General features: G+C 31.5%; 7 protein-coding genes across 7 annotated transcripts; 1 reads left to right on the top strand and 6 right to left on the bottom strand.

Annotated features, from left to right (window-relative positions):
* Nucleotides 1-35,401: 35,401 nt before the first annotated feature.
* Nucleotides 35,402-41,968, bottom strand: LOC134725712 (polycystin-1-like protein 2). The gene is made up of 6 exons (XM_063589743.1): nt 41,814-41,968; nt 40,412-41,102; nt 39,777-39,906; nt 38,784-39,037; nt 37,886-38,060; nt 35,402-36,797 (listed from the first exon to the last, which is right to left on the bottom strand). The coding sequence occupies exons 1-6, from the start codon at nt 41,939-41,941 to the stop codon at nt 35,446-35,448; spliced, it is 2,730 nt and encodes a 909-aa protein (XP_063445813.1). The 5' UTR covers nt 41,942-41,968; the 3' UTR covers nt 35,402-35,445.
* A 738-nt stretch (nt 41,969-42,706) lies between these two features.
* Nucleotides 42,707-72,689, bottom strand: LOC134726637 (uncharacterized). Its single transcript, XM_063591048.1, has 20 exons — nt 72,615-72,689; nt 65,655-65,834; nt 63,727-63,888; nt 61,908-62,084; nt 58,906-60,589; nt 57,769-57,950; nt 57,350-57,523; nt 56,218-56,361; nt 55,507-55,631; nt 54,697-54,846; nt 53,746-53,916; nt 51,674-51,811; nt 50,784-50,886; nt 50,124-50,344; nt 49,605-49,835; nt 48,541-48,991; nt 46,489-46,628; nt 43,754-43,987; nt 43,255-43,443; nt 42,707-42,748 (listed from the first exon to the last, which is right to left on the bottom strand). Exons 1-20 carry the CDS (start codon nt 72,649-72,651, stop codon nt 42,707-42,709), a joined length of 4,935 nt encoding a protein of 1,644 aa, XP_063447118.1. The 5' UTR covers nt 72,652-72,689.
* Nucleotides 72,690-80,873: 8,184 nt separating this feature from the next.
* LOC134725711 (polycystin-1-like protein 2) lies at nt 80,874-88,990 on the bottom strand. The gene is made up of 6 exons (XM_063589742.1): nt 88,836-88,990; nt 87,414-88,104; nt 86,322-86,451; nt 85,399-85,652; nt 84,605-84,779; nt 80,874-82,338 (listed from the first exon to the last, which is right to left on the bottom strand). The coding sequence occupies exons 1-6, from the start codon at nt 88,961-88,963 to the stop codon at nt 80,936-80,938; spliced, it is 2,781 nt and encodes a 926-aa protein (XP_063445812.1). The 5' UTR covers nt 88,964-88,990; the 3' UTR covers nt 80,874-80,935.
* A 205-nt stretch (nt 88,991-89,195) lies between these two features.
* LOC134726635 (polycystin-1-like protein 2) lies at nt 89,196-93,886 on the bottom strand. Its single transcript, XM_063591047.1, has 5 exons — nt 93,652-93,886; nt 93,126-93,265; nt 91,312-91,545; nt 89,858-90,046; nt 89,196-89,213 (listed from the first exon to the last, which is right to left on the bottom strand). Exons 1-5 carry the CDS (start codon nt 93,884-93,886, stop codon nt 89,196-89,198), a joined length of 816 nt encoding a protein of 271 aa, XP_063447117.1.
* A 1,932-nt stretch (nt 93,887-95,818) lies between these two features.
* On the bottom strand, nt 95,819-99,985 carry LOC134726634 (uncharacterized). The gene is made up of 7 exons (XM_063591046.1): nt 99,944-99,985; nt 99,430-99,579; nt 98,780-98,944; nt 97,583-97,720; nt 97,194-97,296; nt 95,966-96,186; nt 95,819-95,839 (listed from the first exon to the last, which is right to left on the bottom strand). Exons 1-7 carry the CDS (start codon nt 99,983-99,985, stop codon nt 95,819-95,821), a joined length of 840 nt encoding a protein of 279 aa, XP_063447116.1.
* A 4,153-nt stretch (nt 99,986-104,138) lies between these two features.
* Nucleotides 104,139-106,981, bottom strand: LOC134726633 (uncharacterized). The gene is made up of 4 exons (XM_063591045.1): nt 106,975-106,981; nt 106,684-106,860; nt 105,295-105,712; nt 104,139-104,955 (listed from the first exon to the last, which is right to left on the bottom strand). Exons 1-4 carry the CDS (start codon nt 106,979-106,981, stop codon nt 104,139-104,141), a joined length of 1,419 nt encoding a protein of 472 aa, XP_063447115.1.
* A 22,097-nt stretch (nt 106,982-129,078) lies between these two features.
* LOC134726632 (L-xylulose reductase-like) lies at nt 129,079-129,912 on the top strand. The gene is made up of 2 exons (XM_063591044.1): nt 129,079-129,234; nt 129,772-129,912. The coding sequence occupies exons 1-2, from the start codon at nt 129,079-129,081 to the stop codon at nt 129,910-129,912; spliced, it is 297 nt and encodes a 98-aa protein (XP_063447114.1).
* The last annotated feature ends 2,161 nt before the right edge of the window (nt 129,913-132,073 follow it).

Raw genomic sequence — 132,073 nt, 5'->3', positions numbered from 1 at the left:
TTGACTTACATGCTCAATAGAAATATTTGCATATTTTTGTAGGTTCTTTTGTTTGTATAGTGGGTATGATTTTTAATTGTTTGTTGTTATTTTATAATAGAGTAATATATAATTACGGCTTTTTATTGAGGATTGAGTATAAATATCAGTTGGCTGGTTCAACTGATTATTTGAGAAATTGGATTTTACTATAATTATAAATAAAATTGACTCAACTTTAAAGCTTTATTTGTTCAAATCAGTATGTATATAACAACTTTTAACTAAGTTAAATCTACCTAATATATGTTTGATCATTAAATATAATGTTTTCAAGAAGAAATATTTCAGATAAAACAAATCATACCTTGTTATCAAACTTCCTAGCTGAATGGATAACATATTTTTCTGCAAGTTTTTTTTTATGGATTTCATATTACTCAAGCTCTAGTCTTTTTGCGATGTGTCTGTGGCCATTCAATCTACAATCGATAAAGCTCAACCATGATGATGCTAGACTTGTTTATTGAAGATCTTCCTGTATCGTCTATTGTTCTACGAAGTTATTTTCTGTTCGTTCAAGGCCGTATGTAGCCTTAAATTGCTTACATCATTCCATGTCAAGTCAAGTCGATAGTGTTCTCTGGCAATCCTATTACCATACTTTTATAAAAGATTAAAAGAGTCTGATCTTGTTTTGTGTCAAATAAATTTTGTAGATACGAATTTTGCACGCTTCCTGTTATTCTAAAAGGCGCATAGATACAGAGACATTTCAAATCAGTGAAGGTACTCTTTAGAGAATGTTTTTTAATATAATCATTCCGAAATTTGTTTAACACATGATGCATAGCGTTGCATTTGCTTCACTGACAAAATATTTTACTAGGGTAAGATTACCCTGGTACTTTGTTGTCAATAAAATTAATGATAACTTATAAAAAATTAAGAAAATCCATAATTGTCATTGAAAAAGAGTGACGAAAAATACGAGAGTCAAGCTCATAAATCGAAAATAAACTGACAACACCATAGCTAAAAATGAAAACTACAAACAGACAAACAATAGTACACATGACACAACATAGAAAACTAAAGAATAAGCAACACGAACCCCATCAAAAACTACGGGTGATCTGATATGCTCCGGAAGAGTAAGCAGATCCTGCTCCACATGTGGCACCCGTCGTGTTACTTATGTGATAAATAAGTCGGTAATAGTCTAATTCGGTACGCCACATTCACGAAAGGGAAGGGAATTGTAGGAACATATCCGTTATCATTTGTGAAACGGTAATTTACGAAAGGATGATTTTAGTTTCACCATTTGGAACTCTTGGTTTAATAGCTTACTTGTGAGCAGCAACCCTCTATATGATAAAAATCATGATAGGAAATGTAAGCACATGAATATCTTATCAATTGAAACTGTTATATAAGTCCTTATACCTCAATTCTTTTAAATTTGAAGGTATACTTCGTATTGGATTCACTTTTGGTAAAATGTAAGTTTTTCTCCCGGCTTCCCTCAACCTTGAAAAATAGTCAGTGTTAAATAATGTTTCTTATGATGACCAATCAAAATTTATACGGTCGATGTCAAATGAAGATCAAATTATCCAATTATCAATAATATAATGATACAATTTATATGTATTTTGATAAAGACTAGAAAGGAAAATTAAAGGTATATGACACGAGTGGCCTCCAGCTATTCCTTAGATATTATAAGCGTACTGATTGTGTTCACCCACTCATCATATTTAGGACTACACTGTCTTTGTTGTCTCCCTTTTCCTATATAGTTCACGTTTAATTTTAATTTTTGAATAAAGTAAACATTTACTATCATTTGTACACGTTTATTTAAACTAATGTGTCTGCTCCTCGGGTCATCTTTTTAACACATAAGAATAATTGTTGTATTTGTTATCAACTGTACGATAACATGAAAAAATAAGCTTGGTTGAAAAAAGAGTAAGTGCAGCATTTTGTTTTCTTTGCATGGTGGTTAAATACAGAGCTAAAATATTTTTTTTCTTAGAAAATACATTTCTATCTTGTATTTTTAAAATTTCATATGAAGCGTGGCGTTTAATCAACGACTGAAGAATCCCGTTTTTGTCAGGAGTATGACAGTTAAGAGCATACGATACAGTTTTGAAACCGTATTTGCATTTTCATAAAAATTTCCACATAGAATATTTTTCACCTGATTTAATCAAATATGTAATAAAAAATATACTTTCATGTGCTACTTTGTGAGTAAACTAAGGTCTAAATTTAGTATATTTCCTCAAAATTCGGATTTGTGGGCGTATTTTCCTTTTCTAAAGAAAAACATAACATCTTTGTTTTAAAAGTTGAACACAAATTATTATTTGGTTAAATAATTTGTAATTTCTGTATTTTATCCTAAAAAGTATACACTTTTTATTCAGAACTAACTCATATTTATCAAATGTTCATGAATGTCGGAAACAAACGTCATTCTTTGCTGTAAAATTATCCAATTTTAAATAAATGCACTATTTACGTTTTCATTAAAATTGGCACACATAAAAGAGGGACGAATAAATAAAGGCAACAGTAGTATACCGCTGTTCAAAACTCATAAATTCATGGACAAAAAACAAAATCGCGGTAACAAACTAAAACCAAGGGAAACGCATTAAATATAAGAGGAGAACAACGACACAACACGGAAACGCAACACACACAGAAACGGACCAAGCATCAGACAAAATCCCACGAGAATAACAAATATAACATCTAAACCAAAAATATGAATTTGGGATAAACAAGTACCGTGCCACGTCTTGTCTTAATATCTCAAAAATAAGAAAAAACAAACGACGCAACATTAAAATGCAACACACACAGAAACGAACAATAATATAACAATGGCCATCTTCCTGACTTGGTACAGGACATTTTTAAAGGGGAATAAAAATGGTGGGTTGAACCTGGTTTTTTAGCATGCCAAACCTCGCACCTTAATGGCAAATTAAATATAACATTGAAATGACAACATAATATTACAGGACTACAATACAAATAAATAGGAGAACATATTAGACAAAGAAACACATGATTAATAGATAACAAAAGGAATCAGGTTTAAAATTCAATACGTCAAAAAACGCGCCTCGTCAACACAAGACTCACCAGTGACGCCCAGATATAATAGATCAAAAGTGACAAAAAGTACAAAGTTGTACAGCACTGAAGATCAAAAGTTGAAAAAGGTTATGCCAAATACGGCGCAGTTTATATGCTTGGGATAAGAACATCCTTATTATTAAGAACAATTAATGCTATTGTAGATAGTAAATTTTATCAAATGAAAATGAAAGAGATATACATAATGAAACTGAAGTATTAACTAATTACTGAAAACTAAACCCGAATACATAATGCTAAGACCAGTACATAAGACACACCCGATTCAGTTCAGGCCTTAAGATACCAAAGGGACAGTCAAACTCAAAAATCTAAAACAAACTGACAACGCCATGGCTAAAAATGAAAAAAGACAAACAGAAAAACAATAGTTCACATGACACAACATTGAAAACTAAACAATAAACAACAATCAAACCAAATGGCATTTTAAAAAAGAGGGGTTAATGAATTGGTTTTTAAGTTAAATAAGTTTGAATGATAAAGAGAGATATAGGCAGAAACATTTATGAATACTTTTTATTAAAAAATAGTCATGTAATATGAACATTAGAAGATGTTGATGATTGTCGACAACAATATTTTTAATCTCAAATAAACAATACGATCAAAGTTACAGAGGATGACATGCAAAAACACTAATCAACAAAATAATACATAGTATGGTAGAGGTGAGTTAAATGTAGTGTTTTATGATATAAAACACGAAAAAAAACAAAAAACAAAAACAAAACAAAAAGCAACAATAATACAACTTTCGAACAAATGCTGAAGAAGTAAGGAATTATATTTCATCATTCAACAATAAGTTAAACACATAACGCATATCAAGCTATTAAGGCTTGATCTAACTATAATCAATCATTTCAACGATATAACAAACAGCAATAATAAAAAATATATGATCGAAATAAATATATGACATTGAGATTTTTCTGATACAATGTATATTGCACACAATTGATATCACATTCTCAGAAGTTCTTAAAGAGTCACAAATGTTATCAGTTGAGATTTTCGTCAAACGAGCTAGCCACATTTGGTCATGTTCACTTTGATTGTGGAAAAAACCCTGAGTTACCTGTACTTTTAACAATACAAACATTCGATAAACGCAATTAAAACCAAAACATAATATCATATGTTTTAATCAAACTGTTTGTGTTAATTAGATCAGCACGGTTGACAACACAATAACTTGGTTACCTTATAAAACAAACTCAACATGGATGTGACTTCTGGTTTGTTATTTCAGTATTATTGGTTGATAACACATATTTCTTGTCGGTGTTCTGATCGTCGTCAACTGGCTGAGCAATTTGCGTTCTTCTTCCTTTGTAAGAAAAAAACACATTCAAAAGATCTTATTAAAAAATATCTATTCGTTAGTCAGTACACATTATTTTGTGTCATTAGTTAATTTCTAATAACATTTTTGGAAAGGCCTAGTTGTGTAAAGTGCTTTTAATGTTTTGATTAATAAACGTTATTATTCAGGTTTTTTTTTCATTATGTAACAATAAGTTATCTAAATGATGAATCACAAATTGTAAAAATGAACTAAAAGTCTTATCCATGTCAAACGAATTTTCAATTCAAAATAGAATTGTAGTATGTAATAGATTTTTATTGCTGCATTACATAGTCCTAAAACAGTAAAAAATTGTTTTAATATGACTTTCACGTCAATAATGTTTTACGTAAAATGCGTAATAGAATTTAATTAGTACGCTATCCAACTTTAATTTCACGACAAATTACCATGGGATTGTTTATGTTAAATGGACATGAAAATTTAAGACTACAGCTTTCGCCTTTGATAAAAAATAAAAACAAGTCATCTTATCTAAAGAGAACCTTTTTTCAATACAAAGTGCCTTACCTGATCGTCGCAAGTATGCTATATACATTATTATAATTATTGCTATCAACACTCCATTCAATAACAATGACGTTACCATGAACCAGAAAAACAGCTGGGCATTATCTGAAAGTATAATACCGCGAATAGTTTAATTGATATATATATATATATGTTGATGTTAGAGTAAAATTCAGTTATGGTAGACGCATTATAGTAAAAAGGAAAATGACCACAAAACCAAAACGAATTCCATGAAAAATTCTGCACGAAAAATGCCTAGCAAATGTCAAACTCAAGAGCTTAAACATAACAAACTAATTGATAACAACTGGCATAATCATTGACTTCAAGGGCATTCGATAGTTTCATATCGAGTTATGACAAAAATCAAACATGATTTTTTTCCGAATTTCAACTATGACATATGCTTTTTTCGACTGAAATTATATAAGGCATGATCAAAAACAGGTACACGAAACCCTTTTTTCAATGACATTTAGATCGATTACGTATGGAAATTATTGTACCAATCTCTTTTATCGAATCACCGATGGAATTATTTAAGATTAGAAAAATATCAAAACAATAAAAGCATGAAAATCTACGAAAAGCGATTTGTTTATAATACTTATAACACAAATTCAAAGCAAACTTATGTAAGGAAGATATATTCCAAATATATTTTTTATTACAAACATACTTTTGAACTTTGTATTTTCTTTATATAATTTCTTAAAAATACCGAACTCCAATAAAAATTCAAAACAGAAAACTCTTTGACAAATTGCAAAATTAAAAGCTCAAACACATCAAACGATTGGAAACTAACTGCCATATTCCTGACTTCGTACAGACATGTCATAATATTGTTTATATGCACGTTACAAGCCAAAAACATGAATTTTTAGAGGTTGTCGTTGTGTTTATTTAAATTGTATAATCTTAAACCAAGTCATTTGTTCGATTGAATTGTAGCACAATTTCAGTGTCTTTAATAGCTAATTAAACGATAGGAGTTTTATTTGTAGATGAAGGTCGATTTTTTTACCTCAAGTTGTCCTTCGGTCTTTGGTAGAAATTTGACTCATCGAAAATATTTCCTGATCTTCATAATCTTGTATTGATACAGGTATTATTATTCGTTTTGTTTAAATACAGAAATATATTTTTCTACTGACACTTTTTACAGATTATTACACCAAAATGAATTTTTTTTTGCAAATTAAAAGAAACTATTAGCTTTTGATGTGTACTATTTTATGTTAAATATTTTGATATGAGGAATATGAATTATCAATAACGAAGAAAGTATGCATACCTCTATCATAAAATGTATCATCTTCTTCACATTTGTCAATAATTTTTGTTAAGTTGTCAAAAGTATGTCGATATTCTGAAATAAAAATTAAATGAAAAGTAACCTCTTTCACCTACTGAATAGTGCACTAAGAATGTGTTTTTTTATAAGTTTTTCCTGAATTTGTTGTATGTGTCATCCGATTCCCTCGGTTTTGTTTGTACGGATCATTCGAGTAAGTTTGTCTTTTGAAGGTAAAACATATGTTCTGTGGATAATGACTGTGAGAAAAAAAGCAGATTATTTTTGTAACCATCAATTTCTGGTAGTTTTAGTAGTTTTTGATATCAAAATATATTTTTGAGTTACATTTAGAAGATAACCAAAAGTATTACTTTCGTTAGAAAAGATGAGTAAGGGGAACTCATCAAACTGTGAATAAAGTATTCAGAACAGGTATACTTGATTATGACAGGTTCATAACTGATAAATGATACTATCAATTCTATTTTCGACATATACGCAATCCATCTTTTATCTGGAGCTGTCTTGTAGTTTAAGGCCAGATAACTGTTAATTTTCCTGTCAGAGACATTAAAAAAAGTAACAAATATTCACAGAACACATTTCGTTTAAAATGATTCCATATAACACGATTAAAAAATCAAATTAAAAAAGAAATATATATATTTTTTTTTAATGAAATTGTGCCTATTGAATGACTTATTAAAGTTTGTATTATAAAGTTAATACACACTAGGTGGATTAACAGTTAGTTTAAGGTAAAGGATGACTGGGAGAGTAAATGGAAGTTTCTTTTTTAACTCTTATAATAGTGTATGGGTGTTTTTTTCTTTCTTATTCGCTTGCGCTCTATTGGTAGTATATTTTCATTGTTTTTGGTACACTTCATCCGATATTACACTTTACTTTGTTTCAAAATGAAAAGAATCATCCGTTAGTACATGGAAGTCATCATAAAAAAAGTTTAAGGTAACTTACTCATACACGGTATCGTACATTCCCCAGAAATAATTGCCTCATTACATTTATCCTGATCACAGTTAGCACATCTTGGAAAATCTTCATCTGAGTAATCACAGAACTGACCTGGTATTCTACAATCTTCAAAGTTACATCGAATTGTAAAATTTACATGACCAACATCTAAGCAAGTTTCTGAAACTACTACTTTTGAAATGTAATTACATACTAGGACAAAACATAATGTGATACTTGATAAATGCATGTTGAACAATTCGAAAAGCGTTTGATGCGATTTGTTGTAATTGTTTAAATAACAGAGATAAAATGATTACAAATATCATTACATACTTATATATAGGGTATAGATAGAATTTGAAATTACACCTAACCTAATTATAGGTAATCACCTTTTAATTTAAAATTAGATATTATTAATCAAATATGCCTTAAAATTTCCGAAAGGACTATGAACTATGCATGTCGGCTTTCAAATGTAAGAAAAGAATTAAAAGTATTTTCATACCCATACAAGTCTATTTTGAATATTGTCGAAAAAAAAATTCCTTTTTTGTTTTAATAACTCGGTAAATAAAATGAAAACAATAAGTATACTACGTCACTCAGAACAAAAGCAAATACATTGTGTGAATGATAAAATTGATTAAACGTTTGATCATAAAGATCAAATGCACCATGATATTGAAGAATAAGTAATAGATTAAAGTCATATGTAACCTCAAATTAGAAAAAAAATATGCATATATTTTTTTTAAAAAACTAAATGGATAGTTTCCTTTATAAAACCTATATACATATATTTTTTTCTGAATAAAATTCTTTGATTTCACCACATTTTAGATGAAGTTTTTTTATTTTTTTACTTGCTTCCAGGAAGTAATTCGCCGACATATTTTCCGTATGCGAAGTGACCTAATCATAGTCCGTCTTGTAAAAAATCCAGTGATCGCAATAGCATGGATCTTTCATTGAAATAAACTATTATCTGATTGTACATGTTAAACACGTGCTCAATGTTCATGCTTTTTATTGTTGATTGTTTACTATACTGCAACTCACACTTAAACTAAACAAAATTACGTTTCAATTGATAAAACTGAATCATGTAGTTTAAATCATGTTTAGTCTACATGCAGTCGATAGTCAAATTAGGCCTTGTGTAGGTTAAGTTTATGAAAAATTATTATATCAGGGTTTTCGATATCACAAACTAGTCAAAAAATTTACTAAATTTTATCATCGGTATGAGGACATCTTTCGTAAATATAGCTCAACATGCAGACTTCTTATACGTTTAGGTATTTCACATCCATTTTTTATGGAAATATTCTTTGTAAAGCACAGGAGGATTCACCACAGAAACTAACAAAACCTTTAAATGAACTTATTAAGAAGGGATATAGTTACGATACTGTTGTCAGGTCCTTAAAGATTGCATATTTTGGCGTTAATATTGATTCACTTATAGTGTCTTTGCATCGGAACTAAACACATGTATTCAAAAACCAGTTGTTTACATGACACGGGTTGTGTTCTTCTCATATATGTTATGATGGTATGATACTAAACCCCTAAAGGGAAGGATTGTGCCTAATATTCATATGATGAAATCATAATCTTTCAATCAGTTTAATTGAAGTCTGGAGCTTGCATGTCAGTAAACTGCTAGTAGTCTGCTGTTATTTATGTATAATTGTCATTTTGTTTATTTTGTTTGGTTACATCTTCTGACATTAGACTCGGACTTCTCTTGATTTGAATTTTAAATGTACGTATTGTTATACGTTTACTTTTCTACATAGAGAAATAGAGGTATAGGGGAGGGTTGAGATCTCATAAACATTTTTAACGCCGCCGCATTTTTGCGCCTGTCCCAAGTCAGGAGCCCCTGGTCTTTGTTAGTCTTGTATTATTTTAATTTACGTTTCTTGTGTACAATTTGGAAATTAGTATCGCGTTCATTATCACTGAACTAGTATATATTTGTTTAGGGGCCAGCTGAAGGACGCCTCCGGGTGCGGGAATTTCTCGTTACATTGAAGACCTGTTGGTGACCTTCTGCTGTTGTTTTTTCTATGGTCGGGTAATTGTCTCTTTGATACATTCCCCATTTCCATTCTCAATTTTAAGTGTACACAGAACTAGTCATTTAGAACATTAATTTTACCATGTATAGTTAAAGACGAAACATTTTTTGAATAAAACTGATATTATTACAATTATCAATAAAGTACTCTTATTGTATACACTTGATATATTTATTTGTTATACAAATCACTTAACGTAGCTTTATTAAGCCCTTGTCAAGTCCCAAAGCATTATCATTTCCGAACAAAAAAATCATTTGAAAAGGTCTTTCCGAATCGGCTTGACGTACACAGAAATACTTGCAACTGGGTGTTACTCATACATCGATTCACTCATAAATGTATTACTATAAAAAGTGTGAGGTAAATTGTTTTGTTTGTCTAGTAACTCAGATCCGATAAAAAAAAAACATTATCCCCTTCTTTTGCCAAATACTCCTTGGAAAAACAATACCAACAAAAGACAGAGAAACAAACAGAAAAGATAGAAATGTAGTGTTGCGTAACATCTCAATCCTTTTTTTTCGTTTGTAAGCACGCTGATACAGCCTACTATTTGCAATGCGTAACCGAGACATCTTTAGTAACTTTAAATTACTGCAAACCATCGAAATGACTTTCATAACGGAACAACCAATTACCTTCAAAAAGGAAGAGGGGTGTTCGGTGTAAGGTTTTTTTTTGCGATGCTAGCAAACAAATTTAACTTCAAATCAGAAAAATAATGGAAACAAGAACATTATTTTTCACATATTGCTCGCAGTTAATGAACATGAGTTAATTCGTTGTCAGTTGTGTTCTCCAATTTATTTATATTGTAGTCATGTGGTGTTGTGTTGTCATTTTGATGTTATATTTCACATAGCCATAAAAGTGCGACGTTTGGCATGCCAAAAAAACAGGTTTAACCCACCATTTTTCCTTTAAAAATGACTTGTACCAAGTCAGGAATATGGCCATTGTTATATTATAAGTTCGTTTCTGTATGAGTGTTACATTTAAACGTTGCGTCGTTTGTTTTCTCTTATTTTTGAGTGTGAATTCACATTGCGATAAGACGTGTCACGGTACTTGTCTATCCCAAATTCATGTATTTGGTTTTCATGTTATATTTGTTATTCTCGTGGGATTTTTTCTGATGCTCGGTCCGTTTCTGTGTGTTTTACATTTTAGTGTTATGACGTTGTTCTCCTCTTATTTTTAATGCGTTTCCCTCGGTTTTAGTTTGTTAACCCGAATTTGTTTTTTGTCCATTGATTTATGAGTTTTGAACAGCAGTATACTACTGTTGTCTTTATTTAATTGTGTTTGACTTGTTGATATCTACAAATTACCAATAGAGAAAAAGTTTAATAGCAAAAATACGGAGCTCCAAGTAAAATTGATATCGGAAAGTCCTTTATTAAATGGCAAACAAAAAATTGCATACACATCAAACGAATGGAAAACAACTATCGTTTTTTCTGACTTTTTACATGCATTGTGATATGTAGAAAATGGTGTATTAAACCTGGTGTGTTGGTTAACTGAACCTCCAATTTTATGACTATTGCAGCAATAATCTGTTATATATTCCTATGCCAAACCGAGTATCACAATGTCAGTACTCTGCACTTCAGTATTGACATGAATTTCAACTATATGGCCATTTTTATAAATTTACTGTTTGCAAAAGTATGATTTATTCGAAATACTAAGGATTTTCTGATACCAGGCATAGATAAGCACAACGTTTTTTGAATTTTGGGTCCTCAATGCTCTCGAACTTAATACTTGTTTGGCTTTCTAACTTTTTTATATGAACGTCACTATTGAGTTTTATTAAACGCGCGTCTGGCGTAACAAATTATAAGCCTGTTACTTTTTATAACTTATTATATAAGTTCTAATATAAACGTTAGTTAGTCTGCAGTCGAAGTTTATCTTCATGTCAATCAAACCATGTCTCTTTATCTAAAAAAAAAAGCCTACATAAGGATAAAAAAACTTAAGCGATACTAACAAACAATATCAAAAACTTGGTTGAACTCTGCAATAATAAGCGATAATTGCTATACTGATAACGAGCGAAGTGTGGTTATCTCCATATTTTTCTTTTATATTTAACGTTACGCGTTTTGGTAATTTTAAGGGAAAGAACGATTATAATTCATAAATTCAGAACATTACTTATTAATAAAACAATCCCTACACCTTTGTATTGGATTAGCCGTAATTTTATGAAAGCTAAATGCGAGCAAAAAAGTTCACATGTTACTGTTGGACGAGGCTGCTGCAGATAAAATACCACAACACCAATCTACAAGAATAACAATAGTTCTCAGTATGTACGCAAAAACGAATTATGAATATAATTGAATATTCGATTCTAAAACATATTAGTATTTTCACATAAGTACATTGGTATATAGAAAAAACAAATGCAAACAATAAAAACTTATAAACTTAAAATGTTTTATAAATTTATATCAACCGTTCATCATCAATTTCATCGTTATCGTAATTATGTTTTCCTTTGCCTTTATATGTATTCACCCCATGAAGACCCTTTTATAAATAGTTTTAAAAAGATACCAATACTTTTCATGAGATTAAAAGAGAATTACATCGTGTATTAATTTATGACAACATACCAGTCGATGCACATGGGTCTCCTTTTTAAGTTAAATGGTAAAGAGTAATGCCTTCTTATTATAATTTTGTAAATATAGTTAGATGCAGTTCTGTACGTGTTGTGAGCTTAAAGTCAAATACTTTCATCAATAGTGCATAGTTCTGGCATCCTGCATATTTAAAATAAAAGAGTATTTGTTGTACATGTGTATAGCTGTCTAACTGACGTATAACTTAATATATCTATATGTGTTTGTATTAAGATATATATATTAGGTGTATTAAAACATTATCATATACATTTATCACGTGTTAATTAGTCATGTTCTCATACTTTGTTATCTGATGATAACATGATATTTATATCTATTCTGCAACCAGCCAGCTATTGAATAAATTATAGTATACAAATAAATTTTTGCATCATTTGGTCAAAAATAAGGTCTCCTCATACTTTGCTGCCCTACTTAAAAAAAACCCGGTAATGATAATATTTCTGTGACAGCTTGTTTTGTAGGCTTCTTTATAACAATGTCCATTCCTATGCAAAATCAGAGACTATTTAAATATACGAACTTCATCGTAGAATAACAGATTTTGGCAGTATAAGAAAAATATAATTTTGTACATGCGCAAAAATTATAAAATTTATTTAAGGAATGATTGTAATATTTTTTTTTCTGTCTATGAAGAAATAACATAAAAAAAATTGTGCAGACTGAATAACGCGCGTAATGTTTGACCTACCCCTTATAAATATGAAAAAAAATAGTTATGCGATTAAGAAAAGCTTTTTAAAAAATATAACAAAGATCCTTATATAAGATCCTTATTCTTTGCTTTACTGAAAAAATACAGAAAAGCAAGAAAAACTAAATATAGAGAATTCCGTGCTAATCTTATAGATCTAAGTTTTTTTTTACTTTTAAAAGAATTTTCATTCTTTGGATACTCACGCCTAGCTGGGTTATTTTCTTATAAAAGGTAAACACTAGCAGTTCTTCCCTATATTCCCATTTGATTTGGAATTTTCGTTTTTGAATTTTCCTCGGTGTCAGTATTTTTGTGTTTTTACATTTTTTTTCCCAACATACGTATGCTCTAAATTTGTTAAAAAAATAAATAATTTAAATAATTTTTTATCAACGTTTCAGGATTGTAAAAGAAAAAAAATGGCGTTTGTGTTGATATATAGTGATCTTGTTGAGAAAAAAAAAGCATCAGTGACTTTTAAAATTTCGTACAAATATAATCTTCATGCATACTCAATCATTGTCATTCTAAAAAAGAGGGGCCCATGAACTCGTGTTTATGTTAAATTATTCCGAATCATAAAAATAAAAGTCGAAAAATATATCTATTCTCGACATACGTTAACAATGTTATTACTTGTCACTGTGTTGTATGCACTTAACAGGTGATATATTAACTGCTCCTATATTTTGATACAATAAATAGAAAACTCAACTGAGACAATAGATAATATTTTAGATTTTACACTTTCTTTATTCAAAGAAATATAGTTAGTCTTTAAAAAAATTGGACAGGTGCCATATAGTGTTATATATACATATACCACTAAGCGATTGCCAAATAAATTGATAACAAGGTGTAATAAAACGGATCTCTATATTAGTTGAAAATTAACACAGTGTGGGAACGGAACTGTACGGTTTTCTAATAATTTGGTCATTCGGGAGACTGTCAAGCGGTGCTCCGACTTTCGAAAAATAACAAGTTGCTTGATGGAAAGTTTGACGAACTCTTATGTTCCTATATAACGTTTCTGCTTCAAGTTTTGATACCTAAAACATTCTTTATGTAAATATGAACCAATAAAATAATAAGAAATATATATGCATCGAAACGTTTTCCTTAGAATGGTGGAGCTCCGTGTAAAACAATCAAAATGGTCACACAACAGCGATCAAAAATGTCAAATAAACATCGAAAAAACAATGTTTGCTACCTGGATTTTCACATGTACCTTTTCTGATATACAGTCTTACCTGTCTGAAAGTTTCAAAGCCATTGTCCCAGTAGAAATCCAAATATATTCATTTTCTCCATGTCGGATATTTTTATTGACTGTGAAATCGCTCGCAATAAATTACACACTCAAAAGTGTTAATGATTTTTGAACGTTTTATTTGAATGACTGCAGCCTGCATTAGCGGGTCTGGTATGCGGGGAGAGGGAGTTTTTGGTGGTTGAAGCCTATTTTTTTTCGATTTTTATGGTGTTCCGTGGTTTGGATCCCCCTTTGTAGAAAGGCGGGATCCGCACCTGGTCTGATATCGTCAATGATAGTATGATGACCCGATTATTCATCTGATTTTTATAGTTTGGTCTTGTGCTGTGATAGTTTTGGGGAGAAATGAGCGCACACAAAAAAAATTAATCCTTGCCAAATTCTTTATGTACCTGTTTTCAGTCAAGAGCTGGTAGTTCAGTGGTTGTCGTTGGTTCGTGTCTGTCATATATGTTTTTCGTAAATTGTTTTATTATGAATTAGGCCGTCAGTTAAATTCGAAAGGTATTGATACTTATTTTTCTTTTCGGGACCTTTTGTAGCCGACTATAATTGCTTGAATCCATTTTTTTTATAACTTTGACAATCATATCACATCTCCTTATTTTTATGTTGAAAATATAAATGTGGTTTGATAAAATGTTGTTTTCCCTAAATAAAAACAACTGTTTCGTTCGTTTGTAGGATGCTATAGTTGGGAATATTGAATCGTGATATTGATATAAAAAAAAATGTTGAAGAATTTTGTGTTTTCTCTGTCTTTCAGATAACAAGTCCTCTCCCATCCTTGATAAAATATAATTTTACTGGAGCTTATTCTACCAGTAGCTACATGTATAGCTTGTAATAAACAGACATCTCATTTGTAATTATACCACTTCTTCTATTTTAATATCATGTTTATTGACATATACGTGTCAATCCTTGGGTCAGTGGTTAGCTACCACAATTCCACATTCGAATTCCTTGTTATACCAAATTAAAGTGTTGGGTATGAGTAGATACACCATAAGAGAGGCTAAATTTCACGATAAAGCTTTGCTTTGAAATTTAGTTCATCCTATGGTGTATCTACACATTTACAATATCCCGATCCTGTGCTGAAAACTCTTTGTTGTATTGTTCAAATATGTATGTATTATTTTTCTAAAATTGCTGGTGAATAATATATTAAGTATATTCAAAATATGGCAATTAACTTTCCAGAGAATCTTTTCAGTGTTATATAAATATTTATTTTGTACGAGGATTATTTTCATTTTTATTTAAGATTAGATTCTTAACATATTTTGTGCTGTCCTTTTCTTTTTGTCTTGTATACTTATTCAGTGGTTGTTTGTTTATGTGTTACATATTTGTTTTCCGTTCATTTTTTGTACATAAATAAGCCGTTAGTTTTCCGAAGTCGTTTTCCATTGTTATTTCGGGACATTGTAAAGATGACTATGCGGTATGGGCTTTATTCATTGTTGACGACCGTACGGTGACCTATAGTTGGTAATTTCTGTGTCATTTTGGTCTCTTGTGGAAAGTTGTCTCTTTGGCAATCATACCACATCTTCTTTTTTATGTGTAGTGTACACGTTTTGTTTTTGTCTCTGATATAGTCACCTTAAAAGGGTTCCTTGATAGAATCTTAATTGTCAAAATGACTGGTTTTGTGCTTATTTTCACTTCAAATACCATAGATGAACAAATAGGACAGCAATAAACAACCAATGCAATGCATATGCAATCATGATGTATTTAATAAATTTGGCCAAGCAAGAAGGCTCCGAGTGATATTACAGTCAACTTGCGAGCGATTGTACAGTCAATAAAAATATCCGACATGGAGAAAATGAATATATTTGGATTTCTACTGGGACAATGGCTTTGAAACTTTCAGACAGGTAAGACTATATATCAGAATAGGTACATGTGAAAATCCAGGTAGCAAACATTGTTTTTTCGATGTTTATTTGACATTTTTGATCGCTGTTGTGTGACCATTTTGATCGTTTTACACGGAGCTCCACCATTCTAAGGAAAACTTTTTGATGCATATATCTTTCTTATTATTTTATTGGTTCATATTTACATAAATAATGTTTTAGCTATCAAAACTTAAAGCAGAAACGTTATATAGGAACATAAGAGTTCGTCAAAGTTTCCATCAAGCAACTTGTTATTTTTCGAATGTCGGAGCACCGCTTGACAGTCTCCCGAATGACCAAAATATTAGAAAACTGTACAGTTCCGTTCCCACACTGTGATTAAGTAGAAAACAATAAACGTGTGGCAAAGATGATAAACCATAACATGAGGTGCTTTATATTTTACACTATATCCGGATTTCGACAGTTAATGTCTTTTCAGTGATGTAAGGCATGGAACAGTATTTGGAAGGTAATTTAATTTACCTCAATTAAGGATAGACTCTTAAATCATAAAGAGTCAAAATAGGATGAACGGATTATATAAACTGGAGGGAAAATATAATACAAACACAAAAGAAATAATTATAAAAAAGTCTAATTTGAAAACAACATTCAAACCTATGATTGCATAGGATGAAAATCGAAATTTGTATACGTGTGCATGTATCAAATTTCGTTGTAGAGGGGTCTGAATACAGCACAAACAACAGGTTCCAAAAGACCAAAAGAATGAAAAATATATTTTAACAAAACGAATTTGACTAACAAGTCGAAATACTGCGGATCTGAAACCCTGCTGATTGCCATTGGCGATTGCCAAATAGATTGATCACAAGGTGTAACAAAAAGGATCTCTACATTAGATGAATATTAAGTAGAAAACAATAAACTTGTGGCAAAGATGATAAACCAAAACATGAGGTGCTAAATGTTTTACACCATATCCGTATTTCAACAATTAAAGTCTCTTCAGTGATGCTAGTGATCGAAAAGTATTTGGAAGGTCATTTAATTTACCTCAATTTAGAATTAAATTGATATTGAAATTTAAAACAACACTTTGATTGCGTTTATCAGTATATCTTGTTATATTTTTTTTTTTAAATAAACATATCATCTCTTATTCTGATTAATGCAGACAACTCAATGTATCGTTTTACTTATAATACTAAATTTTTTTTCATGAGTACAGACTGAATAAAGACTGAGTCACTGCATTTCAATACTAATGTAAAGTTTAGGTTTCAGTTTTCTTATCCCTTATCACTTATAACTTAGCACTTACAATAATATTTCTGGATGTGAGCATGTGATACCTTTTTATGGAATAGCAGTAGTCATGTTCGCCCATACTTAAGAGGGAACAACAAAATATAGTCACGGCTTACACCAAAAGGATTTTAGATTGAAGGCTTTTGTAGCTGACTATATTATGTTGATTTCCTAAAGTGGCTTTCATCGTTTGATTACCTATGTTTTTCATCATCCCATTTATTAATTATAAGTGTACAATACATTCGATGTATTAAAATTTACGTTGAACAACCATGCATTCTGATAACAGATCTGTATTAATCAAATCTCCATCGATCATATAAATATGTATTTATCAATGACCATATGTCATCAACTCATTAGTCATTCATTTATCTAGAATATCCCTCAACATAATTTCCCAAACGAAGATTGAAAGGATTTGTAGCGTTTATATATAGATGAAAAGTTTTGTGCTTTCGATTCGCTTTTCTGAATTTATCGTCATCATAAATGCACAAACTTTTTAAAATGTGAAAGGAATTTATAGATACGTAGAATTCTAAAAGATTATCTATTCAACACTGTGTTACTTCCTTTTAATACGGTATATTAATTCTGTAATTAGTAAATTAAAAATTTACTAAATTTATAGTTTTACACATATGCTCTATCACGGTTCTACATTCATAAATACCTATATTTTGGCACTGAACAAGGCCATATTTTTCTCTGATTGTTGATGTCTTTACGTACACTAAAGGTATTAGATGTTGAAAATGTATTGATAATATTTTTTGTTTTTTGTGCATGAATTTATGAGTTTTGAACAGCGGTATACCACTGTTGCCTTTATTTAGGCTGATATAAAGGATTTTCGTGAGTAATAATTATTGGCTTTGAACTAGCTTTGTGAATTGCGAATATACTCTCAATCTAATACTTTGAATTTTCCCGTTTTACTGTTACCCTGTCACGTCCGGCTTGTAATTGTAATATGTTGTTTTTTTAATTCGAATCAATCATATCAGTTAATATAAAAAAGAAGATTTGGTGTGATTGCCAATGAGACAACCGTCCACTAGAGACCAAAATGAGAATACATTAACAACTAAAGGTCACCGTACGGCCTTCCACAATGAGCAAAGTCAGCTATAAAAGGCCCCGATAAGACAATTTAAAACAATTTAAACGAGAAAACTTACATTTATATAAAACAAAATGAACGAAAAACAAATATGTAATACATTAACAAACGACAACCACTGAATTACAGGCTCCTGACTTGGGACAGGCACATACATAAATAATGTGGCAGGGGTAAATCCTTTTTAACGGAATTTATAGTTTTTATTATGTTGTGCTGTTACACAAACATGTTTTCCCCCACAACATCACTTTATATGCCTTATACCTAGTCAGGCACCGGAAGTTCAGTTGGTTGTCTTTTATTGATGTGAGCTATAATTGTTTTCGTAAATTGATTTCTTGTAAATAAGGCTGTTAGTTTTCTCAAATGAATTGTTTCATATCTTTTCATGTCCTTTAATAGCCGACTACACAGTATGGGTGTTGGTTATTATTTAAGGTTGTACGGTTACCCACAGTTGACCACATCCACTTCATTTTGCAATTTGGTGGATGATTGTCTCATTGGTAATCATACCACATCTGAATGTTTTTATACAGAAACATCTGAATGTTTTTATACAGAAACATTTGAATGTTTTTATACAGAAACATTTAAATGTTTTTATACAGAAACATCTGAATGTTTTTATACAGAAACATCTGAATGTTTTTATACAGAAACATCTGAATGTTTTTATACAGAAACATTTGAATGTTTTTATACAGAAACATCTGAATGTTTTTATACAGAAACATCTGAATGTTTTTATACAGAAACATCTGAATGTTTTTATACAGAAACATCTGAATGTTTTATACAGAAACATCTGAATGTTTTTATACAGAAACATCTGAATGTTTTTATACAGAAACATCTGAATGTTTTCATACAGAAACATTTGAATGTTTTTATACAGAAACATTTGAATGTTTTTATACAGAAACATCTGAATGTTATTATACAGAAACATCTGAATGTTTTTATACAGAAACATCTGAATGTTTTTATACAGAAACATCTGAATGTTTTTATACAGAAACATCTGAATGTTTTTATACAGAAACATTTGAATGTTTTGATACAGAAACATCTGAATGTTTTTATACAGAAACATCTGAGTGTTTTTATACAGAAACATTTGAATGTTTTTATACAGAAACATTTGAATGTTTTTATACAGAAACATTTAAATGTTTTTATACAGAAACATTTGAATGTTTTTATACAGAAACATCTGAATGTTTTTATACAGAAACATTAGAATGTTTTTATACAGAAACATTTGAATGTTTTTATCGCCATAGGAGTGCATTTAAATAAAATAAAACAAATAAACCATTATTGTATGTGTAATTAAACTCATCATAGATACCCGAATTAAAATTATGTGTGTTAGACATGCGTTTCCGCTATAAAAGACTCACCAGTGACATTCAAATAAAAAAAATGGAAGAGCAAAATCAAGTTCAAAATTGAAGAGCTTAGAGGACCAAATATTCGAAAAGGTTTTGCCAAAATTACCTATGGTAATCTGTTCCTGGGGTATAAAATCCTTGGCATTTCGAAAATTTTATAGTTTTATAAGCATTTGATTTATTTTTTTATCACTATTGTATTTTGGCATAAAATTATTCACCTGTATATTATTGAAGACTACATCACTTTTGAATATTGTCGATGTTGAGTTAAAGTTCATTATGTAAAGTTGCTTGACTGTACGTCGCAGAAATATCTTTCTTTTCATTACAAATAATCCATACAGTCAAAGAGAGACAATCGTTGAAGATTAAACGGTGGGAGGTTGTGTCTGCGTTCTTGATGAAAACGCTACGGATTCATGCAATTATAATGTGTTGTTTTCATTGTATACAAACATACTTTTGATAAGTACTAGTTATTATGACGCGGAATAAGGGTCATAAACATCGAATTTAGCATATGCTTTAATGATTTTAGCATAAGCTATATTATAATTTAGCATATGCTGAATTGTTTAGCTTATACATAAATCTTGGCGCGGAATCAAGGTCATAAATATTAAAATTCAGCTTATGCTGAAATGATTTAAGCTTATGCTAAAATGATTTTGGCTTATGCTAAAATGATTTGAGCTTATGCTTAAATGAATTCAGCTTAAGTTAAAATGAATTTAGCTTATGCTAAAATGTTTTAGCTTATGCTAAAATGTTTTTAGCTTATGCTTAAATGTTTTTAGCTTATGCTAAAATGAATTCAGCTTATGCTTAATTAATTGTTTTATCCAATCAAAATCTCGCTTTCTTAACTACTTTATACTTTTCTCGGGTAAAAATGAATAACCATTTTTCTCAAATAAATAAATGTTTTACTTAATGTAAATACATATATAAAAAGGGAGACTGTGGCCCGCTGCCATCCCGCTAAATCCGTCTCTGCTACTAAAAAAGCCGACTTTGTATAAAAATTTAGGTCTCGCATGTTGGAAAATTTATTTAAAATTCATGACACGTGTTTGTTGTTTAAATAAGGTGCTATGTGTAATTGTGTATATATTGTATTCGATCTTTTAACCCTTAACAGTGCTATAGATATACAATGTGTACATTTGGTACCGATTGCATAAATGAAAATTTCACTACTGTGTGGGATTAAAAGGTCGAATACAATGTATATATACATTAAAATAGATGACAAGTTGAGATTGGTACAAATGATGTTTTTTAATCTTGTACTATGATTTTGCACTATCAGAAATACAGGTCAATTTTATTTGAAGCACAATTCCATTTGTAGTTTTCGAGTACTTTGTTTTTGATCGTTCTTAACTTGTGCCAATATATATAACTGATACCTTAATCTAACATTTAGAGATATTATATGCCTGTGAGGCCAAGTAAATTTTCAGCTCAATTGCATTTGTAGTTTTAGATCGAGTTATGCTGTTTTCAATTAAGGCATTCCCAATTGTTTAGCGATATAGGGGGCGGGGGGCTTGGTAAATCGAGTTAAATTCAATTCGAATTAAATGTACATTAGACATTGACTGAAAACCAAATGCCAAATATGATATGGTGAGCTTCCCCGCATTTTATGACTTTCATCTAGACGTATGTTATGTTAGCAATTATAGGCAACCATACGGCCTTCCATAACGACAAAAACCCACACCAAATGGTCGGCTATAATTTTTTTTTTACAAAACATCCAAATTAAGTCGACAGACATGGACCATCGACAACCACGGAACTATAGGCTCATAACTTGGGACAGGCACATACAATATGCATGCAAATAGAGCGTTCAACCCATCCGTGAACTAGTCCTTGTTCAAGGTGCTTTGAAATACCCAAGACATATGTTTATGACACAGACATGTTTTACTGCAATACAATGTAGGATTAATTACTTACACGTGTCATATTTAAGGGAATATTTTTTTTCGACCTATGTGATGTATCATGATTTGGTGGTATTACACCTGAAGAAGACATTATTGTTGACAAAATGAATGTGACTTTTTTCCTTTGTAATAATGGTTATTTCAAGCATTTCTGTCAAGTTTTGTCATAATCAGTTCAATAGTTTGAAAAAAAATCTAGTATAATGAAAGACGACATCTACAACGATTCGAGCAAAATTTCTTCGACAAACCAAGCCGCATCAAGATAGATTATAGTGTGGACAAATAAAGGATCAAAATTAATGTTTATCTCATCTGCCTACAAACAGTTGAATATGATAAACAAGATGATTTAAGGAAGATAGATACCACTAATGAACCTCTTTGTCTCGTTTATAAGGTCATTTTGGTCAATTTATTACTATAATTTTCTAAAAGTTTCAACTTTTCAGGTCAATAAATAAAAATGATGGGATAACTTTCATTCATTTATGATAGAATTGTTATAAGAAATGAGTAATTGAAGTATTTTAGCAGAATGAACAATCCATATAAAAGTTTACTGTCTCCAAGTAGGTTTCAATAAGTCCTTACGTAAAAATTTAATTTACGCCGCGTTCCACAGAGGGACATTAAAGGGTTCTCTTTCAGTGAATAATATGTTGTTACAACATTCATAATAATTTTATTTACTTATAACTATATATTCATTAAAAGTATTTTCTATGAAAATGTTCTGTTCGAGGGTATCACCAGCCCTGTAGCCAGTACCAGTACTTCGGTACTGGCATGAAAATACGGATTTTTTTGTGTTATTAAAATATGCTGTAACAAAATGATAGAAATTATTATAAATTAAGGAATGTATCTTCCTCATGCAAAGCTCTGATTCCTTTCACGGATTTGGCTATACGTTTTGGACCTTTTGGATTATAGCTCATCATCTTTTATATAAGCTTTGGATTTCAAATATTTTGGCCACGAGCATCACTGAAGAGACATGTATTGTCGAAATGCGAATCTGCTGCAGGAAAATTGGAACCGTTAATGTTGCTGTTAATTCTATCATAGCAGAATATAAAAAATAAGGAGAAACAGCCCCCCCCCCCCCCCAAATCCCCACCCACCCCTAAAAAAACGGTTACACGCCATTAGTCCGACAGCCCATTGGTCCGACAACCCATTAGTCCGGCAACCCAATAGTCCGACAACCCATTGCTGTCTGTATTATTACGTTTAAATATGTAACAATATATTTTAAGAAATAACTCCGTATATATAACATAAGGCTGAGGTAGTTCGGATACTTTCAATACACTCAATTCGAAATCTGTATATATAATAGAACAGAGAATATTTTTCCAAATTAAAGGGTATATAAACAGCATATAAATCAAGAACAACCAGTGATGGTCCGTGCTACTGATGACGCTCCCGCACAAATATACACTTCGTTGTTGAGTTGTGAATCTGAAAAAGCCTCACACCGTATAGCTGACTTATATCAACCTTGAAAAATCATTGTAATGTAGTTCCTACGAAAAATGTAACGAAAATTTTCAACTTGGCTGTCATGCGAAAAGTGTTCGGTAAACAGGAATTTGTTGAGTAATGAATATGAAAACGTATCACACGATATAGCCGACTTCAATAAACCTTTCAGAAATCCTTTTAATGTCGTTCATGAAAAAGATGCAACGAAAATATCCATGGGACGGACGTACGAACTGACGGACTGGCTGACTGACGAGTGGACGGTTGAATGGACGGACAGACAGAGGTAAAACAGTATATTCCCACTTTTGCGAAGCGGCGGTATAATGACTGGGTCAACATTAAGATTTTACAATACTAATATCATAGTTATAATATGATATAATTATCTTTATAACACCGTAAGCCTCAGTTACAATCGAAGCCAAAACAAAATAGAAAAAAAACCAAACTAGCACATTGATATCAAATAACAGTCAGTATCAAACCATGTACTACATAATTCAAAAGAACTAACAATATAATCATCGTTTTTTCCCATATAATAGTACTTTTCTTGTGTTTGCATCGAAGATCTATCATATTTATCTAACTTTTCAAAGTTCAGACATGTGCTAGACTGAGTATGCTGAAAGAGTTCCTCCCTCAAATTTTGATGATGCGAGCATTCGATTGAAAAATGACGCTCATCCTCAATTTTATCAGCTGTACTATACGATTTTTTGAATATCTGACATTTTCAATTCCTAATGTAATGGGTGAGCACCGATTCTTAATTAACAAATGAACTTCCTTTCTTAAAATCAATGATATCTAAATATTTTTCTCCTTGAAAACAATCTTTAAATGAAAAATAAGTGTCAAGTTTGCCACAAAACACATAATGTAGTTAGTTTTTACAATTAGACAATTTGAGAAAGACACAAACAGGACAAGAATGTCACACATTGTCTTAGATTTCTAACTAGTTGCTATTGGCTTTTATACTGCACTCATTCTATTTCAGCAGTCAAAATACGTTGACTGTATATTTCTATGTCATAAACAGTCACCGACCCGATATCACTTATCCTCATGAATATTTTTAAAAATAGAAGTTGCCGAAATGTTCATGTCCGTCATATTTGTTTTTCGTAATAAGTTTTGTTGTAAATCATCAGTCCTGCACTTCCTTCAACCATTATAAAAGAGACATATTTTTCTAGATTTTGAAATAAGCTCGGGATATAAAATTTGGTATCACTACAAATAAATTAAGTGTCATCTCTCAGACTATGTCTTATCGATCGCTAAAGGAAGTGATGTGTACTGTCTCCGTATTTCGTGGATTAACATTCCCGAACATGATACTGTATTCATAATTCAATTCAATTCAATTCAAATCTTTATTGCCATAAAACTACATATTTATAGTATGTGACACAACATAACAAAATGAAAATAAAAAATAACAAAAACATCATTAATATACACAATAAAAGTAAATATCATAAGAGTCCCCTGTCCTCAGTTCAATAGACTGTTTCAAAAAGGATCCTAGCTTATTTACCTATATGTGTGAATTTGGGTTGAGTATATATGTTATTTTATCTATGTCATTTAAATTTATAAAGTGGATATTCTCATTTATCAAAAATCAAAATAACCTTTTCTATTATTATGGTTTCTATTACAATATAAAAAGAAATGAATTTCATCTTCAATTTGTTTACAGTTTTTTGCATAATCTTTCTTCTTTTTGGTATTTTAAGGTATCTTCCCTTTTCTATTAATAAAGTATGGTCACTTAATCTAAATTATGTTATCAGTTTTCTGAATTCAAGTTTTGAGCAAGTTAAATAATTTTCTTCTGTATTATTTATTTTTACATGTTTATAAATAGTGAGTTTGCTGGTATCCTTTATATCTGATAGTTTATCATTTACTAGTTGTTCATAAAAATGCTTCAGTTTTAATTTTATTTGTTCTCTTATATTTTTAGTTATCTTTTGTGAGGAATATGTTTTCAAAGTGTCCAAATCCATACCAGTTTTTTTCTACTTGGAATTGCTAATCTTTTCTGAGCACATATTTCGTCCTAGTTGTCATCTTATTTTTAAGGAATTGGGTATGTATTTGTCTCTTTGTTTTTCTCAATTTGACTGACGCTACATATTCCCGTATTTCTGCGACAAAATTAATTTCAATAAAACTAAGATGAGTGATACAAGGGGGTAGAAAGTGTTGCGACCAAAGAGGGCGGGTAGTGTTATCCAACTCAGATATATTTCTTCATGTAGTTAATAGTGATGAAACCTCACTCCCCTAATACGTCAAAGGGGGTAACCGACGATCTGGTGAAAGAAGGTAGATCAAGACACACAAAAAAAAACCACAGGGAACTAGAACAGCACAGACTGACAGTTGACACACAAACGATGAAATGTAAAGAAAAATAAAATACCCAGACACGTAAAACGAAAGAGGAACCAGGGTAAGGAATGAGCAGTTGCAATAAGCATGTTTATCAACTCCAATATACTGAGACTTATATCCCCCATGGAAAGAATAATTGGGATCAAAACGGACAACCACAAATATTACACAGAAAGGAGTTGGTCTTTTTTAGAGAAAATTTACCCATACACATAAGAAATACGTGGCGATAGTCGTTGCTTTCTCTATGCACTCCGGCTTATTCATAATCGATTTTTCTTGCTTATTTTGAAAAAAATAAACCATATTTGATGCACATAAGGAATTATTATTTTACTATCTCACTTTCATTAATGATTGAACAAAAAAAAGTCATAATCTAAATTGTTTATGTATTTCATAGCTAGTGCCCCTTTAAGCAATTATATTTTTAGTACATCAATTTTGTGCATGGAATGAAATCATGATAGGACTATGAAAAGATTTATCTCACCTTGACAATATGTTTTTACATTTAAAGGACTGTCTTGTTGTCTCCAATTTGTCTTTTCGAACGTTGAACGAAATGCATGTAATGAGTTTTTTTTCCCCAGTTCCCCATTCTTTTGAATAAATTGTTAAAAGCTATATATGATTAATGAAAATTGCAAAATTTAACCTGTTTCGAATCTATGTCCCCGGCCGGAGTCTATAGCAACATGCACTATTCTTTGTTACGGCAGACATCAACATTTTTTTTTCTAAATTTCACCACACGATTTGTTTTAATAATCAAGAACATTTAATTGAAACTTTAGTACATGTAACGTCGGAAATTAAATTTTTCGGATTTTTCGACGTTTTCAGACGTTTGGATACCGCTTTGAAATGTGTGGAAGCATTTTATACCTTTAAGACCCAAATATGTAGTTAATAAGAAAAGAATCTTGGCATTTTGTACACTTTCTTTGTGTCTAACTTCTGTTTTGATCAATTATAAATAACTTTTTGAAATATCAGTTAAAAATATGCGTTAACTGCTATGAAAATATCAACTTGGACAAAATGGCTACCGCTTGAAAAACGACTGTGTATTGAGAATTTTTTTAAAATGTGCAATATTTGAACTCAAGAATAAAGAGTCACATATTTGTACTTTTGGTATATGATATTATTGTCTTACTCATTTTATTTATGTTCTGCTATATCTACTTATAACATTCACATTTAGTGGTTGAGTAACATGAAGATCAGAGAATAAGGATATAGGATCACTATACATAAGAGTTAAAAACAGTTTTTCATAAATGTAACGTTGAACATCCGGTTTTTTTTCCCGCATAGCTTTGTTATTTAAATCCTCAAATATACTAGATGTAACTTAGTATTTGATCAAGAGATATACAACATAATTGAAACATATATTTGATATGTTTTAAAACTGTTTCGTGTTTCGTGTTTGCTTACATTTTTATTTTGTTTTGCGCAGGAAATTTCTAAGATTCCGTTTTTTAATCGTAGGAACAGCGTGCGTAACGTTTCTACGGAAGCGTATTAGCGCCACACATTTTTTTTTTTGTTTTTTTCCTATGTTTGCGTTTAACGCAAACCTTTGCGTTATAACGCAAACCTTTGCGTTTAACGGAAACCTTTGCGTTATAACGCAAACATTACAAAGGTTTGCACGCAAAGGTTTGCGTTTAACGCAAACATAGGAAAAAAAAATAATTTGTGGCGCTAATACGCTTCCGTACGTTTCTACAGGATACTGGTTTTTTAAATTGATCTAACTGATATAAAATAACTACCAAGAAGAAAAACGCATACTTTGTATTGTACTACCGGGATAGAACAAACACCAGCAAATTCATTTTTTAATTATCAAAAAAATGTGTGAACTTGAACGGCTGTTTTTGTTGATTTAAGCAGAACTTATTATTGTGGACTTTAGCGGTGCCACACAGGTGTCATGGGAACTACTTAATTTTCCAGAACAGTTCTTTAGAAAGTTACTGACAGATTTAAAGGGAGATCAGAGGTGATCTCATCTGTATACTAGTAAAGCATATTTCATTCGTTCACAATAAAACATATCACCAGAATGTTTTGGGATGTTTCAGAAAAAAATGTTGAGTGTTTGCGTTTCTCGGATGACAATATAATGATTGGTTCCCGGCTATATCCGTGCAACTCCAGGGCCGCTCCAGAATGTCTTCTTTCTGAAAAAAATGTATATGGACTTTTCTACCGATATTTTGCAGAAGACTCATTAAAATTAAAATTAAATCTGCAGATTTTGTTTATATTGGATGACATAAATGAAGTTTACGTTGATTATTAGAAAATTAAGACACGTCAGTTCAAACTCTTGAAGCAGCCTATTTTCAGATAATGTATATTAAGACCCCCCTAATTAACCGAAAAGTTGCATGAGATTCAAACGTACTTAAAAGACTTTTAAAAATTAGGGGTAGGCATGTTAGACTCTTTAGACCAAAACTCGGACCTTTGGTGAAAACAAACCCTTAGTTGTCCCACCTAGGACTTTTGGCCCATAAGACCTTTGACCATTACCTATAAAATGCACCTAGTAGGTAAAAAAGTATCGACGAAGGGACATTTTGACACTCTTTAAAAAATTTGGGGCATGCATGTTAGCTCATTTCGACCGGACCTTTTGAAGACAAACCATAACATATATATTTTGGAGCTATGGTGAAGAAAAACCATGAATTGTCCCACCTTGGTCTTTAGGTTCATTGCACCTTAGACCATTTCTTATCATTTGCACCTAGTGGTTAAACATGATTAACCGGTGGGAATTTTTGTCAGGTTTTTAAAAATTAGGGGTATTCATGTTAGACCCTGCAAACATAAGTTTGGACCTACCAGGAGTTGTACCACTGGGCCTTTTGGACCATTGGAACAGTGCTCTGTGGTTTTTTTTTAATATTTGATGTAATTAAACAATAAGTGTAAAAACAAAGTCAATTAGTAGGAAGAAATTGCTGTAACTATACAATAATTTTGTCGATTTTTTGTCTTGTATATAATATGTAGATGGGACAATATGCGTAACTGTTTCTATATAGGCCGTAATGGTAACGTTTTCTTCTGTTGCTCAGCCCATATCGTAAACTTGTATTTTCGTAGCTGAGACATTTTTACATATGTGGTTAAATTTTCGGGGTACGACGTGTGATTCATTTTTCCGTAAATTAGCAAACCCCGAGTATCCTTTTGCGATGTGGCTCCTCATTGTAAAAAATCCCATTTTTAACACAAAAAGTTCTTTGAAAATTTAATACCTTGAACACATTCAATAGCTTCATAGTTTTTACACATTTATTCTGTGTTCGCTTACTTTTTAAATTGATACAAATGGTTCAGCTCAGTCATTTGTTTATCATGGAAACGTGTCAAATATCACTACACAGAGTTTTTTTGTTTACACGTGACTTTTGATTCCTCATTTCAAGGCGCATTAGGGATATTGTCCCAGATGATGGTGAGCCTTAAAGAAACTCTGCTAGTCCTAACTTTTATTTTTATTGCAAGTTTCCGAAGGTCAAAAACCTTTGGATCACAACTTTTCAAAAACTTGAATTGTAGAATACAGAGGACGTTAATTAAGGTGGTATGGGAGTCTAAAATACAATTGATAGAATTTGTTCATACTTTGCCAAAACGTACTATCTATTAGTACATGTTGAAAAATATATCAATGATAAGTTACCGCGCATTTTCTCAAGCTACAGAACGCGCCAAAATGACACATTGTGTATGGATTATACAGGAAAAAACACAATTTTGTGATTAGAAACTAAACAAAATGATTGAATTGTTAAATATTTCAGGAAAAGATTGCTATCAGACACTGCTTTGAGAATATCAAAAGAAAAGATAGGGTACGTTTTTTTCGGCTAAAATACAAAATAGGAAAAATCCATGCAGAATCCTTTAGAAAATGCAGTTTTAGAGTTACCTCCCCTTAAAATGCCACTTTAATAAAAAATTAAAAACACCAAAAATAATTAGGATTTGCAAAAATATTAAAATTTATAAAATATATTCTGATAAATTGGTTCTTATAAATGAAAATTCACATTAAATATCTGCATTCCTGCATTAAATTTTGTTAACTTGATGGAAAATCTGGACCTTTGGTTTTCTGTTTTTTACAATCCAAGATGGAGGAAGACACCCATACGTCTTGTATGGTAACGTCAATTTTTTACGTTTTACTGCGATTACCGATTATTTGGGATAAGTCTTGTATTTCGCTTGCAATTTTTATTTTGCTTATCAATATGGATACTTCTTACAATGTTTTGTTGTACGGAATACGCATGGAATATTTCCAATGAAAGTAACGTAAGCAGCAAACCCAAAAATATATCGTAATCAGGGGCGGATAACCAGCCATTTTAAAAAGGGGGGTCCCAACCCATGAAAAAAAGGGGGGTTCCAACTATATGTCCCCATACAAATGCATTGATCGGCCAAAAAAGGGGGGTTCCAACCCCCGGAACCCCCTCTCTCAAACATGGAGCCACCAATGGTATTTGGGTAATGCATAGGTATATGAAATGAGAAGATATCTACGGTATGATGAGTGCCAAGAAAATTCTATCTGAGGAACTATATACAGATGATCCACCACAAATAGCGTACCCCGAATCGACAACGTTGAAAACGTACGAAAATCGTCCAGTGGACAAACTTGCAAGATATTTCATTTCTTTGAAAACGAAGCCGTTTTGTCTACGCAAGTACATGTATGTAGCTGTTTTGTAAAGTTAAAGCACAATTACGGAAAAGCACTATTTAGCATGCATCTAATTTAAATTTTCAATAAGTAACGTCGCAAATGACAATTTATTTGTAAAATACGGCGAAATCGGACATTGGACATCTTGCAAGACATTTGTCAAAGGCAGTTGCTTTTTTTTATGTAGTGTGAGTGCTGCAAAAAATCGATTTTGATATGGTCTATGTATGTACTTATGTGAGCCGAATTTACACAAACAAAATATCATATAATCTTATATTTCAAAACCTATAAATTTTGAAAACTTAACATCTTCCAAAATCTGACCAATATAAACACTATTTGATTTTGCAAACAAAAGCGTTGGTCATATCAGAAACACATATCAAGTAATATTGTTATACTTAATATAAAGCATATCATTCATTCGAATTTTTATGGATATAACACTATTTTGAAGAACACAAACACCCCTGCTAAAGTGATTATGCGTATAGTCTGACACGCATATTTTTGACGTTTTCTCAACATGTTGTCCTTATTTTAGACTAAAGTAAAATATGATCAAACAATTCGTACTTTTTTCGGAATAGTATTTACCCTGTCTATAGTCTATGGATATTAATTTTAAATAACTAAACTGTTATGATTTTATATACAAAAAAAAAGAAGCTGTTTATAAGTGGGGACTGGTTGATTTCACGGTATAGGTCCTTAATACATCGATAAATTGCCGCACCCGGAGGCGTCCTTCAGACTGTTTATGACTAAATATGTTGATATGTAGTGTTTGATACTTGAGTCATAGAAGAACAAGGTTTATTTCAGTCTTAGTGTAATGCTTTGGACAAACTTTCAGTAATTGTACATGTTCTTTTTTCGGTGCTTTGTGTCTATAGCTATTGTCTAGAAATAATGTTAGAGTGTTTTTTTAGTGGTTTCGTACCGATCTTTTAAGTTAGTCTATTGTCAATTCATTTTACAGTTTGTTCTTAATATGTTGGCCATTAACCCAGTTAAACAACGGGATCAACTGTTTTTCGTGAATGGCCGAAAAGGTCGAATTTGCTATACTCTCATGCACCGATTGCTTGGATGCATTTATTCTTCCCGAGTGATTGTGCAACTAAGCCAGCAACCCTTTGATTTTCGGGGTGAGGCTATGGATAATTTCCCCCGGGCTAAGGTTTTGGTTTTTTTTTCAAAAAAAGACCGATCTATTTTTTGGCAACAAGTCGAAAGCATTTGTTTTCACACACATCCCCCTCCTAACCACCCCTCAATCAAACGGTTGCTGTCTGATTTCAATTTTGCATATTTTTTTAAATGTTTTTTCTTAGAGATTTTCTTTAGTCACTATGAAAACTACAAATTGAATTGTGCTGCATATAAAAATTGACCTGAATTTCTGATAGTGCTAAATCATTGTACAAGATTAAAAAACATCATTTGTTCCAATCTCAACTTGTCATCTATTTTAATGTATACATTGTATTCGACCTAGTTTTAACCCCACACAGTAGTGAAATTTTGATTTATGCAATCGGTACCAAATGTACACATTGTATATCTATAGCACTGTTAAGGGTTAAAAGATCGAATACAATGTATACACAATTACACATAGAATCTTATTTAAACAACACACGTGTCATGAATTTTAAATGAATTTTCCAACATGCGAGACCTAAATTTTTATACAAAATGGCCCTATTGGTAGCAGAGACGGATTTAGCGGGATGCCAGCGAGCCACAGTCTCCCTTTTTATATATGTATTTACATTAAGAATTTTTTTTATTTATTTAAGAAAAATGGTTATTCATTTTTACCAGAGAAAAGTATAAATTTTAAAGTAGTTAAGAAAGCGAGATTTTGATTGGATAAAACAATTAATAAAGCATAAGCTGAATTCATTTTAGCATAAGCTAAAAACATTTAAGCATAAGCTAAATTCATTTTAGCATAAGCTAAATTCATTTAAGCATAAGCTAAAATCATTTTAGCATAAGCTAAAATCATTTTAGCATAAGCTAAAATCATTTTAGCATGAGCTTAAATCATTTAAGCATAAGCTGAATTTTAATATTTTTGACCTTGATTCCGCGCCAAGATTTATGTATAAGCTAAACAATTCAGCATATGCTAAATTAATTTTAGCTTATGCAAAAATGAATTCAGCTTATGCTAAAATGAATTAAGCTTATGCTAAAATGAATTTAACTTAAGCTAAAATGAATTTAACTTAAGCTAAAATGAATTTAGCTTATACTAAAATCATTTTAGCATGTGCTAAATTATAATATAGCTTATGCTAAAATCATTTAAGCATATGCTAAATTCGATGTTTATGACCCTAATTCCGCGTCATATACTATAATAAAATGTCCATGTCTGATGAATATTTCTTACTCAAAATGTTAAAATGTCCATGTCTGATGAATATTTCTTACTCAAAATGTTATGTAAAAATCGTGTAATCGTAAGTATTCTAAGCTGAGTAAGTATAACACAGGCTGTTAATTTTCTGCTTCAGATCGATTGATATCTAAATATAAAACAAAACACTTATTCTTTGGGAAAGAAAAACAAATCTCTTACATAAAGTAATATGCTAAGTATAAACGTCTATATTGTGTAATTCATTTATATAATTGTTTAAACAATTATATAAAGTATGTTCCCTATTGGAATTTTGAAAACAAGGGTAATTCATTTGTATTTTACAATTATCTAAAACACATACATTTGGTAAAATGTAATACATCTAAGTTAGAAGGTTTTTTGTTTTTATAAACACATCTACAATTATAAGACTACTCCTGATTGTATATGTATGGATTGTTTATTAAGTTGTTTCAGTTTGTGAGTATAAAAACAAAAACAATATGAATATAATTTTATTCAGTTATTTAACGACATCAATACTGTAAATTAATTTCCCCAACTTTTTCAGCAAGTCATATACAAGACTATACAACAAACAACTCATATCCAACCATAGTAATAGCTAACACAGATAGGGCATACCAGAAAAAAAAAATCATCGATATTAGCATTTACATGATCACAGTATTGTAGATTCACGTTTTGTGTATTTGCAGAAAAATATGTTTTTTTGGGAAAATTTACAACTTGGATTCAAATGGTGATAAATGAAAATTCATATTGTTTTCTTAAAAAAAAGATTTTACCACATGGTTCAATATACAATAAAATTGAGAATGGAAATGGGAAATGTATCAAAGAGACAACAACCAGACCATAGAAAAAACAACAGCGGGAACCTACTGTTGATAAAAAGGGCAAAGACTAATGATGGTGCATTAGCTAAGATGAATAAAAAATATCTAAACATGCCTTATTTTGATTAAATCATTTTTTGAAGTCAAATAGTGTAATAATTATTCTCTTTTAGCAGATTGGTTGTGTCAATTTTGTCAAAATAGGTCTAGAACATCGTTGATGAATAATTTTCATGAAAATGAAAAAATCGACTTCATTTAAGGTAGATTGATGGTATACCGCCATCTTGGATTGTACAATCACAGTAAAAAATCGGTCTAGTTATTTGCCTAAATCTGCAAATTTGGAGACAGATTTGCAATTCAATTGTTAGAAGATTTTTATATTCAAAGAAAACTTGTTAATTAATTGTATTATACAAAATATTTTAACAAATATCACTTTCTTTGGTTTTAAAATCATTTTTTTCAAATGAGCCATTTAAGGGTAGATAACTCTTTTATTACAAAATTTATACTGGGCTAATAGGAATTTTTTTCATATTTACTTGTAGCAAGAAAACAAGTTCGGTGACACCATGTTTTCTTTTTATTTTCTTAAAACATATTATGAAACCTTTCTTCTCACAATTTATTTCAAAATTCTATCTCATAGAATTTTTTTTATGCACACTAATGTGTTTTTTCATGAACAAACTAACCAAATTTTGGCAATTTTCAACAACTCATAGCTTGAAAAATAGCACGGTGACCCATACTTTTTATTAAATTTTTGAAAAGAGCATAATAAAATCTTCATTTAGGCAAATTATAAAAAAAATCTGTCTCAAAAAATATATACTGGTGATCTACCTTAAATCGTATTCATGTGACATTTAATTTAACCTATAGCTGCAGTAGAGTTACGCGTTAACAAGGCATGTTCGGCTATAAAAAGTAAAAGAAAATTTACATTGACAGTGAAGCTCTATTGAACCATTTGGAGCTGATTCGATCCACAAAAGCTCATTTTTATACATGTTAAACAATGATTAACTTATTTTGTTAAACTATAATATGAAATCAATCAGACCTAGTATATATCAAATTCAACATGTTCACTATCTATTTATTATGATATTTATATCTATATATGGTTATATGACAAACGAGGAATTATTTACAAAACTTAGTTTGACACTTCGATTTTTTAAATAAGGTTTAAGGCAGATCCTTTAGAATTCATAGGAACTCATCGTTTAGTTAGATTACTCAAGAGAACATACATGTTTCTGCTTTAATACAACTGACCAAAAATATAAGTTCTGATTTATTGGCATATTTTCAATTCTTCTGATTTCGGAGACAAAAGTTTTACCACACAATTTTAACACCTTACTATATATATGCCACAATTACCATATTGAACTTTCACAGTTAAAAAAATATTTGCAGTCATCTTAACTATGCTTTCGTTGATAAATTATTCGAACTAAAGTTCATCTAAACTTTGTATTGTCTTCTTAAATTGTCTACTCATTGGCAGCTCAATATTGTTTGCACGGCAAATAAGCATAGTGATTGGAGAAAAAATAATTAAACGCACAAGCAATTTTCTCATAATGATTAACAAAAACTTATTAAGCATTGATTATTTTATGAAAGGATGACATTTTGTTACTTATCTTTATTTAAAAGCGAAATATTCAAAATAGCAAAAGACAACTAACATTTGAACTAATAAAGAAAAATATATGTCCACATAAAACTGACGTGTTATTCTATTCATCTAATTCAGAAAGTCTCATATATCAAGCCCTTTACCACCATCCTTCATGGTTTTCTAGCTTCTGACTTGATTTATCTGTAGAAAATCGTATACTATCAATATCAATTGATATATCCTCATTCCATAGATATTTGTTTTGCCTTTCTTTCTCTGTAACATCTTTTGATTCCGGTTTATAGGATGACATAACTGACCCGAGGGTTTCACCGAAGACACTTAATAATATATCTGTGAAGCCATATTGTGATTCAATGTGTTTGTTTCGAACTGATGTTATACCGACATTTAATGTAGCATTCAACATGGTCATCAAAATCCATAGTAAAAATAATACAAATAGAAAATAATAAACCCTACCAAGGATCGGTTCGATCGAAAACAAGTCGTTAATGCTGTTTTTACCAATTATAGCATTGATCAAAGTTGTTGACGAAACGAACAAGTCTTTGTATGTTTCCAAATATCGACCGAAAAAGAGATGTCCGGATAAAATAAATGCAGTATATACCAGGAAGGAAATTACAAAACATCCACAAAGATCTCGGCTAACATTGGAAAGTACATTCCCCATTTGATTTATTCTTTCATTGTAGCTAAGAATTCTCATAATTCGGAATGTTGTCAGACATATTGTAAATGCCAGAAAAACATTAAATAACTCATCCCATGATGCTATGTGACTAAAGTTTACAAATTTGTTTTTATTCTTTTCAAATTCATCCATTGCAGCATTGATCATTATCCACCTAACAACGTACATTATACTACAGATAAAGAATAAAATCATTATTAATACGTCAAGAATGTGCCATAAATCTCTGTACGACTTTCTCCAATGCTGACAAAGGAACACGATTTTTCTTACTGCGAAAACAACCATGCCAATAACAAGAATTATTTCACATATAAAAACGAACAGTCCAAGACTTCCAATATGCTGATAAGGCCTGAACGGTTGAATTGTAAAACTTGTGATTACGCCTCCAGTTTCTGGAAATTCGCTCAAAAACGTAACATAAGTAAAAACATTATCATTGGCGTTGTACAAGGTAAACTCGGTAAATATAGCTCTCGTCTGACGGTCTATCCAGGTGTATTTGTATAAATCCCCGAGAATTACTCGTGAAATGTTGTAATTGACAACAAATTCGGCTATATAGCCCCCTCCACTGTAATAAGAATGTAACCCATTGACCGGAAGTCCCCATATGTCAGCAGAGGATACAAACTTCCATGCAGCAAACGTCATATTGTAGACTGATTGACCTCTAATACATGGAGGTGACTCCCATCCAACACAGTAGCTGTTATCATCTTCTGAGTGGATAGAATACTTCTCATAACAAGTGGTAATATTATCCCATAATTGTGTCTTACATGGTTCTTCAAAAAATAAAAAAATAACAAACATTAATTTGATATTCGATATATTTGAAAATCCATGTGAGCATCCATAGTTTAAAGCAAATAATGATAAAATATCTAATCTAAATATGTTGACATCTTTTCTATTTTTGGTTTCTTATGTATCGCTTCTTAGTGTTCTCATATAAAAACATTAAAAGGATCAGTAAAAGATTTCGCTTTTATTTTCAAGCTTTCAAAATTACTTATAGCCCCCAATTTTCTGACATTTATCAAAATAAATCTCTTTTTTTTTAATTTCTAATCAGCCCAGTGTAGTAGCTAGTTTTTATCCAATTTTGCATCTTATTTCTAAATTAATAAATAGTATTTCATTTCATTTAGCCATTCGTTTAGTTTGATTGAGCTTTTGATTTTGCCATTTGATTATGGACTTTCCTGTTTGATTTTCCGTGCAAGTAAGTATTTTTGTGATTTTACTTTGTACATTATAGTCCGTTTGACTTCTATAAATCTTCAGAAAATATTTCTTAAAAATTCATCTTTAAAAAAAAAGTAAGTTAATGTATGATATATACGAAACTCTGACTATAAATATCATAATTTTGAACCAATAATCAATAAATTACTCATTAGGACTCTATGATACAAAATACTTTTGTCAAAGGGTCAAAGTAAATACTTTGTCAAAATTTTATGAAACTTAAACTAGCCAAATTAATTTTAGGGAAGGTGTTGCGTACCACTTTCACTATAACAATTCTGGTTTTTCTCAATTAATGTGACCACATACATTCTAAGTATATTTTATTTACTCACTAATGTTCTGGTAGTGTTCGATTCTCATTTTTCATTTAATTCGTTAGAAATTGTATAATTCAAACGTTTTGCATTTGGAAAACAGAAATGACAAATATTTGAAGGGCTTTTTTAACAAAACAATGGATGTGCCAGGAGAGCAAAACGGTTTGCATCGGAGATGGATTGTAACAATGTCAAACCTGAACACCTTAAAATTAAAGTGTATACAAAACTCATGACTCAAGCAAAGCCAATGAAGAATGCATAAAATATTTATATCTTTAGTAAATACAATTCTTTCTTACCTTCAACTGTCCTAACTTGTCTAAGTCTCATAGGTCCAATTCTAACATTATCTTGATCTTGCAAAAACAACCTTTCATTGGCCGTCAGCTTGTATCCATTACTTTGATATCGAGGAAAAAGAAATGGAACAAGGGTCTGGTCAACCCAGGCATAGAAATCTGATGCAGTTTTTACCTGAAATTTACAAGCACTTTAAAGGTATTTTTTCGTGACGTTTCAATAAATCAAATGTTATTGACGGTCATAACCTTTGATTCTTCATGTTATAAAATTCAGCTTAATATTCTTACCAATAAGGAGTCATCAACATTAACGGAAGCAATATAACTAAAAACAAATTTGATATTTGATTAAACAATGTTTTTGAAAATTCAAAATCCTCTGAGGTCTTGGTAAAACCAAAGGGACGAAAAGTTATAGCCAAATCCGCACAAAAACCAAATTTATGTTTGAAAAAGATGCATTCTTAATGTGATGATTTCCAAATCTAAGTTACAGCCAATTTCAACAAACCAATACACGTATTTCCAAAACCTACTTGACTGTTGATACACTATCTATCAGTCGATGTTTGACCTCTTTTAAAATATTTGTGTACCTCTGTTATAACCCTTCCGACCAGAACAGTTCTCTTGTTCAAAAACAAACATATTTCCTCCAGGTAAGAACTTCTTAGTATTACTTTATACATGTACATGTTATTCACACATGCTATATAAGTTTGTATATTGTTAAAATTTATATGGTATCTGTAACAATTGTTTTAAGAAAATAAAATATTCAGTTCAGTTCAGGAACTTTTATCTTCGTTAATACATTTCAGTTTAAAAAAAAATAAGCACCAAGTTATGGGCTTAATTTTTTTTTTGTTATTATACAATAGAAGAATTGCAATACCTGATTAAACATAACTGTTCCATCCCCAGCGGATACATTGAGTGGTGTAACAAGTTGTTGCTGAAGATGTTGGTTTATGTTGTACCACCTAGTATCCCTGTTACTGAAACTAACACAATACAAAACAGCCAGGAAGATCATATATAGCACTAGTTCAATAAATTTCATTTGAATTGTAAGTCGTTGCTGTCTTTCTTCTTTCATTTTTGCAATAACTTCCGATTTCTGTGGAACAATATTCTTTTTGTAGATGTCTAATGAAATAAAAATAAAAAGTATAGTATCAGTGAACCTAGCTTTTCTCCGGAGTAATGTATTACAAATTATATTTACATTGAAACCTGGCTAAACCGAATCCTGCTAAAATCGAAAACCTGTATAAACCAAACATTTTCTAAAGCACTGTCATATCAAATTGTATGCGTTGTGAACCTGATCAAACCGAACATAAGCCAAAACCAAACACAATCTTTAGTCCCGAAGAGGTTCGGTTTAAACAGGTTTCACTGTATAAATGAAATGCAACGTTTATAAATCATTCACACTCATTCATCATATTGTAAACACATTGGTTTATTTTTAAATCAAAAAGTATTATTTAATATGAATGAGCAATCACCGTATTTGATTATTAACTACATAAATAAATTTGCATTTATTTCGATGTGCAAATGCATGTTTCGTTCTGTATTATTTTGAGAGGTGGGTAAGAAACTTATTCACTGAATACATCCATAAATTGGAGTTTTAAAGCCCTGCTCTACAACAACATAAATTAAGTTATTTCAAAAACAAAAATCATTATGCAGTTACATAAACTGAATCGGCACGACTCAACTCAATGTAGTAAGAAATATTCCCTCACGTAAATCTCAAGTTCTTTATCTGAGTTTTGCTCTACCTTTTGTGCTTTTTTATATATAATTTTAAATACAATGTTTTTTAAAGTCACTGATGGAACGTTTTGAGCAGTAAAATTTATAATGTTCTTACCTAAAAGATATGTCACTGGTGTTACTGTGCGTCTCTTGGTCTCCAAAAGAACCTTTGCTCTGTCGTATTTGATATAACTTTCGTTGTGACTTTTGAAAATCCAGGATAGTATGACTGATATTACTATTATCTGAAAACATATAAAAATAAGTCTTATAATGCTTTACAAACCGATTTATTTAACTTTTTCAACATACACTTGTCTCAATTTTGGAAACAAAATTTAATCCTGATATCTATGATGATTTAAAACTGACTGATTCCGACTTTTCAATAATTTAACCTTCATGGGAGAATATTAATACAATTTTTTATGATAAAGCTTATTATTCATTTGTTCTTCGTTTATTTAGATTTAGAAATTATTTCGTCATAATTTTAATATATAAAATCACAAAACGTGCGTCTTTGTTCGTTCATTAAGTATTGCTTTTTTCCTCTTATAAAGAATTATTTATTTAATTTCTTTTTGGCTGCGCCCAAATTTTGGCATTCTTGATGGACGTTACGTTTGTGACCTTACCATCTCATATATTATTATTTTTTACATAAAACCCATTTTGATTTCCTTAATTAACTTCTGAATGGTTTGTAAACGATTTTAAATTACTCAGTTTCACATATTTGTAAAATACCTTCAGCGGATCTACTACGAACATTGATTCGAAGAACGACAAAAAGAATGAAAGCAGCCATTGCTCGGATTTAGTTTTTCCCCACTCCATACTGTAGAGAATAAGAAAAAATCCAGACACAATCACTGCCGAGGTCACTATAAACCATGCAATATATCTGCACCAAAATGGGAGGGATGCATTAACACCATGTACTATTAAGTCGTCTGTTCGCTTCTCATTAGCTGGTTTTTGCGAAGGTTCCGACTTCCAATTGCGTGCCTTTGTGTCTTTATTTCTACAAATTTGTCGACATTTTGAATTTTTGTATAAGTACGTCACCAGAAATATTGGAGGAGCAGCTATTAGCGCACTTATGAATGATATATATATTCCAGACAATGAAAGTTCAATTGGTCCCACTGCAAATCTACCTCCGGTATCTTGCCCGTAAAACATAGCATTAGCAATCATTGTCAAAAATAACAATGTTAAACAGCATGCTAAACGTTCTATCCGCGTAAAGTTACTGTCTTCTGGTCTGATGGCTACTGACAGCCACATATGTTTATCCACTGTGTTTTCCCGTGTCCTTTCGTAGAACAGAGACGAAAAATTATGTGTCTCTGAATTATTAGTAAGAGGAATCGAACAGTCAATGCATCCGTCATCGTGGTCCAAGGACAACCATTGGTTACACATGAAAAGGAGCCTTTAAATTGTATGAATAAAATTAACACTTGTTTAATTTACAGTTTACTTTATACGATACACTTTATATGTATATTTAGAATAACATTTTGGTTACATATTACTTGCAGTACTAATAGACTTATATTGACGATTGCAAAAGATTATATTTCCTGAGATAAAGCTTTTCTCTGCAGTTCATATTGCTCAGTCTTTTGGTTTTTTATGTTTTGTTTACGGTTGTTTGTCCGTTTGTCTTTATTTTTTTACCAATGGTGTTGTCATTTTATTTTGACCTATCAGAGTTTGATTGTCCTTTTGGTATCTGTCGGTTCTCGTTTACTTCAGAGAGTCCACATTTCATTTAACATCTTTTATCAATTGTTATTTGGATGGAGAGTTGTCTCATTGACACTCACATCACATCTTCCTATATTTATATAAGATATACATTATGCTAAAGTCATCTATTTAAACACTATCAATGTATTTAATATTTATATATAATAATAAAAAAATGTTTTTTTCATTCTATATATACCTAATAATTTAAATGATATTTTTTTTCATTTTTCAACGACGTTTACTGTAGTCTAGTTGAACTGTAGTTGTCCATTCGTTGGATGTGTTATATTATTTGATTTTGCCATTTGATTATAGACTTTCCATTTAGTATTTTGCTTGGAGTTCAGAATTTTTGTGATTTTACTTTTTTCAAGGTTATTTGATTTACCTCTCGTCCGTTTGCAAATCCTCTATTGTAATCTTATTTAGATACCAAGATGCAGCGTTTCCTTGCCCACTATTATCGTGCCAAATCCTTAATGCAGATGGATCATTAATTTTACTTGGTGCACTCATAACAAATTTTCTAATACTACCAACTCCAAAACCCTAAAACATTGTAAATAGTTATAGTATATAATTATAATTGGATAGTAAATCATTAAATAACAAACTAGTATCTCATTATTTGTAACACAAAAGAAATATCATGTATATGATTTGGCCTTTGTGCTATTATATACTTCTTTTTTACATAGTTTTTTTTTAGTGATTAACATTATGACACAATGTTGACCGCTATACCCCTTTTTGACATTTTTACCTTTTATGTCTATTGGTTTTTTCACGCATCTTTGTCAATATAATGGAGTTTGAAGCGACTGTTATACAAGTGAGAATTTAAGCTAGCCATAAAACCAGGTTCAATACACCATTTTCTACATAAGACAATGCCTGTACCAAGTCAGGAATATGACAGTTGTTATCCATTCGTTTGATGTGTTTGAGCTTTTGATTTTGCCATTAAACATTCCGTTTTGAATTTTCTTCAATGTTCGGTGTTTTTGGAATTTTACTTTTTCCATAAAAGTCTAGTATGTGTTATGTGCTTTTTTTGACATTCCTTTATATATCTAATAAGCATAGTTTTTAAATTTTCATTTTTGGCAACTAATTACACTCTCTATCTTAATTTCAGAGATCGAAAGTATGATAATTGGACAACAACCATTCAATTAAAAACCACATGGTCTTTCGATAGGTCACAAGGTAAAGGTTGTAGAACCCTTCTAAGGTAAACGTGAAATTTTCAGATCTTAACATAACCTCAAAATAAAGGTCTTACAATACTGGATATTTTCGCCGTTTATATTGGTCTGATATCTAAATATTAAAAAAAAAAAACATATTTTGAAAAAAATATCTCCTCGTAACTCAGTTTTGGGTTTATGCTTTGAATGAAGAACTCTTTCAGGGGAACATTGTACACAGTAATTGTACTTCTCTTGTCGTTTTTTAACACTAAAGCTTGAAATAAAAGAGTAACAACTTTTTATTACATGACCTTCGACATAGGGTGCAAATGAAAGGTCGCGTGAACTTATTAAGATTATTGGTGCAGATCCAATGTCAAAACGACTTCCGGTTACCGAAATATTTTGTTTTTTTAATTTATTGTATTTATTTTTCAAAGGAAATTTACTTTTAAACGGGTTTAATAACAAACAAGTTGTTTTTGTTTTTCACTATTCATCTATCATATGTGTCTGTACATGTTTTTTTCAGATCGGTTTTATCTGTAACAATTTTAAACAAATGTGTAGGGCATTTAACTCTTCACCTTACAATTACATTCCGTAACACATTGATCTAACCTGTTTTGTACTTACTTCATGTGTGCCGTCGTCTAAGGTTCTAGTCTCTGTAGAGACATGTTTTTGAGTGGCTGGATCACCATCAATTATCTGAAAATGAACCTTGGACTTGGTACCAGCATGCCTATGTAGACCTGTGTACACCGTAAGAATGTAGAGGTACTCATCATACGGTCCATTATCAATAAGGTAGGATAAGGCCCACTGTATATAAAAGTAAGTACATTTTTAACTGGTGTAAAATATTACTTAACTATACTTCAACAGGTTCTGCATTTATTATTATCAATAAATTTGAATGTTCCATATTCGTTACATCTGGCTTCAATCACTTATTATTTTTATTTTATTTTCAAACTTGTATTGTAATTCGTAGAATTGAAATGGCATTGTCATTCTTCATTTGTAGCATACCAAAGGAAAGGAACACAGCTTTATTTGCTACGACATTCAACTCAGATTGAAAAACTAAAAACGTGTCATATATTACTAGATTTATAAAAATGTAATTTACCCTGTGGTGATCCGCTCTGTCTTGCCTATATGCCCATACACAAATAAGGAGGTACACAAGTATAAGAGATATAACAGTTGCAAAAACGCCAGCGTTGTTTTTCAAGTCGAATTTGTTAAATACGCTACCAAAGTCAATGGTGTTTGGTGGAACGTAAAATGTTGTGGCGAAACTGTTTCCTGGTGGATTGGAACATTCACATACTGTTTCGTTTATTGTCGACGATGACGAAAACTAAAACGAGAACACACGGTTTATTATCATTATCAACTATCAGAATACTGGCGACAAGGAGATACCTAATGGTGATATATTTGATTAAACTACAGAAGGAGTGAACGATTGGTTATTTCTCCATTAAAAGGTTTAGAACTTTGATATGGCTTTCACTAATAGTAAGTATTCTTCGAAACGATACTTTAAAAAAAAAATCTAATTCAGAAATAATTCATGGGGGTTGGAATATATCGTGATTTTACCACGGGTGTGCCCTTTAAGACAATTATTTAATTCTGAGCGATAGCGAGGTGTAAACTATCGGCATAAAGCTTAAGGGACAACCTGTGGTTAAATCACGATATATTCAAGCTCCCAATGGCCATAAAATATTTCGATTCTAATAGGACACATATGGCTATTGTTTTGGATCAAAGCGCTCTATGTGGAGGAAAATATTTGCCGTTGCCATAAATAAACGCACTATTAAATTTGCGTAAGAGAACGGAGCAAACTAAGATAGTGTCATGCTTAAAGTTTTTACAATAACGTATTTAGATAGTTTTGGGTGAATTTAAATTATAATTTACTTATAATGTCTTATATGTTTTAAAAAAAAAATCGGCTTACACCTCATTAAGCATCGTTTGTTTACGTTTCCTTGTTGTGATGATATTTTTTGGCAAGCATGTATTTTCCCCTAAAATGCTCAAATTCTTACGACATCGTTCTATGACGTCGGGTATCTCATTCATAAAAAAACATATGACGTGGGAGTACGATTGGAACATCCTGACAATATATTCATATTTTACCACGGGTGTGTACTCAAACCGTTTGAAGGACGTTATGTTATAGATTATGCATATTTTAAGGTTTTTCTTGTCGTAGAACACACCAAGGGGAGTTCTACGACAAGAAAAACCTTAAAATATGCATTATCTGACTTATATACCGTCAAAAAAATAATAATTTTATAAAGATTTGTAAAATTAAGTATCCTATTATACCGACAACACTTAAGTGGGGTATTCCTTTCTAATGCGTTAAGGTTTTAATACGCCCTGCGGCTCATGTAGAATGTGAAATAAAACTCACTAAATAATTTAGATATAAACCTTTTAAAAAATATTATCCATACACAATAAAAATATAACTGTAACTGCATGAAGTAAGATACAAACGTATTTTTACCATCCGATAATGGTGTATGACAAATACAAGACACATTGTAAGTAATTTAGTGTACCACTCAGCTTATCGAAAGGGGGAGGAGGTAATTGTTATTTCTATCGCGGAAAAGTGGTTATTTTTTAACAATTTTACTTGAATCGAATGAAAAATTCAGAAAGATTGTCTTTTGAATAGCATTACATTTTATTAAAAGATAATCAGGATATAATTATATACCCTCCGCACCCGACCTTTTCGTGAGCTACGTTAATGGTATTCAATAGAATATAAGATTATCTTATTAGTTGATCATTTGATAGAGTAAAAGGTATACATAAATTTTTAAAAGTTAAGAACTGACACGAAGACGAATATAAAAGTATGTAGGTCACAGTATGATTTCCTAGTCAGTGTGTATCGTTCTGAACATGCATGAAATATGTGCCACTGGACGTTAAGCAAACAACCAAAATTCAATCATTCTATTCAGTTTGACTCAATAAGATTTTCAAAATCTTACACACCAATATGTTTAATCTTGATTTATTTTATGAAAGTCTACATTAAAATTCATCTGACATATATGATAATGTTTCTTTATTGTAGCGATAAATAAACAAAACTTAACGTTATTTGTTTCTAAAATTAAAATGCTGGACTACAATGACGGTTTCCTTTACACCTATCATCGATTGAACTTTAAAAATAAATTTCCAAATCGGCAACAAAAAACTATTACACGAATAAAGTTTTGAGGTGCATCATAGATTGCATGTTTATCAAGGACAATTATGACCTCACACATGTCATTATTTTATGCCTTGGAGCATATATCATTGAAACATGGTATCGTCCGGGTTGATTCTGAAAAAGAATGACCTGTCGTTCTGAAAGAAGATAACTCCATATAGGTATATAAGTTAGAATTTAACTTTTTTGCTGTTTAAATGATACGAATATCTAGCTATGGGTTACATGGTTTTGTTGAGAACTTAAAAATAGTTATCACTATCATAAATTAATGTATATGTTCCTCGTCACGAATCACGTTAGTTGGTACCCTTGTTTCTATCTCAATGTTTTACTTCCTTGCGTTTAATTGAAGACTGTTGTTGGTCTCTTACATATACACCTATATGACTTGTATTTTGCGTTGTTGCCAACATGACATTAACATCGTCTTTATTTCATTTTAAAAACAATGAAAATACTTTACAAAATGGATTTTGAAATTGTTATTTCAGGAGTTTGGTAATGTAAATAATGTAATTCTGAAATAAAAATCTATTTGTTGTATTCGTTAGTATCACTAACCAGCAACACAATAAGTAATGAACAGTTCTTACCTTACATGATGATTTATCCCATTTCTCATTTACAGTATCCCAAACCCGACAACCTGCCGTGGCACCAATCATTTCATATTCTACAATGGTTGTACTTAACGCTCGTCGTTTTCTTGTTGATATGTCAGTTGCTGGTGCCTCTAAAACACGCAATTCAACTCAACAGTAATGCACAAAAGTAGAAAAAACTATGAAACACCTTAACAATAGCGAACAGCCAATTTTAGTATCATTTAGACACATGTTGTCAAGTTTAATGTTTACAATAATTCAGAATGAACAATGTGTTTTATATAAGTGGTTAAATCTATTTTTTTCTTCTTCTACTCAATTTTATTTTCACATATTTTTTCTTAATGTGTTTACTTCGTATGGTGCATATCAGAACGAAGTTGTATGCTTGTTCTTCCGTCGTTTGAAAGTAAAAATGTGGTATTGCTATGCATTTACTTTTCTATATTTGCTAGGGGTATAGGGGGGGGGGGGGTTGCAATATCATAGTTTAGTACGGCGTTCATTATCAATGAACTAGTATATATTTATTCTTTAGGGGCCAGATGAAGGACTCTCCCCATTTCCATTCTCAATTTTAATGTTTATTTACATATTGATTTTTAACAGCCCTTATGTGAAAGAGTTGACACTTTGTGATCGGATGCTTGTGTTTTACCTTTTTCGACATTATTGTCTTTTTTCCCCCAATTTACGATTTCGTAATCCTCTGTTTGCTTTAAATAAGGACAAAAGTAGTATACCGCTGCTCAATCGCCATAAATCAATTTAACGAAACTAAATCCGGATGCAAACTTAAACCAAAAGAAACACTTCAACTATACAGGAAAACAACAGAAGAACAGTAACAATGAAGTGAAACACAACAAAAACTAACATATATAGAAACTGAAAAAAATTGATAACAACTGACATAGTCCTGACTTGGTACGTGATATTCTAGAAAAACTTTTTTATTGAACCTGTTTTTATGGCTTTTCTTATCTCCTGCCCATACATAAATATTTTAAATACCGCTAAAGGGACAACATTACTTGACGGGAAAACGTAACAAATAAACGCAAAGTACAGAGAAATAACTAGATAAACAATACATAAGATCATAGCAACATTTACTCTACGGAATAACAATGGACCATGAATTTACGATAGTGCACGAGTACACTACAAACGATGAATAGACGACACGAAACATGAATGTATCAACGCCGTAAAAAGAGACGCATTTTTGTGCATTTTTAAAACTATAGTAGATTTATTTTATTGTAGACACGTACATAAATACAATGTTTCAAACTGATTTTGTTTTGTAAGGGTGTTATCAAATCAAAACTGCGTATAAGTAGAAAAATCTTGTTTAAGGGACGACATCAAAATTTCAATGAAGAATAAAAAAAAACCCACCCCCCTCTTTAACTCAATTTGGGAAAAATTGATTGACCAATATGACTATATGTAAAAATCAATGTCGGGAAAACATAACTAGCATTAGTTCACTAATTCAGGGAAAGTGGACGCTATACTAAACTCCAGAACATAAAATAGAAATAAAAGTTTAAAAAAACATACAAGAATTACAAAGGCCGGGGGCTCCTGACTGTTAAATTGCGGCAAGGTTAAACATATTTTGTGAGATTTCAACCCTCTTTCGACACCTCTAGTCAATGTAGAATAAAACAAAAATGTGTCCATAGAAGACGTATGTCCCATCCGCATTATTATTTTCTATGTTCAGTGAACCGTGAAAATGGGATAAAATTTCTAATTTGAAAGATCATATCATAAGGGACACGTGAACTGAGTTTCAAGTTGATTGGATTTCAACTTCATCAAAAACTACCTCGACCACAACTTTAACCTGAAGCGTGACAGATGGACGGACGAACGGACGAACGTACGTACAGACCAGAAAACATAATGCCCATAAATGGGGCATAAAAAAACACACATCAATTCGCACAGTAAAACGTAGTTTAACAGAGGTTCGATTATTATATCACTCCTTGAAAATAAATTTGCAATACATAAATACATCCATACCTAAATATACACGAACTCCGATGTAGACATTATACGGTTGTGTGTATAGTCCACCATCAAAAACAATTTGTATTTCATCAGTCGACACCCAGTCACCTGGTTCTATGGATTTCTTCAAGTTATACGTGTCTTCTGTTGGAGGAGTTTTACTTTGAATATATACAGTGTGGCTCAGGTGATCAACAGCTTTTGTAATACTAAATATAAGGTTGTCTGAAGGAGTTTTCCAGAACAGTTTATACAACAGCATCTGTGATGTTGGTTCAGTTTTATCCATTGGAATTGCGATTTGTATAGATTTCTTTGCTGGCAAATTATTCTGTAGTTTGATTTTGGATGGTATTGCAGCGTTATTTGTGTTATCATTACCAATCGATACAGATACTGTTTTAGATGTTATGAATTTCGATTCCTCATCCCATGAATATGGTGTATGATCATATACCGTTACCTATGATGGAAAAAAGTGCAAAAATGTTTTTCAATAATTAATTATACTGACCAAACTTATATAAAATACATCGACGTAAATTAGCGTTGACAGACAAAACTCGCAGTTGAGTTGGTATTACCAGTATCCCCACCAGAAAGCCTCATTGCGTTCGAAAGATAGAAATAATAGTGTATAGTGTATTAGCCTTCTTGGAAAATTCCGACTAAGCTACTATATATTTTCTATAATTTATAAATTGAATAAACTCTATAAGTATTTGATGACAATAGTTTAAAGTTTGGTACGATAGTCTGAATCTTGTGGAATAGAACCCACATTTTTGTAGGTTTCGATACATAGGATACCAATGTGTGTGGTTTGGTTTGTACTGGTGAACAACGAATTAAGTTGTTAAATGATTTACACATTTGTGACTTCTATACAGACTTCGGTAAATCTGTGAATTCAAATATCAACAAAATCTAAATTCTATTCCAATCCAAACAAAATTGGAAGTAATAAATTAAATGAGTATATGTATGCGTGTCTCAAAACAGATGATGAAAAGATATCTTTACACACTTATTGTATATCTATTTTGATAAATCTTTTAAACTTTTTATCATAGTACCTGTACGTTCTGTTCTTCAAGAGACCTCGACGTAGATTCAGTAAAACTCAACTTTACGTTATCTTGATTTAATCCATCCTTGATCAAGTCACCAATCAGTTTTTTGTCCTGAGAACAGTCAATGTTTCCCACTTGGGTACTTACAGGCATTTGTTTACGATAGTTCAACATGTGTAGTACCTTTCCAAGGTGTGAAATACTTTCTAACAATACCGTTATCTCAGTTTGCACCTGTAAAAATTATAAAAAATAAATAAAAATAACTACTTAATCCCCAAGAACTGTCATAAAATATAAAAAGAAAGCTCTGACATCGTAAAACTAATTATATTTGGATGCATGGATATTACTTTTCAAAAGACAGACGCCATAATGGTAGTATGTTGTAAACGTCGAATATCCTCTACAGTTTCGTTTCATTTCTCATGGTCTTGCTTGTCTTTGCCTCTGGTTGATATTTGTCTCATTTAAATTCATACATATCTCCTTATATAAATAATGAGATTACTTTCAACTTACTACATCATTTTCGATTTCAGCATCAAGTTCGTTCTTTAAAGCAATCTGTGAGGCAATGAATGCTCTCTCTGCAGGAGTCAGATCAGCATCATTCGGTTCACCATACTCCTGTCTGCTGGAGATATCCGACATTATAGTATATATGTCTAACTGGCTTGGTGTGTCAGCTGCAGTCTTGGGTAAAATCGCTTCTAACGCATTATTAAGGACTCTTAACACAGCTATAACAGTAAGTTATAAGTTTATTTTAAATAACATTTAAGTTATAAACGTATGATATGCATAATAGTTATCAAAGGTACCAGGATTATAATTTAGTACGCCAGACCCGAGTTTCGTCTACATATGACTCATCAGTAACGATTATATCAAAATATTGCTTTGAAAAGTCAACAATCCGGTTGAGTTCCAATGTCAAAGAAGGCGACAATAGTTTACCTGTCTTTTCATGATTTAAACAATGAAATTACAGTATACCATTATGGTTTAGTAAAATAGCGGAAAAATATACTAGAGGAACCGTCAAACTAATAAATCGAAAATAAACTGATAACGGCATGGCTATACATGGAAAAGACAAACAGACAAATAATAGTAAACAAGAAACAACATAGATCACTTAAGACTTTTTAGTAAAACGTTAAATTCTGCCACAGTTACCTTGACATGTTATAATATAATCTTCATACTTTGGATAAGTATCATTGTCAGCTAACTTAATCAGCTTGTCCAGAAGTAACATATTTCCCTTGAACGCATTAGACTGAAAACATAAAAGGTAGTGTATGTACTTTAATATCGATCGGGATTTGTAGTGACACCATTTCCCTCCCTCTCAATCGGAATAAAATATTACGCAAGCTACATGTTCTCATGTGGTACTTGTTGTAATTGCATGAACTACACGATAGCATGAACTTCACCATAACATATACTCATCCCTTTATTCTGTTGCAATGGTCATGTTCACGGCTATAACAACTTATCACGTATTTTTATTTTCATTCATTTTTACTTATGTGCTTTGTCTTAATGCCTTTTTGTTTGTCTTTGCTACATGTTTGTTTGTTTTTATAATGATTAAGATTATTCCACAGTATTAACTGCTATATCGCTATTTTTAACATTGTTACCTATTATGTCTGTTTTGTTCATACATTGTCTTCATTATGTTGACAACAATCATTGTTGTCAACATAATGAAATTGTATGCGACAGTTTCAAGTGAGGGGTTTAACTAGCTATGAAACCAGGTTTAATCTACCAGTGTTTACATGAGGAAAAAAAATATGTACAAAGTCAGGAGTATAACAGCTGTTATCCATTCATTTGATAAGTTTCAGTTTTTGATTTTGCCTTTTGATTCCGGCGTTTCCGTTTCGAAGTTTTCTCTGAGTTAGGAATTTTAAATTTTATTTTATTTTCATTACTTATGTATATTTTCTTTGACATTGCAATTATTGAAACAAGAGAAATACAACCTTAACTTCAAACGCGTTTATCAACCAACAATCAATCAATCAATCGAATGCGTTTTCCAACTAACTTACCGCAGTGTTGTTAATAGTGAAATCTTTATTATCAATTATTGTTCCAATACTGTATGCAACTTGATCTAAATCCACAGAAGACGAGTCATCAACTAAATCAGAGGCTTCAAATAATATACTAGAAAAGTTCAGTAGTTTCTAAAAAATATAAGATTAAGAATGGATTATTCATCATACTGATAATTTAAAATCATATATATGAGAAATATATCAATCATTTCTGTCGTTCGGTTGCTGTATTATGTGATATAGATACAATGGATAAGCGTTGATTCTTGAAAAATAAATCATGAGCCCGCAGGGCGAATGGTTTGTTTTTCATGAATCAACGCTTAACCGTTGTATCTATAACTTAAACTATTGTGATAATGTCTTTTCAAAATTAAAGCCTATTCTTAATTAGAAGGTATTGTTAGTGAGTTTAAATAACCATGTTATCGTGACAAACGATGCATTACAATATATCATATATTACATTTAAATCATTATGGTTAAAACAATACAAATACATGTTGTACACATAACGTCTGCCCTTAAAGATTTTCATTTATCAGGCATCTGAACATTATATGTTTTGACAAAATAATTTATTTGATCTTATTTCTAATAAAATTGGGGAATGTGTCAAAGCCTGGGACAACAACTTGACAAAAAACATATATATGGCATATATATAAAGCATGTGTCCGTAATTTCTAACAAGAAGTCTCATTACCTACATCACGATTTTCTAGCATTGGAATTTGTGAATAAACAAATGTAATCATACTATATTGATTTATAAAACAAAAATAGACACCTATAATGTTAACATTTCCGTTTTAAACATGTAGAATAGATAACAATCATCCAACAATAAACGACCAAACTCGCTTTTATTAAACAAAATATCCAAAATCACTTAATAAACAAGGAACAAACCAGGAAAAGTCGAGAACAGGGACAAAAACAAAAACAGGATTCGAACCTAAGCCGACAAGTTCTAACTCATTGAGCATTTCCATGAAACCTCGTGGCTACCAACTCATACTATATGATTGCCTATTATTGTATATTTAAAGGTACAATCTACGTGTGTCCGTTGTACCGATGTATATCAAATATTCAATTTATATATATGAATTAGACAATTGAATCGTAACCAATTGGTAGCCGAGAGGTTACGTGGATGTGTTGATGTAAGTGACAATGAAGAGAATTCATGGACGGGTTCGACTCCGAGTGCAGGCATATATAAATTACAAAAATTAAAGGTAAGTTTTTAAAATAATTCCATTACTGAACAGAAATCAGTAAAATTGGCCAATTCAACCTTAATGTAATTAGGCACACAAAGGAAACAAAAGAATGACAAAAGGTGAGTCCATTTCAGCGACGAATTAAGGAAGCGTTGATTCTAGAAAAAGAATCCACGGTAAATGAATGGGCTGACGTCACCACAATGGTTTAATATTGAATACTTCACCTATCTTTTAAATACTTGATGTTATATTCATATCATTAAATACTACAGAGTGTATAAGACGGATCTTGTTATATCTGAATCAGTACGAGATTCATTTCATGACTGGCAGTCTTTATGTACATTAGTGGGATTTGAGAGCAAAGCGAATTAGATAAAAGGAAAAAAGGAAAATTGCAAACCTAGTCCTGGCAAAAAGTGTCTGGTTAGAAATCTTCATAAATAAATGGCTTATAATGAATGAGATGCTTACTTCTTCGACGCATTATATCAAAGCTCCTTCCGAAGGTTATTCGATTCTTTCGATTTGATTTCGAAATTATGTCTTCTTTTTCCAAAATAAAAAGAGAGTTGAACATGGGTAAAGTTGTATTGCCTAAATTCACCAATGCACCGGGGTACCCTAGCTCTGGAAGATCTATGAGAGAAAAATATATCACTCGGAAGTCATTTGTGAATGATGAAACAAATGTTTCCGATATTTAGCTGAAATATGCCATTTGAATTTTGAACCCTAATGGATAGTCTTCAATATCTCCTTATCTTGTATGATAATTATTTTTAAAATCTATACATTCTATTCAAGCATCTAGTAAACATTTGATCTCACCTGCATTATTTCATTGTGAAGTGAAACATTTCCATAATCCGGATGTTGATACATATCCCATAATTCATCAAACGTTTTGGTGATATTTGAACCATCATCACGTGTTTCAATACCAATACTTCCCCAATCAGCTGGATCGGTATCAAAGATAGTCCCATTCGATTTCAAAGTCTTAGAAGAAAACTAATATTGATATATGATTACTGTGATAAGTTTGCTTTAAATGTGGTGTATTATCAAATATGGTTTATTCTTATTATAAATATAAGATTTCTTTGTTAATTTTATTCCAAATATTTTTAAAATATGTATACAAATTGGTAACCGGTTTTGCATGAGATGGTGTACATCTTGGCACTGTTTATGGAGTTCTTCGAATTTACAGCATTTAATATAATAGTGGTCAACAGCATTATTTCTAAACAAGTAAAATGAGTTCTGTTAGTCTGACTCATGTAATTTTGATAATTATTTTGCATATGTTATTATGTAATGTGTTTTGTTTAGCATGTACCTGTTTATTTTAATATTTCGGTGTGTTTGTTTGTTGTGCGCACTTTTTTTACATCGGAAAATTAACGCAATGAACAAAATTGAAAAATATGCTATTCTTATGATGGATTATTTTTTTTTATTTTGCTTAACATCCAGTTGCAAATATGTAATGCACGTTCAGGACGATAGTCTGCTATGCATTTCATTGAAGTAAAAATTCGATGTTGAAATTTTGATTTATATTGTCAACAAAAGAGAGATAATAGTGTTGGGTTTTTTTTATAAGTAAAAAATCTTAAATCTACTGTCACAAATTATTGTTAACTTAGCATCATCAAGGCTAATAAAATAAGTAAGCTAATTAACTCTTCTACGATAAACTAATGACGTATGGCAAGTATTCTGTATTAACAATATTGTAAAATTTTATTATTTATATCTACAAAACAAACAAACCAATTCTTTCATAGGTGTTCCAGCTACTTCTGTGTTCATGGCTACTTGTTTGACATTTCCAATCTTCCGGTAATACTCAATGTTATCAGATGAAGAATTCAGATATGCTGCCACACTGGGTTCATCGTCAGTTATATAGCCAGGTAGAATCTTAAACAATAGTTTATTTTCACTACACATGTGTATATAATGTTTGATAATATGTTAATTGATTTGAAATGCTTTACTAAATGCGACGCAATAGGAATTTGAAATGAATTTCCAGAACACAAACCAAGTTTGTTAGTACATGTCGTGTTATTGACTCTTTTTAGTGAAACGCTTTATGGAAACTTTATGTATTTTTTGTCTATTTTTCAAAATATAAAACAGGTTTTTTATTTTCCTAATTAGTGGTCAGTCTAATTGAAACGTATCCAATCGTATCAGAAACGTGGATGCAATACATATCCCGTGATATACTTAAATAATATGACCACGAGTACAAGTTCCTGTATTCTTTATTGAGACAAATGCACAACAAACTTGGGAATGACGGAACAACTAATGAATTTGAACCCGGTTTGATTTAAAATGTGTTACTAAATGTTAATTACAAAAAATGGGACGAAGGGATAGTCCGGTAAGAGACATATTTGGTTCCATATATTAAGTTCATTATTTTCAAACCAGAATACTTCAAGTTGATGATTAAGTATTTAATGTAAAACATTGATAGTATTATTCAAACTAGCACAAAACATTACCAACACTAATCCTTTTTTTTTTATGTTAGTTTAGAAAAAAGGAGTCAAAATGTAATCAACATACCGGACCTACGTTGATCGTACATTCTGCATAATCAACGAATATGTCGTAGATTTGTACTTTAACTGTAACATTGTAATCGTCTTTCTCTTTACCAGGTTTAAGTCGTATATAATTATCTTCTTCCGCTTAAATAAAATAAAACATATAAGTTACTAATAAAACTACACTATTCTTCTATGTCTTGAAGAAACGCATTGAATTCAAAAGAAATACTACATCAAAAATAATATTAAACATATGCTGGACGTGTTCAGTTTGGTGACTTTATATTTCAACAGTCATACGGTATATAAAGGGGTAATTTTGCACCCTCACTAGCCAAATTGGGTTTTTAAGTTCTTTAATTTACCTTCATAATATATAAATGTTGTCTTATCACTTAATGCAACTCATATATCCTGGTCAACATGGGACTTACGATGTTGCCGTAAATTAAAAGTTTGGTATGTAATATTAGTTGCATGGTGTGTTAGTGACCTAATACGATATATATGGGGTCAGTAAATTCCATATGAGGTAAGAGCACGTTGGATCGGTTCACTTTAAATAGATTTAAGCTCAACTACCTTTCTTGGTATTTTAGTTTAGACTGATTTGAGATTTCAAAGCGTCACATTGGACTTCATCGATCAACACTTTAACAGCAATTATTATAGGTCCAGTATTTATTTTGAATTGTCAGCTGTAATTTTGATCATATTTAGCACTTACTTCCGTAATAAAGTAAAATTTCTTTTCCTTCTGATGTCAGCTCTACTATTCTAAAGTTTATCTGTTCTTTCCAATCATAGTTAGAGTCTCTGTAACTTCTGTAACCCTCGTCCTTCCATCCGTCTGTTGTAACTTTCTTTTCTCCTGAATAAAGAAAAGATTGAAATAACTGATAAGTCCATCGCCATCCTACACGTTGGTCTAAACGTTGTTTTATACTCCCATAAAAGGAAAGATTTAACATGTATCAATTCAGTTGAGCATAGTTCGGGAATCATTTTACAATAGAATATTTTATAGTTGATGTGTTTCCAAAGGTTTTAGTTTATAACCCGGAATTAGTAACTCCTGAATAACGGTAAATACTGTTGTCTTTATTTACGATACAATACTGAAATGACTAACGACTACTATTAAGTAAGAAAGAGAATATTAAGTATTGTTCAGTGCAGTTAAGATATAATTCATGACAATTAAAGTATTGTGTTTAGACTGATATGATTCGAGTGTCACTGAAGATTCTTTCGTAGACGTAACGTGTCTGGCGTACAAAATTTTAATACTTGTATCTACGAAGAGTTCATTAAGAAAAATATGAATTTATCCGCAAGCTCAAAGTACGTTGACTTTGTTGTACGAGGAATACTGCTTTCTCAAAAGTTGATAGACAGGGCTATGAATCCATCAAATTAAGGTTTTCCTTCAAGAATTTTTACGATCGCCATCATGAGCTGATTGACCATTGTGACAAAATTGTGTCAGAAATCGTATCTTATATTCTACCTCAGTCATAATAACCATACTGAACAAAGACATAACACGACGGGTTCCGTATACGGTGCAGGAAATGCTTACCCTTCCGGAGCACCTGATTTCACTCCCGGTTTTTTAGTGGAGTTCGTGTTGTTTTTTATTTATCATTTATAACTGTTGATGTAAATGTCCTTTGGTTTTATGAGTCTTTGTTTACTCCTTGGTTTTGGTTGTTATTTTCTCTTATATCAAAATCATATAAAATGGTTCAGGGGCGAAGTTGTCCAAATTTTATATAAATTGGACTGTAAGTTGCCGCATGTTGAAGTTTTAAAATGGAATAAAAAAAATACTTTTGCAAGGAGTCCAATAACATTACCCCAGTCTGCGTCCTCAACTTCACAAGATCCACCATAAGGAAGTATATTGGTCTTGACTATCCAGATACTGGTACTTATCTCTCCTGATGCTAGCTCCATAAAGCTCTCGATAAGGTATCCTGTGTTCTCGGTTAAAGCATTGGCTTTCATAACAAATCGATTTGTGTTCAACTCTGGAAATGTTAAAAATAAAACTAAGTAAACTAAATAAGATTTTTCTCCTATGCATAAATTAAACAATATTTTGCTTAATTGTTTCAAACTTTGAAGATCTTATAAAACATTTTTTACGGAATAAGTGCGGAAGAATCGTGCCAAAATATATTGTGAATCTGGTTAATTCTTAATCTACCATGATTGCTAAAAATTCATTACTACTATCTCGTAGTTTATAGCCATTTAGTAGCTTACTAATTACCAGATAACATCCAGGATTGCCAGTTACTATTATTTGTAGATGTTTTAGTGCCTAGATCGAAATTTTTAACATTCCACCAAAATTTGTTTTCTTTCTGCTGTTGAAAGGTACACGAAGAACAGGTAGCTCGTAGCGACAGTAAAGATGTCAGGGATGTTTTCTCCATACAGTTCAACCTGCATCTGAAATCGTTAATCAAATATTTATACTTCTCCCAAAATGGTCAGCCAATGAAATTTTAATTTAAATCATATACCATGTATACGTTGTCAAAATGCAATTGAAAACTGTCCATAGTTTTAATAAATTTAATCCAAATCATTTCAATATCATTATATTGTAAACCTTAAACATCTATACGACTATGCTCAGATAAAGCTAAGAATGAAGTTTTACGGAAGTATTTATGAAATGAACGAACAGAGAATTACATGCTTTATGTCTATCAACATTGGCAATTTATAGTCTATACTTTTCATCTATTTTTTTTTTGTACTTCAATACCCCAGAAAGTATTTGAAAAAACAAAATGAATTGAAAAAAAAAAAAAACAAGAAACGAATAAATAGATATAAAAACACTCTTTCATATATAAAAAGAGAAGATGTGGTATGGTTGTCAATGGTCGAACCAGTGCAGATTATATCGTTCGTTTATACTTAATAATCTTTAAAAAAAAAAAAAAAAAAATGGAAACAAAACGATTTCGTAAAACGTTTAAAAAAGCAATTAAGCTACTAAACCTGTCACCAGAGGTCGTCTATGTCCGATTATAATCTGACAATGAAGAGGTTGGTACGTTTTATAAAGTCAAGACATCGGGCCACTGTTAGACTATATGTTGTTGTCTGTATATCTTAACGTTTGTAGGTTTTTTAATTTTTGTTTAGATTTTTTGTTGTCATGAATTTCATATTTTCTTTATTCATTTGTGTATTATTTGCCTAGCATTAGTAATGCTTTGACAAAGATTAAAACAATAAAAATAATAACAAATTAAAAACATGAATGTTGACGCGAAACACCGATACAAATCTCAACATGTATGTTTACAATGAAATAAATTACAGAAGTCAAGTTTGGGTTTTATTCTTATGTTGGGCGTCTCTTCACGATGATATCTTTCCTCATACTCACTCTATTTTAACCTCCTGTACATTTCCCGGTATTGACTGCGCATGCTGTATAAAGTAACTGATAGAATGGTCGTATTCCACTCTTATATAAAGTAGAAACCCCATTCCGTCTAAAACATCCTGTGACGTGACAGTCAGATTTCCATGTCCGTTATCAGAATCATTGAAAAGCGGACAGCTGCTAGCTTCGAATATCTCGTCCCCTAACCATTTCAAGTAGAACAGTTCCTGCTCTTTCATATCGTGCCATCTCATGGAATCTATTGTAATAAACCCGTCCAATATGTCTCCTACATAGTCTAAGAGACATTTTCCCGAATCGTCAATTTTGAGTTGGAAAAAGGCTTCTATACCTATTATGTCTACTAATTCTATTGCTCTCGTTATATGTGGCTGAATTAATTTGAAATCACTAATCAAAGTAAGTAAGTTATCTGAAATAGACTTTGAAAGTTCCGCATTCTCAAGCCAATGATTTAAATCTTCAAAAAACGTACCATTAGCGCTTGGCGGTAATCCCGGTAAATCACCGACTTGAAACAAACTGTTGAGTGTTAATGAACTTTCCGAGAGATATTTAAAAAAGTCAATCGTGTCCAATCGAAACGTTTCAGAGTCTTCGTCGTACAATGATGCAAGAAATTCTAACAGTTCGTTCTTCACAAGAATACTTTGTGTTTCAACAGGGATTACAGATGCTGTACTTAGTTCTCGTCTTGGGTTAAACTCCATTTCATACATATAGTCTATATCATAAAACTTTGTTAGAGGTTTTAATTCATACATGGGCGCCAATGTCGTTGCCAGAGTATTACTAGAGATGTTATATGATACAGTGGTAGTGAAAACACCAAAAGTTTTGTTTTCAGGTGATTGACTGTATATTTCCGTACTATTATCATGGCTAGGTGCTTGGCTATATACTTCTGTACTACTATCATGGCTAGGTGCTTGGCTTGTGTATCTTTCAAGTTCAGTTTTTACATAAATATGTCCTCCTAGTAAACATGTAGTGTTTGCATTTCTTAGTCTTTTAACAACTGAATACAAGGTAGACCCGTTGATGAAAGCGACTTCGTCGTCTATATACTGTATATAACTAGTTTCGTACCATTTCTTTTTATATACTTCTGATGAGTCGTTAAATGCCGTGACAGGATCAAGATTAAACTGTAGTAAATTGTATAAATTGTTCGTCATAAAATTGAGACATTTCCATTGGAAGGTTAGTCCGGTGGGATTACCGGGACCTTTATCTACACTGTACGACACTGAGTTGGCATCGAAATCCAAATCTCCTTCTCCAATGGTCCTTCCGTCCCCACCTTTAATAAAGGCGTGTGGCGGTGGATGGGTTATATGAACAAACATTGATTCTTCCATCCAGAAGGCCATTGCCTCATCAGGGTATCCGATTCTTGCATATAAACGATAAAAACCTATTTCAAGTTCTCCTGGATTAAAAACGAACTTTAGATTCCATTGTGTTTCTCCAATCTGAATCTCTGTTGTTTCATTGTGTATTTTATATAACTCGTAATAAGTGTGGATAATGGTTTCCGGTGCACATTTGTTTTGAGTACGTAAATATATGTCTACTTTTGATGACGTATAAATCTCCATTGGAGATTCAAGGCGTAAAAATTTCTTACTAAACATCGGATAATTAAAACAAGGAGGTACAACTGAAGATATAAGAAAGATCACATTATAAGGACATATAATATTCACAACCCGTGCAATTTGTATGTTGTCTTTTAGTAAGTTTTTTCGTTTGTTATTCTTTTTGCATGTCATGCTGTCAGATGTTTATCCCCGTCAATTTTTAATTCGGCCGTTTTTAAAGTCATGAGCAATTCATTCATCGTAGTAGTAGTAATGTTGCTTTGTGGCATACATTTGTATTATCATTTTTTTTATTTAATTTTTTTTTGTTTGGACGTGCGATGAATTATTGTACTACACAGGGACATTTCACTCACATGAATTTAAATTCGTGTGAATCTCATGAGCAAATCAACTGAATTCTACCTCATCCTAACTAATATACGTGAAACTCACATATAATCAGTTTATGCAAATAAACTCATAAAAAATTTCAGGATTGAATGTGAATCTGAGTCTCAGCTCGAAAAACAATGATTTGACACGATTAAATCCAAAAGTTTTTTCTTATTTATGTTTGCTTCATCTGGTTAATTCAAATTTACTGTCAAAAAATGTGTGTCATGATGTACACTTAATGTGCTCCATTTATATTGTAGTTTTATTTCTTTATCGTTATGATCCACAGCAAAACATCATAAAGACCAAACAGTAATACTGAATACGACTTCATTTTTAAAAGACCATCAATTATCAGACAAAAAGTGCGATCCAGTTTTTTTAAAATATCAAACTAAATTGATCTTTTTCAACCTATTTTACTAAAAACCGAAACAAAATGTTGTAAATCTAATGAAATAATATGCGACTGTTATGCAAGTAAGAGGTTTGGCTAGCTGTAGAACCAGGTTTGATCTACCATTTTCTACACTGGGAAATGCCTGTTACATGTCAGGAATATGTCAGTTGTTTACCATTCGTTTGTTGTATTAGGATTTTTAATTTTGTCATTAATTTTGATAGATTTTTGTTTAGAATTTCCTTGGAATTTGGTAGTTTTGTTATATTATATCAGCTAAGGTTCTAGCGTATCAACACAATTTACAGTACTGTATACCATTTGGGGTTTTTTTTGTATTTGTGTTTTGTTATCAATTGTTATACATATTTTTCTCTCACTTTCCGTGTACTGATTTTTATTTATATGAAGTGTAACTTTTTTAGAGGAAGGGATACCTGAACCGTTTTGTCACGTTATCAATGGACATACCCCCGTACAACATTTGCAGTGTATACAATCAATGCGTGTAATGTGATAACATAACTGAAGACTTTGTATAAAACTACGTTTTAAAGTGCATTTTACAGTTGTCGTCCACTTTGTGCGCGTCATCTTACCTCTACAGTTTTCATTAACCATACTATCACCAATACAGTAGTCTCCACCACATATAGGACTGGGAGCTGTACAATGTCGATAACGTTCATGGGTACCAGTTCCGTAACCACTGACACCTAGTGGCATATGACAACTACTCCAAGATCCCCATTCTGTCCATTGTCCTGCTACTGGTCCTGATGATAAAAAACAAGATAAACAATATCAATCGTATTTATCATAATATGAATATACTGTTTATATATTTGGAAAATCCATCTTAAATCTATTCCGTTCTCACTACAATTGTCCCCATCATATAAAACCTACAAAAATATGCCAGAAATGCTTTTCTTCCATCCTCGTTACACAATCTTCCGTTATAACTTATCGAACGTTGTGATTGTCCAATCATTTCTCGTCACAACTAACTATCATCTGTCGCGAGTTTGCAGTTGTTCTCCGTTATAACTAGCCACCATATGTCGCGAGTTTGCAGTTGTTATACGTTATAACTAACTGCTATTCCTAGTGAGTGTGCAATATAATTCCGAATTAACTAGCCGTCATCCCGTACTCAAATGCAATAATTACCTGTCACCCATTCTGAGTGTGCAATCTTGATTTTTAATTATAGTGTCTGTTTAGTTCACGCATCATTGTAAATATAACGGAATTTGACGAGACTGTTGTACAAATGAGAGGTTTAGCGCTAAAAACAAACCTAGGTTTAATCCACCATTTTCTACATTTGAAAATGTCTGTAACAAGTCAGGTATCTATTCGTTTTTGTATGTGTTTTGTCATTTGAAATTGACATCGATTAGGGACTTTCCGATTTGATTTTCCTCTAAGTTCAGTGTTTTTGTAATGTTACTTTTTCCTCTTATAACTTCAGTCATCCCTTGTGAGTGTGCAGTCATATTCCGAATCAACTTGCCGTCTTCCATCATTAAAATGCAATGTCCTGTGTTTGAATTTATAGCTTGTTGTTCGGTGAGAGCCAAGGCTCCGTGTTGAAGGCCGTACTTTAACCTATAATGGTTTACTTTTTAAATTGTTATTTGGATGGAGAGTTGTCTCATTGGCACTCACAGCACATCTTCCTATATCTAATCATTTGCCGCTATGACTAATCGTCATCTGTCGTAAATTTGTTATCGTTTTCTTTTATAACTAACCGTCATCAGTCGTGAGTTCTAATCATTTCCCACTATACGGTAACTAATCGTCATCCCTAGTGAGTATGCAATAATTTCCCGTTATAACTAACCGTCACCCCTCGTGAGTGTGCAACCATTTCCCGTTATAACTAACCATCATCCCTCGTAAGTGTGCAATCATTTCCCGTTATAACTAACCATCATCCCTCGTGAGTGTTCAATCGTTTTCCGAATCTAACCGTCATCTGTCTTAGATTTGTTTGGTTTATTCATTCTTTTCCAAAACGGATCAGAATGTTTATTTAGTGAAAAATCTGTTCTCGGCAAATGATTGGTTGAAATTTAATTGTGACGTTAAATTTTCTTGTTTTCTTCTGAATTTTCTTATTGTGACGCATGCAAAAAGGCGACCATGTCTGATGACGTCACATCAAAACTACACAACTTTCCTCAAATCTTTGAACAGGAAAGATAAAAATCATAAGAGAAACAGATTCCACCACTGTGACTCGTGTATAACGATATTTCTCCACTCTTAACAGTTAAATTTTAAATATTAATTATTTAAAAAGCTCGGCAAGCCTCGCGCTTTAAATATTAAAATTTAACTGTCTCGAGTGGAGAAATGACGTAATACACTTGCAGTTGTGGAATCTATATTTCCCTTATTACCTACCACAGTCCTTAGTTAGTGTGTCTCTCCCGAGATCGCTACAATCTTTCCCGCCATTACATGGTGTAGGATCATGACACGTTCTGTATCTCGAGGTTGCTCCATAACAATAATATGTACAATCGTCCCATGTGCCCCAGGCCGTGTAACCACCATCTACTATAGCTATCAAAGTAATGTAATGTCACGTGGTATAAACAGTTTGTATATCGATCAAAATAGTAAAGTAATGTAATGTCACATGGTATAACCAGTTTGTATATCGATCAAAATAGTAAAGTAATGTAATGTCACGTGGTATAACCAGTTTGTATATCGATCAAAATATCATAGTAATGTAATGTCACGTGGTATAACCAGTTTGTATATCGATCAAATATCATAGTAATGTAATGTCACGTGGTATAAACAGTTTGTATATCTATCAAAATATCATAGTAATGTAATGTCACATGGTATAACCAGTTTGTATATCGATCAAAATATCATAGTAATGTAATGTCACGTGGTATAAACAGTTTGTATATCTATCAAAATATCATAGTAATGTAATGTCACATGATATAAACAGTTTGTATATCTATCAAAATATCATAGTAATGTAATGTCACATGGTATAAACAGTTTGTATATCTATCAAAATATCATAGTAATGTAATGTCACATGGTATAAACAGTTTGTATATCTATCAAAATATCATAGTTATGTAATGTCACATGGTATAAACAGTTTGTATATCTATCAAAATATCATAGTAATGTAATGTCACATGGTATAAACAGTTTGTATATCGATCAAAATATCATAGTAATGTAATGTCACGTGGTATAAACAGTTTGTATATCTATCAAAATAGTAAAGTAATGTAATGTCACAGAATTTGACCTTCTTTGCAGTTATTAAGATTCAACATTGTTAACTACCATAATTAATTTCGTTCTTTCTTAAATTAGTTTTATATGTTTGACCTCTGTTTGATTTTAACATCTGATTTGATTTCTACATTTACAATGTTTAGTTAATCCGTGACCTTACTTAGTTTACATTATTTTGGTGTATTGAGTTGTTGATGGTCGGGCGTTGACCTTTGATTGTAAGATGTTCACTGCTTTGTCCTTATGGTATTTACTCGGGTATTTATTAATTTGATATCGCATTGGCGTTTATTACATACCGTTGCTTGACACATTATATGACTACCCTTTTTATGAGCGAATGTTTAAGAGTTCATGTCTTGCTCTATGCTCATTTTAATATGGGTAGCCATACGTTTTCTTAATTGAATTGCTGCAGATTTTTTCATTTCGGGGCCTTTTAAAGCCGACTACACGGTACGGATTTTTCTCATTGTTGAAGGCCGTACGGTCCCTTATTTTTTTCAATTTGTCAATATAAGTGTAACGAGCGTAAGCGAGGTGTAAAATGTTGACAAATATAATGCTTTCCCATGTAAGAATTGGAATAGAGCATGGCATGATAGAATTTTCGATTCTAATTCGTATAATAATGATAAAAAACAAATGAACAGTATCTGATCACTTGTTGTTGTGTATCTGATACTTGTAAATGTACTTTTAGAATTATTTTTATCGTATTTCCTAGCGATCGACACCAACACGAATTTCCATTCTGATCTCCAACATTGTTCAAAGTCTAACCCTCAAAGTTTTTAAATGACGTTTTGGTATCAAAAACCTCTTTGTTGTTAGATCGCTGTCTTATTTACGAATGTCCATTTATAATGTGCTGAATTGAAAAATATAACAGCATTATACCATTAGACAAACAAATAGTACTTTTGTCTGATATATAACTAATGCTTACCAAAAAAAGTACCAAGTATAGTTTATTAAACTTTAAAAAACATTTGGTCATGTATTTTCAAATCACAATAACTGAAATTTTACTACACAATTTCAGATGACCATACCTGTAGTTATAAAACAATCTCTAGATTCTGAAAAACTCCTTTTTTCCTCTCCCTTTTTGTCTGTCTCTCTTCCATTCCTTGACTGCGTCCCCAAACATGTTTTGTCTAGACTTCCGTGCTTAGGTTGACAATTACCCCATTCGTCCCATGTGATTATGGATTCTTTACTAAATGCCTGGCCTAAAACAAAAATGATGTGATACACAACCTTATTTATAACTTGTTTTTCTTTCAAATAACAGCAGTACAAAATCATTTATTTAAATGTCAATGTCTCTGTACACCAATATCTTCTGCAGGATACTACGGAAGCGTTTTAGCGCCATACAACTTTTTTTTTAATATTTCTTCCTATGTTTGCGTTTTAACGCAAATATTTGCCATATAACGCAACCTTAGCGTTAAACGCAAAACATTTGCGATAAACGCAAACCTTTGTGAAATAACGCAAACATCTTGATTTCAATAATTCATTAAGTTTCGTATATATGTCCGTCTGTCATTAATTTCGGTTGTGATTTACTAGTCTATAAGAAAGAAAAAAACATAAATACATGGCCAAATCATTAATAAAGAAACATTTGTTTTTTTTATCTCAGAATATGATAAAGATTATTTGATAAAAAGTAATTGAATTTTTCATTTCAATATAGTGAAGTATTTTTCAGATGCTTGGGTAGCAATTTGAATGGAAAGAACATACTTTTATTAATAAAACATCTTCATACCATACATTTATTGCCAAAGAGTAGCTATTTTTAATCTAACCAACTTAACATTGTCATCAAACGAGAGCTTACTTTGGATGTATGTTTATTTTCGGTTATAGCTATATTAGCTGGGTTGATCTGTTATTTTCTTCGGTAAAGCTTCATTTTACTCAGTTTTCTTTGTAATATATATACTAGTAGTATCATGGATGTCAATTATGGGGGCCTTTATAGTTTACTGTTCGATGTGAGCCAGTGATCCGTGTTGAAGATGGAGATTTTCATATTGGCACTCATACATTTACCACACCTTCTTCATATATTATTCTGCTCGTTATTAGTCAATGATATGTTCTAAATATTCAACCATTTGACTTTGCAATGAGTACAAAGGTGATAAATTTTATAATATACAGCCTCCTCCATTAATAACTGCTGTTTCCTTTGAATCTTAACTAAGAAATAAGATAAAACAAATGTTTGCGTTATACCGCAAACATAGGAAGAAATATTTTTAAAAAAAGTTGTGTGGCGCTATTACGCTTCCGTGGGATACAATTTCATCATCGTGACCGTTAAAATACAAAGGCTCTAGGATCTATCACGCTAGTATCTAGTCAGTGATTAAATATGGGGCTCATCAAAACATAATTTATATACATTTGCATATTGAAAGTATATTTATGTTGCGTTAATTCTCTGTGTTTGTAAGTAAGAGTTGTTTAATGCAACTCGAAATGGTTATGGGGAATATGTCAAAGCGACAACAACCCGACAAAAGAGCATATTACAGTCGAAGGCTACTTATGGGTATTCATCACAGCGAGAAAATCCCGCACCCGGAAGTGGACACCAGCTGACCTTTAAAAGAAAATTTGTACTTTTTCAGTGAAAATGACCAGAGTCTCCAGAGTTGGAACAGGTGCAAAAATGCGGCGGGTTTGACATTTTAGTGAGAATTCAAATATCTCCGTATAACTCTAGCCAATACAGAATAAAACACAGAGCAGTTTGAAAGAAGTCCGAGTACGATGTAAGAATAGGTAATATATGAAACTAAGCAAAATGACAATGATACATACATAGATTGATTCAGACTATTAGCAGTGACGGACATGTCATGACAGTGGCGGATCCAAAGGGGGGTTCCGGGGGTTGAAACCCCATTTTTAGACGATCAATGGTTTTAAATAGGAACATATGGTTGGACCCTCCCTTTAAATATGGCTTGATCCGCCTCTGCAACATGTTGACAAGTTGCGAAAATCAATATTGACAATGTACTCAAAAAGTAAAATAAGGTATCTTTGAGTGAAATAATATAAAAAAGAAGATGTGGTATGATTGCCAATAAGACAACTATCCACAAAAGACCAACATGACACAAACATGAACAATTATAGGTCACCGTACGGCCTTCAACAATGAGCAAAGCCCATACCGCATATAGTCAGCTATAAAAGGCCCCAATAAGACAATGTAAAACAATTCAAACGAGAAAACTAACGGCCTTATTTATGAAAAAAATGATTTTTTTTTAATGATAATAACCCGACATAATTTTTAAAACTTTTTTTCCTTGTCTATTGATATTTTAAAATCTAATTTATTTGAAAAGTGAGTGAAATTACCCTCACTTTACCTTGTGGCTTGCTCTTTTTTATTGTTTTCTGGTTGGTTTTGTTAAGGGTGGTGAGGCATGACGAGTAAATAATTGTTATTTCTTATTTAACAGATTATGATTATGCATGTGTTTCCGGATGCAAATATTTATAAGAACTTTAGAACGATGAATTAAAATGTTCATTTTAAATGCTCGATAATAAATAATCCTTAATAACATTAGTGTGATTTTTGTGATATGTTTGGGAACGTCGAAGAACTTAATGAAATGGCCCTGACATAATGTAGTTAAAACTGTCACCGGTAAATCATAAGTATGTAAATTTACTTATATCAAAAGTGTAAACAAAGTAATAATAAACCAATAATAAAGTTTTCAATAGTTAATTGAATTATTTTACCAGATTAAACAAGCAGTATTGATTTGCAATATTTCAATTTAGAGATTCCAACAATACTAAAAGTCAATCAACTTTTTGTAACATAACATCTTCAATTATTTAGATTTTATATGTTTCAATTTCTAGGTAAAAGAGCTTTTAAAAGAAACATTTTGAAACAAATATTAAATTGATATTTTGATAAACTGTATGTGCTGAAGTATTTAAGGTTAGATACTATGAGATTTTCTTTATTGATATAGTTTTATTTTTTTTAATCACAACGAGGGATCTTTTAACTGTTTTTAAGTTTGATTTTTTTTCCAAGATTGTCTCTTGATTTTAAGGGAGTACAGTTATATATAGACATCCCCTATCATAACATTAGTTTGATCTTCATGGGTTTGCGGACTGTTGGTGAATATCTGTGTTACAGATCCAAATTCTATATTTTATCAAAGACCCATCTCTCAAGAAATCAATCAGTATTTAAACATTGTAAAAAAGTATAGTACTAAATAAATGAGAGCCATTCTATACTGTATTATAAGAGACCATTAAAATGCATAGCTAGCATATGCTAAACAATATCAAATAAAATACTATTAACAATATATAAAATTTCTATTTTGAAACCAAACAACAGGTTTTGGCACACACATGTATCATATTATCAGATTATTACATGGCATTTTTCATATCGCATGTATTATCAGCCCTAGGTTCAATATCAGCCCAAGAGCCGCATGGCTCGAGGGCTGATATTGACCGAGGGCTGATAATACATGCGATATGAAAAATGACATGTTATGATCTTTTTATCATATGCTTCAACAATGGAGAAAAATAACAGATTCATATATAATTGATTCTTTTACGTTGTTCTAAAAATAGAACTTCAAAGAGTGAAAAGTTTACGGATGTCGGACGCCAAATATAGTACATTCGATATGAAATCTTTCTATCGTATACATTGTACCCAAACAGAAGAGAAAAATATCTAAATATGTACAAACCGACAAAAAAAGTTATTCAACAATATCCATAATGAACACTGTTTCGAAAAGTCAATTTTTTAAAGTAATTTTCTAAATTGTGTTTGAAACTTTAAAAAAAACATTTATTTATTATTTTTTTTTTTTTTCTTCGTTTTTTTTTTTTTTTTTTTTTACTTAATATACTTTCCAGTATCTAAATAATTGTTTTGTACATTACTTTGTAATGTTTTCCACTGAAAACGAAGCATTGAGGTGTGTTTTCCGGTATTTGCCGAGTATCACCGGAATGCCATGCGATAACGTTACGGAAAGGCATGTGATAACAATCGAAGTATGTGATAAACTTTTCATATCAGCCCGCTAAGCACCAATTCGAAAAATATGGAATTAACGTTTAATGTAATGCTTTTATCATACAGTAAGAATCATATGTTATTTAGTCTAAGTATATGATAATATCAGATTATTACATCGCATTTTTCATATCGCATGTATTATCAGTCGTAGGTTCAATATCAGCCCAAGAGCCGCATGGCTCGAGGGCTGATATTGACCGAGGGCTGATAATACATGCGATATGAAAAATAACATGTTATGATCTTTTTATCATATGCTTCAACAATGGAGAAAAATCACAGATTCATATATTGATCATTTTATGTGGTTCCCAAATAGAAGCTCAAAGAGTGAAAAGTTCACGGACGTCGGACTCCAAATTTAGTGCATTCGATATGAAATCTTTCTATCAGATGCCTCAACAGAAAAAAAAACCCATTTTAATATGGAGTTTGAAAAAGTGAACTTTTTAACGTAACTTTCTAAATTATGTTTGAAACTTTTAAAAAACGCATTTATTTAATAATTTGATTTTTTTTTTTTTTTATTTATTATTTTACAAAATATACTTTCCAGTATCCAAATAATTGTTTCTTTAATAAAATTGAGATTGTACACTACTTTGTAAGTTTTTTAGTGAAAATGTAGCATTGAGGTATATTTTCCGGAATTTGCCGAGCATCACCGGAAAGCCATGCGATAACGTTACGGAAAGGCATGTGATAACACTCGAAGCATGTGATAAACTTTTCATATCAGCCCGCTAAGCACCAATTCGAAAAAATATGGAATTTACGTTGATTTAATGATATTATCATACAGTAAAAATCATATGTTATTTAGTCTAAGTATATGATAAATTGTATTTATATCAGTGAATTAAAAAAAAAAACTTATTATTGGCTATAATCAAAATATCAATAGATATCAAAGGTACCAGGATTATAATTAAGTACGCCAGACGCGCGGGCCTTCTACATATGACTCATCAGTGATGCTCATATCAAAATATTTATAAAGCCAAACAAATTAAAAGTTAAAGAGCAGTGAGGATTCAAAATTCAAAAAAGTTGTGCCAACTAACATTACCTTAATAATTTTTTTTATTTCTTATTATCATAATTGGGCGTTTTTCAATAAAAACGTGTTTTCTTGTCCCAGCCAAATGTGTTTGATTTTTGCAAGTAATTTTTTTGTGCAGTCAGTACATTGAATTAGATTTAACATTTTTAAGCCAAGAAACAGTTTATTTTGAGAGGGATTGATAAGATATTGACTCCTGAATGGTCCAAAACCACCAAAATGGCATGTCCCTAGACCGCCTGTTCAACATTGATACTCTAAAATATCGTAAAAAAATGAAGAAATAAATGTCATTTTTACTTTACATAAGTTCTTTAATAATTCAAAAGTATGTTCAGAGCCAACATATTTTAATAAAAAGCTTTCAAATAGGATTTTTAGTTTCGGAAGGTGTGTCCCTCGCAAAATGTCCACTACGAAACGAAGTCATCAAAATTTGCCAATAAACAGTTTTATAAAAGTCCCCTACGAAACAGTACCTAATTATGAAAATAATATCATTTGAAAGAATATTTAATTTAAATACAAACAGGTCTATAATGGAGGTATTCAAATTAACTCTTGAAATTAAATTTTAGACAAGTTGATTTTCCATTTTCATTTAGGTCTGAAAGTTACGCTTTTATTGAAAAACGCCCAATTACGTCCTTATATTCTACTATAGGTATCTCATCGAGTTAGACCAGGGAATATTTCATTTTAGAAGAGTACCACTTTTGGTACCTTAAATGGAACATGTATTAACTGCCATAGCAGGACATCGGAATTTTCGTTCGATTTTGCACTGATATGAGTTTCTCAAACCATCAGTTTTTAGTTTTCGTGGACTTATATTTCATTGCACCGTTTCGTCAATTTGGCATGATGTTGTCTATAAGGGTTGTAATGTTGGACATGCACTGCAATCGGGAATAACAACGCATATTCAATGTATATAACTTTATGCATACGTTAAAGAGCAAAACGTTTTAATTTCTAATTTTAAAGTTAATATTCCTAAATAAATAGAAATATTTTTTTAGCGACTTTTCCAAATGCTAAAACTGAAAATCGTCATATTCGGAAGTAGCGATCTCGTTAGCTATCCAGTCTCCTAGGAAATTGCTAACAATGATTTACGTTATTGTCTTTATATTTATTATAGTTCTCCTAAAATTTTGAATGTATGTTTTTCACGCAGAAAATTAAGCGGCACATCAAAAACTATTTCAACTTAATGAAAAGTCTAGGTACATACTATGCCAACTTAATGACAAGTCTAGGTACATACTATGTCAACTTAATGACAAGTCTAGGTACATACTATGTCAACTTAATGACAAGTCTAGGTACATACTATGTCAACTTAATGACAAGTCTAGGTACATACTATGTCAACCTAATGACAAGTCTAGGTACATACTATGTCAACTTAATGACAAGTCTAGGTACATACTATGTCAAATTAATGACAAGTCTAGGTACATACTATTCAACTTAATGAAAAGTCTAGGTACATACTATGTCAACTTAATGACAAGTCTAGGTACATATAATTTTAACTTACCCTCAAAGTTATAACTTGTTCGACAGAGACGAATAGGAGAGATTCTAAGATGTAAGTGACGTAATTGAAAAGAAAAGCCATGGGGTATCCATCAACAAAACAAAATCAGTACATGTACGTGCACATGAGAAAAAAAAACACATGAAAAAGAGAAACAGCACTTTTATTGCTGATCGAGTATTTCGTATTTCTTTTATTTTTAATTCCAGTGCTTCCATTTAAATTCAAATATGGACATTTACACAAAACATGAACAATCAGAAATGTGTGGTTAAAATACTTACTTGTAATCAGTAGAAACCAGTAAATTGTCCTCATCATGTATTTATTACATTATACAAAAAAAAATAACATCAACTATTCGTCACCTTTTAGAGAATAACAGGGCTACTTTTAACACTTTGCTGTAGATATTGTAACTTAGAAATCAAATATACTTGAGTTTCTTCTGTCCAATGATAAGTGAATATCAAATTGACGTTAGAAATTATTGAACAGATAATTGAAAACCAATCCCAGATACCATTTAAACAAAACAAATGTCCATAAAACAATTACCCATTAAGTAAAAGTATTGTAACTATTAAAACAAATATAACTGCTACTTAAGAACAAATTATTTCTTCGGGCGGTGGTCCCATTAGACTTGAAACTTTTACATTTTGGAATCCACCACATCGGTCTTGTGAAAGCGTGTCCGCTTTGAGTGCGGGAGTTCAAGGTTCTCACTCAATGTGTATTTATGTTTTAGTACTTTGGCGGACAAGCTATAAAGAGTATCTGTTGTCATTCTCTATCCGTTATAATCTGTTGTTTGTTCAATTCTTTGCCTGTAATAGTATGTTATTTGTTGACACTTTTTGCCCGTTATAATTTTTTTTGTCACATTCATTGTCCGTTATAATCTTTTATTTATTTGTTCACATTCTTTGTCCTTCATAATCTGTTGTTTGTTGACATTCTTTGCATGTTATAATCTATAATTTGTTGACATTCTTTGTCCGTTACAATCTTTTATTTGTTGACAGTCTTTGCATGTTATAATCTATAATTTGTTGACATTCTTTGCCCGTTTTAGTCTGTTATTTGCTGACATTCTTTGCCCGTTATAATCTATAATTTGTTGACATTTTTTGTCCGTTACAATCTTTGATTTGTTGACATTCTTTGCAGGTTATAATCTATAATTTGTTGACATTCTTTGCCTGTTGTAGTCTGTTATTTGCTGACATTCTTTGCATGTTATAATCTATAATTTGTTGACATTCTTTTTCCGTTACAATCTTTTATTTGTTGACATTCTTTGCATGTTATAATCTGTAATTTAATTATCTGTTTTGCCCCTTATACTTATTCATAATTTGTTGACATTCTTTGCCCATTATAATCTGTTATTTGCTGACATTCTTTGCCTGTTATAATCTATAATTTATTGACATTCTTTGCCATTGATATTCTGAAGTCTGTTGATATTATCAATATAGGTGCAACGTTATCGACATGTTACCAAAATAAACCTCTCAAAAGGGTTCAAGGAGGCGTCATGAATTTTTAGTGAGGTGTGTGTTTTTTTTAACAATGATATCAGATAGAAATACCATCAATAGAGTTTATATGTATACAAAATATTTCATGAAATGAGTTAAAAGAACTGCGACAGCTTTTTCTTTTTAAATGTTGGAATGTAATTGTCCCATTACAATGGTAACCATGTCATTGGTTTCTTTTTATCCCCCTTTGTGTCGTTTAGGCCATGAAAAAATTAAATATATACATTGAGTGAATTTGAGAACAGGATGGTGCAATTTAGTCTATTCTAAAGAACTGCTGGATTTCAAATTTGTTCCATTGATTAAAAAAATAAATCTGTCATATATGTTTATACTGTGAATGTTAGAAGTAAAATCACAAAAAACTTAACTCCGAGGAATATTCAAAATAGAAGGTCTGTAATCAAATGGCAAAATCAAAATCTCAAACACATCAAACGAATAGATAACAACTGTCATATTCCTGACTTGGCACAGACATTTTCCTATGTAAAAAATGGTGGAATGAACTTGGGTTTATATCTAGCTTAATCTCTCACTTGTATGACAGTCGTATCAAATTCCATTATATTGACAACGATGAGTGATATATAACAAAGAAGCACAAATAGTCATATATCAAATTAAGCAAGCACATTTATTGTTTTTTTTATTTTTGTATTTTGTTCATGTACGTGAAATTTACCCATAAAGGATTGAAATATCGTAAGTGCTAGGACCGAATGTATTTATAACCATTACCTCTGAGGTAGAACAGCGAGTTTGATTGTATGTTCAATGTTTGTTGGCGTTATTATTTGTATAAAAAAGAAGATGTGGTACGATTTCCAATGAGATAACTGTCCACAAGAGATAAAAATGAAACAGACATTAACAACAATAGGTCACCATACGGCCTTCAACAATGAGCATAGCCCATACCACATAGTCAGCAATAAAAGGCCCCGATAAGACACAATTCAAACGAGAAAACTAACGGCCTTATTTATAAAAAAAGTTTTAACGAAAAACAAATATGTAACACGTTAACAACCGACAACCAATGAATTACAGGCTCCTGACTTGGGACAGGCACATACATAAGTAATATGTTGGGGCTAAACATGTTAGCGCGAGTCCAACCCTCCCCATAACCTGGGACAGTGGTATAAGAACGAAATATAAAAATCAGTTGAAAAAGGCTTATTTCATCAGATGGACAAAAATACAAGTAGACGTGGCCGGGTACTTATACATCCCGACCAAAAAAGACACAATGAACAGATCTGAGAGTACTCGCAGTTATCTGAAAGCTAGTTCAAAGCCACTAACAACTAATAAAAAATCATGCATCTAAGATTAAACTATCAGTCCGTACACATCCAACAGCCAATGGATTTAGTGTAAAAAAGTCATAAACAGTCAGAGAAAAACATGACCTCGTAGCAGTTCAGTGTTTCTGTTGCCTTTTGTATTCCTCTTATAGTTGATGTGTTTACCTCGGTTTTCATTTGTGGCGAGGATTTAATGTTGCCTAATCGATCGATGACTATTGAACAACGATATCCTACTGGTTTTTTTGTTCAACAGCCAATGCTGTCTTTTGTTATCAATTTAGATCTTATAGTTTGACTGGATTCTGAATCTAATAAATAATTGTGTATAACAATGTCAATGAGTTGTAGAAAGTTTATAAATACTAAACCGTGATTGTCTTTTGATTATGTTCCGGACCATATGAGTATTTGGACCATACGCGTATGGTCATGACCATATGCGTATACTCATATGGTCCGACCATACGCGTATGGTCCGACCGTACGCGTATGGTCGGACCATATGAGTATTATACTCGTTTGGTTATTAACGGGCCGGACCATATGAGTATTTGGACCATATAGGTATTTTTTCAAATTTACAATAGAAATAATACAATAAAATTTAGCTTAAAAACAAATGTGTTTACAAAAAAATGTATTAATTTTACATGTCAAAAGCTACATAAACATTAAATATTGATGCCACAGTCAGTTGATCTTAGTTTTCATCGCTAATTGTATACGTGTATGCTTTTGTATACTTAAAATGAAAATAACACGGTACCATACATGTAGTTTTTCTGAGATTGCTTGTTTTGGCTGCGTGCAGTGATATCGACTCGGACAATTCCGATGTGTCTACGGTGTTTTTGAGAAACTCTAGATCTCCAATATCGTAAAATGAATTTCACAGATCAATTTAGATAAAGACAGTGGCTATTTCATGGCTCTTAAATGCTATTTTACCGTCTTATAATTTTAAGATTAAATAGAAGTATAGAAAAAAGGAATAGAAAAAATAAAGAAACATACACTTTTAATATTTTACTTTTAAAATGTCTTAAAAAATATCATGATCTTTAAAAAATATCATGATCCTTGCCGGTGATGTCACCTACTTTAAACAATAAAATTCCTTGTACAATATGTTCATTTAATTTTGGCATCTTTTTATAATTGTACTTACAAATAGTAAGAAATATTAACTGTGCGAAACTGTTTTTTTTTTAATATTTCTTTTTAATATACATAAAATGACATTTTAGTGACGTAACAATCAGAAGGGTCACACCTAATGAAGAGTTTAAAAGTATACGTGTTGATTACCCCGACCATACGCGTACGGTCCGACCATACGCGTATGGTCGGACCATATGAGTATATACCCATATGGTCATGACCATACGCGTATGGTCCAGATACTCATATGGTCCGGAACAATTATAAATAAGTGGAACTGAACCTCTTAGTTTTAAATAAAATTATTTGTATACATTTACGTATCATTATGATTTAAAATGAAATAGCAATTTAACCATTATCAAACAGCTGTTAAGAAACTTTTATATCATTTTGTTTCCATGATAACTTATTGTTGTAGAAGATCTTTTTTTCAAATTAAGTACATCAGCGTCTTTGTTTGCCTGTAATTTGACTGTATAACTGTATAGTTAGTTAGAAGAATACTTATTTCCAAAATATTTAAAAAGTGAACATCACAGAGCTTCGAAACCCATAAATGGACCAAAATAAAGTATTTAAACAATCAAATAAGCCTACCAAAGGCCAGATGACTAGGGACAGACGCAACATTACATGCCGTTACATTGGATACCTTTTCAGTTAATACTGGATTTATAGAATTGAATAAACCTTCATTGCAATAAAGAATATATATATTTTCGTGTGGCACTTTTCTTTTTACCAATGTGTGCATCAGTTAATTCAGTTCTTAAACTTCATCTTAATGTAAATAAACAAAAACACCTTACAAGTAAGGAACCTTAATTTATTTTTCAAACAAAACAAACAAAAATGTTACGGCGGATCATGACAAATGAAACAATATCACATTTCATTATATTACAAACTAAAATACGTAAAAGCACAAATCATGAAGAATATCAACTTTTTTTTTCTATCATTATACATTTAACTTAATAAATCAGTATTGGTAATCTTCAATACATCAACTCTTCAACTGATTATCAATTTTGCATTCATTATTTATTATGTTGAAACTCCATACAACATACAGATATAAATAAATTTTGTGTATTTACTGTCTTCTGATTGGTTAAAATTATTAGTTTTATTTTCAATGTTGCCAATTTTAATGGCGACACGCCCACTCTGACGTTGTGTATTCATACGCAAACATGTGTGTACGTTGTTATTGTCAAGATAAATAATATCAAAAGTTGTTTGACCCTTATTTTTGATAGAAATTTATTTATAATGAATGGCAATAATTTTATTTTGATTTTATTGAACCATAAAACTAATTTTTGACTCTTCACATTTTACATAATCCGCTTCGCGGATTATTCAATGTGAAGAGTCAAAAATTAGTTTTATGGTTCAATTATATATTAATAATATACTAAATAAATAAATGATTGGGAATATGTTAAAGTAATAAAAAGTCAAGAGAATTTCAGAACGCAATTTGGTTCCGAACAATATCTATCACGCTTTGTGCATGCAGACCCCACGCGGCCTTCACGTGATTTTACTTTTTTTAGAATAATTGCATAGTAACCAAATGCACTTGATTCAACTAATTATGCAACATTTTTGACCTGGTCGTGATTAATGTCCTATAATAAGAACCCATGCAGCTTTCACCTGATTCTCTATTTATAGAAAAATGTCCGAGTAACCTGTCCATATGAACTTGATTAATTCTTATCATGTTATTTATATGGAGCGCCTAAATAAATATCTTATTATCAGAATTTATAGTGTCAGAAATTATATTAATTTATTTATGGCATCTTAAACTGTAAATGCATACTATACGCTTTTATACCCCAATATAAAAAATAAAGGCTAATAGGGTGGTAAAGTATAAAGAAATTTTAACAAAATAATTAAACAAAAATAAAGAATACAGACCAATGACATCATAATGGGAAGAATACAGAAATTCGCAACTTCCATTGAAACACTCTTTAGGCAACAGTTGCTATTAGCTCATTGGTGAAGGTCGAAAATGCTTCATTTTACATATTTTTTAAAGCAACTTCTAAATATAATGCATTTGGTTTCGCTCATTGTTGAAGCCCGTAAATGCTTCACTTTTCATATTTTTTCAACGAATTCTAACTAAATATAATGCATTTGATTTTCTCATTGTTGAAGGCCGTAAATGGTTCACTTTTCAAATTTTGCTGTGTCTATATCAACGGCAGCCATTTTGACCTTTTTCAAAAGAGATGTCAAAAACATTTCACTTAAGTCTAATAATCTGTCAGAACATGCTACTTTTACGTTGTTTTCCCAAAGGTTTCACTTTTTTTGCTGCATGCAAACTCCAAGCAGCCTTCACTTGATTTTCAGAATTTAGAGATTGAAAAATCCCGATGTATCCGAGTATTTAAGAACAATCCCGAAACAACAGAATGAACTTTCGTCAGGCTTTATTATATATCAATATACTAAATAAATAAATGATTGGGAATATGTTAAAGTAATAAAAAGTCAAGAGAATTTCAGAACGCAATTTGGTTCCGAACAATATCTATCACGCTTTGTGCATGCAGACTCCACGCGGCCTTCACGTGATTTTACTATTTTTAGAATAATTGCATAGTAACCAAATGCACTTGATTCAACCTTTACTAATTATGCAACATTTTCGAATAATTCACTAGAAAATATTTCAATAGATTCTAAAATTTATATTGTAAATATACACACTGCAGTTATTAATAGATAAATAAAAAAATAACTTGTACCCTTTAATACATCCAATCACAGCGTTCTTAAGTTGACTTCCTTCGCCCTGTCTTGGGTACACAAAAGGCCAACCTAATGCTGGGAAAATGTAATACTTCCGTTTTCCCTATACATCAAGCATCATGAAATTGAACATTATGTCCAGAACTATACGAATGAAAATTATAATAGATCCAAATTTTATTCAGATTGTACTATAAAGAAACCGAAGTTTTTTTTTCGATTTATTTACATAAACTTATTAAATCAGCTGCAGCATTACTATTATATGTAGACCTTCATTGCATAAAACAATGGAAATAACATTGTATATTGATATAAACGATCAAACTTGTAAATTCAAAATAAATAATAGCCATTCATTAAATAGTTGAACATGTGCACTCTACTTGTATTAAACGTGTAGACACATAATTGAGAACTAATTTTCTTCATGTATTTTTACATTATATTATGCCGATCTCTTTTTGAAAAATGAACCTACTGAAAAGATGCAAGACATGCCTCAATGAAACATTAACTCGAGTCAATGATGGAACAAACTACAAAATGACAAAAATTAATAATAGATATACCAACCAAATGTCACAATTGACTAAAACAATAATGTATGCAATTACAAAAGCTGTTTGATTATATTAACGAAGATATCAGGCACACTATGCTAACATATTCGTAAATTCACACACATAGAAGTGTTTTTTTCACCCATCCAGAGCTGATTGGATCAACTCCAACTTAATTGATTGGGAAATTGTTACTCAGTATTTAGTTATCCTTCTTGTTTTTGAGTTTTGTATCATGGTACCTATGATAAGTGTTTGTATACCCTTGTTTTCTATTGATTGATTTTACTTTTTTTGCCTTGGCATTGTCACTTCAATTTCAACTTACAAGTCTTTTTATCTCATTGATCATTTCGCCTCTCTTTCCCCTCGTTTTTTATTAAATTTAATTCTCAATCAAATAACAGATTTTCAAGTTTTAAGAAAAAGAAGAAAACACATTGTACGTTTATCATTTGTTAAATGCCTAGTGGGTTTTTTTAAAACTTATTACCAATCAATAGATTTTTTTATCGTGTTTACGTGTTTTACTAAAATATGCACATCATGATGTGAAGCAATAAACAAACATTTGTGGTAAGAATTGAGTTATTTTTGACAATTTTCTAAAAAAATCCAATTTTACTATTATAAATAATTCTAATTTTCTGATAATCAACTATTCATAAAATGTTGAAAAAACGTTTTCTATTATTACTGGTATAGATTTATACTGCCATACTAACAAGACTATTAGGTAGATTTAGCACGATGTTTCTAACAGCTTTACCGTTCTGTTTTTCATTTTGACCGTTTATGGGGTTTCTTTTGCCGAATACTTTTGATGAGTAATAACATGTATGTATTTTCATTGTGTCCACAGCAGAGTATAACAAGGACAAACTTTTCCTACTAACACTTTCATTTTCCTAAGAGAGTGTTTTATTTCTTATAAAACCAAGTTAATGGTACGAAGCAATTTTTACATATGATAACATACACATTCTGCTGAGGTGAAAATGAAAAAAATATGCATGCTAAGGTTTCAAAAACAGCACATAAAATATTTGAAAAACAAATCTTGTTTAAATGTGAAAAATTTTAATGAATGAATGAAACATTTTTTATGATATGAATTTCAGCATAAATAAAACACTTGTTATGTTATCAATTTCAAAATGAATAAAATACTTGTTATGTAATCAATTTAAGCTTAAATAAAAAAAATGTTTAAGTTATCAATTTCAATATACTACATATAAATTCGTCGTTTTCGTAGTTTCGTTTTAATTTTCTCTTTCTTGGTATCCTTATTTCTGGTCTCTTTTATGGTTTCTTTATTTGTTGCTCCTGTTATAGATCGTATAATTTCTATTTCTTTAGGAGTATCCTTATATAATTTATAACCTCGCATATTGTTCTTTTCTTTCGCTTGTTTTGATTCTGTTTTACCATGTGGTATAACGGATCCAACAGTTTCTCTGAAGAATGCCAATAAAAGATTTATTAAACCGTATTGTGATTGAACTGCTTGGTTCCGCACTGATGTAATACCCACATTCAATGTAGCATTCAACATAGTCATTAAAATCCATAATAAAAATAATACAAAAAAGAAATAGTATACCCTACCAACAATCGGTTCAATTGAAAACAAGTCATTTATGCTATTTTTACCAATTATAGCATTGACTAAAGTTGTCGATGACACAAACAAATTTTTATATGTTTCTAAATGCCGGCCGAATAACAGATGTCCAGATATAATAAATGCTGAATAAACAAGGAAAAACATAATAAAACATCCACACAAATCTCGACCAACATTGGAAAGTACAGTTCCTAGTTGATTTATTCTGTCATTGTAGCTAAGAATTCTCATAATTCGGAATGTTGTCAGACTTATTGTGAACGCCAGGAAAGCATTAAATAACTCATCCCATGATGCTATGTGACTGAAGTTTACAAATTTGTTTTTATTTTTCTCAAATTCATCCATCGCCACATTGATCATTATCCATCTGCCGATATACATTATACTACAGATAAAAAATAAAATGGTGATCATAACATCTAGAATGTTCCATAATTCTCTGAATGAACTTTTCCCATGTCGGCGAATGTATATAATTTTACTTACAGCAAATATCACCATTCCAATCAAAAGAATTAATTCACATATAAAAATAAACAAACCAAGACTTCCTATATGCTGATACGGCCTGAACGGTTGGAATGAATAACTTGTTATTACGCCTCCAGTTTCCGGGAATTCAATCAAGAACGTTACATAGGTAAACACATTATCATTGGCGTTGTACAAGGTAAACTCGGTAAAAATAGCTCTCGTTTGACGGTCTATCCAGGTGTACTTGTGTAAATCGCTTAGAACTAATCGTGAAATGTTGAAATTGACAACAAATTCTGCTATATATCCCCCTCCACTGTAATAAGAATGTAACCCATTGACCGGAAGTCCCCAGATCTCCGCAGACGTCACAAACTTCCATGCAGCAAACGTTATATTGTAAACTGATTGACCTCTAGCACATGGAAGTGACTCCCACCCAACACAGTAGCTGTGATCGTCTTCTCGGTTGATAGAATACTTGTTATAACAAGTTAAATTCTCCCATAAACGTGTCTTACATGGTTCTATAAAGGAGAAAACATATAGTGATTAAATAATCCAACTAACTACGAGTACTCTTAAATCGAACTTTCTTGTTAATTTGACCTGTTGGTACAATTTGTAATGCTTTTTTGTTATTTATATTAATATGGATCATTGAAAACTCATTGCTGGCCTTCGGCTGATGTCTCCTCTAGGATCGGGTTGTTGTCTCTTTGACACATTCCCCATTGTCTTTTTTCAATTTTATATTGTATATATGCAAGCTTGGATTATTTGGAATATCTACTAATTTTCACTTCTGTGTACTATATTTGTATGAACATCAAGATTATTCTCCTTGAATCTGTATGGGGAAGTTTAATCTAGCTCTAATTGTATAGTTTTATTGTTGATATTCACCCTATATGTATCTAGTGTTAAAATAGGTATTTATTTGACAGAAATTTCTTGAAATTTCTAATTATTGGAAAATGTTAGATATACAGAAGTAGTATACCTAAAACAACAAAGTTATTTTTCATTTATCTGTGTATAATATGAAAACAGTTTTTTTTGTCAAACGTGATTATTTTCGAAGGGTTATTTAGTATTTCGCGGTGGTGTCTTGCTAAGGCTTTGTTTGCTTTTGGGCCTTGAATATTTATCCCTAACATTTTATTTACTATGTATTTGCATTCAGGTATCGCTGATCAAATTTATTTGTTTATAGTGTGTTAATTCACTTTTTTTATTGAGTTAAGCCTTCCAATTGATATTTTATCGTGTGTTTTTCTATGTTGTGAAGTTATACTATTGTTTCAGAAAAAGGGCGAAGGTTTGGTACTATCAAAACGTTTAATCCTGCTGCAATTTTTTGCACCTGTCTAAAGCCAGGATTCTGACGTATAGTAGTTGTCGTTTATTTATGAAATTTAAACGTGCTTCTCGTCTCTCGTTTTTTATAGAGATTAGACCGTTGGTTTTCCCGTTTGAATGGTTTTACACTAGTAACGTTGGGGCTCTTTATAGCTTGTTGTTCGGTGTGAGCCAAGGCTCCGTGTTGAAGGCCGTACATTAACCTATAATGGTTTACTTTTATAAATTGTTATTTGGATGGAGAGATGTCTCATTGGCACTCATACGACATCTTCCTGTATCTATGTCCGCACTTTCATATAACTAATACCACTCCTTTGATATAAATGTTTGATTTTCCGTGTTTTATTTGCATCTGATACATTTTTAATGTGTCTACTCATATTGAGTGTAGCGTAACGTTGTGTTTTATACTATACAACGGAATAGATATAAGCTATGCACCCGATATAGTTCGACAAGAAAAATATATCTGTTGACAAAAAAATGTTGACATGCGTACTAAGAGTATGCTTTCCAAATAGACTGATTGTCATTCCGGAACACCTTAGACCATATATCTTCTGTTATTGTTGTTAATGTTGTTCTGTCTTTATTGTTATGTAGAGTGTTTTGTCATTTTATCTTATCTTTGTGTTTATCGACAAATGATTTTGTTTTATTTAACTTTTGTATTTTCACCATCTTTCAAAATTACCCTAAAAATTTGGGCAAACACTGATTGTATATAACCTTCGTAGTCAGAGTTAATTATAAAAACAAGAATTAAGGATAAGATGACATGAAATTTTTGAACTTATGCAGTTGATTATGTGGTGTTTTTTTTTTTTACATTCTATAAGATAGAATTGAAACATATTTTAAACCAACTCTTCCCCTCCATGAATTAAATTTTAAAGTATCAACATTTGCAGATTCGATTCTCGAAAAAAAAACCAATTACTTTTGTAATTTTTTTGTATGTTTAATATTTGGAAAATTAGGTACTCATTTCTATATATGCGTTTTTCTCATCAGTTAAAATATTACAATAAAGATTTCAACATGACGGGTGCAACATGTGGAACAGGATCTGCTTAACCTTCCGGAGCACCTGAGATCATACCCAGTGTTTGGCATGGTTTGTCTTGCTCAATTTTTAAGTTTTCTTTGTTGTATCTTATGTGCTATTGTTTGTCTGTTTGTCTTTTTGTTTTTAGCCATGACGTTGTCAGTTTTTTTTTATCTATGAGTTTGACTGTCCATCTGGTATCTTTCATCCCTCTTCAATAAGATATTACGCCTGGTTTTAATATTAAGTCAACAAGAATGACTAATTTGATAGCCTTGGATGTAAAAAAAATCAATAATTGATTAATTAATAATTTTGGAAAATGTTAGTAGGTATCTTGCCTTAACTATTATTTCTTGTAAATTAACAGTATTTTTTACCTTCAATTGCCCGAACCTGTCTAAGTCTCATTGGTCCTACACGAAAATTAACTTGATCTTGTACAAACAATCTCTCATTGGAATTAAGTTCGTATCCATTGTCACGGTTTTGTGGAAACAGAAATGGGATGAGGGTCTGATCGAGCCAGGAATACAAATCAGACGTAGTTTTCACCTGAAAACGAACACATCACATTAAATGTCATCAAAGATTAAACATTTAAATTCAACTCTGCTGTTCGCCATCATTGTTGGGCTAAACTAAGATATATTTTATCTTCCAAGTAACTAACACTTTATAAATTGTGAATTTTAAATTAGTATTGTCTGTACGAATTAAAACATATTTTAACTAAATAAAGGGAACTTAACGTGCAACCCATTGTTTAAAGTAACCCATGAATGATCAAATGTATTATATAACAATGTATAACAAGAATATGTACACGGATGCCCCACTCGCACTATCATTTTCTATGTTTACTGGACCGTGAAATTGGAATACATTCTCTAATTTGGCATTAAAATTAGAATGATCTTATCAAAAAGAACGTGTATACTAAGTTTCAAGTTGATTGGACTTCTACTTTATCAAAAACTACCTTGACCAAAAACTTTAACCTGAAGTGAAACAGACGGACGAACGAACAGACGGACGAACGAACAGACGGACGGACGGACAAACGAACAGACGGGGACGGTTGGACGGACGAACGGACGGACGAACAAACGGACGCGTAGACCAGAAAACATAATGCCCTTCTACTATCGTAGGTGGGGCATAACATCAATACCTGGTCATATCTAATTGTCGTATCTCCGACTGACACATTGGTTGGTGTTACAAGTTGTCTGTTGAGATGTTGGTTGATGTTATACCATGTCGAATCTCTGTTACTAAAACTGACGCAATACAAAACAGCAAGGAATATCATATACAACACTAGTTCAATAAACATCTCTTGGCTTTTAAGTCGTTTCTTTCTTTCTTCTTTCATTTTTTTAATTTCTTTTGATTGCAGGGGAACAATGTTCTTCTTGAATAAATCTAATAAAAGAAAAGGGAGTAAAAATTAAGATTAGAATAGAATAGACCTAGTTATTCAACAGAAAGACACAATGGACTGTATTTGGAAATATACTCTTTTTATAATTACTTTCGATGCAGTGAACGTCCTTGTTGAATAGTACAAGAATCCAAGTCTATATTGAGATAAAGTTTATTTAGTTTTGTCTTTTACAAACTGTCATTTGTTTATTTTTATTATTTTAAATTCATATCTATATTATACAACAATTTTTTTTTATAGATTTCGATGATTTTTCAAGTAGGAAATTTTGATCATAACTTAATCAACATGCTTCCAGTTAACGATTTCTATTATTTGTTAGGATTAAACATTTAAATGGTTACATTATCTAAATGGACTCACAATATTAATATGTATGAATCAATCTCCTTGTATCGAGCTTGCCATACACATACAACTTAGCGTTTAATTTCAAATAGAGGCATATTTACACAAGTAGTGAACAATTATGAGTATAACTGTTGTTTACCGCAAATTTGTGCATTGTTTGATATATATATATTATAAATTTCGTCCGTTAGTTTTTTCTAAAGCCAGCTTTTAAAGTTTTACTTTACACAGTCATTACAATAGCGAAATCACCAAATACATTATATACGAAAAAAATACGAATTTATATATATTACCTAAAAGATATGTCACTGGTGTACATGCGTGTCGTTTAGTTTCAAACAAAACTTTTTCTCTATCGTATTTAACGTATTTTTCTCTGTGACTTTTAAAAATCCAGGAAAACAAGACTGATATAACTAAAATCTATAAATAAACAATCATATAAATTTTAACATTCAGACAAATAAGAGTTGAAATGTATATCCGCAAGAATATTTCCATTCGTGGCTTCTAAATCTTTAATGGTTGGGTGTTCCTGATCAAGGTAAATTCATAATAGCGATTAAAAGATACATCAACATATAACATGTTATTTTAGTATTGCATAAACAAATCTCTTTTCAGGTTTTAACTTCTGAACGTTTGAGCTAAAATAATAATTTTACCCACGTCCCTTGAAAGAAAGCATAAAAGACATGTCTTTCCAAAATATAGATATTGAATCGGTTCCGTGTGTCTTTCGCTTTTACAAAAAATCTATTTAAATTTAAATTCGTTACAAATAAGAAGCTTTGGTTGTAACGTAAAAAAAAACATTGTTAAGGGGGCTCCTGGGTATAAATGATTTTTTTTTCCTAATATAGGATTTCCCTATATTTTTTCATAAATGAACTCTATCATATACTTAAAGGAAAAATGAAATAAAAAAATGGGGTCACCGTTCATTTAAGCTAAAATCTGCCTCTGGAAGAGGCATACATTTTTGTTAATGTCCTTTTTTTCTGTTGAACTAATAGGAGAAAAAGAGGAAATATCGAAATAAAAAAAGAACCTAATATAAGAAATCGCTTTAATTTTACAATTATTTAGTTTATGTACAGCTTATTTGAAAACAATAATAAAAAATATAGGTCACCGATGAGTTAAAAAAGATATTTCAAATTTAAGGCAAAAAAATGGCATTTTCGCACCAAAGGGAGATAATTTGCAGCTTTTTCAATTTTAAAAGTCATCTGGGGCCAAACCAAATCAATTTTTTGGGTTGTTTTTTGTACCATATCATAAAGTGACAACTAATAGTGTATAAAAAATAAATTTGTAATGAAAAAATAAAGGTTTAATTTTTTGCTAAAATTTTTGTACCCATGAGCCACCTTAACTAATACCTTCAGCGGATCCACCACAAACATTGATTCGAAGAACGACAAAAAGAAGGAAAGCAGCCATTGCTCGGATTTGCTTTTTCCCCACTCCATACTGTAGAGAATTAGAAAGAATCCAGACACAAGCACAGCTGTAGTCACAATACACCATGCAATATATCTACACCAGAATGGGAGAAATGCGTCACTGACATTTAATGTTAAATCTTCACTTAGCTGGTCATTTTGTAAATTCAGTGGAAGTTCTGATTTCCCATTTTGATTCTGCATTGCCTTGTTTTTACTTAATTTTCGACAACTCGAATTTCTGTACATGTATGCAACCAGAAATACTGGAGGCGTAGCAATAAGCGCACTAATGAATGAAATATATATTCCTGATAAAGAAAATTCTATAGGTCCTACTGATATTCTACTTCCGGTATCCTGTCCATAAAACATAGCGTTCGAAATCATTGTCAAAAATAACAATGTTAAACAGCATGCCAGGCGTTCCAGCCGCGTAAAATTACTGTCTTCTGGTCTGACCGCTACTGAGAGCCACATATGTTTATCCACTGTGTTTTCTCTTGTTTTCTCGTAAAACAGAAATGAAAATCTGAATGAATCTACACTATTGGTTACAGGTATAGCACAGCTTATGCACCCATCATCGTGATCCAATGACAGCCATTGGTTGCATATAAAGAGGTACCTATAAAATAACAGTCATAATACTTAGTATTTTGAAAAATGTTTTGTAGGTTTTCATGATCGTAATATAAATATATATTTCAGATATGCACTTTAAATTTTCGACGAACCTTGACATTTGTAACCTTCATTTATATTCATAATATTGTGACATCACTTCTGTTGTGAGAAACATGTGTTATTTTTTTTCTTCAAAATTATCCATGCCTTCAATGGATTTAGATATAAGAAGATATGGTATGAGTGCCAATGAGACAACCATCCATACATATACCTATAAGTTGAGATAAGAAAGATAATCTCGAGATAACATAAATAATGTGGAAAACATTGTTAGTATAACATACCTTATCACTATTTTGTGCATTTTTCCTTTGATCTTTTTATGTGATAATTTTTCATATTATCCAACTAGCTTGAGATGGAAATTATCGCAAGAAACGAAGCAGGCACGTGGCGTTGCTAACGAAATTAAGATGAAATTGACAACGTCGTCATAGGTAAAATAGCGATAAACAGATTATCATTGGTCATCTCAACTCGATTACCTTTCTCGCTTTCGCGTTCCCGGCTTAAGCGAGAAAAGCAATATCGTTGAGATAATCAACGATTATCTATAAATATCATCTAAGCTTAAATCGTATGCCTCTCATTTTAATTTTGTTATTTTGTTTAAATAATTATACCGAATCATGTATACAGACAGAAGTCTTGAGAATTTGTAACATTTACCTTTCGTCTGTTTGTATATCATCCAATATTATCTTATTAAGGTACCACGATGCAGCGTGTCCTTGTCCACTGTTATCATGCCAAATCCTTAATACAGACGGATCTTTAATTTTTCTAGGCATACTCATTACAAATTTTCTTATGCTTCCAACATCAAAATCCTAAATAAAGGGAAATAGATACAAAACATTGTGTTTTGATTTTCAATTGTAAAAAAAATGTACCGTGACTATTTATTAACTTTAGACTCCTTGTTGTATTTGAAAGGTAAAATCCCTAAAATCAGCAAAACAATAAATTTTCAAATGAAATAAAAAAAAACACAATGCCCTGTAAAAATTATTATTAATTTTTGCCATCCTAACAAGTGGTTTGATACTAAAGAAAATTAATATAGTTTTTTAATGTCATAAATTAAGATAGTTTACTGATAACAAAAAAACGGCGACAATGATGTAGAAATAGAATCGGCAAAACGTCATGTTTTTCAGTTAAAACTATTACATTTTATTATGGGTAGGCGGGGATTATGAAAGGTACGTGAAAAATAACAAGTACTGCGTGTTCAATGAAATGAATGAATAATATTCAATAATATTCAAAAATATTCAATAAAGAAATTAACAGAAAATAATACATATAATAAAAAATCTAGAGAAATTTATAGCACATGAAAACAAGACATATCAACTAAAGATATTAATAAAAGCCTAAAATCCTTTCGACTATTGAGACTATCAAAAGCTCAATCGATATACTAACATATCTGATAATATTGGTTCAAACAAATAAAATAAAACACAGTTACATTAGACCCACATGACATGTTCCAAACGATTACAGTACAGTATTTAAGATCTCAACATCTCCATTTCGACTCTTCAAGTCTCGTAGTACGAAACTGTATGTATAAAACCAAACAAACGAAACATTGTGAATTCATAAAATTAAAATTATAGCTGAGAAGAGAAGCACAGTTATACATGAAAAAGAAAAAATACGAAAAAAAGACTTGAACTAACTTGATTTGTTCCGTCGTCCAAGATTCGAATTTCAGAAGAGACAGTTTTCCTGGTTTTTGGATCACCATCAATTATGAGAAAATTAACATTGGACTTGGTTCCTGCATTCCTATGTAGACCTGTGTACACAGTTATAATGTAGAGGTATTCATCATATGGTCCATTGTCAATAAGGTAAGATAAAGCCCACTGTATAAAAAATGAAAGACATTTTAACTTGTGAATTAATAAAATTTGATTGAATTGGTTCTATTACAATTCCTTTACATTTCATCTCAGTCATTTCAATTAATTATACGGATTTTTTGGCAATTCAAATTCAATCTATTAAAAGAATCGGAGTAACTCTTATTCTCGAAATCTATATGCTACTGATCTTGCATGTTGGTGATGCATGTATCCTGGAGAGTTTATACGGCTCCCTATTACTATAATTTGTCTGTTTGTCTTTTTCATTTTAGCCATGGCGTTGTCAGCATGTTTTTGTTCTATGAGTTTGACAGTCCCTCTGGTATATTTTGCCTCTCTTTTGGGTATATTTGAAATTGATTTGCCTCTTTTTAATCTATAACCGATTTAAACATTATATAACTAGTGTTTAACTACTAATTCACAATAGTGGTCTCCCTGTCCCAATTCAATATTCTGTAAAAGAGTGGCTTGTGGTTTCCTAGTGTGTGTCTTCTTTTTTATCGTTTCTCCTACTCGTTATTTGTTTTCGATGTTTTTTGTTTGTGTTGAGCTGTTTAACCTCTGCCCCAAGTTTTGGAAGGATTGGTGTCTACAAACATGTTAAAGACTAGTCATTTATCCTCAAGGGTTGGGGCTATGCGCCTATTCTAAGACAAAATGTGTGTAGTTAATTGGTTGTCGTTGGTTTCTGCATGTCATATTTCTGAAATATTCCGTTAGTTTTTTTCGTTTGAATTGTTTTACATTTGATATGTCGGGTCTTTGAGCCGATTATTTGATATGTGTTTTCTCATTATTGAAGGACGTACCATTGCTTGTAATTGCGTACATCCACTTTATTTGACCTCAAGGGAAGTCATATACAACATCTCCTTATATTTATTCAAGCGTTTATATGTTATACTTTCTTCTCTGAACCTCAGCAAAACAAAAAAGCAATACACTTTTTCCTTGTAAATCATATGAAATATTGGATTTAAACGTTCCGAATGGTGGCAATTAAAAACAAATCACTTCAAATGCAACTATTTTCATTCAGTGTTATTTTTGTTGATTAACGTGAAACCTAAGTTGGCTTTACATTTATACGGGGTATAGATAATTGATATTAAAGGACAAAACAGGACATATTTTTTTCATATATTTCTTTCATTTCTACGTAGCTCATTTCTTCGATTAAGTTCAAAATTATGTGATCAATTTCTTATAATTTAAAAGTTCAACAAAAATCTTCTGCAAACATCTGTCTGAACTTAAAATACCCTCAAATGATCTCTTCTGTCTTGCCGAAATGCCCATACACAAATCAAAAGGTAAATCATAACGAGAGATAATACAGTTGCAAACACTGCCGCATTATTTTTTAGATCAAATTTGTTGAAAACACTTCCAAAGTCAATGGTGTTTGGTGGAACGTAAAACGTTGAGGCGAAACTGTTTCCTGGTGGATTGGAGCATTCACATACAGTCTCATTAATTGTCGACGATGACGAAACCTGAAATAAAAACCAAATTGTTTATTAAATTGAAAACATGCAAAGGAGAAGGTTCAGTAAGACCCCTTTTTGGCCCCAAAATAAAGCAGTTTTAGAAAATTGTCAAAATGTTATATTTAAGCTATAATTTGGAAAGTAAAATGCTTCTGCTACATAAATATAGGCCGTTTTTGACAATACAATGCACACATATCGTGTTCTAGCATCATTAAGTTATGTTAAAATACTGAAATCTTCAAAAGTTAGCATTTTGGTAAAATTTAGACGGCTTACGTCTAAAATGAAAGTGACCGCGTTCGTGTTCATTCATACTATTAAAATGTAAGTTGTATTTGATGATAATACAAAACATATATAAAGGTTGAGGATGAACACGGATACGGCCACTTTTATTTTGGACAAAAACCATCTGAAAATTGACGCTTTTTTGCATATTTGATAGATTTTTCATATTTAAGCTTGAATTAGAGCATTTTTAATGACTAAATCCGTTTAAATCTTTCACACAATCTAAACGAATCAATTGAAATAGACACTTAAGTGTTTAAAAAGTGCCCGAAAACTTTCAATAGATGAACCTGAAATTTGAGGCAAAAAATCGGTCCTTACCGGACCTACTCCTTATCGCAGGTTTAAATTGAACGATGATTAAACTACCAACATAGGAACGGTATTACAGCTATTTTTTTATTTGTATCATATTATGTACTTCGCTCCTCGTATGACCATCTTTGGATCTGTACTATTTTTAAAGGCATGTTTAATACTTGTAAATGATTTATCTAGTATAAACATGACGTGGATTTTAACTGCTATACCATAGGTTCCTTATCAACATTCAGGAAAACAAACAAAAAAAACAAATTTGTCAACGTATATCTGTAAATATATATATTACATAAGTTATGGGCGTCCACTCAAAACAAATGTTAAACAATTCTCAGTAGGAAAACAACGGTCTAATATATGACTAAAACATGTATAAATATAGGAAGATGTGGTATGAGTGGTATGAGTGTCAATGAGACAACTCTCCATCCAAATAATAATTTAAACCATTATGGGTCGATGTTCGGCCTTCAACACGTAGCCCTGGCTCACACCAAGAATAGATTGTACACACATACATCAACCGCTACCATTGCCTTAAGGTTTATGTACCCTTCTGTAGCCATTTTTGTACGAACTTTTCAAACTTCAATTGTATCAAAACTACAGATATAATGAATAATAGAGATAGGCCATTTTGTACATATTCCAAGGGGAAACTTGATGCAAAGCATTATTTTTTACTGTGCTATTGCATTTAATGGAAAAAGAGGACTTTGTGGCAAATAAATCAAGATTTTTATAGAAAATCCACAAATGTAAGACACTGTCAATAGTTGTCTAAAATACTATCGTAAAGTTTTGTTTGCCTTGGTATTTGACATATTCTTGATGGTTTTATTCAATGAATATGGCATAATGTATTATTTTTTCAATACCGTATATTAACCTCCTCTCAAGATAATGCGTGTTCTCTTTTGTATTGTTTCATTGATTTTCTAATGACAAAAATAATATGCATTATAACTTACTGTACATGACGATTTATCCCACTTTTCATTAGTAGTATCCCATACCCTACAACCTGTTGTGGCGCCAGTGATTTCATATTCTACAATGGTTGTTGATAAAGATCGTCGTTTCCGTAATGAAGTATTTGTCGATAAGGCCTCTAAAACATAGAAATATAATTCATAAAATCACAAACTAAGAATATGAAATAGTTCCAGTTGTCGTGAAATTGTAAGTTTTTACCTTTCAATGCACCTAGTAGTTTGTGGTTTATGTCATTTCGGTCGATTTATTTCAAAAGCCATAATTTGAACAGTCTCTCCAAGAGTTTACCGCCTAGTTCAACCTTCGGTTTTCTGATATATTTTATAACCGGTTGGATGTTAGTTTTTTTGGGTCTTGATTTTAGTCGTCTCCATTTGATGGGTCAATGCTATCTTGTTGATTTATATCTACCCGATTGCTTCTTTGGACTTTCATTCAATGTTTGTTCTTCCTTAATTGTTTGAATATAAAATTGAAATATTAAACTAAACGCATTCATACCTAAATATACAATAACTCCAATATAGACATTTGCGGGTTCTGTGTATAGTCCACCTTCTACGGTGATTTTTATTTCGTCACTTGTCAACCAGTCACCTTGATCTATGTGTTTTATCCAATCATAAGTGTCGTCTGTTGGAGGATGCTTTCTCCGAACATAAAAAGTGTGATTCAGGTGATTCACGGCATTCATGATACTGAATATCAGGTTGTCTGAAGGTGTTTTCCAGTACATTTTGTACAGCAACATCTGTGATGTCCCTTCACTTTGATCAATTGGAATTGCAATTTGAATAGATTTCCTTGCTGTGGGGACATCATTATTTTGCAGCTTGATTTTGGATGGTATAGCAGCGTTAGTTATGTTATCATTACCAACTGATATAGTTACTGTTTTAGATGTTATGTATTTTGATTCATTATCCCAGGAAAATGGCGTATGATCATATAATGTTACCTATGAAAAAAAATTAATCATTTACTATGTAATCAAAAGTAATATACAAATCTTTAACAAAAATGATACACATTTCTATGATAATGATATAGTAGGCACAAAAATAACTTTGGACTCTTTTTACCGCAAAAACTCCACATGATTATAGTCCACTTTATTGTATAACCCTTCAATCAAATTGTTCGAGTACGTAATCAATAAGTATATTTCAAAAGTGTAATGACGAAATGTAAGCTATTATTTTCCAAAATGTTAATCGTAACAAATGTAGGTTTTACTGATTGATAGAATTATTGCAGCAATGTCGATTACAACTTTCGTTTGAATTGATTTACATCTGTCAATTTGGGGCCTTTTAAAGCTGACTTTGCGGTATGGACTTTCCTCATTGTTATAAGATGTATGATAATCTATCGTTATCACTAATGGTGTAATTTTGTCTCATTGGCAATAACACATTATCTTCTTTTTTATTATATCATTTTGAAGTTCTTTGTCTTTTATATTTATTCTCATCATGGCGGATGATAACATCATTGAATTATAGACATTTTACATCTGAAAGATTCTACAAAGTTTTAAAATATTTGGATAATAAAGTTCTATTTTAGTAGTGTAAATATACATGATAATTATTGCGTGCATAACAGGAGACTCCTGCTCTGTCAATGCTCTCGGAGGTTGTTTGAGATACAGGTAATAATGTTGACCTTGATTTGATTCTTTCTTATCAATTTACCAAAGGAGTAGGTCCTGTAAGACCCCTTTTTGGCCCCAAAATATAGCAGTTTTACAAAATTGTTAAATTGTAAAGTTTTAGTTATCTATTGTACAGTAGAATGCTTCTGCTACATACATATGGGCTGTTTTTGACAATACAATGCACCTATATCAGGTATTAGGACCATTAAGTCATGCTAAATTACTGAAATCTCTTTATAATTCTATCATTTTAGTTAAATTTTAGACGGTTTTCATGTGAAACGAAAGTGGCCGCATTCGTGTTCATCCTTAATATTAAAATGTAAGTTGTATTTTATGATAATACGTAACATATATAAAGATTGAGGATGAACACAGATGCGGCCACTTTCATTTTTGACGAAAACCATTTGAAAATGGACATTTGTCGGCATATTTGGTAGATTTTCATATTTGAGCTTGAATCGGGTCGTTTTTAATGACAAAATCTGTGAAAATCTTTCACAAAAACTAATTGATTCAAATGAAATAGACACTTAAGTGTTCAGAAAGTGGTCATAATCTTTCGTCAGATGAACCTGAAATTTGAGGCCAAAATCGGCCCTTACCGGACCTACTCCTTTGAAGTATGTCGTTTTTAAATTAAATGAGATTGATAAGTACCTGTATATTCTGTTCATCCGTTGACGTGGACGTCGATTCAACAAAATCTAATTCTACATTGTTATGATGAAATCCATGCTGAATTAAATCACCAATAAGCTTCTTGTCTTCAGTAGAATTAATATGACCACTTTGGGTGTATACAGGCATTTGTTTACGATAGTTCAACATTTGTAATATCTTTCCCAAATGTGAAATACTGTTTAACAACACCGTGACCTCGTTCCTAACCTAAAAATTTCCAATGAGACAATAAAATGATATGTGTTTGTTTTATATCATGTTGAAATCATACATTTTTTTTCATTTTCTTTGCCGTTATTCGATTAAATATTTCTGAGATTTTTACCAATTTCCTCTCTTTTCCTTAAATATATAAGAATATAGTATACATAGTTTTACTTTAGACATGTATATTCCAAATATAAATGTTGAAAATTTTTTATTGACAATGTTTACTAACATAAAGTTAAGAAATACTTTTGAACATACTACATCATTTTTTATTTCAACTTCCAGTTCATTCTTCCTAGCAATTTGTGAAGCAATGAATCCTCTTTCCGCAGCAGTCAGATCAGCATCATTCTGTTCAGTAAATTCTTGTCTGCTAGAGATGTCTGACATTATTGAATAGATGTCTAACTGGCTTGGTGTTTCCACTGACATCTTAGGCAATATGGCCTCCAATGCATTGTTCAGTACTCTTAAACTGGCTATAACAGAATGTGACATATGCGTTCAAACGTACTGTGGATTGAGCCAATAAGAATAGAGCAAATTCAGATATATAAAACCATTGGTTAAACATATTAACTGATAACGGAGCAAACATTGGCACTCCACCTGCTTTTTATAGAGAACAATTCACATAAGCAACACGACGGGTGCCGCATGTGAAGCAGGATCTGCTTACCTTTCCGGAGCACCTGGGATCACCCCTAGTTTTTGGTGGGGTTCGTGCTGTTTATTCTTTAGTTTTCTATGTTGTGTCATGTGCACTATTGTTTTTCTGTTTGTCTTTTTTCATTTTTAGCCATGGCGTTGTCAGTTTGTTTTGAAATGAATGAGTTTGACTGTCCCTTTGGTATCTTTCGTCCCTCTTTCAAATATAATACCGAACTTCAATTTCAATAATAAAAAAATAGGAAGCTTTAAATCGGATATAACAAGAAAAATTGACATCCGTAACTTATTTTATTTCTAATAAACTCATCAAAGATACCAGGATTAAAATTTTATATTTACGCCAGACGCGCGTTTCGTCTACAAAAGATTCATCAGTGACGCTCGACAATCGACAAATGTTAAAAGGGCCAAATAAAGCTCGAAGTTGAAGAGCATTGAGGACCAAAGATTTCTTAAAGTTTTGCAAAGTACAGTTAATGTTATCTATTCCTGAGGTAGAAAACAAGTCATTCGTGTTTGAAATGAAATTAATGTCTCCGGTTATGAGAATTGTAATATGGAAACTAAATCGTTATTAAAACTGCCGTTTTCCTTAAACTTATTTAAAAATGTCCTGTTCAAAAACATTTGATTTAACTTTCATTGAACGGTTGACATCTTTAACATATTTCCAAAGTCATTATCTATGTGAGGCAATTTGTGTTATATTAAGCTTCTTCGGACTTCATCAATACAATATTATACATAATGTTTAAAAATAATGTAGTCTTATATTGAATACTGGTATTTAAATTTAATAACACTGATATATCACCTTCACAAGTAGTAATATAGTCCTCATATTTTGGATAAGTCTCATTGTTAGCTAGCAGCACCAGCTTTTCCAAAAGGACCAGATTTCCGTTGAACGCATTTGACTGAAAATATAAAATGTAGTTGTCAAATGCACTGTATATCGTAAAATAATAATTGTTATTTTGGAACTATGTCTCTTTGCTTTCATTTACTGGTATTTCTTTCGTGTGATGTTCATGATTTTTTTTAAAATTCCGCCGAAGAAGATAAAAGTCAATCATTAGAATCCTAATGTTTTATCCTTCAATGAACATTTCAATTTTTATATATACTTAAGTAACGTTGCTCATAATTGAATATTATTGGAAAATCAAACATCTTTATTACCTATACTTTGAAATAACTTACCGCAGTTTCATTACTAGCAAAGTTCTTGTTATCTAGTACAGTACCAATACTGTGAGCAACTTGGTCTAAATTCACAGTAGATGTGCCATCAACAGATTCAGAGACATTACTTAATATACTAGAGAAGTTTGTGAGTTGCTGAAATGAAATATTAAAGTTTTGCTTTATTTGGTGTACGTTTCAGTTTTATGTACAAGGTGTGTACGACATATTCATAGTATTCAACGAAAAAAAGCTTGCAGTATGAGACAAAATGGTATACACGAAGACAGTATAGAAATAAGTAAAAGTCCTTGGGTCACTGTCTCAATAACAAACTGTAAAACAGGAACTTGTCGCGCCGTCTTTATTTGGCGATTCGTTAACACAATCTACATTCGCACCATTTTGAATGTGCGGTTTCCCTGTGACCTATATAAATATTTTCAAATACTATTTAGAAAGTGAACAGCTTTTCATTTGTCATGAATCAAGTGATAAAATCAACAAGAAATACTTGTTTTCTGTTCATTAATGTTAAAGCAACTTAACTGTTGTGTCACGTTTTCTCGTACAAATATATATACAATAACTGAATAGAAGATCTCTAACTAAGAGTGAACTACACTATAATGCTCTCAGGATTAATGCTAGCTAGTTGATCTTTTTATCTGATTAATCGGTGAAGCAGATTTAACACTGTTATACTTAAAAACTGAAAGATAGGTGTCATTTTAATATATCAACAAGTGTTGTTTACATAACAATATTCACTTGCTGGACGTGTCTTCCGCGTATATCATTAACTGGAGTTAAAATAATGATTTCTCACAATGCATTTTATTTAGGAATACAGTTACGATTTGAGGTATAATTCTGTCGTTTATAAAATCGGTCTTATACTGTGGTTTTTGACACACTTTGTTCGATCATATACGTCCATGTATGGTTTTCATCTTATAAAGGGAATCTTCTTGAAATGTTTGCCGTCGTTTTATTTTCGCGTCATAATTCTTACCGCGAAAAAAGCGAAAATGAATTGCCGCGGAGTTTTCCTGTTGACAGTATATTCCGCAGGTATTTTTTTTTCATCAATAGTATACTGTTATTTTCAAAAATGAAACTGCTTAAAGATTTAATACATGTGGGTCTGTAAAAACTATTTCAATGTTATTGAACGCGCGCATGTTTTTATAAAAAGTAATACTTATATAATACCTGTATTATTTCAATTTGTGCTGAATCATCTTTATAGTCAGGATTTAGGTACATTTCCCATAGTTCATCAAAAGTTTGCTTTACTTGAGAACCATTAGCATTTGTTTCAATACCAATATTTACCCATTCAGCTGGACTAGTATCAACAACAGTGGCATTTGAAGTCTTAAAAGAAAGAAAATATGTTATTGCAATGGACCTAAACATCTAGACATATAACACAACTGATGAACAAACATACAAATAAATCGATCAAAGACGCCAACAAAATAACTGTTGATGGTAAATAAACTCTTAATAGATACAAGGATTACACCAGATGTGCGTTTCGTCTAGAAAAGACGTAATAGTGACGCTCGAATTGAAAAAAATAAAACGACTTTCACAATAACGTCAACAAAAATAGTACTTTTTCGGATCAAATAATGCCAACTGAAACAAAAGAACTAGCTGGATCTTTTCTTTATTCCACTGATCGGCTTAAAAGATGAATCAAAGAAATCAGCAAATTCATTCGCCGTAACATGTTAATGTGTCTGTTCTGAAACTAATCAAATTTTCAATCTACATGTTTCTTTTTTGAGTTGTGAATTTTGTTTTTGAAGTAGCTTCGGAAACCCAATATTAAGAAGTCAATTATGTTATTTTACCAAATCCTTGATAGGTGTTGCAGCTACTTCTGTATTCAAAGCCACCTGTTTGACGTTTCCAATCTCCCAGTAATACTCAATGTTATCAGACGAAGACTTGAGATATTGAGACACACTGATTTCATCGTCAGTTATATAACTGGGTAGTATCTGAAATATAAAATATTATAAAATAAGTAATCATTTTATTAGACATGGCAATAATTGTAAGCAATAAATGCTTTGCAACGCTGCTTTGGTTCGAAACATAATTTCAGTAGCAAATATGAAAATTAAACTTAAGTATATCTTCAAATTTCAAACATGCTGTAAATATACTTTTTTAAACATCAAATATTCTAATTTATATGAATATCAATTTGCATACCTGTAATTTGAAACAAGCTCCTTTAAAATTAATTCGTTCTTATTTTCTCCTGCATATACATTTTATACTTATTTTTCATAATTTGGATGGAGTTTTTGAGTCAAAAACCTCATCATGGTCTTGGCAAATCATAAATCTACGTATCACCTCATGGTTATTTTGACATTCAAATCTAGATATAATATTCATACCGGACCCACGTGTATTGTACATTCTGCATAGTCCATAAATATATCGTAGATGTGTGCCTTTATTGTAACATTGTAATCGTCTACTTCTGAACCAGGGTTAATTCTTATATAGTTATTTTCTTCCGCTAAAAAGAAAGAAAATATATTTATATATTTTTTTATTATTACAAATTTCTTATTTCATTTACTTAATATTTATTATTAAATTATATCAAAATTAATCATATTCTGTGCTTTGTTTAACCTATTTTTCATATACTTTATATTATGTTTAAAAATTATATTGTAACTATTCTGCTCATTTCAGGCGCCGTGATTGGCAAATAAAAAAAACACCTATTGTATATAATCACATTATTTTCCAAACTTTTAATGCAGCAATAATATTGGCGATACTAATTATACTACACCATGTGCAATTCTACAGTTAATATATAATTGAGTATTTTTTTATGCAGAAACCATGTTAGAAGTTTGCAGGGTTAACCTTTTGTTGATTAGATGTAGTGTAAAGTTTCCGATCCCACCTCAAGTCCCCTCTTATTTTTGGGGGTTTTGTTGTATTGTTTTATCTTTGACATGAACCTTTATAAAAGAGGGGCAGTCAAACTCATAAATCGAAAATAAACTGACAAAATAGCTGTGACGGCAAATGTGGCACTTGATAAATCTATATCATGTTTTGAAAATTGATGTGTTCATGATGTGGATTTTATGAATATTAAACAAACAGTATTAAAATTGAAAGAGGTTGAGTGTAGTTACTACAGACTATTATCCATCTTTCAATAGAAACTCACCTGAATTGTGTCTTTGACAAGAAAGAAAAAATATTGACTAGTTATCAGTTACTAGATGTATAAGGCACTGACATGATCTACCCTTTAATTATTTGTAAAATAAAACAAATGGCACCTACACCCGTAATACAGTAGAGTTTCTTTTCCTTCTGATGCCAGCTGTACAATTCTAAAGTTTAACTGTTCTTTCCAGTCAAAGTTTGAGTCGGTAGAACTTCTGAAACCTTCGTCATTCCATCCGTCGGTACTAACTTTCTTTTCCCCTAAATAAAAAAAGGAGTAAAAAGATATGGAAACTACAGCAGTAATTTCAGTAAATCCTTTATCTATTCTCTCCATTATTTTCAACCCTATTCATATCACACAAGATTTGATTTAACCAATGTAAGACTGAAGAATTTGTTTATAAAGTCAATACGTTGCAATAAAATGAAATTCACTGTTCATATAACTGACTTTAAATTATATACATGATACTTATAGATTATTGTTGGTCATCTCTACAAGATTGATTTTCCCGCTTGAGCCGATGAGAAAAGCTTTCGAGTTGAGGTGGCCGATGATAGTCTATTTATCGCTTTTTTACCCATGACGACGTTGTTAATTTCATTGACAACGGCATTTTGAATCTTAGTTGTTAGCGAAATTTCATATTTCATATAGAAAATTATACTTTATTAAGTTTAAAGAAAGATGTCATTAAATAGCGATAATAAGGGGTATTCCTGTTAATTTTTTAAGTTATTCTACACATAACGATTGTTTTCTATTAAATAACAAGTGTAAAATACGTGCTATATTCAATCAACAGAATGTGGGGTTTAATCTTTGGAGTGCCTTACCCCAATCTGCATCCAATACTTCACATGATCCGCCATAAGGTAGTATATTGGTCGTGACAACCCAAACACTGGTACTAATCGCTCCTGATGCTAGCTCCATAAAACCCTCTATAAGGTACCCTGTACTCTCATTAAAAACATTTGCTTTTATTACAAACTCGTTTGTATTCAACTCTGAAAATATTTGAAAAAACTTAGCATAGCCGTATCTGTTATACTGCTTAACATCATTTCATGAATGCGCTCAGATTGTAAACGGCAAAAAAAAGATATTGAAATGTATTATATCGTGTTTATTGTTGTTCTTTTCAACGTTGATATAGAGCTGTGTTAGTGATTATTTGTATGTTCTTATATATATATCTGCTAGTATGTTCAACTCTGCCGCCCTGTCATTTGCTTGTTCCTACTCTAGAACATAGCCACTCGTTGTCGTATGTCCTGATTTAATGTATTTGGTGTACATGTGATTATTGTATAAATAAGTAAGCGAAATTCTAACATTATAAACGAAAGATATTTAATAGACTATGTTGAATATATTTTCTGTAAACAAGGCGATTCTATTAATTGTATGAGATGGATAAACAATCACGTAACCAATTTTACTTCTGTTGACTTATTTCTGCACCAGATGCTCATTTAGTTAAAAAAAATGTACCTTCCGTGATGTCCGAGTACAACAGTTTTAATACTTTATTATAGTTCGTTTCTGTGTGTGTTACATTTTAATGTTGTGTCGTTTTTCTCTTATTAGAATTGATGTGTTTCCCTCAGTTTTAGTTTGTAAACCGGATTTGGTTTTAATATCAATCGATTTATGAGTTTCGAACAGCGGTAACTACTGTTGCCTTTATTATATTCCCGTACTGACATACTGGATACTAAGCTGCTGATATCGTCGAGAACTTACAGTCCACTCGCAGACGTTGTCTATAGCGTGTATATATGCCATTTGGTATTTGACTTATGTGCGTTTGATTTCTTTTGGATCTCTTTCTGTTGTTATTTGTTGACATGGTTGCTTGTTTTCATAGGGATTAAGTTTAAAACACAATGGTGACTGCTGTTCCCTTTTATGTCTATGTATTGTTGTCAACATAATTAAAATTGTATGCAACAATCATACAAGAGAGAAGTTTAGGTACTTTCAAAAAACAGATTTAATCCACAATTTTCCAAATACGAAAATGCATTTACCTTTTCAGCAAAATGGCAGTTTGTTTGATGTGTTTCGACTTTTCAGATTGTCTTTTGATAATGGACTTTTCGTTTTGAAATTTCCTAAGAGTTCGGTATTTTTATTATTTTACATTTTTGATACTATTAGAAAAACAATTGGCATATAGAGAGATACAAGAAGATGTGGTAAAAGTACCAATATACATGTATAAGACATTTAAAAAGTAAAGGAAGCGTGGCAAATGTGAACAATGAGAAATACGATACCGAGAATTCATATTACCAGATAACATCCAGGATTGCCAGTTACTATTGTTTGAAGATGTTTTACTGTAAAGATCAAAATTTTTAACATTCCACCAAAATTTGTTTCCTTTCTGTTGCTGGAATGAACATGCAGAACAAGTAGCTCGCAATGATAGTATAGATGTCAGTGCTGTTTTCTTCATACAGTTCAACCTGCATCTAAAATAGTTCAGTTTTTGTTTATGTAATGACAGTTTAGATATCAGATCATTTTTCATACAATCAGACAAGGGTTTTGAAAAATTAATTTTAAGTTAATCGTTACTACAGTACTATATATGTCAGAGCTGAATTTATAGGAGTTTATCATGTGCTAACCGTAACAAGGTATGGATGTCAAAGATGTTATGTCTTCACATAGTTTTACTAGCATCTGACATAGGTAAATAAATGTTTGTCGTAGCTTGTTTGTCAAAAATAAGTTTCCTTTATGCAGTTTCACTTGTATCTACAAAAGATTTGTCAATCCTGGACCTGATATCTACAATTCCATAAGGGAAATTAATTACTAATTGAAACTAAAAATATTCTGATATTCTTTCTTTTTGTTTGCTAAACTATCGCCAATTTAGTCAGGCTGAAATCTTTGTTTCCTTTAAACCTGACATTTCCTATCATGTTTTCCTTGATAAAGGATTGATACTTACACAGAAGCTATTAACCAAAGATATATATAAATCCTTCACAGATGACTGCAGATATGTTCAAATTGTCGGATTATCAAGTTCGTAAACTGTTCCTAAAATGTGACCTTATTATTTTACATTTAATTAACCAGAGTGAATATTTGAACTTCAGAATACTGTAAACCAACTTATTTTCACGAATACTTTATTTCGAGTTTTACCCTTTCCAGTCAACTTCGCGGCTATCCAATTTCGCAGTATTCTCATTTACTTTAAGTACTTTGATGAGGAAAGATCCAAGTTTTGCATATTCGCAACGATTTATTTCGCATTATTTTCCTACTTGCGAAAGTCCCGAAAATAAGTTGGTTTACAGTATGTGTTTTTAATCATACTCACTCTAAATCAAGAAAAGGAGCGTTTCCAGGGATTGACTGTACATGTTGTATAAAGTAACTAACAGATTGCTCAAATTCTACTCTCACATAAAGAAGAAATCCCATCCCTTCTAAAACATTCTGTGACGTAACAACCAGATTTGCATTTCCGTTAAAAGCATTGAATAAATGACAGTTACCGGAAGTGAACAACTCTTCCTCCAACCAACGCAAGTAGTATTGTTCCTGCTCCTTCATGTTTTGCCAACTGATCGAATTAATTGTAATGAACCCTTCAAATATCTCTCCGAGATATTCTAATAGACATTTACCCGAATCGTCAATTTTTAATAGGAAAAATGATTCTATTTCCATTATTTCGGTCAGTTCAATTGCTTCCATTATAATTTCTTTAACTAACTTAAAATTATCCAATAGGTCTATCAAACCATATGTTATAGATTCTGACACATCAGCATTCTGCAACCATTCATACAAATTTTCAAAGAAAGTAGCGTTGGCGCTTGCAGGTAGTCCTGGTAATGTATTCAGTTGATACAAACTATCTAATGTTAGTGAACTGTCAGATAGACCTTCAAAAAAGTCAATCGTGTCTTTCTGTCGAAATATTTCAGAATCTGCATCGTATAAATATTCAAAAAATTCTAACATTTCATTTTTCACGAGAATACTTTGTGCTTGGACAGGTATGACATACGCTGTACTTAGTTCTTGGCTTGGATTAAACTCCATTTCGTACATGTAGTCTATATCATAAAATATCTTCAACTGATGAAGATCATACCATGGTGCTACTGTGGTCAATGTTTCACCGCTGTCATTTAAAGTGTCATTTGTAAATGTATTATTGTATTTGTAAAGTTCAGTTTTTAAATAAATATTTCTTCCTAATAAACAACTCGCGTTCGCTGCTCTCTGCTTTTGAACAACTACATTCAAGGTAGACCCATCGATGAAGGCGACTTTGTTTTCTATATACGGTATAAAATTAGTTTCGTACCATTTCCTTTTATATACTTTTGTGTCGTTAAATGCTATCACAGGATCAATATTAAACTGTAGTAAATTTAATAAATTTTTCGTCACAAAATTAATGCATTTCCATTGAAACAAAAGCCCGGTTGGATCACCGGGACCGTTTGTTAAACTATACGACTCTGAGTGTGCATCAAAGTCTACGTTTCCTTCCCCAACCGTCCTTCCATCGCCTCCTTTTATAAAGGCGTGTGGCGGCGGATGTTCTATCTTGATAAACATTGATTCTTCCATCCAAAATTCCATATTTCTCGTGGGATATCCTATTTTTGCATATAAGCGATAAACACCTAAATCCAGTTTTCCGGGACTAAACATAAACTTTATGTCCCATTGTGTTTCTCCAATCTGAATCTCTGTGGTTTCATTGTGTATTTTATATAACTCGTAATAAGTGTGGATAATGGTTTCAGGTGCACATTTGTTTTTAGTAAGTAAATATATGTCTACTTTTGCTGACGTATATATCACCATTGGAGATTCCAGGAGTAGAAATTTATCACTGAACATGGGGTAGTTGAAACAAGGAGGTACAACTGAAAATAAAAAATCACATTTAGAAAAACTATTTCTCTAAGTTCCTACAAAAACCGAACAAATCTGTTGAGTTATCGCTAAGTTGTAAAGTCGAAAGTCAGAAGTAGTTCAGTGGTTGTCTTATGTTCATGTTTGTCATATTTGTTCACTCGTAAATTGTTATGTTATAAAAAAAAATCACTAAAATACTGAACATAGAGGAAAATAAATTCGGAAAGTCCATAGTCATATGGCAAAATCATATACAATACGCATAAAAACGAATGGACAAGAAGTGTCATATTCCCGACTTGGTACAGGCATTTTCAAATGTAGAAAATGGTGGATTAAACCAGGTTATATAGCGCTAACCCTCTCACTTTTATGACAGTCTCATCAAATTCCGTTATATTTACATTGCAACGTTAACTAAACAGGCACAATAAATCAAATAGTCAAAATACGGGTACATCAGTCATCATCGTTTAACAATTTTAAAAGGAACAATTTAACAGAACAGAAAAACATCTACAACCACGTTCATTGATTTGAGTGTCTGACGTCAGAAAATTTTATACGTCGTCGTTTGTTTTCTTGTTGATTTTATTTATTCATATTTTTCATGTTGAGACTTTCAAAGCTTACTATACAGTATCCTTTTTTCTCATTCATGAAGGTTGTACGGTTGCCTATTATTACTTACATCCACTTTATAAAATATTGTTAGATACTTGTCTAAATGGCAATCTTACCACATCTTCTAACTTTTATGACTATTGTATTGAATAATAAAACACTATAATTAAGTTTTTGTTTTTTTCGTTCGATAATAAGGTTGTTTGTATGGTATAAACATTACAAAAAAGGGCAATGTGTTCCCTTTTTTAACACTGCGGAGTAAATTATATATCATACCACTATAAAATAGGAATCAATTTTATACTGAGATTGCATGTAAGATACGTATAACACTACAGTTATCAAGGCTTACCTCTACAGTTCTCCGTAACCTCATCATCACCGATACAGTAATCTCCATAACATTTAGGACTGGGATTGGTACAAGCTCGATACCGCACATGCGTACCAGTTCCGTAACCACTACTTCCTGGTGGCATCTGACAAGTACCCCAAGATCCCCATTCTCCCCATTGTCCTGCTATTGGGCCTAATGAAACAATAAAAATAAATGTAAAACAATCCTTTATCGGTAATCAATCCGAAGAACGCCAAGGTATTATAAATGTTTGGTTGTTTAATTTCTCGAGAACGCTTACAGTACTTTTCATGAGTAATAAGTAAATATTTTGTTCTATCGTTGCCTCTAGGTAACTTTTCTTGTTTCCCAGTTTTCTATTATCTAGTGTTTCTCTCACGAAAATACTATATTCTAGAAGTACTAACCACACTCTTTTTGGTCTCTGTTTCGAGACTATATTGCCTTTCCCGCTGTTATTATACCCTGTGTTGTTCAACAGCTCTCCCGGTGTTTCTACAATCCTTTATCGAAATAGCTTATTACCTACCGCAATCCTTTTTCAGTCTATTTCTTCCGAAAATGCTACAATCTTTGCCGCCATTACAGGGTGTAGGATCATGACATGATCTATATCTCCTAGTTGTTCCATAACAGTTATGTGAACAGTCTCCCCATTCACCCCATGTCGTGTAGCCTCCATCTATCACATCTAAATAAAAATCAAACTATCTTTCAATAGTGTGTTTCATATATATGAACACTACGCACAAAGAATATATTGAGGCCAGGTGTTAAACTGCACGACTGCAATGACTTGTAAAGAACTATGAAGTGGTCAACAAAGATATGTATAAATAAAAGTAAAGGTGTATTATCGGTTAGAAGGTTATTAGAATTGTCACTATATTTTCTTTAATGCATCCTAAATTTTTTGTAGGTTTTATATAAACTAATAAAGCTTCACACTAAATTAAATTATAAGGAATGACTGTAATATTTTTTCTATCTATTCGAAATAATAGGGAAAAAAATATGGTACACACTTTAAAATAATATGCTACGCTGTTATTCATTATGGTAATGAGTTATCAAAGGTACCAGGATTATAATTTAGTACGCCAGACGCGCGTTTCGCCTACATAAGACTCATCAGTGACGCTCATATCAAAATATTTATAAAGCCAAACAAGTAAAAAGTTGAAGAGCATTGAGGATCCAAAATTCCAAAAAGTTGTGCCAAATACGGCTAAGGTAATCTATGCCTGGGATAAGAAAATCCTTAGTTTTTCGAAAAATTCAAAATTTTGTAACAGGAAATTCATTAAAATGACCACATTATTGATATTCATGTCAACACCGAGGTGTTGACTACTGGGCTGGTGAATTATGAATTCAAGAAATTTGCGATCACAAAGCTACTTAAAGCATTTAACTACTTAATTCTTTGGTTTCTACAAAGATTTGATTGTGAGTTTAGCTGTTACCGTAGAAACATAAATTACAATTTGATCATCATATTCTAATTTTTTTTAAATATGAGAGGTTAACAATTTGCAGCAGTATTATTTCATAATACATAATCTAAAACTGGCCTAAATTATGCATTGCTTTACAAAATAGAAACTTTCAACATTGTAAGACATGTATGTTACACAGACTGTTAGTGGCGTCTGTACACCTAATCCGTTGGTTATATACAGTTTATTATTTAAGTCTGGGAAAACATGGTCTGTTTACTAGGCATTGATCTTTTCTTAGATCGGTACTGGGTGTTTTTATCGTTTTGTGTGATGGGATGTTGTTTGTTGTTTGTTGTGTCTGTGCTTCTTTCCAATGTTGATGAGGCAAGCGCTGTTTAAATTATTTTTACAACTTGTTTTATGTTGTGCTCTTTTGCCAATGATTGCAGGTTGAGATAGGATTGAGCCCTGACTCATATACATGTTTAACGAGCAACAGTCTATGAGTGTCTAATCAAATTGGCGAGCTGTAATTTAGTGGTTACTGTTGTCAATCGTAATGTTTATTCAAATATAACCAGAACTTTGGTTTTCTCTGTTGAATTGTTTTAAGTTTTTCATTTAAAATCTTCCTATACTGCTTAGGTGTGTCAAATAGTTGTAGGCCGTTCGGATAACAGGATCATTCTTGTCTACATCATCATTATTCAGACAAATTCGATAATACTTTGAAAATTTCAAATCCTTTAGAAGATTTCAAGAATAATGTACGAAGTGGTTTTTGGGATTGAGTATTTAAATATGTGATTGTAAATACACGCTCCACCAATTTTACGTGCCTTATATTCGACTGCGTATTATTGATTCCTACAATCATATTCATTAAATTAAAACAATCACATTGTCTCTTTTGATAAATGTTACATCTGCCTATACGTCACATTTCGTTGTTTGTGTATAGTTAAACACCAAACAGCCTATTGTTTATGCGCATCAACTAACGCAACTTGGTAGTGACATAAAAGCTCTATGACGTTGTTTCAAGCAATGAAAAAACGTCAAATTGTAACGTCCTATTTCGCGCTTTTCACGGATTCCAACATGGTGTACGCTACGTAGGTACTTTACGTCTCCCAAGAAAAGCGAATCTATTATGCGTCGGCGCTATACTTTAATATCATGTGGAAATTTAACACAAATGGACACATAAAATACTACACTATATTTAACCTTCGTTTCAATAAAAATAATAAAATATAAATTTTATCTCGACTTTTTGCATTTGCGCCGTTCTGCATTTCATTTTTTTTTTAATTCTTTCACATGCGTAGATTTTGTCTTATATTTGCGTATATCTGCATTTCATTTTTTTTCTTCTTCACTTGCGTAGATTTTTGTCTTTCGTTTGTGCCGATTGTGTACAGGTTAGGTGAAGATTATTTTTATACCCGATTTGTGGGCATTATTTTTACTGGTCTGTGCGTTGTGTCTATGATCCTTTTCTTCTTTTCTATAGACTAGAAGACACTGCTCTTAATTTCTGAGTCTCTTGTTCTTCATTTGAATAATTTATCATTAAACCATGCATTATCCACTGATGCTTCTGATGTTTGAGTTTGTGCGTTAAAATTCATGCCGAAGACCTGTAATGGCTTCCTACGAATGTTTGCATGTCATGTTTTGGGATTTTTGTCAGATATCAGAACATTTTCCCGCCAAAATTTTAATTGCTTATACATGTATCTTGAAACAAGCACATTGACCTATACATTAGCTTTTGCTTTGTTGGTCATTTGAAACTGATAAGGCAAACCCTCTTTGGGCTTTTATGTACATGAAATGGAGCTGCGTCACTCTCGATAATTACATTCTTCATGAAAAATAATCTTACTATTTGTTATAAAACAACCTCTACTTTCTGACACAGATTCTGGATTTTCATCATTTTCCTTTAATTTCTGTCCATTCCGTGACTGTATACCCCTACAGTTCTGATCTATGTTTCCTGGGATTTGGCCACAAGAACTCCAAGACCCCCATGTAGTTTCGGCTTCTATAACAACTGTTAGGCCTAAAATGAAAAAGATGTGATACCTAAGGTTTCATATACTTCAGTTTGTGAAATATATTGAAATGATGCGTGGTTAAGATTGAGTATTCCTTTCGTAAGTCACATAAAGTAGACCAAAATCAGATAAACAATCACAACTATGCTAAAGGCCGATAAATGCTGATGAAGATGGACATACATTGATATAAAATCTGCTTTTCGTAGCTAGTACATAAGTACATAAATACATAATAGTACGGTGACCAGAGTGAACATTTTAAAAATTTAATCGTCAAAAATGGTATACGGCTGTATCATATATCATTCGAATCGAAAATTTATGTACTTTAAAATTAACTTGGTCGTCAAAACTAAATATGGTGCAGTTTTTCAGAAATCGAGATCAAAGGTCAACCACCATTTTCCATACGTAATTGCAATAGATATTAGATAGCAACTAAAATACCTTATCGCATAATTTGTATTGCAAAACCGCATGGGTTCTTTTTTTTCATTCAATTATCACCCAAAAATTAAAAAATCATCCTAAAATAAACTGTTTCGATAAAGTGAAACACTTTTAAAAAAAGGGGGATGATTTTTAACTAAAAAAGAAGTATTTTTTCGAAACAATCATTATTACAAGCATCAAAACTATAATAAATGAATATAAAATACGAAAAAAACATGTCTGCTTTAAGATAAATATCTTTTATTACCCAATATAAGTTAAACAATTAAGTTTTGTACACTGAGATTAGGGTTGGTACATGCCAAATTGACAACAAACTCTATTAACACAGACTGATATGTGGCTTTCAAAAAACATTTTATATGTTCTACTATGCATTACAAGGAACACTAACCAGCGCAGAACATATACACAATTGCAAAAAGTATTTTGGATTACTAGAACTGCATTTAACTGTGTGAAAACTTTAGATTTTTAATAAAGGTATCAGAAATACACATGCAATTTGCAAATCGCACCAAATGCGCTAGCCCTACTGTCAAATAAAATTTATTCTCAAACCTCTTCTGTTAGGGTATGTGTATGAACGTTCTTGCATGATTCTGATCCTTGACAGGATCATAAGTCGGTACATGCAAGGTTTTAGTCGACACAAACACACGACTTTTTACATTGTGACTTTCCCTTACACGAACACACGAGGTCATGAAGAAAATCTGCTGACATGTTTCCTTCAAAGTAGACAGGGTGCAATGAATATTTGAATGATTTCCTTCCCTATTCCAATAGTGAAGGCAGGGGTGGTTTTGCAAGACCAAATTTTGGTCTGAAATGAGGCACTAAGGATATGCTGTCGAAGCGCCGCTTCATAGGGCGTCAATCTGACCAGACTTGAATCCTTGCTTGTAGCAAGCTTAACTCGAAGTTTGTTAATGTCCTGATGGCAGAATGCATATTTCTGCTTTTGGTCGTTATGTCTTGCCACAAACCGTCTAGAGCATGATATGGCAGTCTCTGTGTCGGAATCTCCTAAATTGTACAGATCACTGAAATCCAGTACCGCATCTTTCAACACTTTATACACTGACTTTTTACCAATTCCAAATAAGAAAGAGGTAGTTTCACACCCAGAGAGAGCATGTACGGCATGAAGAACTCTACAAATGATTTCAGGGAGTGAAGATCACAGTTGGTGAATTGGCAAAAACCTTTTATTATCTTTTAAAGTACCAACATTTCCCATTTTGGATCCAAAATTCACTCATGTTGGTCATCTGATTGGAAAAATGAATACAGAGAACAATGACATCTGTATCAGATGTTTTGATAACGATCCTGCCTTTCTTTCCAACCTCTTTCAATCTTTTGTCTGCATGTAAAGCCTGAAGGATCATGCTGGTGCCTGAGTACTGAACAGTTCAGGACATTCAACGACTTCCTAGTCAGAAATAACTTTAGCAATTTCAGGATCTTCAAAGCAACCTGCCATATAATAAGTATGTCCAGGGAGCACTAATAGAGGATTTCTTTTAATAAACTAGACCAGGAAGTCACCAAAAAAATTAATGAGAGCCTGATTATTTTCTTTAACAGAAAAACATTTCTTCCAGTCGGGGACATTTCTACCTTCAATTACTTGAAACACATTTGCATGAGCAGTGACTTTGGTACGACGCTCTCTTTCAGCTGTCTTAATGGAGTGTTTTACATCATACCGATCAAAAACATCAGCTACGTATACTTTTTGTAAAAACAACTTGCTAAATAATTGCAATAGACAAGAGCAAGAACTCCAAAGGTTTTATGTTTCTTTGCATCCATGCACTGAACTATAGCCATACCGTCTCTCATGTAAATTGTCAACGAAGGAACAAAATCTGGCAAAGAAAGAACCGGCGAGACCTCATTTTCAAACTGGTTTACTAGATCTGATTCACACGATTTTCTCATTGTTCCATCTTCATGGAACAAAGAAACCGGGATAGGCCCAAGTGGAAGTGAGAGAATAATTTCAAACGTAACATCACGTCTAAAAACAATTTCTGGATTTATATGGCCGGTTATAATTTCGCCAGATTAACACTTAAGGGTTGTCTTAGCGTTTATATGTTCAAATGTTTTCCATTTGAACTTGGTAATAGGACTATAGAAGCTTCCGGATTGGTATAAAGAAAGCGCACTCTTAACAAATTTTCTGCACATATTTTCTCCTTCATCTACTACAGAAAGCAAAGAATCCTGAACTTCTCTAGTAGCATGCATGCCTGTAGAGATATTAATGAGACAAGGAGGGTCGGCATCTATATCAAAGGGGTCAGTCATGGTTTGGTTCAAATGAGTAATTATTGCTTGTACTTGCTCTTCGTCTCGCTTCAAAGCTGTCTGTTAGGTTACCTCATGCGAATTGTCACTTTTGCATGTAATACCTGCTCTTTCATTCATTTCATTACTAAAGGACGCTAATAAATGACGAGTCAGAGTCCACCTTATAAGAGCAGAATTCTGATTTGTAATTCCAACGATACCACCGGAACCCTTTGAATCTTTTATGATGGTTTTTCAGTGCCCATATCACTCCAAATGTGCCATTGAATATGCCTTGCTTTTGTCTGATAGAACACTCTCCTAGTTTAAAAGCTGATTCGATCTCTGCTCGTAGTTCGAGCATATCAAGAATATATACAGGCATCCATCTAGAGTAATTTGTACGATTGGTAAGGTAAAAATAGGGCAGCATTTTGGACGAAGACATCAAATCTGCCGACCAATTACCTTGTCGTTCTGCTCGTACATTTGACAACATAATTTGAACGGCAACTAGGAACATGTCCCAATATTTGAAAGTAGGTGATGCATCGTGACCTCATTCTTTGAACAGACCAGTATGAGGCTGTACATGATCTTCAAACAAATTTTCCAGTCTAGTTTTAATGTCTGAGTCTTGGTCCGTTTGATCACATATACTTGTATGGAACTCTAACAACACATTCCAGAACGCAGATGGTATCTGATTGAAGTAATCATAGGTCCTACATCAGTGTATAAATGCGATAAAAAGAACTTGTAGGGCTTCAAACACAAGCGTGAAACCTCTGACAGCCCTGTTAAACTCTTTAGCATTCAACATTAGTTCGGCTGTATTTCCAGCATACACACCAGAACCTACCAACAAATTTTGAAGACCGCCATCGACCCAAAGTTTCCCGATAGCGACTAAGAAACACGACAAACTATGGAAATCACCAAGCCTGAGAATATGGCGATTAAAAATGTCTGGCTTCGACCATTTGACTTGTTTTGCGATTGCATAGAGTTGCTGGTCAAATTTTTGAATTGCGTAATCCTTTCCAGAATCATTACCCATGTCAAGACATTTCTTCATGGCAGTATACACTGTGGTCATATCATTCGGTTTAGTCTATAATTGGATGATATGCTACAACTGTAACATCGGCGCCCTTTTTAGACAAGAGACTATTGTACCTTGTCCAAAAAGGAATCCTTTAAGTAAATATCATCTTTACGCTTACCAGCTGCAGCAAAAAAACGCGACCTTCTGTTATGTGTAAATAAAACTACTGTTACTGCTTTTCTGGCAAATTACACACTTTTCTAATATTAAACTTGGTTTCAGCCGCTTTGCAGTACTTGGGCCATATTTCAACGGACTTCCCTGTTGTGCCATCTTTTTGGTGTTAGGCCAGACCTCAATTTCTAAAAATAACTTTCAACTAAATAATTTATATTCCTCTTAAATAAATCAAACCTAACAAACACAACCTCAAAATTGAACAAACAACAAACAAAAATATCTAATACCAAAAGTTTTGACCAAATACAAGTAATATGAAGTGATAATTGCTATATAGTAATCGAACATATGGTGCACTCGAAGTTCAAAATCAATAAGGTTTATAATATCAGATCACCCGTACCTGACACGCCTTTCCGGAAATTAAGTAAGATTATATTTTAATAGTGAATATTTTGAATTCTATTTTACATCTTTTTGTGAAACTTATTATGATAAAAAATTATGTCACTGAAAAGAGTATTTACCGAATTTTCACGTTGTATAAATTAGTTCATAATTTAAAGATGCGTGCGTTCTTGCAAAGTATTGAAATCCGGTGAAGCGACAAAATGTCCAAAGTTTTAGAACTTTGTATCTTCATATTTATTTAACAAAAAACTTAGAATGTTACTTTTATTGCTTAATGAATAACATATTATATGTGCTATTAAAATCCTATACGGAATACATATATTTGGTAACGATTTAAAAAAAAAATTGCCGAAATTACATGCCTTGTAGAGTCCACATTTCATGTCATTTTTGCTAACAAAACGGCAAATTAAAAAAAACTGCGCCGTACGACTATTTGACGACCAGTCTAAAATTAAAGTAAAATCATTTCTCTAGATGTATATCGATTTTTAGCCGTATACCCTAAGGTGAAATTAAACTCTGTTAATAATCGCCTTTTTACTATTCCGTCACCGTACTATAAGTACTAGCTACTGCACTCATCAAGTAAAAGAGTACTTATACATATCTTTCAAATCAATTTTGTTTGACATTTTCTGAAAGTTTATTCAAAAAATTGTTTGCGGTTTTTTCCTACAAAATAAGTACAGATTTCATTGTAACGTAAAATAAGATGTTAGTGTTAACATAATAGAATGCAATCAATCAAAAATATTAACAAAAGCGCCATTAAAGATTGCATAACAAAAATATTGTTGGTTATATAATACCTCCGCTCCATTAATAACTTAGAACTATGCAAATAACAGCACATACAATAACACATGTTTACTCTATTATAGTACTGTTTGTGACTTAAAAACAAGGTTACTTTTCTATTTGGCAGCATTTATATAGAAACGTCGCACGCTACTAGTGTTACTTTGGTGAAATCACCGACAAGACACATTCATCTTGTTAATTTTTAAACATAAACAATGATATTATAAAGTGTTGTATATCATTTTAAAGCTTTTAAACTTTTCTTCTAGATTATGCAATTTTGTGTATGTAACAGACCATTTTCATTAATTAAAACTCAATAAAACCTTTATTTTGCAATATGATTTCCTTGTCCCGCGTTACAGTTTTGGTTTTGTGAAATTCTGAATACCGTAAAAAAACATATAATGTTTTACCAAACGATATAAAAGATTGTCTAGAACAAGCAATTTATAAGTGGGCGATGACGTAATAATTCATTTTATGGTAATTTGAGAACAAAAGGAAAGATTCGTCTTACGTCATGTATCAACAGATATGTTTAATTGTGTGTATCGGGTTTATGATTGTCATTGTTACAGGATCTCCACAACATAACTGATAATCGTTGACACTCTCGTAAAGTAAGGAACCCTCGCGTTTTAAATTTTAAAAAAAATAACTGTTTCGTGTGGATAAATATCGTATCACACTCGATGTAGTGGTAGAATCTATAATTATCGACTTTCGAGAAACGAATGATGTTCACTGAGGCAAAATTATAATAGATTTTTAAAAGTCAAAATACGGTTATTGTTTTATTTCATATTCAGAGAGACAAAAATGAATTTAATTATTTACAAAAAAAACCAATTGTACTTAAATAATTTATTGTTATTGTTATTAACACGTAAAAGCACGCGACGTTTGGAGTTGAGCACATACTTTTTCCTCATGCGGATATGCTGTTTCATTCGAAATTTAATGCATATAGAAACCCCTACTGAATATGTAGACTTATGTTGATCTTAAAGACATTTTAGCTTTGATTTCAAAAATAACGCTTTAAATCATTCAAATATGTTCCTCGCTGTTATTTCATTTGTCTCAATTCACATATTTGTTCTCAATAATGTTTCATGAAATTGTTTGACGTTCAAATTATTCTTTGCTTTAAGGTAGCATGTACGTAAATGAATGATCTTACTGAATTTTAAGAAATTCTGCATACAACTGTAGTATGAGGAACTATACACGAACACCGGAAAGTTATATACATATTTTTGTTTACTTTCTGAGATATAGAAAATAACATATACGGAAAATAGAAGTCATATGTGTACATTACATTTAAATATCTTTTAAAAAATGTAGCTATTTTGACATAGAATAAATATTTCTTGAAATCCTGTTCTACGAATTTTCTTTAAAATTATATATATTTACACATCTATTGTTTGTGCTATTTTCACATCTCTTGGTCTCTTGAAAACAAACTCACTAGCTGTAGTGAAATAACTTTTATCGGCAATTGATTGGTCAAAATTTAATTATGACGTTAAATTTTCTTGACTTCTTCTGAATAACCTATTGTGACCATGTCTTATGACCTCACATATAAAGAACATAACTTTCTGGAAATGTTTTAAAAGTCATTAGAAACACAGATTCCATCACTTTAACTCATGTATTACTCCAACAGTTAAACTTGAATGATCTTAAAAATATCGTAACACACTTATTGCAGTGTTATCATCCATATTTCTACCACTGTAACAAGTGTGTTACGATATTTCACTAATTCTTATGCTATTTCAACATTTCTCGATCGGAGTGAGACAAATGTTTTTCCCCACTAGTGAAATATAAGTTTCTAGCCAAATGATTGTTGCAGTAACGTCACGATAGGAAATTCAGAAGAAACCAAGAAAATGTGTGAGTAGTGAAAAAAATAGAGACATCTGATTTTTAAAACGTTTTAGATATAACAGAGACAATTTATTTAAATAATTTTTTCAGCAAAAACAACAAACTCAGAGACCGCGATAACTTTCGTAACAATTAACTAGAAACTTTAAACATATCACATGTTAATGAGGGGAATTTGCGAAAAATACCAGTCGAGAGAATGTTAAATTTCGCGAGCCGTAAGTTGAGGGAAATTCATTCTCAAGACTGGTATTTTTCGCAAATACCCCTCAAGAACATGCTATATATGTTTAATTACACCGAATGTTAATGTTCAAAAACGCATTGATAATTGTGACGTTACCAGCGTCCAGTCGGATAAAGTATTCTTTTGTAAGTACCACGGCAGAGAGAGTAACAAAGGCATTATCCTTTTGGCATATACCCCGGCGGCGTTAAAAAATGAACGATATTTATTTGATAACAGTAAATTGGTGAAAAATACACTAGCTATAAACCAATCTAGGGCCAGGATTCTTATATATGGTGTAATTGTAGCAGCAGAAATAACATATATCAATTACCAAGAAGATTTGGAGGACATATAATAGAAAAAAAAGCGATTTAAAATCTTTTTCAATTTTTTTTTTATCGATATTTATGAGCATCTTATGTATGTTTTTTTTTCTATAGTGCATTCAAAATGCTATATATCCAAAGGTATAAAGTTTTACTGGTTTATTTTTAATAGTCATTTGCAGTTTCATATCTCTGATTGCGTGCAAAAATTTAAAAAAAAATCCTCGAGATTGCCCATTTATGAACCTGTAACGTTGCTTCACATACCCTTTCTTATTTTAGAAAGTTCAATCCCTTTTAAAGAAACATGATAATAGTATAGAGGAAATGTCGTCATTTTTTATTAACGTTGTGTTTCTTTTGTGTCGTTTGTTTCCTCTTACATTTAAGTGTGAATTCACATTACTAAATGACGTGTCACGGTACTTTTTCTATCCCAAATTCATGTATTTAGTTTTTATATTATATTGGTTATTCGCATCGGATTTTGTCTAATGCTTAGTTCGTTTATGTGTGTGTTACATATTAATGTTGTGTCGTCATTTCTTGTATTTAATGCGTTTCCCTCGGTTTTGGTTTATGACCCGGATTTGTTTTTATCTATCGATTTATGAGTTTTGAACATCGGTATACTACTGTAGCCATTATTTATATATTGTAAACAGTTATAAATTAGTATTCATAATTTTTGTTTGCATAGATATGTACTTTTTACATTTTATAATCGATGATTTCCACACGTTGCGTACTACTTATTATAGATATGTATTCGTATCATTTCCTTGCAAAGTGGCCAAATTTTCTTTTTCTAAGAAAACCAATATGTTTCCAAAGGTTGAAAAATAATTGTTTACTGTCTCGGTATGTCGACATCAGAGTACCTGCAGTCACTGGTAGTCAGTTCAAAGTAAATTACAACTGCATTTATACATAAACCATGGTCTTCCAGTCGAAAGTATCTTTCAGTGCACATGCAATGGGTTTAATGCGAATACGTCATAAACAGTAAGAGAAAGGCATGACGTTGTGTTAAAAGGTACGGAATAATATAGCCATAAAACATCACTTGGTCCGAGTTATTGATAAAAATTAGATAAAAAAAAACAACACTAAAATCGAAATTCGTAATTTAATAAAAAAAAAATAAAAAAAATTTAAATGAACATTTTGGTTCAAAATGGCCTTTTTATACAGTATACTTCAAAATCATCCAAATAAAACGGATCACCTACACAGGCAAATTTCATTTACATTAATTTCATGTGGGTTTAAATTCATGTGAAATTGAATTTCACCTCATGAATTTTACCTCAAACGAGCTTATACGTGAAACTCACATGGAATCAGTTTGTATGAGTTTCACTTCAATCTCATGTGAAACTCGTGTGAATTCAAAAAATAAAATTCATATAAATTTTGAAAATAGAGTATGTTAAATAACATCATTATTTTCACATTTAATTAACAACATGAAAAATATATTTTTTTGTTGTAAATTTCACGTGAAATTCATGTGAAAAAATTAACATCAGATTCTTTATTCACGTGAAATTCACATGAAAATAGTCACGTGAGTTTCATACATAGGCTCGATTGAGGTGTAATTCATGACAGCAAATGTTGCGTGTATAGCTAGACTAAAAAAAACTAGAGAGTTCCTTCGTCAGTTCAAAATAAATTGTAAAATTGAATCCGTTCCGGATACCATAGAGATTTTCAAATTATCAGCAATAACTAATAAGGTATAGACTTTTATAAGCATTTATAAGTTTTAAAGTTGTTAATTAACATGTCATGATATTGTTACATTCTTTAAGTACCCACTAAAAGATTTGAGTCGAAAAGTACGAAATGGTCTTTTTTTTCCTTTGAGTTGCAATGCGATTTAGATTTTACTATTTTTTAAGACCAGACAGTGCCTATGGTTGCTAAAATTGGAAATCATAAAACATCCCTTTTTACCTATTTTGTATTTTTGTAGAATACTAGTAATTCCTGCAAAATTACACGTACCTCTTTTAGCAAAATGAAGAAGTATACACATTTTTACAATTACTATAAAATAAAAATGATAAATTGACAAATTCATATTTTTTTTAGTGTCATGTAGGAATGGAGTATAGTTCAACAATCTATATTTTTCAATCAAATACAATGACTGCCTTTTAAATCCTTATCCATAGTTGACACTTATTTGTTTTACTCTATGATACCGATGATTACCGTGATGATATATGTTACATTTTTTATATGATCATGAAACAAATGATTATATGCTTTTGTCCATTTTGTTTACCAAAAAATTCAAAAAAAAATAAAAATAGAAAGTTGGGTTTAATACTCACTTAGAATCAGTAGAACCCCAAACATTGTCCACATCATGTATCTATGATAAGGATGAGCCCCTACATCACCTTGATGGTTTACACGATAAAAGCTTATTAACTTTTTAAAGTAGAGACAGTAACTTTAAAAGCTAATATTGGATTGGTTATTTGATCACACTTATCCAATAGTTACTGTTATTTAGTTAAAATAAATGTTTAAAATCAATGATATGATACTGGACATCGTTCATCATACTATCATACAGAATTTACAAAACAATTGGTTAATTAGCAAAACATATAATCATATTGTATTATGGCGGACAAACTTCATAGTTTGGTGGGTTTTTTTTATCGACGATATCACACTATACTGGTAGCCCTCATTAAAAAAATCAATCACATTCTTCATTGTTATGCTAACCATTATTGTTTTCATGTTCTTTATACAAATAGGGGTTATTAAATGAGTGGCAATAGGATTAAAATCTCAATGTGTTAAAAGTAAAAGATATATATAGGCCAAAGTAAGGCCTACAACACGGATACTTGGCTCTCATCATCAAGCATTCAAAAAAGGGCCCCAAATTGATCAGTCTATACCCTTTTACAGGAAATCCAACGGCCTAATATATCAAAAAGGAGAAACACATATTAATCTACCTTATAGTTACTACTGAGAAAATCTCCGTGTTATCCGGAACGGATTGAAGTAAACAATTTATTTTTGAGTTGATGAAAGTGGCACGGTAGTATTTCCTGGCCCATAAGGGATAATGATGGCCTTTTTAGAATTTTCATCACTTTCTAACACTGCAAAAATCTACCTTTACAGTTAACTGAAGTACTTTCATTTTACTATTTAGAAATGAATATGAATGTGTATCATGACCGTTCACTTTTTTTGCTATTTTTTAAAAATCTAAGGCCACCGGTGCAGTGCACGTGAATACACAATTTTTAAAAACAATTCTTAAAATTATTAATTTTCGTCTGTTTGTATAATTTTTTTATATTTTATACACCTGATTCCTCCCTCAGTTTAGAAAAGTGTGTTCAGTTGATACAGTATTTTTTGTCCAATTACACTGTTCAGATATATTGAATAAGGTAGGGTACACAAAAGTGCAACCTAAATTCTTGAATGCATATATACCTAAAGGAACTCTCTCGATTAGTTTTTAGCCCAGCTAGGTGATCCGTTTTATTGAAAACTAAGATTTGTATCTTTTTTTTTTTCAAAAAGAAATAACAGATTTAAAAAAGCAAATTTTAAAATAACAAGAACGTTGCGTTCGTACGCGAAGTGAAAGAAGAGCAGAAAGCTAATGTACTAGATTTTAAGTCAACTGATCAATTTTACAAGTGCGGGACATGTCCATTGTTCACTTCATTTATAAGTGTTATTGACTGTATATCCATCATATATGAACAGGAACAAAAGTAATTATTAAAATGATAAAGGTTTATTTTATCTGAATTAAATCATTTATGTTTATGTTGACTTAGATTACAGAGTACATTTAAAATAATCTGAATAATACCATGATGCCAAAAGTGATTTAAAACAAAACAATAGAAACGCTTTCTCTGTTGTCAGTTATGGGAATTCTAGAAAAATGAAGCTTTTAACTCTTTTGTGTAGATCTCGTCCCAGACAACATAGGATTGGATATTTGATGTCCATTAGTAGTTACTGACTTGTAATGAGCTGATGTTTCAAGTCGTTTGAAACTATTAAAAATATAACTGAAGCAGATAATAGATAGCGATTAGTCATTTATCTAAACGTTTTATCAAAAGGCAATAATCTATTTTTAAAAAGAAATGAAAATATCTGACAATATAAAAACGTTAAAAATTGAATAAGAATGCGAAGTAATATGTTATAGGACTATTAAAGTATATACGAGCATGTTAAAACAGGCTCTTCATAATCATTTGGTTTGGAATGATACTAGTAGTCTGTATTCTTGATTTAGAAAATATAATTGCAAGAAAAAAAATACACATTTATTTACTTAGAATACTTTAGATCATTCAGGTGTCTTTATTTAGTATGTACAAAAGAACAGCCAGTAGTCATTGGATATTGTAGATCATTTAAATAGTCTTGACATATCTATTAGTACAAAAAACAGCTAGTAATCATAGAATATTGTAGATAATTCCAGCATTCTTGACCTATTTATTTGTACAAAAAAAACCAGCCAGTAAAGTCATTGGACACTGTAGATCATTCAGGTAGTCTTGACCTATCTATTTTTAAAAAAACACAGCCAGTAGTCATTGGATACTATAGATCATTCAGGTAGTCTTGACCTTTGACCTGTTCATTTGTATTAAAAAAAAATCAGGCAGTTGTCATCTTCACTTCACACACACACACATATATAAGAATATCAATTATATGCTTACGAGACATGTTGCAATGTCAAACTTATTAAGGTATGTGAAAATCAAGACTATAAAAAATATCCCAATATTAGAGTCAGTGGCGTCATTTTTCCTGAGAGCTTTCTGCTCTTTGATTTCCTGTTATTTGTGGTAATTTTGCTCACACATTGTTGTCAATATCAATATAATGCAACTCTATCCGGCTGTATTACAATTGAGAGGTTAAGCTAGGTATAAACCCAGGTCTCATCAATCAAAGCATACAAATATTTCTGTCCAATTTAGGAATACGACGGATGTTATCCATTCGTTTAATATGGTTGAGCTTTTGAGTTTGCCATTTGATTAGAGACTCCGTTTTGAATTTTCCTTAAAGTTTGTTATTTTTGATTTTTGACTATTCTTTTTTATTCAGGAACAAAATGATAATGGGCGTCTGTAATTGACCATTCAATATTTGAACTTGAACTCTGAATTTGAAGGTGTGGATTTACATCCGAGGTAGTAAATGTTTTGTTTATAATTACTTTGGCGGGCCCTTCGTATTGTGAATGAAAGTTTAGCAAGTGTAGATTTGATGAATCAGTCTTCATTGAATTGCTGGTAGCACTTTATGTATCTTAAAATTGTTTAATGATAGAGTAAATAAATTTTCCATCTCTCTTCCGATTCATTCTTGGAGTCAAATATTTACTTAGTTATTGTATGAAATATTTATTCAAATGTGTTATGCCAATTCTAAAGGCATATGACCAACTCAATGTTTTACCAAGAAATTAAATCAGAAAAAGCACATGGCCGGTGCAATGTTGACACAATTACAAAAATGTTTGCAATCAATTTAAAAATAATTACAAAGTAAAAATCGAGGGAGAAACAAATAATTTTATCTGTTATTAGGGCACAGCTTATGCGCAAAATGTTATTTCAGACACGAGACAGTCTATGAAAAAGATTTACGTTTTTGTTAACACTTGATCTTATTTATAGAAAGCCATTGTCAAGACCGTAGTCTGTAACTATTTGTATATACCTTAATTACATATTATTATGGTTCCAAACACCACGGAGATAGACAAAAATGCTTGAATAATTTATGGATACCAGTCATATGTTTACGACCAATTTACCAGCCATCCTAAAATCACAATACGACTCACTTATCCCGACATTCAAAAGACAACGTAACGTCTACTTCAGAGAAAAAATAAAAATTGTGTTAAAACAAGAACCACTCCAAAAAATAAATTTACAAAACTCCGAGGAAAAGTCAAAACGGTATGTCCCTATTCAATGTATGCAGCATTATGTTTAGATTGAAGAAGTATATAATATTTTTGTCTAAGATTTTTTCGAGCAGAAAATCTAAATGGAATAAAACACAGATATTGATAGGAATATATTATGTCAGATTTTAAGGTATTGTTGGTTTTCAATCATATGATATCCTCATACGAAATACACACAGATACTTATTGAATTCTGCTATATGTACATCAAAACAACTATCTTTACCATGTTAGATTAGGATCGAGCGCTCACGACCATGATAGTTATCCCCGCTACAACCTTTGTGTGTCTATCATAAGTCATGACCCTGTATTAAGTCGTGGATTGTTTCGTTAAATTCTTGCCGTAAGTCAAACTATTGGGTATGTCATCATGCTAACCAGATCTTCAGTACCGTTTTTGTACATATTCAAACTGATAAATGATTTCAAAAAAGTTAATACATCTTTTTTCATTCAGCTATTGTTAAAGAATAGTCAAAATCCTGGTCATGTAACCATGCTAGCCATATCTACAATATCGTTTTATACATATTCAAACTGATAGAAATAGTTTATACTTCGTATTTCATTCAGCTTTTTTAAAGAATAGCCTAAATCTTGGTCATGTAACCATGTTAGCCATATCTGTTATATCCTGTAAATACATATTCTATCTGATAGATGTTATCAACATAGTTAATGCCTTTGTTTTTCATTCAGTGATTGTTATCTAACTCTAGAGGATGTATTCCATTTTAATTAATAATTGAACAAATTATCAATTTCTTTTAAATTAAAAACAAACAACACATTTTATGGATCTAAAACTGTTACAATATATTGAATATTATATCAAAATGTATTGTGTTTGTTCAACAGATAAGCAAAGCGGATAGTTTAATTATCTCATTTTTGTTTAAAAACGAGGCATCATGTTTTAGTATAACTGAAAGATTTCAAAGAAAAAAAAAATTATTTATTTGTTTAGAAATGTTGTTGTTCTTTACTGCATTTACCACAGACTTGAAAAAATAGTAAAGCTACGGAAAAAAGAAAGTACATACAACATGTTTGTATCTATTAAACTTTTGAGCTAAATGTAAATAACTGATACACTTCTTAAATGTTCTAATTGATATTTTATAGTGTGTCTTTCTATGTTGTGATGTTATACAGATGTTTCAGAAAAGGAAGAAGGTGTGTTACCATTAAAACGTTTAATCCCGCTGCAATTGTTTGCACCTGTCCTAATTTAGAAATCTGAGGTTTAGTTGTTGTCGTCTGTTTTTGTGGTTTATAAGTGTTTCTCGATTCTCGTCTCTTCTATAGATTAGACCGTTGGTTTTCCCGTTTGTATAGTTTAACACTAGTAATTTTGGGGGCTCTTTTAACCTATAATGGTTAACTTTTTAAAATTTTGACTTAGATAGAGAGTTGTCTAATTGGTACTCATACCACATCTTCCTATATATATGGAAAAAAGTAAAATAACAAATATACCACACTCCTAAGAAAAAAATCCAAAACTGAAAGTCCGTAATCAACCGAAATGTGCTTTATTAGCCGTGAAACTGTCATCTTCTCGTTGTAGGTTGCTTAACCGTAGATTTTTGATATTTTTTAAAAGACAAAGTTCAGTTGCAGAGTGTATTACTGAAGTTCGAAGTTAAAAATTACCAATTTAACTTAAAAGGTTTTCGATAAAGACAACAGTAGTATACCACTGGCCAGGGTCCAAAGTCATAATATATCGATTGAGAGGTAACAAATCCGGGTTACAAACTAAAATTCAATAAAAGTTTTATTGAATCAATGAACTATAGAAAAAAAGGAATGGGTAAAGATAAAGGTAGATTAGCATATTTCCAAGAAAACTTTTACCATTATTTAAAAATTCACATTTTTATGTCGTAAAGTTTTGGTGGTTTTTTTTCCCTTAATAAAATATTTAATGCGCTTTTCCATCAAGACTGTTAAAATTTAAAGTCATTAATGAATAAAACCTAAAAACATTTGGTACTATTGTGCAATTTTATCTGGCTAAAAATATGCAAACAAGAAGTTACTATTTATGTTTTACTCGTTATGGGACATTATGGGAAAAGTCCGGTATTATGAAAATTCAAAATATCACTTTATAAACATCGTATGATATAACAGAATTAACTGCAAAAAATAGGAAATAAATAAAAAATAAACAAAAAAATAATCGGGATTTCATGAGATTTTAATACTTTATACTGCTTAAGGACATTTTAAAATTGTCATTTTAGACAGGGATGTTTTTAAGATTTAAAAAATCGCATAATCTTGTTTTTTGTCTATACTACTGGTAAGAAATTACGACTATAAATCTGACAGATGTGGGTTTCTGAACCTTGGTACGTGTATACAGATCATCAATTACCAGAAACAATAAAATTGTAATACAAGCAGGCAATCTTATGGCGGGATAATTATCGAAAACACCACGAAAACGCTCTTTTATAAATATTAAACAAACATATGGAAAATGCGAAACGAGCACAACAATCCATCCATTCGTTTTTTATTTAATAGGCCATTCTTGTAGATGTTTATTAATATGCCGAACTAGAAATTTCTTTGTTAGGTTCATGATACACAAAGCTGTTACACATAGCGATGACATTATGCATAATGTTTTTGTTTATTTTGATTCGATTTGCTTTTCCTCGGTAAGTGTATGTATAAAGTCACTATCAGACTATGCATTTAACTGTTTAAGTGCTTTATTACAGTTGTTATGTTTTCAATTTAAAAACAGGTAAAACAATAAGTCTCAAATATAATGGACTTTTTTTTTTTTATCAATTTGTCATTCAGAAAGAAACATGTTTCAAAACTGTTAATGACATACTGACTATTTATAGCTATTCAACTATTTAACAAAATGGTATTATTGAATAAAACATCATATTTGCGTTTTATCAATCTATTTATTTTTTGCTACTTAGCTTCATTATCACAATTGTCGATAAACCAAATATTTCCTATAATTACCAAAAATTCATTGATTTATTGGTGTACTTTTTCATTCATAGACTATACTTTCGACATGAAGAAAATGAACGTTTATTTTTCATGTACTTAAACATGAGTTTAAAAGATCGTCAAAGATAGCACAATTTTAGTTTTAAATACCAGCCATGAGTTTTGTCTACAAAATACTCATAATTGACGCCTTTGTCAAAAGAGTCAAACTCCAGAACTGCATTGAGTCAATATAACATATGATAGATAACTGCAATAAGACCATACTACAAACTATGCATTGGCTAGAGGTAAAGGGGGAGAGTTGAGATCTCATAAACTTGTTTAACCCCGCCACATTTTTGCGCCTGTCCCAAGTATGGAGCCTCTGGTCTTTGTTTTGTCTGTGTATTATTTTAATGTTAGTTTCTTGTGTATATACAATTTGGAAATTAGTATGGCGTTCATTATGACTAAACTAGTATATACTTGTTTAGGGGCCAGCTGAAGGACGCCTCCGGGTGCGGGAATTTCTCGTTACATTGAAGACTTCTTGGTGACCTTCTGCTGTTGTTTTTATCTATGGTCGGGTTGTTGTCTCTTTGACACATTCCCCATTTCCATTCTCAATTTTATTGCCAATAAATAGTAAACCATAAGCAACTGTCATTTTAATTTATCACTAGATCACACCCGTGATATCGCGGGTCTGTGACTGAATTAAAGAATATAACTATGCGTAAGCCTTATTTTAGTATTGGTATTGTCATCTAATAAAGTCATGCCGATTATAAGATGTACAGTTTTCTCTGCTTTCAACATCTTTCTGTTTGAACTCGTCGACATGGAACTTATCAATTATTGGTATTATTAATTTTATTTGGAAAACAAAAAGGGCCTGGAAAGGAGTATTTTTAATCAACAGCATTGTCCTTTATGAGTTATAAATAAAGTTGAATTATTTGCCTCGCTGTTTAACGTCATTCCGGCTAACCAATTGAAAACTGTACATGCTGTACCTATACGCCTTATTTTAATTCCAGATTTATAAAAAAAAAAAAAATTATTAACAACTTGCCAATAAAGAGTAAATAATAAGCAACACTTGGCAATAAAGAGTAAATAATAAGCAACCATTGCCAGGAAAGAGAATATAATAAGCAAACATTGATAATACGAGTAAATCAAATGCAACCTTTGTCAATAACGAATGAATCCATTTAATAATGCGATCAAATTTTAACGACAAAAGAGATGATATCAGCTTTCCAATTGTGAACTTTCCATTTCGAAATAGCAACATTCTAGCAGCACCTACATACGGGGTATATATCTTCCAAATGATACGATATTCCCGTGCTTGTATTTCCTATCATGATTTTCTTGATAGAGGGTTGCTACTCACAAGGAAGCTAAGAAACCAAGAGTGCCAAATGGTGAATTTGTAATCATCCCTTTCTTAATTTTACGGACGCCATCACGAGTTGGTTGACCGTTATGGAGTAGCCGTTTCACAGATGATATCGGAATGTTCCTTACGGCGTAACTTACATCCCCTTTCCTTTCATGAATGTGACCTACCGAATTAGACTATTTACTGTGTATGTTAACCCATGAGTAACACGCCGGATGCCACACATGTGGAGCAGGATTTGCTTACCCTTCCGGAGCACCTGAGATCACCCCTAGTTTTTTGGTAGGGTTCGTGTTACTTAGTCTTTAGTTTTCTATGCTGTGGCATGTGCACTTTTGTTGTTTGTTTGTCTTTTTCCATTTTTAGTCATGGCGGCGTAAGTCTTTTTTCGATTTCTGAGTTTGACTGTCCCTCTGGTATCATCCTCCCCTTCTTTTATTTTTGTATAGGATGATGTTTGTTATAAATCGAGAAAAAGTAATGGAATCCGTTTTATTTTATCTCCATTATTTGAATAAATAGTATGGAAAGAAAATGTATGTCGTGGTTTACAAGACGGTGTATTAGTTTTAATCATGTTTGTTCCCACGCAAACTAAGTTTCATTTCTACACAAAAAAATAAGCGTTAAAATAGTCCAAGTGATCATAAGGAAAAACATGAGTTTCATAATATAAATGGTATCAATTATACTGTACCATTTCAACAATAAATGTCTCTTTGGTGATGCTCGATGTTAAAACTTGTATATCAATTCGGCAACTGGCATCTAGTGGTTTTAATTGTTTTTAACAGGTCGTTTCTAAAGGAATGGTAGAAAAGGGTCAAGGAGGATCAATAGTAAACATCTCAAGCATATCCCCAAAAAGTGTTATTGACGATAAGTTACATTCGGCGTACTGTCCTAGTAAAGCTTCTGTACATATGCTTACTAGATGTATGGCATTAGAACTTGGACCTCATAATGTAATTTATAGTTAAATATGTTAGATAAGTACTTTTTTCATATTATTAATGTATTTTTTGTGATAAAAGTGTTTACATGACATCATAATTTAACAAATATGGATCATATATGTAATTTTGTAAATATTGAGGAACTGAGGGACAAAATGTATGGAATAAGTCTCCCAATGTTATGAAGATATTACATGTATAAATTTGTTTACTTTTTACAACAAATGGTCAGACATTGATCTGTACCTGACAAACATAACAAGGTATTTTTGCACCCTAAATTTTCCAATTTCTAATATCTTGTGCAAATTACAATCCAAACTTTCGGTCGCTACAATATCTTGACAACTAATTAACAGAAAACGGACATTTCACGTGGGGAATTGATAAAGTGTGTTATCCCTCCTGTTTAAACTACTCAAGAATAATAAAGATCCAAGTCAATATGACACCCCTTTATCAAATAGTTAGATTTGTAAAAATTTATAAGACCAATTAGGTCAGTGGTATTTTCACCAAGTTTGACATAAGTTCTAAATTTTTCAGATCCGTGTGAACAGCGTAATTCCTAGTCTTGTTTGGACAGACCTAACAAGAGAGGCTGAGGGCAAACCAGAAAGAGTAGATCAATATCAAGCGTTCAAACAGTTACATCCTCTTGGAAAATTTCTAGGTATAAGAAATTGACTTGATTATGTACCACAACTCTGATCAGTCATTATTATATAATTGCTTCTTTTTTTTGAGTTCACGAGATTACTTTGGTTTTTGTTTTGCCCTTATCTGTCTATCACACTCAATTAATTCGATTCTTTCGGTAAACTGCCGAAGAATAAAATCAACTATGAAAATGTTATATGCATTGACCAGTTTCAAAACTTTAAATATATAGGAAGATCCAGAAAACACTTGAGAAGCATGAATATAACCGTATTTGGCACAACTTCTTGGAATTTTGGGTCCTCAATGCTCTTCAACTTTGAATTTGTTTGGATTCATTACTGTTTTGATCTGAGCGTCACTGGTGAGTCTTATGTAGACGAAAAGCGCGTCTGGTGCATTAAATTATAATCCTGCAACCTTTAATTTTTTTTTACATCGTCGGGTCGAAGCTACTACTTTAGGACGTTTCGTGTTTTGAAGCCGAGTTTTATCGATTGTCACCTTATAGTAAACAACTCACAAAAAGCATGGGTATTGAGCACGTGTTTAACATGTATAAACAGATATTTGTTTATTTGAATGACAGATCCATGCGTATTGTGGTCACCGGATTTTTACGAGGAGGGTTACGCTCTGGTCACTATGCATACGGAAAATGTCGGCGAATTGCTTCCTGGAAGCAAGCAATTAAAAATAAGTAAACTTCTCCTAAATGTGGACAAATTAAAGAATTTTCGTCAGAAAAAAATATATGTACATAAATTGTATAATGTAAACTATCCATTTAGTTATAAAAAACATATGCATATTTTTTTTTAATTTGAGGTTTCTTATGACTTTAAATAAACAATGGTGCTATACTTCAGCTTTTGTAAATTATTATTATTGCCTTCTAGGCTAGGACATCAGAAAATGAGGAATATTCAAAGCATAAAATAGTATTGCTGTTTTACTAAGGCCGGCTGCAAAATATAATCTGATCAACAATGTGTTAATTTAAAATGAAACATAACAGAAATCAGATTGTATTTTAAACTTTAAACATGTCAAATTACAAAGTTGATCCTGTTTTCAAAGTTTACTGGACAGGGAAATATATAGTGAGAGAAGGCCTTGTTTTAACAGACTCTTATTCAACGACCTTCCTATGGACACTTTTTATTATTATATATTCCGTCAGCTTATTAAAGCTGATTTGAAATAATGTGAACAAAAATCCATCAATCGGAAATACAACTTTAAAATAATGATTGATTCATTGCAGGATTATAACAGGCAATTGGCTTAAAATCAAAGTAACAAAATGAACTTTGAGGAAATTACTGAATGAAAAGTCCCCAATCAAAATTCAAAATCCAAAGCTCAAACACATTAAACAAATGGATAACAAATGTCATATTCCTAACTTGGTACAGTTTTCTGTAGAAAATATTGGATTAAAGCTAGTTTTATATCTAGCTAAACCTGTCACTTGTATGACAATCGCATTAAATTCTATTATATTGACAACAATGTGCGAGCAAAACAAACAGAAATCATAGATAAACAAGAATGTGTCCCCAGTACATGGATGCCCCACTCACACTATCATTTTCTATGTTCAATGGACCGTGAATTTTGGTAAAACCTCTAATTTAGCATTAATATTAGAAAGATCAAATCATAGGCAACATGTGTACTAAATTTCAAGTTTCAAACTACCTTGACCACAAACTTTAACCTGAAGCGGGACAGACTAAGGAACAGATGAACAGACGCACAGAATAGAAAAAAATGTCTGTCTACTATCGTAGGTAAAATGTCAAAATAAGGATACAGCAGTCAACATAATATTATAATCTAAATCACTATAAAAACAAACAAATATGTCAACAAAGTATCAAAATGTAAAAGACATATAGATTTTTTTTCTGAATGGGTTCTGGATCTAAAGGTCAGTGGCTCTTGAATGAAAAGAGTTTAATGACCAAATCAATTTGTTTTACATTGAATACCAAAAAGTTTGAAAAAATATGTCAAAAACAGCTTAGGTAAAATATTCCTTTGGAAAATAATCATTAGTATTTTAAACAATTAGCTGTTTTGAATACATTTAATTCATAAATAGGACAACATCAGTAATATGTCATGTTTACACAGATGTGCTGACAATTATAGGTTAGTGCAAAACACTGCATAGAAATCA

This window comes from Mytilus trossulus, chromosome 7 (genome assembly GCF_036588685.1).
Source record: "Mytilus trossulus isolate FHL-02 chromosome 7, PNRI_Mtr1.1.1.hap1, whole genome shotgun sequence".
Taxonomy (NCBI): Eukaryota; Metazoa; Mollusca; class Bivalvia; order Mytilida; family Mytilidae; genus Mytilus; species Mytilus trossulus.
The sequence above is the reverse complement of the archived record's forward strand: the minus strand, read 5'-3'. Positions and strand labels throughout refer to the sequence as shown.

Excerpts from the sequence above, each read along its gene's own strand:
- LOC134726635 (XM_063591047.1), bottom strand. The coding sequence starts at position 93,886 with ATGTACTGGAAAACACCTTCAGACAACCTGATATTCAGTATCATGAAT. Across the intron at positions 93,266-93,651 it reads TGGAGTTATTGTATATTTAG|AGGCCTTATCGACAAATACT; the intron begins GTATGAATGCGT and ends TCTATGTTTTAG. Across the intron at positions 91,546-93,125 it reads GGGATAAATCGTCATGTACA|GTTTCGTCATCGTCGACAAT; the intron begins GTAAGTTATAAT and ends TTTTTATTTCAG.
- LOC134725712 (XM_063589743.1), bottom strand. The coding sequence starts at position 41,941 with ATGAGTGCACCAAGTAAAATTAATGATCCATCTGCATTAAGGATTTGG. Across the intron at positions 39,038-39,776 it reads ACCAGTGACATATCTTTTAG|ACATCTACAAAAAGAATATT; the intron begins GTAAGAACATTA and ends TTATTTCATTAG. Across the intron at positions 36,798-37,885 it reads ACAAGTTAGGACAGTTGAAG|AACCATGTAAGACACAATTA; the intron begins GTAAGAAAGAAT and ends TATTTTTTGAAG.
- LOC134726633 (XM_063591045.1), bottom strand. Across the intron at positions 105,713-106,683 it reads GGTTACGGAGAACTGTAGAG|TTGTACCTCCTTGTTTCAAC; the intron begins GTAAGCCTTGAT and ends TTTTATTTTCAG. Across the intron at positions 104,956-105,294 it reads TTTGATGCACACTCAGAGTC|CGGTGAAACATTGACCACAG; the intron begins GTATAGTTTAAC and ends TTTAAATGACAG.
- LOC134726632 (XM_063591044.1), top strand. The coding sequence starts at position 129,079 with ATGGTAGAAAAGGGTCAAGGAGGATCAATAGTAAACATCTCAAGCATA. Across the intron at positions 129,235-129,771 it reads TAGAACTTGGACCTCATAAT|ATCCGTGTGAACAGCGTAAT; the intron begins GTAATTTATAGT and ends TAAATTTTTCAG.
- LOC134726634 (XM_063591046.1), bottom strand. The coding sequence starts at position 99,985 with ATGAATATTATATCTAGATTTGAATGTCAAAATAACCATGAG. Across the intron at positions 98,945-99,429 it reads CAACACCTATCAAGGATTTG|ACTTCAAATGCCACTGTTGT; the intron begins GTAAAATAACAT and ends CTTTCTTTTAAG. Across the intron at positions 97,721-98,779 it reads CACAAATTGAAATAATACAG|CAACTCACAAACTTCTCTAG; the intron begins GTATTATATAAG and ends ATTTCATTTCAG.
- LOC134726637 (XM_063591048.1), bottom strand. The coding sequence starts at position 72,651 with ATGATGAGGACAATTTACTGGTTTCTACTGATTACAA. Across the intron at positions 65,835-72,614 it reads CTGGTTTCTACTGATTACAA|GCCAGGCATTTAGTAAAGAA; the intron begins GTAAGTATTTTA and ends TTTTTGTTTTAG. Across the intron at positions 51,812-53,745 it reads TTCACAATGAAATAATGCAG|AAACTACTGAACTTTTCTAG; the intron begins GTGAGATCAAAT and ends TATATTTTTTAG.
- LOC134725711 (XM_063589742.1), bottom strand. The coding sequence starts at position 88,963 with ATGAGTATGCCTAGAAAAATTAAAGATCCGTCTGTATTAAGGATTTGG. Across the intron at positions 86,452-87,413 it reads TTGTGGTGGATCCGCTGAAG|ATTTTAGTTATATCAGTCTT; the intron begins GTATTAGTTAAG and ends GTTTATTTATAG. Across the intron at positions 84,780-85,398 it reads CGACAATTAGATATGACCAG|GTGAAAACTACGTCTGATTT; the intron begins GTATTGATGTTA and ends GTTCGTTTTCAG.